This window comes from Ochotona princeps, chromosome 30, assembly GCF_030435755.1.
Source record: "Ochotona princeps isolate mOchPri1 chromosome 30, mOchPri1.hap1, whole genome shotgun sequence".
In the NCBI taxonomy this organism is placed as follows: Eukaryota; Metazoa; Chordata; class Mammalia; order Lagomorpha; family Ochotonidae; genus Ochotona; species Ochotona princeps.
Window position 1 is genome coordinate 18,710,862 of NC_080861.1, and position 116,949 is coordinate 18,827,810.

At 47.2% G+C, this 116,949-nt stretch overlaps 1 protein-coding gene and 1 long non-coding RNA gene across 3 annotated transcripts; both read right to left on the minus strand.

The window, feature by feature from the left end:
* Positions 1 to 1,461: 1,461 nt before the first annotated feature.
* LOC131478346 (uncharacterized) lies at positions 1,462 to 8,439 on the minus strand. The gene is made up of 3 exons (XR_009244418.1): positions 8,365 to 8,439; positions 1,823 to 1,874; positions 1,462 to 1,697 (listed from the first exon to the last, which is right to left on the minus strand). It is a non-coding gene; the product is annotated as an uncharacterized LOC131478346 (long non-coding RNA).
* Positions 8,440 to 29,616: 21,177 nt separating this feature from the next.
* On the minus strand, positions 29,617 to 115,673 carry TRANK1 (tetratricopeptide repeat and ankyrin repeat containing 1). Of its 2 annotated transcripts, none has more exons than XM_058657153.1 (23): positions 115,544 to 115,673; positions 91,143 to 91,269; positions 85,743 to 85,893; positions 84,711 to 84,829; positions 81,121 to 81,204; positions 80,368 to 80,506; positions 77,921 to 78,052; positions 73,889 to 74,059; positions 67,964 to 68,125; positions 64,006 to 64,260; positions 62,308 to 62,484; positions 58,916 to 61,780; positions 54,573 to 54,772; positions 54,167 to 54,304; positions 49,779 to 49,925; positions 48,945 to 49,101; positions 44,297 to 44,385; positions 40,607 to 40,710; positions 40,370 to 40,502; positions 35,927 to 36,072; positions 31,782 to 34,834; positions 30,880 to 30,978; positions 29,617 to 29,870 (listed from the first exon to the last, which is right to left on the minus strand). In XM_058657153.1, the coding sequence occupies exons 1-23, from the start codon at positions 115,624 to 115,626 to the stop codon at positions 29,770 to 29,772; spliced, it is 8,832 nt and encodes a 2,943-aa protein (XP_058513136.1). In that variant the 5' UTR covers positions 115,627 to 115,673; the 3' UTR covers positions 29,617 to 29,769. The 2 variants fall into 2 exon arrangements, with proteins under 2 accessions (XP_058513136.1, XP_058513135.1); XM_058657152.1 differs by lacking the exon at positions 115,544 to 115,673 and adding an exon at positions 114,867 to 115,084.
* Positions 115,674 to 116,949: the final 1,276 nt, after the last annotated feature.

The following is a 116,949-nucleotide window of genomic DNA, read 5'->3' on the forward strand; positions in this document are numbered from 1 at the left end:
CCTGCGCGAGCCTCTCCTCGCGCGCAGCGCGCTTAGCCCTGGAGGCCAGGCGGGGCCGGGCTTTGAACTCGCGCCCACGCCCCCTCCTTCGCCAGGGAGCGTCCCTCCCAACCCGCTGGGACCGGCCTCGCCGCGCTCCTCCCTCTCGCGCTTGCTGGGTTGTGCGCCTGGGAGCTTCATCTGCCGCGCCCTAACGCGTGCATCGCCCGCGCAGTCTTCGTGGGACAGCCCAGAACCCCCAGCCAGCCTCACCATTCCTGCGGCGCATGATCTGCCTCCCCAGGATACTCCCTTGCTCCTAAGTGGTCACCTGCTGCTCCTAGGGGCCAGACATCATTCATTCCCCCACCCTGCAAGGGAATCCTCGTGGCCCCTCCCGCAATCAGTCACAGTGGGTGTCCTGGACCAAGACCCTCTGAACTGTCCCCCACCGGGAGAAATGAGGACCGCCCTAGAAGGTTATTCCCGCCCCCATCACAGCCATGGACAGGATGCTGATGGCCTCAAAGTAATGCTGGTGCATTGTGACATGGCTTAACCCACAGTACAACACCCAAGCCGTCCCTGCGGGTCGGGGCCTTTCTGTTTCACAAAGGGAACCTAGAAGCTGGCGCTGCTTAGAGATGACCTCAAGGACTGAACATCTTGCCATATTCCCGCATAGACAGCAACAACATGACTGCTTTTTCTTCTCTAACAGGTTGTCTCAGAGTCGCAAAATCGCTGCAACAGCCCCATGCAGTTATTCCAAACCCAAAGCCCTCATCAAGAAGTGTTGTATTAGATTGTGTTGTGGATCTTTGTAGCCCTGGCTGGGTTCTAAGACATCCGCAGCTAGATCTACCTACCCCGGGTCCTTGCATCCTGGGGGGGGTGTGGCGGGGGGACGGGTGAGAATGCTAGTAGGATGTGTGGGTAGAAGTGAAGGGACAGTTGAGAATTATTGGAAGGCAAGGGGCCGGTACACACTGAGAGACTTGTCCCCACTCAGGTCTGGCTCATCCGTGTGTAGGACAGGGCTTGGGGTGGGGCAGCCTGTGGTGGTCTCTGGGAGCGTGTCCCAGCATCTAGAACCTGATATGAAGTGGGCAGATCTGTAATGAAACAAACAGGTTGGGTGGTGAATGGAACAGACAAGACAAAGCAAGGAGGGGACATAGCGTTGTTACTGCAGTTTGAGTAGTATATTTCTCCTTTCATGAACGAGCAATCACATGGCTTGTATTGTCTTCCTTGCACAAGCATTTACACAATGGATTATCAGACCTGGGAGTGAGACAAATGCACTCCCATTTGGGCTGGCTTGTTCACGGGGGTTATTGCAGTAAAGAGTAGCTATTGTGATGACTGATGATGGAGCAGGCTTCCTTTTCTTGGAAAGTATTTATTTTATTTGAGAGAGTTACAGAGAGAGAGACAGGGACAGAGAAAAAGAGAGAGCATGCACTGGTCCATTGGCTGGTCCACTCTATGGCTAGATTGAAGCTTTGTCTAGGTTTCCAACATAGATACACCAGTCTAAGCATGTAGGCGATCCTTCCCCGCTCTCCCAGGATCTAAAGTGGAGCTGCCAGGACTCAAAGCAGCATCCATATGGAATGCCAGCATTCAAGGTGGTTTGATCCACTATGCCACAGTGCCTGCCCAATCCGACAGCCTGGACAAGTTGTGCGGTAATCTTGAAGGTGGGAGCCAAGCTTTAAGCAGTGTGAAACAGGAAAACAGAAGCAGCCTGGGACCCCTAAAATGGGACATCGCCAGGCTACCCTTCAACTGTCATTTTTGGGCTTCCTTTTAAGCAAACAAAGCCTTGTATACTCACCAGTGGCCTGGGAATTTCTTGTTATTAGGCTTGCATCAGAAAACTTGTATCACTAATCACACAAAAAAAAACCCACTTAATTTTCATATTAAAAGAAGCATTGGATCCGCAGACTAAATCATTGCTGTATTCAGTGCCAAAGAGTAGGCAGAATAGGAGCACTTTGCTTATAGGGAGCCACTTAACTAGCAGCTCCTTTGGCATTGCTGAAGAGAACGGAACCATGGTCACGTTGGTGTAGCCAAGGTGTCGGGGCTATATGGGTACTTCAAGGAAAACGGAATTAAGGGATAAGTGGTTTTGGTGTCAAAAAAAAAACTGAAATGTGTGCATATTTTTTTCACAACACACAGTTTATATGGGCTTGTTGAAGTATCCTTCTGTTTTTATCGCAAACATTGAAACCACCAAGCAGGTCTGAGTAAGTGGCAGGAAGCTCAGGTGCAAGCATCTGAAGAAATGTCTGAGACTCACAGAAGCATGGTGGCCACCACCGTCTCATGAAGTTACTCTCGGGGTCACCTGCAATGCTCTCTCTCAGAATCCAGGAGGAAGAGTTCCCATGGGCTGAGTTTGCTGATCCAGCCAGCTTAGACCACTGGCCAGCTGCTGCTTTGGCCACCTGGGGAGTGGTCTCCATCCTTGGTGCATTGGCTGTAGATCAAAGGGAAGGCAAAAAAAGGGGAAGAGGAGTAGAAGAATGGTCATTAGGAAGCAGATCATCCCGTGACCATTCAGGGAATGAACCCCCAAAAAAGATGTCTCTCTTTTCCTTTCTCTCTGAATCTCTTTTAAGTAAATAAATAAATCTCTTTCTTAAAGCTATTTCCAGTGAGTGATGACGTGCCATCTGATCTCTCCTGATGCCCGTGAACATGGTCCTCAAGACCGTGAGGGCAAGAGGTGGATCCTTGTGGCTGTGTTAGAGGAAGAGACACAAAATCGTTTGCAAAACAATCCATTCTGAGAAAGAGTGCCACAATACGTCAAATCTCTATTGAATTGCTAGTGCTTTCCACAAAAGGAGAAGGGATAAGACACGGGCCTAATATTCCAGATGAAACACTTAGGTACTCAGAGAGTTACATACACACACATGTGCCTGCAGAATGCACATATATGGCTCACGCCTATCCCAGGACACACCGGAACTTAAAAGGAAATACAGAGGGCCTGCAGCAGTAACCCAGCAGCTCAAGTCCTCACCTTGCACAAGCCAAGATCCCGTATGGGTGCCGATTCTGGCCCCGGCGGTCCTGCTTCCCATCCAGCTCCCTGTGTAGCCTGGGAAAGCATTAGAGGATGGCCCAAGGCCTGGGGACCCTGCACCCGCGTGGGAGACCTGGAAGTAGCTCTGGATGCCTCGTTTCAGATCAGCTCAGCGCTGGCTGTTGAGGTCACTTGGGGAGTGAATCAGTGGTAAGAAGAACTAACTCTCTGTCTCTCCTTCTCTCTGTAATCTGACTTTCCAATGACTATAAATATATCTTTTAAAAAATGAAATTCATAAATGAAGAGTTCAAATTTTCTTATATGCAAATTAAATATAAATTTATCGATGCCTCAGCTGATCTTTGACAAATTTTTCCTGTTTAATCTTAATTTTAGAGGAGAGAAGGTCACCTTGGCTATGCGTGCTGTCCCCAAAGGTAAGCAGAGAGAAAGTGGACAGACCGTCTCTTGTTTATGTATGTAGCTGAGGGGCTTACAACTCTAGGAAAGGAAATCCCAAGCTGTACAGAACTTGCAGCCAAATCCAGCTCACTCTCGGTTTTTATACATAAAGTATGTTTTAAATACAGCTGTGGTCTTTCATTTACATATTATCCATGCTGCCTTGGAACAGCTGCTACAGAGACTTCACGGCCCACAAAACCCTTTATAGAAAACAGTTTCCCACCCCCGCTCCCGTGGCAGCATACTTGCTGGTCCTGTCTTGGCTGGGATGAAGGAAGAGTCAGCCACTGACATTCACTTATGGGTCTATTTAGTGATGGTGAGAACAACTCCAAAGTTATTGCTTCTTGGGTTCAAGATGGCTCTAACCCAACCTTCTCGGTGGGTTGATGCCCTACTCAGAGCATTTTCAACTGCCCCAACCAGCAGAGAGGTCCAATATGGGAAGACAGACAGACAGACATATCTGGACTATCTTCCACAAAGGTGTGACTTTTTGTAATGTTATAGCTCTGGGAGAAGGAGTCACTTGTGCCATTTTCCTGGGTTGTCCTCTGCTGTTGAAACATGAATTGGAGAACTGAAGAAATTCACTCAGGACACACCACAGCCTAACAAGCTGAAGAGGCAAGATTGGAATCCAGATTTGTCTGAGGCCAGCACCCATGTTCTTCCTGCTATATGGCTTGTTGCTGAATCAGTATTTTCAGTTCTCCATGCAGCAAATATTTACTGAGCATTTCAGGAGTATCTGTCTTATTCTAGAGGCTATGTCAGGAATCAACACCAGTGAGGAGTGACTGACACCAGGGTAACATATTTCGGATAAGACGAGTAGGACCCAAATGACAACATGGGCTGCCACAGAAAACCAGTGGGACACAAGAGGTGTGATGGGAGCTACTTTGGACAAAGTACTGCTCAATATAATACAACTTTTTTTAAAGATCTGTTTGTTCCTTTAAAAGGCAGAGCTACAGAGAGGGAGAGTCAGAGAAAGGAAGATCTTCCATCTACTGAAACACCCAAATTGGTTGCAGCAGCCATGTCTGGGTCGGCTTGAAACCAGAAACCCGGGCCCGGCGGCGTGGCCTAGCAGCTAAAGTCCTCACCTTGAAAGCCCCGGGATCCCATATGGGTGCCAGTTCTAATCCCGGCAGCTCCACTTCCCATCCAGCTCCCTGCTTGTGGCCTGGGAAAGCAGTCGAGGACGGCCCAAAGCTTTGGGACCCTGCACCCGCGTGGGAGACCTGGAAGAGGTTCCTGGTTCCTGGCATCGGATTGGCACACACCGGCCCGCTGCGGCTCACTTGGGGAGTGAAAACATCGGATGGAAGATCTTCCTCTCTGTCTCTCCTCCTCTCTGTATATCCGGCTTTCCAATAATAATAATAAATCTTAAAAAAAAAAAAAGAAACCCGGATAATTTTCCATGCTGCTTTCCCCAGTGCTTTAGCATGGAGCAGAATCCAGGGGGAAATGGTTAGTTTAACCTACTGTGGCCCAATGTTGCACCCAATTCCAACCTTTAGCCCTTGCATGGCTCAGATGTGCCTGGCACTCCATGGGCTTCTGTGCTCCAAGTGAAGATATTGTTTGGGGAGCTGTATTATGAACCGCAAAACAAGCGTTGGGGTCACTTGCTCCCTCAGTCATGTGAGAAATAGGAGAACACTCCCACGTAGTGAAGAGTCTGATCCTACAGCTTGACCCAGTCCCAACTTTATTGGCAGAGAACAGTAGATCAACAGTGCACCCTCTGGTCATGACACCGTATCAAGGGGCCACTGCAAACCATGAACATGATCAAATCACAACAATGGAGCATCTACCTTGCTAGCATGCTGTGGGAAGAAATAGAACAACTCTGTCTATGTCACACTCATGTGGGGTAATGGACGAGAAGAAGCGTAAACTATGGAGATGAAGAAGACATTGGGAAAATGTCACTGATGTGTAAGGAAAGAGTCTTGTTCGGCTTGCAGGGGGCAGTGACTCAGTGAGTTCATGTCTTAAGGAGGTGAGGCTTGCAACTTCAGTATCAGAACTGTGTCAGAGGAGATCACTGTTTCATAAAGACCTTGAACTGTGGTCCAGATGACCGCATTGCCAAGGAGGATCCTTGGGGCCCAACACTTCGTCTTCTTCACTCCTCCCAGAAAGAAGTTGGTATCATACCACAGTGCGTGTTTAAAGGTCACGTCCACATGCCACCCCAGGCCATGACAATGTTCTTCGCTGGGCCACATGGTGGAGGAGGAGTGCAGGTGGTTTGTACTTCCAAGTTCACTCACTTGCTCACTCTTCTGGGCTCTGAGTGCAGTATAACACGCAGTCCCAGGCCATGACCATGTTCCCTACTGGGCCACATGCAGAGGAGGCGTGACGGTGGTTTGAACTTCCAAGGTCACTCACTCACGCTGGAGTAGCCACTACGGAAGTCAGTATGGAGAGTGCTCAGACAACTGAACATGTACCGTATAACCTGGCTGTCACACTCCTGGGAACTTATCAAACGAAATGGAATCTACATATGAGAAAGTGACCTGCAACCTTATATTCATAGCAGCACCATCTACAACAGCAAATATATGGAAACAACCCATATGTCCACTGGAAGAGGAATGGATATAGAAATTGTGGTCTAGCTGCTCTATGAAACACTACCCAGCCATAAAAGGACTGAAATCGTACCGTTTATAACAAAACGCTCCCAACTGGAGACCATTGTGTTCAGCGATATAAGCCAATCCCAAAAGGACACCTACCGTGTTCCCTCTGATACAGGGAAACCTTCATAGAAAATACAAAATGAATAGATATGTAGGTAAACAAGTATGCATATATTCTCACTAGATGAACTGTATAATGGACACTAGCATACCGGAAGTATGCATGTCTACTTCCCAAGAAAAGGAAGACTCCCAGTGAAAACAGTCAAATATAAAGATTTTCTACTTTTGCCTGTGTCTACAATACCATGATACACTTAAATAGCAGCATGTTCAACTGTAACTAAAGGATGATACTACTGTGATAATATGGGGGAAAAGGCGAGAGGAAAGACTGGTAAGGGAGGAAGAAGAGGATCATGGAAAATAGCAACAATTAAAAAACAAACAGGTGCAGAGGAAGGTTGAGGTGGACACTCTAACAGCCACAAACCACTCTCTTCCTCTCCAAGCAGAGAATCAGTAGTGAGAGTTGAGATTTGCAATTTTTTTTTAACCTGAAGTTGATGAATTTCATGATCAAACTCCCACAAGTGAGTTCGTGAAAAAGCCAGGACACATCCTCCAAGAAGCAGGCTCAAAAGCAAAGACAGCCACGCCCAGTTCTGTTGGCAAGCTCGGAGCAGAGCAGCCTTGGCTGGGTCCCGGTCTGCCGCTGTGCTTTTGCTTTGGTCTTTGATTCATGTCAAGAAGCTCTCCAGTTTGAAATTTCAAGAATCTTGCAAGTGTTTGAGGAGTCTTTAGTCCATCCCACTTAGCCTGCGAGTGGGTAGAAAACATGAGATCCTTCTGTGTCAGGGAAGAAAGGCAAAACAATGCCCTGATTTTGTTCAGCTTTGTTCTCAATCGTGTTGTCCTGGCTCGCAGCATTTTAGAAACAAGAAAGTAGGACACGCCCCCTGAAATTATCCCTAAATCAGAAAAGGTAGCAAATGCTGATTTTCGGGGGTGGGGAAATAAAACCCCAATTTCAGGAAAGCATTTCAAAGGCTCAATTATCTAACAAGCAAAACTGATCATTATTTAATTGCACAGCAGTTGGCAGCACAATTGCTTTGTTCAAAGGACTAGATGGGGTTCGTTTTCTATCTACAGAGTGCTATGCTTCAGCTCTCCAAAGACATCTAGATTATCATCAGTCGAACGTCTTGCCAGGATAGGCCCTATCTGTCTAAGCCTTTAGGGAGAAGCAAGCTGAAGAGTGCGCATGGAAACAGCCAGGAATGAAAACAGTCAAGATAGGATGTAAAGAATGCTCATCTCTGACAAGCAAAAGCCAGTGACATACAAGCAGCGCAGAAGCCTTGGTTCCCAGGAAAATGGTTCCTCCTACACACTGACCTTTAAGGAGATGACACCTGGGGTGGGTGTTCAGCCTGAACCCGTTCAGGATGCTATGCAATCCGACTCCAGCTTCCTGCTAATGCAGACCCTGGAAGGCAGCAATGATTTTGTTGTTGTTGCTTTAGATTCTTAGTTTTAAGGGACACCCTGGTTCTCAGAACCTTCCAGCATGGGACATTCGTGATTGTGCCAAACTCTGGTTACTGCATTTAAAGAAACTGTCTTAATTACTCAAGCCTCTGTGTGGAACTAATTATACTAATTTCAAAAATGAAGCAAGTGAAATGAGTTTCAAGACAACACAACTCATCAGCCATAAGGATTTGAACCCCGGTCTGTCTTACTATGCTATGCTGCTATAGATTACAGTAAACAAGGAAAGTATTCTAATTGGTTTCTGCTGTGTAACAAATATAAAACTTACGGACTTGAAATCACGAATGTGGGCTGCACAGTTAACTTAGCAGCTAACACACTAGTTAAGACATCCATGTCCCTCATGGTTGTGCCTGGGTTCAGCACCTGTCTTGGGCAACTTGACATCAGCCTCCTGCCAATGCAAATTCTGGTAGACATCAGTGAGAGCTTATCTGCTGCTCACCTCCTGTGTGGGACACGTGGATTGAGTTCCTTACGCCTAGCTTCCGTCTGGACTTGTTCTGGTGTTTACAGGCATTGATCGGACGGGGGAGTGAATCACAGAATAGAAGCTCTCTCTCTCTGCATACATCTATTAGCCTTTCTCATTTCCTCTCAAGTAAGTATAAACTTTTCCATTACAAAGCTTACTTAGTGCGTGAGTGAATGAGTGAAGCTGGGATCCAATGAGCAGCTCCTCTTGTATTGGCTGGGCTCACACACCCAGTCAGCGGAGAGGTTGGCTGGGACCCGTCCAGTCTAGGATGGTCTTGGCTGGCAGGCTTGTCTTTTGTCTGTGCAGTCTGCAGTCCTGTTGTAATTATGACATCTATTTAGGTTAAAGAAATTCTTGTCTATTCTTAGTTTGCATAATAAATGTGTGATGCATTTCAGTAAACTTTTTAGAACAATCCTATGGTTCCATCCTTTGATATGCTAATAAGTAACCGTATGCTAACTTATATAATTTGCTTCCTAGAATTGAGACAACCCTGTGTTCTTAGGGTAAACTAACTTGATCACAATATACTGCATTTTAAATATACTGCTGAATCTAGTTGGATGTTTTCTGTAGAATTTGCATTCCCATGAGTAAGAGTGGCCTTTAACTTACTCAACCTCTCCTCATAAGATTTGTATATCAAGATTAGGTTAGCTTGCCTTTTAACATGAATGGAATGGGGCTGGCGTTGTGGCATGGTGTGTTAAGCTCCTGCCTACAACAGGCCATCCCATTCAGGTACCAGTTTAAAACCTGGCTGCTCCACTTCTAATCCAGCTCCTCGCAACGCACCTGGGAAAGCAGTTGAAGATGGATAACTGCTTGGGCCCTTGCATCCTTGCAGAAGTCCTAGACGAAGCTCCGGATCCAAATCTGCAACCTGGCACAGCCCAACCCATTGCTAACACTGGGGAAGTGAACCAGCAGATGAAAGATCTCTCTTCTTGGTCTCTCCCTCTCTCTGTAACGCCGCCAAGAAATAAAATAAGGTTAAATCTACAAAAAAATAAAATAACTCTAAATAGAGTTAAATGAATGGAAGTATTATATTATATTGTCCTGAACAGTAGACTTAACGTATAGCTGGGTTTTTTTATAATGCTATTTATTTGAGAAGTAGGGAGACAAAGAAGCCGACAGGCAGAAGGAACCTTCGCCAAGTGCCAGCAATGGCTGAGACGGAGCTGGGCTGGAGCTGGAGGGGGGACCCAGACCCAGGTCTCCCACATGGGTGTCAAGAACCCAGCCACTGAGGCCACCATCTGCTTCCTGTGTCCACAGGAAGTTGGAGTCGCAAGTTAGAGCTGGCGTTGAACCCACTGACATAGGAACAGGATTCAGGTGTCCCAGTGGTTACACTAAAGAGTGATGCCTAGCTGTTTCTTTGTTTCCTGAAACTTGCCAACAAAGCCATCTGGGCACAAAGCTTTCTCTGTGGGTAGATTTTGAGTATTTGATTTGTTATGATTATGAAGCTGTTCATATTTTCATCTCAAAGTTGTTTTTTTGTTGTGTTTCCTTAACAATTTGGCTATTCAGCTAATTTTTAAAATTACTAGCACAAAGTAGATCATAATACTCTCTTAACTTTTGTTTCGTCTCTGCAATACCGCAACTACATTGATTGCTCTGAATTTTGTTTCTGCCAGCCTTCTCTCTGTCTCTCTCTCCCTCTCTTTTTGGATGTCTCACTAGTTCAAAAGGTAATTTATGGGACCCAGCACGGTGGCCTAACGGTTAAGGTCCTCGTCTTGAATGTTCTGGGGTCCCGTGTGGGCGCCAATTCTAGTCCCAGCAGTCCCACTTTCCATCCAGCTACCTGCTTGTGGCCTGGGAAAGCAGTTGAGGATGACCCAATGCCTTGGGACCCTGCACCTGCATGGGAGACCTGGAAGAGGTTCCTGGCTTCTGGCTTTGGATAGGCTCAGCTCCGGCCGTTGCGCTCACTTGGGGAGTGAATCATCAGAGGTTCTTCCTCTCTGTCTCTCCTCCTCTCTGTATGTCTGACTTATTCAGCTAAATCTGAAATGAATCTAGATATGGAAGTCAAAGTCTTTTTTTTTAAAACATTTATTTATTTTTATTGGAAAGGCAGATATACAGAGAGGAGGAGAGACAGAGAGGAAGATCTTCCATCCGATGATTCACTCCCCAAGTGAGCCGCAACGGGCCGGTGCACACCGATCCGATGCCGGGAACCAGGAGCTCTTCCGGGTCTCCCACGCGGGTGCAGGGTCCCAAAGCTTTGCGCCGTCCTGGACTGCTTTCCCAGGCCACAAGCAGGGAGCTGGATGGGAAGTGGAGCTGCCGGGATTAGAACTGGCGCCCATATGGGATCCTGGGGCGTTCAAGGCGAGGACTTTAGCCGCTAGGCCACGCCGCCGGGCCCCAAAGTCTTTTTTTTTAATATTTATTTATTTTTATTGGAAAGGCAGATATACAGAGAGGAGGAGAGAGAGAGAGGAAGATCTTCTGTCTGATGGTTCATTCCCCAGGTGGCTGTAACGGCTGGAGCTGAGCCAATCCAAAGTCAGGAGCCAGGAGCTCTTCCAGGTCTCCCATGCAGGTGCAGGGTCCCAAGGCTTTGGGCCGTCCTCAACTGCTTTCCCAGGCTACAAGCAGGGAGCTGGATGGGAAGCAGGGGTGCCGGGATTAGAACCGGTGCCCATGTGGGATCACAGCACGTGCAAGGTGAGGACTTTAACCACTATGCTATCACACCGGGCCCGGTCAAAGTCTTTTGACAGTAAAGACTATGGTTCCCCTGCTTCAGTGATCCTCACATTTGTTTCAAAATAGATACTAGGGCCAGGGCCAGGGTGCACAGGCTAAACCTCTGCCTGCAATGCCTGTAACCCATGAAAGGCACTGATTCTTGTCCCGGTTGCTCCACTTCCGATCCAGTTCCTTGCTTGTTCTCTGGGAAAGTGGAATCAGATGGTGCAAGTCCTAGGGCCCCTGCACCTGCATTGGAGACCTGGAAGACGCTCCTGGTTCCTGGCTTCACATCGGCCCAGCTTTGCTCATAGCCATTTGGGGGGCGAACCAGCAGATAAAGATTCTCTCTCTCTTTGTAAATCTGTCTTTCAAATAAAAATACATACATCTTTAAAGAATAAAAATTAATAAAACATAAACTCTGACTCCCTGGGTCTGAGGTGGGCCCAGGGATTGTGCCATTCTAATTCCTATCTGGCTGGTACCCATCCAGGGTGCTGATCTGTGGGCCTCATGCTAAGGAGCGAGGGCCCTTCCCCGCCTCTGCCAAGGAACGGGGAGGAAGGAGCAGTTCAGGTTGTGGTTCGGAAGGACCTGTCCTAGACCACGTGTCTGTTACCACAACTGCCTTCCTGGCTGCCAGAGGACAGGAAGTTTCAAACTTCTATTTTAAAGCAGAATTCTTTGAGCAAATGCATTTTATTTAAGAGCTATCGTTCATTTGAAAGGCAAGGTTACAGAGACAGAGAGACAAAAAGGGATCTTCCATCTGCTATTTCACACACTAAATGGCTGCAACAGGAGGGGCTGGGCCAGACTGCCACTAGAGTCAAATCACCTTGGCTATGAACTGCTGTTCTCCCAGGTGCATTAGCAGGGAGCTGGATGGGGAGTGACAGCAGCCAGGACTCAAACTCACGCTCATGTGGCAGTCACAGGCAGTGGCTTAACGCACTGTGCCACAACACCATAATCTCAAGTGAAAGCTTAACATCAAACATTAACAAACAAGATGAACAACAGCAGAGTTTTCTTGGCAGATTCACTTCATGTGTTCCGAGGTACAGCGTGTATGTGTTTAAGGGTGAGCACAATGAGACTAACAGAAAAATTCACAATGAGAGCTTGTAGCAGGTAAAGCATCTTACGAGCACTGTTTGGAAGGCAAGGGAGCTCAGGAGTATAACAGGTCTGTAGGAATATGGGACGGAGCCAGCATTGTGGTGCATTAGGTTGACCAGCTGTTCATGATGCCCAATCTCCCACATCAGAGTACAAGTTCAAGTCTCAATTGCTCCATCTGGCTTTGTGCTCGTGTGCATAAAAAAGCAGCAGATAATCGCCAAAACACTTGAGTCCCTGCCACTTGTGTGGGAGACCAAGTTAGAATTCCTGGTCCCTGGTTTCAACCTGGCCCAGTTTTAACTGTTGCAGACTTTTGGTGACTGTATTTGGTAGATGGAAGATCTCTCTTCCTCCCACTGTCTCTCTTCTTTCCCACTGTCTGTGTTTAACTCTGGCCTGTATAAATAAACCTTTAAAAAAATAAATTAAGAATATGGAGAAATGTTTAGCGGAAGTAGCTATCAAAACAATGTCGTTGTGGTGAGAACAAAACTCTCTAAGGGCAAGGAGGAGGACATTTTTTTCCCCATAGCAGCCCAGGCTGCCAAGTGATGAAATGGATGCTCATGGGAACTTCTTTTTGTGGGTGCAATTTCAGAGAAGTAATCAGTTCTAAGACTGTGTCAAAAAATATTTTCCACTCTTTTTTCAATAAGTTTCTAAGATGGTCCTGCAGAAATCATCTTAGATACAAAAGATGAAAGTAACATTTGTTGAGTGCCTCCTGTTAGACATGTCACTAGGCACTTTCATTGAAGATGTATTTCTTTTTATTTGAAAAGTTAATTTCACAGAGGGAGAAGGTCTTCCATCCACTGGTTCAGTCCCCAAATGGCTGCAATAACCAGAGCTGAGCTGATCCAAAGCTGGGAGCCAGAAGCAGGAAGCTTCTTCAGGTCTCCCGTATAGATGCAGGGTCCCAAGGACTTGGGCCATCCTCCACTGCCTTCCCCAGACACAAGCAGGGAGCTGGATCAGAAGCGGAGCAGCTAAGACACAAACTGGTGCCCATATGGGATGCCAGTGCCTCCAGGTTGAGGTTCACTCTGCACCATGCTGGCCTGATGCGTTTTTTTTAACCTGTAAAAATCATGAGTTGGAAATGAAACAGATACTAGTATGTTATTTTACGGTGTCTGGATAGCTGATCTTGGCTGGGGTGGGTCTGTGCAGTGGGTGCAGAGGACACGAAGGTGTGAAAAGAACTGGTCCATTGTAGGCAAGGCCGCAAGGAATCTCCCGCCTCATGGCAGGGCCCAGCGGATGTCTCTGCAACCACCTGAAGGTAATTCCACTTCCCTTTGCACGGACACTGGACCACCCCCTGCTGAGAATTCTGTAATCTATTGAGACGTTATTTGTCAAAGAGTTGGTTATTACTATCAATGTGAGCTTGGAAGTTGCTGTTGCTTCCAACAGTAAAAAGGGCCTTTTACTATTCATACTGTCTCAGCTGTCCCCATTGACCATATGCTAACCAAGGGTGTTAAGTCCCTGGATGTAGTGAAAAATCTATGTTTTGGGTTCTTTCCTTCTTTCCTTGATCTTTAGGTCCCTCCTTCTGTGATGCATTTCCTCCCTTAACTGATTCAAGACTAAGTTGTGGGATGAGGATTGTAGTAGGAATGTGTTACTGGTTGATATGTCTATTGAGAACTTCCCGACTGCAGGATTAGGACGGCTGATATCCTGCCTCAAGGTGAAACAATTGGCAGAATTATCCTTAGGAATGCCCGCTTGACCAGGTGTAAAAAGTTTGTGTTAACTTCTGTATAAATAAAGCCGACAGCTTTCTTGCATTGTCCATTACGATCCTGAAGTCCTAGTGGTCCATTTCTTTTCTCTTTAGTCCTACTACACGCACCCTCCTCGAGTTCTGAACTCAGCTGGAGCTGGACTCCGGCAGATCTTATACCCAGCAGCTGGATATTCTTGGCCAGCTCGAAATCTGAAGACCACAAATTTTGTCCTAGAAACTTCCAGAAAGGCGGAAAGCCCACTGAGTACCACATCTCTTGCATTTCCTTCCCTCACACCTGTGACACTGGAGGATCCAGCTGCAGGCTGCTGCTCAGAGCTCAAGCAGATGCCTTCAGATCAAATGTGCTCCCTTCACATCAGGAAAGTGCTGGAGGAAAACATCTGACCCAGACAGGAAATGGAGAAAAGCCCGAATGCAAATGTGGCTCTTTGTGGTAAACAGCCCAGTTCACGAAGAAAAATCCCACTTTTAAGTGCATTACAGTGTCTGAGCCTCATGGGAATCGCTTGCAGAAATTAGCTCAATGGAAAAACAGAATGTAGTCCAGAGATAGAAAGTGAACAGTGTTCTGTTAATAAACTCCAATAACTCCCAAGAGACCTACATCATGGAACACTCAAAGGACCCCGGAACACGTTAGAGAACAGCGAAGAAAGTTCCCAAGGCCTCTGCTTTAGGCTTAGCCTGTAGGAGCCTGCTGAAGCCTAGCTGGCTGGTGTGCCCTGGGCAGTCAGATCGGGTTACCAAGAGCTCCCTCCCAGGAAAGGTCTCCAGGAGAGGGTTCATCAGTGGGGCCACACCCTCCTCTACAACATGGACCATGTGTACACCTGCACCATGAGGGATAGCTGATGCCCACCACGTTGGTCTAAGGATCGAGGCCCAGGTTCACTGAGGACCCTGCTTCTTCCTGGGTTCAAAACCAGAGACCCAGCACGGTGGCTCAACAGGCTATACATCCATTTACAGTGCCTTCTTAGCCTGCAAATCTGAGCGTCATCCGCCAACACAAAATTCTTTAATACCAGCCGACAGGCGTAAAGTAGCTCCCTATTTACTCCTTAGAAAAATATGCCTCAACCCACAGTGAACTACTTCTACAAAATAACCACGAGAGCAAATATTTCAAATATTTATTTTATTGGAAAGGGAGTGCTAGAGAGAGGGAGAGAAAGAGATCGTTCATCCACTGATTCACTAAATTGCCACAATGGCTGGAGCTGGGCCAGTGTGAAGCCAGAAACCAGGAGCTTTTTCCAAATTTCCCACAAAAGGTACAGGGGCCCAAATACTTTGAGCCAAACTTCACTGCTTTTCCAGGCGCAATAGCATAGTGGTTTAAGTCCTCACCTTGCACGCGCTGGGATCCCATATGGACGCCAGTTCTAATCCTGGCATCCCTGCTTCCCATCCAGCCCCCTGCTTGTAGCCTGGGAAAGCAGTTGAGGACGGCCCAAAGTCTTGGGACCCTGCACCTGCATGGGAGACCTGGAAGAGCTCCTGGCTCCTGGCTTCAGATTGGCTCAGCTCCAGCCGTTGCAGTCACTTGGGGAATGAACCATCAGATGGAAGATCTTCCTCTCTGTCTCTCCTCCTCTCTGTATATCTGCCTTTCCAATAAAAATAAATAAATCTTTTAAAAAATTGTTTGTCTGGGGTCAGTGAAATGGCTGAACTGACTAGTCCTCCACTTTTAAACACCAGCATCCCATTTGACTCTCTGCTTATGGCCTGGGAGGATGGCCCAAAGCCTTGGAACCCTACACCCACATCAGAAACCTGGAAGAAGCTCCTGGCTCCGGGCTTCAAATCAGATCAGTTCCAGCTGTTACAGCCATTTGAAGAGCGAACCAGCAGATGGAGGATTTTTCTGTCTCTCCCTCTCTCTGCAAATCTACCTTTTTCAATGAAAATAAATAAATCTGATGAGACAGGTTGCTTCTTTAGTCCTGGCTTTTCCAGGTTTTTTTAAATCATGCTGTGTCCTCAGTTGACTTTATCTGCTTTTTCCCCCTAAGAGTAGCTGCTCTATTCATGTTTCTATCCTGTAAGACACATGCCATACCAATGACTAGTTAAATCTGAGTATGTTTCTACCAGATGCGATCTTCAGGTTATCTAAATGAAATTCTTGTAAGAAGAAATAAACACATTAGAAGAGATTTTTCCAACTTTCAATCAAGCTGACCGTGGGGATGAAATCTTTAGTTTTGTCATGATAGTCTCTTTCATTCTCTATTGCCTTTATTGGATCTTGAGTGTTGGCAAAGCTGAGTCCTAGAGTTGTTTTTGTGTGTGTGTATCTACTTTCAGAAAATATTTGAATGACAACTTCACACCTGTAGTTAACCAAAACCTGGCCTGTAACTCCGGTTAAATCATGTTGATTCAATAAATGGTTGTTATTCTTTTGGATGATCAGGAATTCTATTTTGAACAAATGCCTTGAAAGCTTTTGATACTCTGGACAAGTTTTATCAGTATCAAAGTTCCAAATTTTCAAATTGCCGTTCCGGCCTCTGACAATGCTCAGAGGATGTAGCTCTCACCTTGCAGGCAACAGTGGATTATGCTCACGTAGATTGCAAGGAAGTACTGGCAAGTTGTAAGATCATGCTAAATTTCAAGTTACCTTTATGTAGATACACTTTTGATGGAACCATTGTAAAGTTATATAACATAAAAGTTGGTGTTGGCCTGGTGGTATCCCATACGGACATCCCATACAGGTGCTGGTTCGTGTCCTGGTTGCTCCACTTCCTATCCAGCTCTCTGCTTATGGCCTGGGAAGCGAACAAAGTATGGTGCAAGTCCTTGGGAACCTGCACCCATGTAGGAGACTCAGAACCTCTTGGATCCCAGTTTCAGATTGGATCAGCCCGGCTGTTGCGATCATCTCAGGGGTGAACCAACCAGTGTGTAATATCTTTCTCTCTCTCCCTAGCTCTCCTTCTTTCTCTGTAAAATCTATTTTGTAAATAAAAATAAATAAATCTTTAAAACGTATACAAGTCTGGCAGTCCTGATATGATGTTCTCTATTAGTCGTGATTGTTTTCTTAATAAAAAGGGCATGAGACATTTAAAAGTTCCTGAAGGTTGCCCCTCCCCTCAAAGGCAGGGGCCTGAAAAAGCAAGCAATAGCTTGTAATTCGTAAGCACTGCTCTTAAAAATACACAATGAGATAACCAAATCTCCTTGTCAATCGAGAAATTCGTTCAAATTTCACTCATGGTGATTTTAAGTCCTTTTTCATCCATAGTTCTTATTCTTCTTTGAAAACATCTACAATCAGAAAAGACTAGCAAGTGTTTCTAAGCACTGGCTTCTGATAAAATATTAGTTGGATTAACTAAGATTTTCAAAAACTTTGCTTAAGAAATTGAAATTCATGAAGTTGCTAACGGAGACCCAGCAAGAAGTATTTCCTTCCGACTCAATGAACTCATAAAGTTTGCAGGTTCCTATGTATTTTGCTTAAAATAATTTTGGTTTTGCACTTCAATGTTTTGTCTTCTAGACTTGAGTGTTTCTGGAGATGTCTAAGATTTGCAACACTTTGGCAAAGTTCGTTCTTGTAAATAAGAATCATTTACCTTTTCTTCATACTGAATTCTCCAAAACTCAAAATCTACTTATAAGTATTTTTGGGATTTTGTAGCAATGAGATTCTTTACATAAACTAAGAATCTGTTTTGGGGGGCTGATGCTGTGGTGCCTAGTTCCCTGTCTTCATCTGCGATGCAGGTATCCCATGTGGGGACACCAGTTCAAGCCTCAGCAGCTCCACTTCCAGTCTAGTTCCCTGTTCATGCACCGAGGTGGGAGACCCGGAAGACGCCTCAGGCTCCTGGCTTCAGACCAGCCCAGCTTTGGTAATTTTCGCCATTTAGGGAGTGAAACAGTTTATGGAAGAATTCTCTCTCTCCGTGTGTGTGTGTGGTGTGTGTGTGTGTGTGTGTAATTCTGCCTTTCAAATACATAGATCTTTTAACAAAACGTATCTTATGGGCCTAGCACAATGGCTCACTTGGCTAATCCTCTACCTCTAAGTTCCAGGATCCCATTTAGGTACCAATTCATGTCCTGGTGGCTCTATTTCCCAACCAATGTCCTGCTTATGAAGCCTAGGAATGCAGTGGAAGATGGTCTAAAGTCTTGGGACCCTGTACCCACTTGGGACATAAAGATGACACTCCTGGCTCATGGCTTCGGATCATCTCAGCTCCAGCCATTGTGGCCACTTGGGGAGTGAACCAGCAGATAGATCTTTCCTTCTCTCCATAAATCTACCTTTCCAATCAAAATTTTAAAATCTTTTTTTAAAGTATTTTATTTTATATAATAAATGTATATATATAGTGTAACCTATGATAAATGTTTCTATATAATGTACATATTTGCAATATACCTAACAATGCACATTGTATAAAATATACTCTGAGACGCTGACATATCTAAACATATACACAAATTTCTGACTTCAGAGGACCCCAGTCTTACACCATGTTTTTCCTTCAGGAATTAAAATATGTGTGTGTCTGTAAATGCAGAATTGAGGTTAGAAGAGTGGAGTGGGTTGTCAGTTGACCATGGGTTAATTAATTCTATGAATCAAAGCATTACTCAAAAAAATATTTTAAGATTTATTTATTTTTATTGGAATGGCAGATATACAGAGAGGAGGAGAGACAGAGAGGAAGATCTTCCATCTGATGGTTCACTCCCCAGGTGGCTGCAACAGCTGGAGCTGAGCCAATCTGAAGCCAGGAGCCAGGAGCTCTTCCGGGTCTCTCACGCAGGTACAGGGTCCCAAGGCTTTGGGCCGTCCTCGACTGCTTTCCCAGGCCACAAGCAGGGAGCTGGATGGGAAGCGGGGCTGCTGGGATTAGAACCGGTGCCCATATGGGATCCAGCGCGTGCAAGGTGAGGACTTAAACCACTATGCTATTGCGCCGGGCCCCCCCAAAATTTTTAAAATACTTATTATAAATTTTTTTAATGAAAGACATAATTACAGAGAGAAGGAGAGGCAAAGAATCTGCCACCTGCTGGTTCACTCACCAAATGACCACAATAGCCAGAACTGAGCCGATCAGAAGCCAGGTGCCAGGAGATTCTTCTAGGTCTCCCACATTGGTATAGGGTCTCAAGGACTTGAGCCATCCTCTGCTGCTTTCCCAGGATGTAAGCAGGGAGCTGGATAGGAGGTGAAGCAGCTGGGACTAGAACCCATGCTCATGAGATGTTACTGCTAGCAGGCAGAGGATTCGTGTGCTAAGCCACAACATTGACCCCAACCCCCATCTCCCCCAAAAACCTGTTTTTTACAAAGTCAAAGATAAATAATTGAATTTAAACAGTTTGTTCTCATTTGTCAGACTGATTTGCAGAATGTAACTTTTGGTGATCTGAGTAATCTGCATGTTAGGTTATAATAATCAGCCAGTTTTGATGGCTGAAGGGTCATGTAGGGAAACATCATTTGTGACAAATACAAAAAATGCTTTTGAAGGTGATGGGGCTGATCAGTTGGCAACTCCTGCCAAATGGTTTAAAAGAATTTCTTTGTACAGCTATTGCAACCCGTCTGTTCAGTCTGAGCTGGTACAAAATCAAAAAGTATTAAAAATAAAAGCAAGGTGAGGAAGGCTAGGAGAAAGAACTCAGCGTGCTGATTTATGAAAGGATTAGAAGGGGAGCAAGGCCTGCTCTGAGGTCATCCCCATCTTCAGCAGTTTTGAGACAGGATAGAAACAGGATTTGCAACATCGAAGTCCTCCCGAGCTGACCCGACCATGTAGCTGTCTCCCAACTGCAAGTCACCCCACCCAGCTGCAGACCAATCAGAAGCAGTGAGCATCCAGACTCCAACCATGACACAGCCCTCCTCTGCCCTGTGCAGGAGCTCCCCAGACCTCCCCCATAGTCAGAAGAGCCCAGTACATACATGGTTAGGCGGTACCATGTGCCAAGCCAGCAACCACATATACTTAAAACACTGGGCCAGGTGCAAACCAGCATGACGTTTACAGAGATGGGCGAGTAAGAAACCAAGAGGGCACAGCCACGCCTCCCCAGGCTACTAAAACTCCTCGTTCAGCCCCCATCCAGAGCCTGTGCCCGCAACTTCTTTCTACTGTACTGTCTCCCTTGTGCTCAAGCATTAGAGCCGCAAATCAACTTTCTCTAGGCTGAGCAACGGACCTTCTGCCGGTTTCCATGACAAGGGGTCCGGAACCCTGACTCAACGCGCGTTTAGCTGACATGCACACGTGGCTGGATCACATGAATCCGATCTTACAGACAAATACTCACTACGCCCAGGCCTTTCTGTGGCAATAGGATGCACCCAGAAACACATACGTGAACAAGATGGGCAGGATCACCCCTCCACCCGGGTCACTGGGCTCACTGGAGATACAGATGTGTAATGGATGCAGACACCTGCTGAAAGGCAAAATGCAGGTATGTGGGTTGCTTCCTCAAGGTAAAACACAAGCAGAAATGGAGGAGAAACTGAGAAAGAAGGGTGCTCTGAAGTGCCCACAAGTGTGTATTAAAACAGATCTTCTGTGTCCCCAACGCCAAGGTGAAGGTCATCCTTGCTAACCTCTAAGCACCCCCTGAAGTCCTTATGCTGATCTGGCAAGTATCTGAGCCTAGCAAAAATGCTCCTTTAACCAAATTCCCTGCAGATGCTGCAGGTTTCATGTGCACACTGATCCATTCCCAAGTTCAAATCAAATCCCCCATGTGCTAACAACTGGAGGAGAGGCTGTCAGAGAGCCATACCGTTAACCAGCTGGAGGTTTTTCTATAGAACTCCCTGATCCAGGTCTGCTCACCTAACCTAGCCAGTCACTCACATCAGGATAGAAGAAAGTAGGTATTTATTTTGAAGCACAGAGCAAGGAACCGGGCAATACTGCAGAGTTAAGAGATGAAGGTTCTCATAGATTGATCAGGGGGGCTAGTATGGTGCCCCATCGAGCTAATCCTTTGCCCTGTGGCACTGGCTTCCCATGTGGGACCTAACTTTATATTCTGGCTGTTCTACTTCCAATGCAGTTATCTGTGTACAGCCTGGAAAAGCAGTGGAGGTTGGCCCAAAGCCTTGATCCCTGCACCTATGTGGGAGACCCAGAAGAAGCTCCTGGCTCCTGGCTTTGAACCAGTCCAGCTCTGGCCAGTGCAGCCATGTGGGGAAGCGAACCAGCAGATGGAAGATCTTTCTCTGGACTCCAATCATTGCAGCCACCGGGGGAGTAAACTAGCAAATGGGAGAACTTTCTCCTTGTCTCTCTTTTTCTGTGTGTGAAATCTGCCGTCCAAATGAAAATAAATCCAAAAGGAGAAGGAGAAAGAGGAGGAAGCGGAAGGGGGAGGAATAATTAGGGATGAGAGGTGCACATTTAGCTCATATCCAGATTCCTGGTTGGTTAATGGTACCAAGGACCTTGCTTTGGTTGGTCAGTACTCTTAGGGAATCTGTGATGGTTGAGTGGGCTCCAGTTATCTGGGAGAGAGGGTTACAGGTAAGTGGTGGTTAGTTTCTATCCCAGACCTGAGGTTCCCCTGCTTGGATCAGAAACGGACTCAAACAACCTCCCCAACCCAAACCCACCCCACCCCAAATAATATGGACCATCTAGGTTTTATCTATTGGGGGAGAAAATGACTTCTTGAATTGGATAATGTGAATCTCTTAGGACTAGCTATGTTACTTCCTCAGTTTGGTAAATTGCTTTTGGACAGGCAAGGGCACCTTGGGCTGAGGGAGACAGACCAGAAGCTGAATTCTGCCTTTCCGTTGTAGGACTTTGGTCTCAAGCCTTCAGAGAGGGATTAGATAAGAGTTGGAAGAGGGTGGGATTAGTGACTTTATAAGAAAGACTGTGCTGGTGTGGACGTATGGTGTAATAGGTTAATCCTCCACCCTGCGGCACGGGCATTCCGTATGTGCACCAGTTCATGTCCTGGCTGCTCCATTTCTGACCATCTCCCTGCTAATTGCCTGGGAGAACAATAGAGGAGGGCCCACGGGCGCCTGCACCCTCATTAGAGACAGGAAAGAAGTTCATGGCACTTGACTTCAGCTAGGTTAAGCTCCAGTCATTGCGGCCATCTGGGGAGTGAACCAACAAAAGGAAGATCTCTTCCTGTATGTTTTCTTCTTTCTGTAAAATCTTTTTAAAAAGAGAGACAGAGGCCCCAGTGAGTCTGTCAGCCCGTCCACCATGAAATCACTGGGCTGGTCTGAGCCAGGAAGTTGCTCTACAGCAAGTCACAAATCAGATGGCATCTTGATCTCAGACTTCCCAGCCTCCAAAACCTTGAGAAATAACTGCAATTCCTAGCCACCTGGTGTGTGGTCATTTTGCAAGGAAGGACCAGGTGAAAAAAATCAGGCTTTGTTCACCTCCCAGGCAATCCGACTCAGCTGTTCTTTCACACCACATGGCAAAGAAGGGTCAGATGATTAATCTAAAAAAGAAAAATCATCTTCTAAAAGTGACACAGCAATGCTCCGGGGACTTTCTGGGATGGCTCATAAAACAGTTGCCATGACAACAACCAAACAAGGCAGTTGACAAATGTCTGCTCCCTGCAGGTTCTACCAGACCCACGTGCTCTGTACTCTAGCCCCCCACGGCACCACCACCAAATGCTACTCCCCGGGGGAGGCCAGGCTACAGTCAGATGTTTAGAGGGTTCTGTGCTGAAATTCTCATTACAGAGAATCGGGGTGTGCATGTCAAAGCAGAGAAAAAAGGAAGACCCAGTGAGCTGGCGAAAAGAAACAGGGCTGACAGGGAAAAGGTTTGGTTTGAAAGCAACAAGCAAAAGCCCAGTGAGCCTGAGGGGTAACCAGGCATCTGCAAAGATCCAGGGTACACACCCTTGCACACACCCTCCCTTTCAGCTTAGGAATCCCTGTCTGCTGGGGCGCCCTGGCTCCCACACCCTGACATCATTCCCTGCGTGGTCCTGTGCTAACCAAGAGGAATTTCCTTTTTGCTCATCCTCAGCTCATCTGAGGTCGGCTTCCACAGCCCTGCTGGAGGATCGTGTTAGTGCTGCTACTCAGCCTGTTTGATCAACAATCACCATCCTGCATACTGCCACCCTGGCCTCCACAGAGTGCCTCTGAAGGCTTCCTTCCCAGCCCCACCCCTAACCAAACTTGGGCCTGGAAACAGCCAGTGGAAACCTTTCCCTACTCTGGGTCCATCCACAGAGGACAGGCAAGGAGCGAGGGAGTGCAACGCATTTCAAACTTGTATCACGATTTCCATTTTCTAAATTCCCAGATGGGCCCCTAGACTTCAAATGAGGTGCTTGAATTCACACAGTTATGAAGGAAGATAAACTGTCATCTCGGCTTTTGCTTCCAAGATGCTGCAACGGCGATACCCCGTGTTTCTCAGTTACAACCCATCCCCGCTAAAGCCTCTCAGATATTCAGGTCACATCGTCAAGGAGAAGAATAAGACGCAGGTGTCTCGAGCCGAGAACAAGAATTTTCGAACACGGCTAGATTTTTGCAGCACCAGGAGACAGTGTTCTAAACTTCCACCCACCTAAAAAGTACCTGGGAGAGACTTTACCCTTTTGCTTGGGCGGGGGTGGGCTGGGGTGGGCAGTGGGAGTGAGGACCAGCCCACCTGGGCTCTCTGCTGCAGAAGGGAGTTACAGTGCAGCAGGAGAAACAAAGTTTCCGCCAAGCTCACCTCCTTGGTGCCCCCTTCAGGGCTGCTGTGGGGGTGGAGGGTGCCTCCTGCCGCCCACTGGGGCTTTTGTTCTGCTCACTCTCTGAAGCAGATTTTGAGTGACAAGATCAGATGAAGCCAACTGCCTAGGAGAGAAATCTGCAGCAGAAAGGAGGGTAATTACCTCCTGCATTTGTTCATCAGCCCCTGGGAACCACGACCTTTTTTTCAAAGACTTTAATTTTGTTTCAAAGAGAGCAAATCTTACCTCTGCTGGATAATTTCCGGATAGCCGTTAACAGCCCGTGCTGGGCCAGGTCAATGCAGGCATGCCAGGATCTTCACTGGGGTCTCCCTTGCAGGTGGATAGGAACCCAAATACTTGGGCCATTTCCCTTGCTGTCCTAGACCATTTGCAGGGAGCTGGATCAGGAAGTGGAGCAGCTGGGACATGAACCTGCAACTTTATGGGATGACAGTGTTACTGTTACAGGCAGCAACTTCACATGCTAGACCACAATGCCAGCCTGGAATCATGAACTTGAGGATGATTCCAGGGTCACAGATTCCTGGCAGTGAATGGTCTTGACCCAGCAACGCATTTAAGGTATTGAAGACCCCAAAGAGGATTTGTTGTGGGGAGATGAGGAAGAAAAGGGGGGGAAAGAGTCAAGAATGTAGGCATTGGTAGTATCATGGTGGTATTAGGACTAGAACATTGGTGAATGTCAGATTCCTATCCTTATGGAAGTTGTGATGGGGTGCAGCTGGTTGATGGCTAACACCTGCTTCTCGGGGTAATTGACAGCATGAACAGTCTGTTTCCATGCTGGGCCCCTCCTGCACCATTTGAGTTAGTTGACAACAAAGATGGCTCCAGAGGCTTCGCACACCTGGCCCTCCTGCCTCCTGCTGTGCTAGGTTAGGTTAATTAACTACAGGGAAACTCTGGGCTCTGGCAGCTCCCTCCCTGCCTCCTGCACTTAGTTAACTAAATGCAGAGAAACTTTGTCCTGTATGGGTCTCAGTCTGCATGGATCTCACAACTCTGCAATGGAGACAAGTATGCCATGAAGTGAAGATACACTACAATGTGCCTCTCCACTTCTGAATAACAGATGGACTCCCAGTGAAACCTGAATATATCTTGACAACAGGATGCAGGACTTCATACCATTGTCTACACTTACACACAAGCCCAGGATTCCAAGAAGACAAATATTACACGTTCTCTCCGGTAGAAGGCAATCTTCATGAGAATACAAAGTAGACACATACGTGAACTGTATGTTCACATATATTCTCATAGATGAACTGCGTGTTGGTGACCAGCATTCCCAGAAGTGAAGACACGTTGTGATAAGCATCTCTGTTCCTGAATAAAAGCAGTAAAAACAGTTAAATACACCTTGATGATTTGAGACTAGATTTTCTAGCATTACCTAACCTACAATGGCATGATACAGTTAAATAGCAAAATTTTGAACTTGAGACTACTTCTGAAGAACTATTCTGCTGTGCTAATGGGGGGGATGGGGTACAGGAAACGGGGAGAACAAGGAAGAAGGGAGGGGAGATGGCAGGGAGGGGAATCCATATACCTTCAAAACTGTTATCATGGAAAATAATAATTTTTAAAATGCTAAAAAAAGTGCTCAGGATTATCAAAGCCATGCTGAAGGTGGGTAGAAACACAGACGCTTGCGTTCAATGGCATTAACATTTAACAGTCAAACTTCTCATGTATCTTGAATAAAACTGGGGAGTTGCTATATACTTTAAAACTGTGTTTTCAACCCTTGGTCATTTTCCCGGGCTGAGGCCTGATCCTGTTCTGCCCTAGAGGGCGGGGTGCTGCCTTGTCTACCTCATGGCCCCATTCCTCCCATGTGCCATGAACCCTGTGCCCAGTTGGCAGCCCTGGACTCAGCCCCGTGGGTAAAGTCTGCTCCATGACACTGGAGAATTCCACAGTGGATGTGCCCCAGCTAACGGGGCAGACCTTGACGACAACCAGGGCCTATGAGTAATAATGTCCCCCATCCACAGAACAGGGTTAACGTGAACTCTGAGTGGGTGTTCTTGTGGTGGTCAGTGTTGATCAAAGTGTCCAGCAAGCCTGGGGTTCATCCTGAACTGCAAGTGACCACTGTGGGGAACTGAGACAAGACAAGGTTACCGACAGGCTCTCTCTGTCCTGGATCTGATGATACAGGAATGGGATTCCTGCAGGTGGCCTACATACCCAGGGGAGTGATGGGTGACCGCACCCAAGGCAGAGGAAAACTGATGGCTTCCAGAGCCGTGTTGTGCTGTGCTGGTCACTGGGAATGATGAGGGCAGCTGCTCTGTCCAGGCCCTGAAGGGTCAGAGGTCAGGCGACTCAGGTAGGTGGTAAAAGAACCCACCTTTATTTCCTTATTGGCTAATTCCACTGTCCTACAGGAAACAGCGTTGCACCAGAACTAATGAGGAGCTGAAGGGCGTGAGCTGACTGCCAACAGGCTGGCATACTCCTCTGTGCAGTGATACTGCTCGGCTGCAATAGGCCCCGAGAAATGATGCTGGCATTTATCCCACTGACCGTGGTGCCTTCGTCCTAAGGCAGACAGTGCTGGCTGGCAGGACTCCTGGCTCCTGGCCTCGGTTTTGTGACCCACACTCAGCCCCAAACTCAGCACCTGCTTTCTCACCAGTAATCACTAAGGTACTAAGGTGTTAACAGACAGCTTGGGATGCTGTTGGATCCTACCTTCAGTCCTTGGAAGGCTGGACTCCTGTCACGGCAAGAATCTAAGAACAAGAGGCCTTGGTTAAGAATGAGTGACCGGGCCCAAGCATGAGTAGAGGAGGAAGAGGATGAGAGGGCTCGCCTCTCTCTTCAGCCCTCAAAGCAGCTGAACATTCCCACTGGTTACCGCTGGTTAAAAAGGCATGTGATCAATGTCGAAGCCACTGGGAAAATCTGTTTTGTTGGAGGTGGTATTTTCCTTTTTTCTTTTTTTTTTTTAAGATTGATTGATTGATTTCGAAGGCAGAGGTACAGAGAAAGAGATCTTCCATTTTTCATCCACGGTCTCACTCCCCAGAAAGTAGCAATGGCTGGGCCAGGCCGAAGCCAAGAGCCAGGAGCTTCAGCCAATCTCTCATACAGGTGCGGGGACCCAAGCATTTGGAATATCCTTTGTTACTTTTTAAATGCACATTACCACGGAGCCGGATTGGAAGTGTAGCAGGCAGGACTCAAACCGCAGCTCATATGAAATGCTGGCATTGCAGGTAGCAGCTTAACTCTCTATGCCACAATGCCAGGCCAGGGGGGGAAAAAATGGGTGTTTTGAGCTAGGATTTTAGAAGATGCACTGCCCCTGAAAGTGTACCTCCTTTGACATGTGGCACAACGCTAGCATATGCACTTGAAGGGTCTCTGTAAGGTGAACGAGGGGGACGATCATGGCAAATTGCCCTTTGAGGCAAACTGTGACGGAGCAGGCCTGTCTGCTGTCATCTGAAGGGCCGGCTCAGGAGGGTGGCCCTCGGCTGCAGTCTGGAACAATGCAGAGGGCTCTCTCCAGTCCCAGCAGGACCAGCCTGTCTCACAGCGCCTGAAGTGTACGCACAACGTGCTTTTTGCTCAATGTCGGTGCTCCTTCGGAGACTCTGCTCTGATACGTGCTGGGCAGAAGACACCTCCATGACCATTCCCTGGGGACGACTCTGGGCCCTGAGTCTCCAACAAGCTCCCCTGAGTGGCAACACTTCACATGTCCTCAGTTTTGACAGCTTTGCTGCTGGGCCACATTCTTTGTGATGAAGGAAGGAACTCCTGGCAGCCTGCCCCTGGTATGCCCCAAACTGCATCCCACGTGCTATTTCCCTTGGCTCTCTCCATGTGGTTTGCTTTTGCTACAATAAATCGAGAGCTGTGACAACCACTGCATGCAGCCTGAGTCCTGGAGTCCCTCTTGGTGAATTGCTAAAGCACAGAGGGATCTTGGGGCTCCCCAACATATGCTTCCATCCTCTGTACACCCAGGCAAGTCTCCATCAGGGGGCTGGGCTGATCCTTTGAACCCCATCTCCTCTCCCAATCTCCACATCCCTTCTCTGAGGGCTGCCGCAGTGAGAGAGGCGGAGGGGGGCTCCGCCAGTTCTATGGGACAGGCCGAGGCAGCAGGACGGTCTGTGCAGTGCTGAGCTTCTTTCATCTTGAAGCACAGGTTCTGAAGCTTGCCCTGCCGCCTGCCACCAGCAAACCCTAACAACACGGCACTAAGACCCGAGCTGTGTATTCAAAGGCACGTTAACAGCTCTGCATCGGGCTGCACAGACCTGACACCGGTTTCCCAAAAGGGGAAGCTGAGGCCCAGCTATGTTAGGCAAATGCTGTCATTAGGCAGAGAACTCACATCTCTGGCATCGCTGTTTTTCCCCATTTCTGTCCCACTCCCACAGCAGGAGTCGCACTGAAGCACTCAGTGGTGAACTGAGCTGACTCATCCCAGGTTACACGATTCAGGAAGGGCAGGAGAGGAATTCCATCCCAGGATGCTTGTCTCCCAGGGCGGCATTCCTTGGGAGGAAGCTCTAGCTCACAGCATTGACAGAGCTGCTCACAGTCCCAGCCCTGCTAGCTTGGGTGCTCCCAAACTGAGACGAATGTGTGCAGGGCCAGCCTTAGAAACACTCCAACCTCCTGTGAGTCCCTGCCCCATTTCTGGACTTCCTATTTTCAGAGGCCAAAGTGAACTCCAAGCCCAGCCAGCCTCAAACAGCTGGCCGGAAGGGGAAGCACTTCTCAGATTCATGTCTTTATTCTCTGAGCAGAGATTAGAAATGAAGAAAACAGCAGCAGCAGGCGAGAGAAACAATTCAACTTTATAAAAATGTGATAATACAGCAATATTTGATTGGGTATTTTTTTTTCCTGGCAAGTCAAGCTTATAAAAGACACCTGGAATAAAAGCTAGAAACATAACCTAATAAAAATCACACCTATAAACATCGCGAGGATTCAAGGTCACCCAGAAAGAACAGGGACAACACTGAGCAGCAGGAGTAGCAGCAGCGTGGAGGCAAAAGTTGATTCTGTTGCAAGGACAAAACACTAAAAGGTTAAAGCGGTCTGACCTTTCACACCAGCTGGAGCCGAGGGGTGTGAAGAGTGGACAGTGACCATCAGAGAGGCACGGCGGCTACCCACATTGTACTATACACCGGCTGCTGGTGCACTGGGTGGACGGGAGAACAATGGCTTCCTGTACGCAGACCTACACCTCGCCCCAAGCATCCACCAGCCACGTGACGGTGATTCACAACCAAATCCCAGCGGACTGGCACTTGAAAGGCTGGCTTCCGCCTCTGTCCATCTGTTCCCAACCAGCAGTCCTGTGGGTCATTATCCCACAATGCAACCTCAGCCGACGGAAACTCGGAACGTCAACCTAAGCCAAGGTAGCAAACCTGGCAGGAAGAATCAAGAAAACTAGTGAAAGGCTGAGTATAAAACACCTTTCAGAATGGCTGCACCATGGCCAAGCAGAGCTCCAACCACCTTGGAGAGGCCGGCTGAGAACCTCCCCAGAAACACGTCCCGAGAAGGGATGGCCACGGGCCGCTGGGTGAACTCCCGACTACATTGAGGTAGTCTGACTGTGACAGGGAGCTCAGAATGGTCACCAAAAATTCAAGAAAGGAGAGCAGGGCCACAGAGAGAAGAGGGGTTAACAAATGTGATGGAGAGAATCACACTCCAAACGGGCTTGGAGAGGACGAGACAGAAAGCAGGCTGGGCTCCGGTGGCCAGAAGCAGAGCCCACAGGGCCAAGGGGCGCACAAGCTCTCGTGTTAGGCAGCGCTGCAGCAGCGAGGGAGGGGATCCATCTGAAACACCTCCTCCCCTGCTACTGACCTTCCTCAGGACAGGAAACAGCCAAGGCCAAGGTGGAGTGGGGACCCCAGCTAATGACTCCTCTGATCCAAGCATTATAGTTGGGGGCAACGAATACTGCTGGACTTGAACTTGGAATCACTTCAGAGGTCCCTAAAGAGGACAGAGTCACTCAGCAGAGAAACAAGGAGAGCGAACAGCAAAGGTGTGGCTAGACTCCTCTGCTCTGTTTTTCTGAGAGCTTATATTCTTCTTCTCTCCTGCCCCGCCCCTCGCCCCCGCACAAAGAGTTTTAAGTTAGGATGGAATGTTCGGAAGGTTTAGGTGGCAGCCAAGTGTGTCAACTTTACGATTTTCTCTGCTTTCCACATTTCCGTGGACGTCTTCTGGGACACAGCTCGCCAAAGTCTTCAACTTCGTTTTCGTAATGATCTTCCTGGACAATACCTGTTGAAAGTCAAAAGCAGAGGCAAAGTACAGAGACTGATTTCTTTTCCCACTCCACTGCAAGACATCCCAGTGTCTCTGCAAGAGTTGTTTTAAATGAAAGAAACACAGCTCTCCACCACAGAGCCAAAGGATGCTCCTTCCTGGCACAGGTTTTGCTTCCCTAAGTGAGCGCAAGTCTCCAAAATGATACCTTATAGGCTGCTTCCCCTGGCCTCATGTTGCAACCCTTAAGCCAAAGCAGTCAGGAAAGGTCTGGCTTAGCACACCTTGAAACCATCCCAAAATCATGGTCCCCAGAGGAGGTTCTACGCTGAAGATTTTTTTTACGGACAAACACATGTGCACCAATTCCCTTCAAGTCTCCGCTGGCTCTGGGACCTGCCAGATCAGGACTTCAAAGCATTTGGGGCTGGTGAAAGGGTCCAAGAGTGGTCTGGCCAGCAGGGGGCAGCAGCAAAAAGGAAGACTTTCAGGATGGTGGAGAAGGGGGGGGGGGGTTCTGATCATAGGGGAAAGAGAAGCTGACTCACTCTGGGTGAGGCTTTAAGCCTCTGTAGGAAGATGCAGGCTTGCTTCCCCAACAACTGTGTTTGCTTCCTCAGGACAGGAAAAAGCCAAGGCCAAGGTGGAGTGGGGACCCCAGAACCTACCAGATACTCAACAGATAACCGCTGACTTAATGAACAGCAAACACACTTAACTGTATTTATCAAGGGTGGGGGTTTTGATTGTCTTCATGGGTCACTGTACGGAGTGGGTGCAGAGGCTAAAAGTCATCAATAACAGTTCATGAGCAGTAGAAGACATTTTCAGCAGCTACCATGAACCCGGATTGGGCCTTCACAGGCACCTGAAGAAACTCAAGATACGATTTGGTAATTATTTGTTTCCTTGGAGTTGACCCACTAGACGGTGAGAAGCCAATTGGGATGTCCCTGGACAGCCCCACTTCAGATGCACTTGGGAGCCCAAACATTCTCTAGGAGTGGACTGAAGGATCCCTTACCTTCTTCTTTGAGGTGGGCCTCTGTTTTCACAAACCACTCCTTAGCATCCTTGACTGACAGGATCAAGATGCTGAGCAGCCGAGTCATCCCCTCTTCCGCTACAGCAATCAGAGAAGAGCAGGTGTGAGTGGAAGAGGCTGCCACAGAAAACGGAGGACCAAAGTCTTCATGACCCCAACGCTGGTCCGTGTGCTTTGGCTGAGGACAGCTCTCTCCAGTTAAGAGGCTCAGAACCGCCTGTTGCCCCCACGAGAGTCCCAGTTAAAAGCCAGCGTGGCGCCATTGCTGTGAGTCAACAGACAGCGCGCGGCAAACCTTTCAAGGAAGCTTGTATTCAAAATCCCAGGAAGTCCTGAACTGGAGAGAGCATCTGTGTCCGAGACTGCTCTCAGATGTACAACTTTGTGAATTTTAAACTTGGCTTCCTTTCCACACTGTGAAGCAGCGGCTAACAAGGAAGCTTGGGGAAACTCAATTTGAAGGCCAGCTAAGACTTCATACTCTACAGAGGTCACAGCGGTATGGCTTAAGCACCCTCCTGGAAGGAAGGGACCTGCTTGCAGGCCCTAGCGGGGCCATCAGCACACACTAGGTGCTTGAGAAAGGATCGTTGAGTGAATCAATCAGCAGAGGGTCGACATATTTTCTTAACACTTTAAAACATTCTCCTCATTTCTTCTCTCTAGAATCAACATACCATTTTCTCATCTCTGGTGCCTGGAGAAGCCATGGCACCCCAAGAAAACAGCAGCATTTTCAACGAAGTGGGGGTAGTCCAAACATATTCTCGCCTGCACCTTTGCTACTGTGAAGACCTCACGATGTTCAAGTCAGAGGCCAGAGCCTTCACACTAACAAGGGTTTTCAAAGCCGGAGTCTAATGCGGCCGGCACTCCCTTACCTGCAGCCCAAGCCTTCCTCCTGTAGAGATCCTCCACCATATCCAACACCCTCTTGATATGTTCCTGAACCTTCCCCTGCAGCATGTGGCTGTGCTCTTTGGAGCCCACGTGACTGCGGATCCAAATGCTCTGCTCAATGTCCCGCATCACCAGCTTCCCTTCCGCAATGGCTGGGTCCACCTTCTCCTGGAAGAACTCCTTGTACTTCTGGTAGGCCGCTTGCTGTTTCTTGTGGCCGTCTAGATGGATGTGCCGCTCGTAAGATTCGCTGTTCCTCTCCAGACACTCCTTCCCTGCCAGCTCAGCCCTGGAGAGGACCATCACTTCTGAAGCTGTTCCCACGAACGCTTTGCTGGAGCTCAGATAGTTCTCAGGGCAGCGGCTGAACTTGACTCCACACAGGTCACACTGGGTGCTGTCCACATCAGCCTTTTTGAAATTCCCGGTTCCTGCCTCCCTGGTCTCGTCTGGGATTCCCTCCGCCTGGGTGCTCACCCTTCTCCTCCAGCTGACACAGAGCGACACCACGAGGCACACTCTCCTTAGCTTGCGGTGGATGGAGGTCTTGCGCTGCTTCTGCAGAAGGATGGCAGCCAGGAAGTGGTCCCGGCCTTCCAGTGCCAGCTCGTCGGTCTCATCCTGACCTAACTCACACTCAGATTCTGCAAAGGAGTTCACGGGGTCCATATTGAGCAAGCGGCTCAGTTTGACTTCTTCGTGGTAAAGCCCACGGACGACGGGCCCTTGGGTCTGCACGCTGTCCCACCGCCACTGGCAGTCCATCAGATATTCTTCATCGCGCTCATACAGCAGATCCTGCAGCGCTTCCACCACCGACTTCATACTGACCGCTGCCAACACCCGCTTCACCACCTTCAGGAGTCTCTTGGGAACCTGACCTGGACACTCCACACGCATCAGCTGCAGCCTCCTTTGGATCTCCTGGAAGTGGCGGTAGAGAAGGGGCTTGCAGTATGGCTGCAGGACTTCCTGGGCGTTCACCAACAGCACCAAGCACAGCACCAGCGTCCGCTCAGCCTCGCCTGAGACCACGTAGGCAATTTCACTGAAGGCGTCAAGCAGGACATTGAAGTGCACATTCTCGTAGCCACACAGCACCTTCACGAGGTAGGAGAGGTGGAACCGGAAGTCCTGAATGGCTCTTGTCACATCCTTGGGTTTGTAGTCCTGAATGATGGAGAAAGCATCCCCGTGCTCCTTGTCTTTCTTGGTGAACAGGAACTCCCAGTAGTGTAAGAGCGCAATGTAGCTTTTGGGGAGGCATAGGATGCCATTCTTCCACAGGCGGGCCAGCACCACTGCACAGTGGACAAACTGGCACTCCAATAAGGCCACTGTGTTCCCAATGCTGGGGATGAGTGGCTCCTTGCACCTCTTGATGAGAACATTCATGAAACGGAAGAAGAGCCTCTTGTAGTCTTCTGGGTTCCTGTGCACATAGAATTGGTCGATACAGTTTTCCAGAAGGCGGATGAAGCACAAATGGGTCTTCTCTACACTGTCATCATCTTTATTGGGAAGCAGCATGCCGAACTTCCCTTCTATTCTCTTCGTCCTGCTGCCTCTCCCCCGGCCCTCCTGGTCCTCTCCTTCAGACTCCAGAGCTCTGAGTTCCCTGTGGTAGTTGTCCTCCTCCTGCTGGAGCAGCTTTTCAAACTCCTCTGGGTAGTGGGAGGACAGAAGGAAAGCCTGCATGGCACTGAGCCACAGGTCTGTGGATTCCCGGCGGCTGCGCGCCCTCTCGTTCTGAAACAGGAAATGGATGTACTCTTTGAGAGCACACCTGTAGGAGCGGAAGGACTTGTAATCTGGTTTGAGGATTTCTTTGCATGCCATGGGATTTTCCGACAACACTCTCTGGTGGAAATGCTTGGGAAAGAGGGCATTTAGGAAGGACTTGCAGAGGCCGTACCTATCTGTAGACAAAATACAATCGATCTCTTTCAATTCTTCCGCTAAGATTTCAGGGAATACTCTTTTGGCTTCCAAAAGCAATCCATTGATTGACACCAGGTGCATTTTTGACTGCACCAAACACTTGGCCTCACAACGCCGCAGAGGCCTGTGGAAATCTTCACAGCTTTTCTCCTTACATTTTAAGCCTACGATAAACCTGCTGCACACCCCAGGGTAGGTCTTCCCAAGCAGGCTCCGTGTGATCTGACACAGCCTGTTCAGAAGGTGTTTGTTAAGAGCCAGTTTCACCTGTTCTGTCATGATCAAGAAATAGTCTTTTGTTTTCTTCTCTCTCAAGTTCAAACCCAGGTCAAAAATTAGCCTTGATATGGGCCCACGGTCATTCTGAGCTATCTGGCAATACTTGGCATCCACCTGAGAAATCCCAAAAAAGTCAAAGCAAGACTTGACCATCTCCTTCTCAGCATTGGTGGTCACTCTCGCCAGGGCCCTGACCAGACTGAGGAGGACTTCCAAGCCCCCCGGGGCCAGGGCCAGAACCTTCTCGGTCTCAGCCTCACACTGACTGACTGCCTCATAGAGTGCTTCTACCACTCCTGCCGAATGGTTGAGCATGTTGAACTTGAAAAAGGCATCCTTGAGTTTCTGGAAGTCTTTCAGGATGACCCCCTGCAGGAACTGGGCCTCTGCCATGCCAGACAACTGGCTGGTTTGATAGCAGAGATCCAGTGCTTCCCTTAGGATGACCTTGGTATGTTCCAGGTCAGCATCCCTGGCCACGTTAAGGCGAGCAGCTGCCAGCAGACAGGAGGCCTGGAAGTCCTTGTCAGCTGTGAGTCTAGCGGCCTCCAGGAGATAACCATGCTGCTTCATCAGCAGGGCGGCCTCTTCCCTGCGGCCTTCCCTGTCGAGCAGGTCTGCAGCTTCTGCTAGGCACCTCCGAGACTTCAGGAACACCAGCTGGTCTTCCACATCCAGCTTCGACAGGACAGCTAGCATCTCCTCAGTCCTGTTGGCACTCAGATGCTTGGCCGCAGCTGCCAAGTAAAACTGACTGGCAGAGTAGGAGAGCTTGGGAATGGGGAAGGTCTTGGTCTTCAGCATTTCTTCATACCTACAGAGAGGATACAAACTGCCAACTTATCACCCAACGGATACAAAAAGCTTCTCTCCAAAATACATCACATAACAACCTGATTAAAATACCAATATGTTGGTATCACAGAATAAGACCTAAACTTTGTTAAACGTTCAAGAATTTTTAAAACTGACAGTCACTGGGATAATAATCAATGACAAAATATTTTGGATAGGAACCAGACTTTGTGTGCTTAATTCCCCAACATTGTGAAGGTGCAACTCAAGCAGATGGGAGTTAAGCTTATCTATGGAGCCCACACTGGAGCATAGCAGTTACAAGCTGCTGGGCTGCAATGCCAGCATCCCATATGGGTGCCAGTCGTGTCCCAGCTGCTCTTCCAATCCAGCTCCCTGCTCATGGCCTGGGAAAAGCAGTGGACGACAGTCCACACACTTGGGCTCCTGTCACCCCTCATGGAAGATCCAGAAAAAGCTCCTGGCTCTCAGCTTCAGCCTTATCTACGCACGGCTGCTCTGGCCATCTAGGGAATGCACCAGCACATGGAAATGCTCTTGCTCTCTCTCTCTCCCTCCCTGTCTCTATTTAACTCTTTCAAATAAATAAATACTTTTAAAAGGTTAATCAGAAAAGAAAGTGAGGCTGTACAACAAAATGTATGCACAGTCAAAATTATCCTTAAAAATCTCTTCAATTTTCATCAAAGCACCAACATGATTCTGGACGCATAACTACACTCACTGTGGTATGTGATCAATGAGAAAGACTGAGATGGGGCTGGAAACATACACAAGTGGTCATATTTATCTCCCCCCTTATCATCCAACCCGTGAGTCTCCTCTTTGGCCGTGCAGGTGGCTGAACTGTGCTCTGAAAGGCTCTTCTTGATTCTACCAAGTCCGCCTACTTTGTTAAATACACACACCTTTCATCTGACTATCAGAGCTCACTAGAGAGCAGAAATCTCAGTCTGACTCCTGAGCCAGCACCCAAGGCCACACCCAGGGGGAGGGTGACATAATCGCCCTACTCCTCAAGGGAAGGACAGTCTCACCCAAGGCAAGCTGCCCCCAGGGAAGGGAGACAGGCGAGGAAAAAACCACCTACTTTTCCACTGCGACAGCCGCTTCTTCAAAGAGCTCCTCTTGGCAGTACATTTTGAGAGCCAGATCAAATTCCTGGATCTGCTCAAAGCATCTGAAAGCATCCTTGTAGCACTGGCTTCGTTTATAGAAATAGGCAGCATCTCTTATCTAGGACAGAGCAAGTTTACTTTTCAGAGTATTCATGACTTTTGTGATCTTAAGAATATACTGATAGTGCGAATAATAAAGAGGCAGAACACATGTCTATTTGCTAGAATCAAGTTTAAAAAGGCTAAAACAGAAATAGCAATTAGGTAAACTGGTTATTTTAACAGGGAACAATGTAAACTATAACCTTTTCTATGTTTATAAGCAAGCCCTTGATGGATTAAGACCATAAATGGGAAAACTTCTAAGGAAAAACATAAAGCATTGTCTTTGTGACCCTGAGTTTTACAAAACGTGAAAAATTGATGGATTTGATTCTATCAAAACTGTTTGATAAAGAATATGTGAAACAATTAATAGAAGACAAACGTTACCAGCACTATCCGACAGACTGTCCATGAAGACAGAAATGTTGTATATCTGTGTTATCCAGTTTCTCACCATTAGACACATCTGAATTTGGAGCCTTTGAAATGTGGGCAGTGAAATCAAAGAACTGAAGTTTTTAATTCTATGTAATTTAATCACTTCAAGTTTAAATGTTCACTCATGACTAGTGGCTACAAGACTGGATTGGATAGGTCTAGAACTTCAGAGTTGCCTACAACAAGAAAAAATGCTTTCCTGAAAACACAGCACAAAGCTAGGCAAAGTAAACTAGGGGGAAACTTGAATGAGTAATAAACAGAGGAAAATGTTCAGTCCTACTAACAGAGAAATATAAACGAAAGCTGCACTGAGGTACTTCCACCAGGTTGCAAAATCGGAGAAGCAGAACCCACTGAACACAGATAAGAATATGGAAAAACTGAAACCCCCATGCGCAAAGTGGCATAGCCCACTCCAGAAAGCAAAGGGACTACTGTTAGTAAGGGAAAGTATACGCATGTTCTGGGGGCCACAGGCCCCCCGCAGGCACAGGCCCACCGCAGGCACAGGCCCACAGGCAGACATACTGCACTCTTGGTGTGAGGCTGTGTGGCAGCCCAGACCTGCTGACCACCCAGACATCCAGCTGGGAAGTAAACAAACCAGTGCAGTGAATGTCACTCCAGAACACCATCAGTGCTCAGAATCAGGGTCAAATTGTCACACTACTCACAGGGAGTGGGAAAAAGTAAGCAACAGACAGGACGCCATTTAGATAAGCTTAAAATAAATACTTAGAGGGGTGGCACCATGATGTTCCAGGCTAATCCTTCTCTTGTAAATGTAGACAACCCATATGGGCACCAGTCCGTGTTTTGGCTACTTCACTTTTCATTTAGCCCACTTCTTACGACGTGGGAAATCAGCAGGGGCCTTGGGCCCCTGCACCCATGTGGGAGGCCAGGAAGACGCTCATGGTTCCCAGCTTTGGGTCAGCTCAGCTCTGGCCATTGTGGCCATTTGGGGAGTGAACCAGTGGATACATGACTTCCTCTCTGTCTCCGCTTTTCAACTGAAGATAAATAAATCTTCGGAAAAAAAACATATGTTAGTTTTTATTTTATTATAAGGTTGGCACCATTACATCACAGGTTAAACTTTTGCAGGCATCCCATATGTGTGCAAGTTCGAGTCCTGGTTGCTGCACTTCTGATGCAGCTCCCTGCTGATGGCACGAAAAAGCCGAGGAGGATGACCCGAGTGCTGGGTCCCTTCCACCCATGTGGGAGACCCAGAAGAAGCTCCTGGGTCCTGGTTTAGAAGCAGCCCAGCTCCAACAGTTGTGGTCATTTCAGCAGTGAACCAACACATGGGAGATCTATCTCCCTCTATCTCTCTTTCTCTCTCTGTTCTAACTCTGCCCTCAAATGAAAATAAATAAATCTCTATATACATAAACGAAATAGCAGGCTTGACATGAGGGGCTCCATGCTGAGCTGGAGCTCCGCATTAGGTGAGGCTCTTCTGTAGTTCAGGGTCAAGCGAGCTTTGGGCATCAGCGTCCTCTTCACTGCCGGCAATCAAGAACTTCTAAATCTTCATCAGTGCATGGCACTCTCCTGTACTGGCTCACCTGGCGCACAGTGTATACATGCATTTATGGCTGCCCATGAGAAAAGAATGGCTGCAAAGTGCAAGAGGGTCTGTATACCCCAGTGGTGGGTTTGCCATGCAACGCTGCGTTCCCTGCTGTTCCTCAGACTCAGCGCAATGCTGTGATGGCCTGTGCTTGTGAGGGGCTTGGCTTGCGATGCCATGCAGCGCTGACATCTGCCCAAAAGTCAGCTCTCTGATCTACCCTACTGTCTAGACCTTTTTTTTTTCCCTTCTATCGTGCCACCTTTTCTTCTCGGCTCTTTTCACCACCGACACCATGTAGACTCTATTATCCTTCTATCTCCCCAGAACTGGAAAAAGAAGCTCTACAAAGGTCAAGGTCTAGGCTTTTCGCCAGCACTCACGGTGCCTGGCACACAATAGGGAATCTACCAATTAATTTCATTATGCTACTTGCTGTTCCTGGGGTCCGGTGGGGGGACAAGCAAGACACAGCAACACGTATTTGACAAACCTTCCCCTCCAAAAATTACTAGGTGATATTGAAAGAGAAAAGCTTCAGGAAGTGCTAAAGTAAAATTTTTCAGTTTCATGTGCAAGTTCTATAGGCACCTCATAATTAGGAAGTGCCTAGACTCATCTTGGCCATATCAGTATAACCTCACACCCTGTATATCTAACAAATCTACCCATTTTTCTTTCCTCCCCAGTACTTACCACTCTGAGAAAGAAAAAAAAATGTGTGAACGAATGAGGTACTAGGTGTGTGGCCAGTGGAAGGCAGGAAAGAGAGAGTCAGGGACAAACAGCAGTCTCCCACCCCCAACTCTGGCCCACTTCGCTCCATTGGAAGGCTCCACCTAGCATCCAGGGCAAGGGCCTGGAAAGGTTTCTAGGGAAACCAATACTTCTCTCTGGAGACAGGAAGCAGACAGAACACAGGAATCCTGAAAGCAAACCTTACATTCCCACACATCTCCACAACCACTTCTTCCCAGGAGTGGCACACATTTTGAGGGGCTGGAAAAAGGGAGGTGATCTGGCCTCAGGAGCCAAGCAAAAGCTGCCACCAAGTGGTCATTTTTAGATCTTGCCAGTTGATGCGGTGAGAACACAAGATGTCACGGTAGAAACTCAATAGGCAAACACAGGCAAGTGACAAGCTGAGGCCTAGGTCCTGGAGTGACTGTCTCCAAAGAGGCAATGCTGAAGCATGGCGGGCAGATGCTGGCTTCCAGCTCCTGGAATCTAGGACTGAAACTTCCAGCCAGGCTGAAATGTCTGCTTCTGGACGCCCCCACCTTTGCTGTCATCCCATAACCTGTCCCATTCCATAATAGTCATGAAGCAGGACGAACTGCATCGAGAGAGCCTTATGGTCTTGTTGGGGCCACAGTTCAACCTCCAGCCCCAACCCCCAGCACGTGGGCAGGAAAGCTCAAGAGTTAGCATGTTGCATGCTTCTCTCATGAAGACCCTGCCTTCCTGCCACAGTCAGGATGTCACCACGCAGGGAACACACGGCCTCCAGCTTCTTTAATCATCTGCAGAGAAGGACCAGGCTGCGTGAAATGTCCAGTCCATGTCACACTGAAAGTGAGTCACTAGGAAAACGATCACCCCCTGCATGGCACAGCAATGCCAAATGGCTCTATAAATCACCATCTGTTTCCTTTCACCTTTCTGTACTAAAGCTTGCTGCAAACAAATGGAGTCTGAGACCACTGCCAGCCTGCTGACCACTCCGAGTGGTGGAGTTCTGAGCTAGTACCTCTCTCTAAGAGAGCATTCTGTGAGGCTGTGAATGTTCCCTTGGCAATAGGCGCCTGCAGCGTGGCTGGCGAAACTGACAGTGTGCACTGTAACTTCATGATATTTTAATTAATTTAGACTTTCAAGTAAATGGTCACATGTGACTGCTGAGCTGGCCCATGCATATCTAAGAGTAATTGCTGTGAACACAGGAAAACCTCATGACAAGCCCTGGAGAGCCTGCAAACCCAGAGAGAGAGAGACGGCAAGGATACTCTAAAACCCATCTGGGGTTTGAACATTTGACCTGCGGTTAATAGCAGGCCTTGAAAATTAACACACACACACTCTCTCCCTCTCTCTCACTCACACCAGGGATTTCTAAAAACCTGCATAGGCAGAGAAGGGACTGCCCAATAAGTCACCGGGGCCAGGCCGAGCCTCCGGAAGACTGTGGTCTTTTTCTTGCCCCACACAGAGGTCGAGTGGCCCACCCTCCATCTGCTCAAGTGAAGCCCAGTTCCCCCAGGGGCAGCTGTGGGCCAGGGAGGGGGCATACCTTTCCCAGCTTCTCACACAGCTGGGCAGAGAGCTGGAACTCCTTGGCACAGCTCAGGCACTTCAGAGACAGCTTTGGCTCCTTGCATTCCAAATAGGTTTTAGCCAGTTTCAAATATTCCAACTGCTTTTCCCTGGAGAAACAAAATAGCATTCCCATGGGATGCGGATCCATCACCAAAACAAGTGACATGCTGCTGTCATCAGAGCAAACCTAAAATTCTCTGGAGAATCCTACCTGGGGCTGATTTTCTTGTTTTTCATGTTCACAGCAGTGTTGTGGGCCACAGCCAACTTCTCCTTCTCAAACGCACCTCCTTTTTGGTAACACTTGGCTGCAACCTGGAACAGGCAAAAGGTTTGGATTGCCACTAAGGTACTGAAGGTGACACATGGAACAGGAGTTAACATGCATTGTAGGCCTGCCCTGACCCGGCATTGAATCCTGCCCTAACCCCAACTCAGAGGGAGGAGTATGGATGCAGAAATGCTAAGGCAGCCACAGAGGATCAAGACTAACTGTGTTACCGGCCAACAATTCGCACACAAAGGTTCCTTTCACAAGTACCCAGGAAGCACAGAAAAGATGCAATGATATATAAGTGTTCAGGCCACCAAAAGCAACAGCCTGTTTTAATCTGCGGATAGCCGTGTGTAAGAAGTGTCATCTCTCACTGTACACAATAGCAACCTCAGGCCAAAGCCAATGAGTGATTGGCCAAAATCACCCAGGGCCTTTTCTGTGCTCCAATACAGTTGGTACTGCTGATTTTCCGTGTGGTGCTGGTGGAACAGTTGCAGTACTTGGCATAAGAGTAGGCAGTGGAGCTACAGAAGATGCTGGAGTACAACGACTTCCCTGGGGGCATGCAAAGCCATTACAAACCCTCTGACTGTGTCCCAGGGAAGTGAGTCTGCACCTGCTCCTTGCCAGCAAAAAGTTGTTTTTACTCTAGCAATGCTGACACTGTGTCTCCAACACAGGCTCTAAGAACAGAAGGTTCCCATTCTGTCTAGCAGGCAGACATCAGGGCTCAGAGTGGGCAAGGCACGGACTGTGGGGCACCTGCTGATGGAGTGGGCAGGGTGGCATCTCTCCCCACTAATGCTCTTTTTTTCAGCCTCCCTAACTCACACCTCAGATCTATGCCTTGCTCCTTCCCAACACAGGGCCTTTGCACACACTCTTCTAACACAAATACTTTCTACCCTTTCTCTGCCTGGCTAAGTTTAGTCACTCTGCAGGTCTCAGTTCAGGGCTCCCTTCCTCTAAGAAGGTTTCTCTGGTCCTCTAGTCCAGAAAGGGTAGTTTCTCAACTGTGACTACTGCAACAGCTGGAACTGGGATCTACTTGCTTATTCTGCTTCTCCTCACATTCCTAGAACTGAAACATAATGCTTGGCCCATAGCTCGAAAGGAATTTGTTGGATGAACAAATCTTGAATGGTGGTTCTGAAACATTCATTGACATGCAGCCAAAAACTTAATAAACCACCTGAGTCCTGAAGTCCTTTAGCGGGGTCAAAATAAAGTCAGGCGAGGAGGCTTTTTATAACATTCCCATCTGTGCCGGCTCCCCTAAAAAGATTTTAGATTTAAACATTCAAAAGGTATATTTAAAAGGGATAAATAACTGGAAACCCATGGGCAACACATATGGGTAACAACAGTGTTACGGAGAGAACAGTGGGTAAGATTTTAGAGTTTGCAATTCCATACCCATACCTGTTGCCCGTATTCTCCCTCCTCTCCCTCCCTACTGCCCACCCACACCCTGCCAGAAAAAAAAATCTGATGTTAACAACGATGGTCAGCTGAAGTAAGAACAAGCAGTGAATAAAGTTCTGGGGCTCAGTCAACTTCTGTAACTAAAATCTGCATAACTGTAAAAGAATGGTTAGACATATCCAAACCTACAACAGCACGAAGTCTACATCTCAGTCCGTCTCACAGACTGCTAGGGTGACCACATCCCTGACACTCCTATCGTTATCTGTTCATCTCCCTTAAACTTTGGTGCAACTTTGCAGGTTCTCCTCACACACCTGCTGCCCAATTTCCCTCCGTTCTAATTCTGGGCCAACAGAATTCATCAGGAGCAATGCTGGCCAGTTCTAAGGCCCATCCTCAAGAGACTCCCAGTGCTCCCCTATATCCTGCTTAGGTCTGAGCAGGAAGAAGATGAAGACTGTGCAATCCAGAGACCTTACTCATCCCTGTTTGTTACCTGAGCCAAGAGCCAGTCACCCCTAGAAACAGACCTGTCTCGGACTAGTAGCTGAATGCAGAAACAAGCTGTCCAGCTGAGACCAGAAGAACGCTGTAAGCTAAACCCAACACTGCTAGCCCACAGAACTGGGAACAGATGAAATGTCTTGCTTTAAGATACTAAGTTTAGGATAGTTTATTATGCAGCATCAGGTACATGCTAGACCCCAGATACGAAGTATCTGCTGGGGACTTCAACCATGTTCCCCGCTGCAATATACAAACATCAGACATTCCTTCTGACTTTCGGTCCCAATGTCCTACCCACTTCCTGGTAGCTTCAATGGGACCCAATGCTCTTGCTCCAGAAAAAAAAAAACTGTGTTCATTTGTTGTGTCCATTTGTCCAGGGATCGCAATAAAAGATAAACTTTCCTCGTCAGAATAAAAAAACTGGACCTTCCCAACATGAACACGGAGGCATAAAGTGACCTCTCCAAAACCGGCTCCCATGGCTCTCCCAGGAAGCACCACAAGCAGCTGCAGGCATGGGGCACTTGACACACTGGGACAGTCAAAGCCTTGGCAAATGCGCATGTCTGTGAGCTCATGCCTGTGGTGGCAGATGGTGTCGCCAAACTGATCACAGAATTCCCTCTGCTTTTTCTTACCGATAGCAGAACCTACTTCTCTTAAAGGGCTAAAACCCCAGAAACCCTTACAACTAGGAGGGGGCATATGACCTAGCACTGATCCATAAGATGAGATGTAAAAGGAAGTCCATTGGGGACTTCATGGTAAAGACAGGGAGAGAAAGAGAGAGAATGAATATCATTGGTAACAAAGTGGTTGCCCTTCTTTCCTGCTGGGGATGCCACTGAGGGGCACAGAGCATTGGGAGTTGCTGAAGCAACCATCAAGGCACACAAAGCGCAGTACCTCTGACGAGCTGCAGGTGATATAGAGAAGAAACGGGGTTGAGAAGGTGCCCAAGATGACTTTGTTGAGCTACAGAACCAACCCTGAGACCTGAACTTCTCCTGTTGGTTTTCTAAAAGCTTCTCTTTTACTAGGGCTTTTGCAACTTGCCAGTGGAGACAGCACTACCATGACCTCAAGGGAACACTGGCTGTGGCAGCCCATCTGAAAGCTGGCGATGAAGGAACACTGAGGGAAGTCAATGAGACTCTTTAGTCTGGCTTCCATGCTTCAAAATGTTTATCACGGAGTTGACGTTTCACGTGAAGAAACTGCTCGGGCTGGTGAAGATGACCGTATCTGGAAACTGCTCAGTGCTGACCGGTGATAGAGCTTAACTCATCACCACCAGGCCGAGACTGTGTGAAGTCTGCAGCTGACCAATTTGAAAAATGAGTCAGAGGACAATGCTAAATGCATTGCCTTTAAATGCAGTGTGATGACAGAAAGAGCCAAAGACTCTTCATAGAAGGATCCAACAAGGCAACAAGGTCATGACCCTGCATTGGTCCATCAGCAATGCTGGACCTCACCAAAGGGAAGGGTGATCATGCCCATGTTGACTAAGGAGGCAGCAGGACTCCCCTCATTCCAAGTGACCTCAAGTTCCAGAAGTGGCCCAAGCACCACATTTACCCTCACACTGTCTTGGAAGCATGCAGGAAACCCTGTCCATTAGGCCTGATAAGACAACTGGTCGCAATGAGCCTTCAGCCCCACGTTCCTGGCCCATCCCCTTACCTTCCAGCACTGGTGCTTGGCATAGTATTCTCCTTGTGCAATCCATTCTTCAGGAGTGGAAGTCTTAACAAACATGCTATCATCAAAGTCTAAAATAAAAAGAAAAGCAGGTTTGCTTCCCTGGGCATCCATTCACTTAAATCTGTTGTTATGGGCTGAGCTGCTGCCCACTGACCCCTCTGCATCCCTTACAATTTATTGGTTGGGGTCCTAACACCCAACACCTGAGAATGTTGACTGTGTTAGTGATGGGACCTTCAAGAGGTATTCAGTTAGAAGTCTGTGAGAGCAGTCCTAACCCCAATCTGACTAGTTTCCTTAGAAGAGGAGACTTGAACACACAGAGACAGGAGGGTAACCAAATCTGACAGAAAACACCCCATGTGGACGCAGCACAAAGCTTATCAATGGTCCGGAGAGAGAGGCCTCAGAGGAAACCAACCGGGCCAAAACCATGATCTTACAGTTGGTTCAGCCATCCAATCATTGATATTTTGTTGCAGAGACCAGAGCAGCCTGATACACACATGTGGTCATTTTAACAATCTTTTACAATACATTTTATCTTCTCAGTCCAGGCTGGTGCAGGTTCTGGAAGATGGAGGCAAAGGTGATGAGGAATGTGGTCTGGTTTAAATTTTTATCTAGTTTTCTTTAGTCCGGCAATGAATAAGCAGACAGACAGCAACTACCAATTCCTCCTCGAAATCCCAAAGCAAATAGCTGTTCTCAAGCTCCTGGGTCAGAACTTCAGCAAAAAATAAGCGACAGAATTTCGTAGTCAATTATAGGTTCTCCTCAACTTACAACGGCATTATACTTCATAAGCTCCACTGTGAGCTTAATATACTCAGCTTACCAATGAACACAATTTAACTGTATAGTCATTGTCTGGGAGCTTTATGTACTATCATTGCCCAGCACCAGAATATACCACACTGCACATTGCTAGCTGGGGAAGATCGAAACTGGGCATCTAAAGGACAGTTTGTACTGCATCAGAAAACTTCCTCTTGTATAACCATAAAGTAGAAAAATCGTAAGACAACTCTTAAGTCGGAGACCATCCAAATGCCCAAGTGGGCACCTTGCCCTCATCCCAGTAAGCACTCTGACACAGACTAGCACAGTCCATTTATCCATCCCTTCTGTGGGCCTCATTAGGTCACTAGTGACTGAGTCCACCTTCCCCCAACTATGGCCCTTTGAGTATCCTTAGCAATACGTGACAACCATGTGCATCCAAGCCACAGCTTCACAAAACACACATCAGACAGTGAATGCCAGGAACACAGTAGCAGCCAAATCAGAACCAAAGGGACTTGAGATACCCAGGCCAATGGGTTTCCAAGGGAGTGACACCTTCCGCCTCATCACCTCACAGCTTCTTGTTCTCCCTTTGCCACTGCCTGATGGCACTGATGGCTTTTCAGTGCCGTACTCTGACCCCATGTGCCTTATCGGTGCTCACTGATATCACCACAGAAAACCCTAGACACCATGCTGAAAACACACACAAACTGCATAGTTACTACACTCGTCCAAGGTCCTTTGCTCAAAAACGTTCTAAAAGACTTTACCACGTGCAACTAGAACTGGCAACTAAGATGCACTTTTTCTTGTATTTTTAATGCTACAAAGAACATAAGACAAAGGTTTGTTTAAATTTTCAAACTAGAAAATTCGCCTATGTTGATGTTCTCTCACAGTGAGTGCCAGAGCATGTTTTGGGAATAAAAGTCTTACAACTACAGAAATATTGAGAACAAACATTCCAGGCCAACCCACTCATTTCCTTTTTAGCTGAAGAAGCAAAGGCCCCAGGAAACAAAGTGAGCCCAAACAGCTTCCTGTGACTACATGGGTGGAGAGTTTTTGAAGCCAGTTTTTACCTCCAAGTGACCAACACTTCCTTCACAGCACAACAGTGCGGTCCTAGGAATAGAACACCTAATCTCGGTCTCCAACCAGGCCACAAGGAACAAAACTAGAAGCAGCCTTCACAGAATGAATTGAAAAATACCTGGGGTTCCAGAAAACCTCATCCAACCAGCACCCAAGCCCTGTTGCCTCTCATAACTTTAGAGGAACTAACTATGGCCTAGAGGAACCCACTCAACAGTAACCTTCAAGCAAGACAACGACATCCTCTTCCATGAAGTTAGGCTACCAGGAGGTCTTCACTTCATTTTTTAATTTGGCCAGTCTTCTTAACCATGACAACAGTTTGTAAACATGATTTTTGAAGGCCACAAACATCCCACAGAGTGTGCATATATAAAGTGGAATGTATCCAAATCGACCGCACAGCTTCACAGCCACCAGTCCGCACACCAGAGGTGTGAAGCCTCAGACTCAATATGGCTGTATTGAGTGTGCGTGTGTGTGGTTTGTCTTCCTTCAAACTCTTACTGTTCACAAGCCATGTTACCCATACTTGTGAACTGAATATCAGCAGAAAAACTTCTGATGAATCCCTTAGTATCTGAACTGCCGGTTCTTGTTAGAAGAAACTCCAGAGTCAAACAGATTCAGATACTCTGTTATTCCTATCTAGACTCTATTTTTTTTTCAAATACTATCTATTTGAGAAGCAGAAAGGCAGAAACAGAGACAGAGTTTTCATCGACTGATTTACTCCTACATACCCACAACAGCCAGGGCTGGGTTAATGGTAAAGCTGGGACCCCTGAAGACAACCCAAGTCTCACATGGGTGGCGGGAACCCAGCCACTTGAGTCATCAACACTGCCCCCCAGGATCTACACTGGCATGAAGCAGCAACCAGAAACTAACTCAGGGCACTGATCCCTGTTACTCTGACGGACAAAGCAGTATCTCAGCTCCTAGGGCGAACACTCTGCTAAATCCAGATATACAAACTCATACGCTGAACTGCATTTAGAAGTTACACATTGAGGTGTTAGTACACACACAAACATACACACATGAATAAACATTCTATTCTAATATACACATATGCTCTCAAATTTTTACTGATTTTATTTGAAAGATACATTGACTCTACAGAGATCTTTCTATCAACTACTTCATTCCTCAAATGTCCATACTAGCCAGAGATGGGCCACACTGAAGCCAGGACACCAGGATTCAACCTGAGTCTCCTACAAGCATGGCAGGGATCCAACTGCATGAGCCAACTTCTGACGCTTCTCACGATATGCATCCGCAGAAAGCTGGAATGGACAGAAAATCCGGGAGGCAAACCCAAACAGTTTCTCATCACTGCACCAAATACTTACTTCCCTAGATAGTTTTTACATTTTTATAATGTAAAATTATTTAAACAGTTGAATTACGCTATCCATATAGTTTAAAATTTTTTTTCCTTATCTTAAACATCTTTTTACATCATTAAGTGGAAGTCCACCTTACTCTAAGAAGTGGCTCTATGGTATTCCATGGAAAGAAATGCACTTAGCCTTTTTTCCATTGGTAGACACAAATACTGCTTTTAGTTTTCTATGGTTATACAAGGACTGTTAGGTGCCTCCTTGTGCGTGGATCTTTGAGATTTTTTTTTTTTAACAAAAATAGCTCAGACGACCAGAAGCAGAGCATCTGGTTCAAAAGGTACATGTTTCACAGATCTTGAAAGGCAGCCAAAAGCACACAGCAATCTGTGTTGTGCAACAGGGTAGCGGGACTGGCTTTCTTTATCTTTTATCCACTTTGTCCTTGTGTGGGTAGAATGCCAGCATCAGGGAGTGTTCTTAGGGAGCGAATTCCCCAAAACACAAAGTTCTCTTCTTCGTGTATCTTGTTGGAACACAGTGCACTGACTCTTCGGAAAGGTGAAAGGGAAAGTTCTACTAGTTTCAAGAAGTTCTGAGTGCATTAAAGGAATATAAGTAAATATGTAAGTTGAATTAGTGGCTCAGATACCACATTCTGGATTCCTAGTGGGCCTTGACTGCAGGCCATTCATCCTTTCAATAATGATTTGTTACCTATCATGTGTCGGGCACAGACTTGACTCTGCAGCAACGAGGTACAAAGCTGTCAGTAACAGGGATAAAGAAACACAAGTAAGGAATCATGTAGTATGAAAATCTGAGAGAAGCAGACAGGCCAGAGAGCAGAAAGACGAGCTAAGGGAGGAACTGGACCTTGGACTTCCTGGGGTTGGGTAACAGGGCAGTAGGGATCAAAAGGAGGCAGGGCGGAAGGAGAAGGCATGCCAGGCAGGAGGAACCACGGGTGTGAAGGGAAATCACAAATCAGGAGCGAACTGGGGCTAGGAGAGGAGTTCAGGGCATAGAGGCTAGAGGAGGTGCTAATTAGCATATGTTAGGATCCAGACCTCAATCAAGCTGGTAAGCTCTGATACAGAAACTGGACCATGTCTTGTAGGCACTGAAGTCACTAAAGATTGTGGAACAGAGGAACGACGTATTTATGATGAGAAAGGTAAGAAGGAATAAAAGGAAAATAAAAGACCTTCCCTGAGGGAGGTAATCCCACCCTGCTCCCCTTACATCGTAGTTTCCTATATACATTTTAGCAACTGAAGAACAATTCCCATGTCTTAGGAAAGTGTTTGTTCGTTTGTGTTTCAGAAAATGATACCTTTCAAATCCGACCATAAGTATAGCTCAGAGAAATTGAGCTATCTAAAAGCCCTTACCCTTATTTTCATCTGTCTTCACAACTTGGACAAAATTCCTTCCAATGAAATATTTGAAAGCAGCAGCCCGCTTCTCTCGGTTTTCATCGAAGATCCAGAGGTTGACACGAGCCCGCGTGATGGCTGTATAGAGCTGCTTCAGCTCTCCGTTAAGGAGCTAAAGACAGATTAAAGACAAGACGGTAAACCTTCCGTCTGTGGCATCAGAGGGGTCTAATGTAAAAACTAAGTTTTAGAGAATATTGAAACAATACAAAAACTGAAATTTAGACAGCTACAGCACAGCCCACTGTGGTCACAACAAGGATGAGTGAGGCCTACTGAGGCTAGATGAAACTCTAGCCCTTTCCATTCGCACAGGATGGTTCTTGAATATTCTCAGGTGCTGAACTCCCAGTTTTGAAATAATTATAAATTCACTGGAAGTTACAAAGGCAGTACAGACATGTCCTACATTCACTTCAATTTATCCCAATGGTTATATCTTACACAATTGCCATGACTGACTTGAAAAATTAAATGGCTCTTACATTTCCATTATGTCGTGAGTACTAAATTATTTAAAAAATACCCTAGAATTGCATCGAAATTTCTGAGTGATGCTTAGTGCCAGGGAGGAACAGAAGCTACAGCCCAACCTCCTCACTTTCAGATAGCGCCCAGCCTGTCCAGCCTGGGTCTCCCACAGAGGAAACCCGTGCTTCTCCCCATTGCTGTTGTACAAGAAGACTGGTCAAATTTAATTTTGGATTCTTTATCTCCTCTTCTTTTTCCAGCCTTGTTTTCAATATTAAAAAAAAAAAAAAAAAGTGTGGACAAACAGAAGAAATTCACCTTGTACATTTCTGGATTCGTCATGATAGCCCGACCCCGAGAGGAGCTTGGTTTCTCTAAGGGCACTTCAACCAGTGGCTGGGTTTCATCTCTGAACTCGGATGAGGAAGGAGTGAATGAGGAAATGATCTTCCACTCCTTGCAAGCCTGAAAAATGACGACGAATGAAAAGGCCAGCAGAAGACACATTTAAGTCATGCACAAAGCCTCCCCAAGCTTCCTAACTGATTGGGATCCATCTGAGGGCCAAGCCTTCAACCCCAGCGGTAAGGAGGGGTCCAACCCGCCGCCCCAAAACGGCGAGATGGGGCTGAAGCTACAGAGGCCAGGGTCAGGGAAGCTGCCATGAGAACTCCTCAGACACTCAGCAAGGACAATTGGAAGCCAGGTGCAAGCTCTCACATCCGACAGGAAAGCAAAGGCCCAGAAAGTTGTTCTAACTGAAAAAAAAAAAAGTCAACGGGTAAAAGAGACAAGGACGTTTCATTCCTCCTTACAACATGCTTAAGAGATAGTCCTTCTAAACTTGGAAACCAACGATGGAAGAAAATTCAGGAGATAGGCCCTCCAAAGGGCAGAATCAGAAAACACAGGACGAATTCACAACTCAGCTTTTGCCATCACTATCTGTGTGGTCTATGATAATGTTTATTCTCCTCCCTTTAAAAACTAGGGACAACATAACCACCCACTGGTTGTGAAAATCACAGGAGATGACCAATGTCAGAGATCTAAGTGCAAAACTTGGTATTTTACCCACTTTTTTCCATCTGAGCCTTAAAACAAGGTGATTGTGTAGACTACATAGAAAAGCAGTTGTCAAGCTTTTCCTGTAATGGATCAACTGATAAACACTTTTGACTCTGCAGGACACATGGGCTCTCTTGCAGCCGGTAGTCATTGTGGAAAAATAGGAATGTGCTGTATTCCAATAAAACTTTGTGCACACTGAACTGAATTTCACATCATTTTCCTATGCCATGGAATATCATTCTTTTTGTTCTTTCCAACCTCTTTGAATGTAAAAATCCATTCTTAAGATAGAGCTGCTGATGGGCCCGGCGGCGTGGCCTAGTGGCTAAAGTCCACGTGCCTTGAACGCCCCGGGATCCCATATGGGCACCGGTTTTAGTCCCGGCAGCTCCACTTCCCTTCCAGCTCCCTGCTTGTGGCCTGGGAAAGCAGTCGAGGATGGCCCAAGGCTTTGGGACCCTGCACCCGAGTGGGAGACCCGGAAGAGGTTCCAGGTTCCCGGCATCGGATCGGCGCAGCACCAGCCGTTGCGGCTCACTTGGGGAGTGAATCATCGGACGGAAGATCTTCCCCTCTAGCTCTCCTCCTCTCTGTATATCTGACTTTGTAATAAAAATAAATAAATCTTTTAAAAAAAAGATACAGCTGGTGAGTTGGATTTGGCCACCAGGGTGTGGCTTGCATACCCTAGTAAAACCTAGCTTACTTGCAGTATTTATAATCCAAAATCCCAAAGACATTTCCAATTTCATACTTTATTGTATCTTGTGAGAGGGACTAGTTAACTCTAACGGTCTTTTCTTAAAAAAAAAAAAAAAAATGCTGCTCCTTTTTCTTTACGAAACTTTTCAAGCATGTTGAAAAGATGAAGTGGACACAACTCATTTCTGCTTAAGTGACCACATCAGAAACTATGTAAATTAGGCTAACTGCCTTAAACACTGTCTACTAAGTAGATACGGCTGTGCTGTAAATCAACTGTAAAATGAATCAGCATACCCTGCAAAGATGTGAATCATGAAATCATTTAAGTAATTGCGAAGCTTAAAACATCGCAAAGCTTCTTGGTGATGCTATTTAAAGAGCAGGACTGTCTGCCAAGGTAAGCCAGTAAAAGACACAGGCGCTTGGCATTTCAGAGCATCCTCCTGGAGGTAGTCTGAGTGCAGACAGGTGACCCTGACAGGGAAAGGGAAGTAAATGTATTTGAAAACTGCTGGGAGAGAGGCAAAGCTGCTCAGAGGCAGGTGACTGACCTGCTTCCAAGATTCCAACACATTTTGCTTCCAACACAGCATTTAGCAGTGAGGACAGTATGTGGAGCACGGATACAGGCCCGGTAGACTTGTGGCAATAAAAGCGGCAGCAGTTTAAAGTCTTCCAGCTTCTCTAGGCACCACTAATTGTGAAAGGCAAAAATTCTATTAAGTCTGCTCCAGCGGGCCTATTCTCCAAGTAAACGACCCACAAAAGCTACGGTTTTCAAAGTCCCTCTGTGTCATTCACACATGAGTGTAAAAGAACAGATTCCTCCCTGAGCCACAGGACAGACAGCAGACACCCTTCCAAGTCCAAACAGGAGGACAGCTGGGCAGGGACTGAGAGCCCGGCTGCCCCTGCCCTAAAGATGAAGCAACAACCTACAAGAGAAGGATATGTGATCACTACTTGGCTCCTCCATCACCTCAGGGACAGCCCTGATGACCAGGGGACTGAACAAATAAAAGTAAATGTGCTAGCAGAGAAAGGAACAGCACCAAGAAGGACGTCACTCTCTCTCTCTCTCTCTCTCTCTCTCTCTCTCTCTCATACTTGCAGGTGCTGTAAAAGTCAGGGAACAAACTCTCCCAGTTACCCACGTCAGGTAACAAGCCCTGTTCAGGAGTCTTCAGTTGATGCCCTCAAAAGAAGTGACAAATCAGCCGCCCAGGGACAGCAGGCCAGGCGTCCATGCGCCGCTTTTTCTCTCTTTTCACTATTGCATGTCTGTTCATTTGCTGGTAACCCTTTTTGATCTAGAGGTTATAAATGAAGACATTCAGGGAGTCCTTTGTGCCAGGAAATATATAACATATTCACAATAAAAGGCTTTGAAGAAATCTTGTGTGCACAGGACGAAGCAGATGAAAAGATGCAGTTTGGGATTATTTGATTCTGGGCAACTCGTTAAGCCACCAGTGCAAGCACATGGTCAGGCGAGCCAAGTCTTCGCTATCTCAGGATCAACTTGAACCAAAACAACTGGAGCTTCCCTCACAAACACAGCCAACTACAAGTTGTAGTTAATGAAAACTGGACATTCACACTTGGGTGCCAAGCTTACAAAAGGTAAGTGCAAGACAGCCAAGAAGAGGGCAGGGGACAGCCAGTCACAGTGCTCAAAGGCAATCTGTTACCACCATCAAAATCCACTTCTAAACACACAAAAGACCACACTGAGTGGATGATAGTCCACGCACACTCAAGCACCTGTCACAAATTCTCCTATTCTCAGCTTCCAATTTTTTTCCGCGAAGTGAAAATTCAACTCAGATAGACTCTAGAAGGTGGCTTCAAAAACTTTTTCATATGAAATGTATATTTAATTTTTTAAAGGACATTAGAGACACGGGGAGAGAGACAGATGGACAGCAAGATATCACCTTGAGGTTCACTTCCCAGACGCTACCACAATGGCTGGGGCTTGGTCAGGCCAGCATCCCTTGGGGGTTGCAAGGACCCAACTACCTGAGTCCACATTGCTACCTCCCACAGTGTGCATGTGCAAGAAGCTGGACTCGGACATGGAGCGAGAAATGGAACCCAAGCCTTCCACTATGGCATCTGGGTGCTCCAAGCAGCATCTTAACCACGGTGCCGAACGCTCACCTCCTAAGCTTTTATCCTTTGATTCCATTTTTGCATGAACACTGTGAAGCCCCTTTGCACATGTGTGGTGTAAAGAGAACTCAGTATGGAGGGCAGCATTGTGGCATAGCGGGTAAAGCCGTTACCTGACATGTTGGTATCCCATATGGACACCAGTTCATGTCCCAGATACTCCACTTCCAATCTAGTTCCTTATGAATGTGCCAGTGGCAGATGGCCCAACGGCTTGGGCCTCTGTACTCATGTGGGAGACCCAGAAGAAACTTCTGGCTCTTGGCTTCCGTCTGACCCAGCCCTAGCCACGTGGCCATTTGGAGAGTGAGCCAGCGAATAGAAGCTCTGTGTGTGTGTGTGTGTGTGCGCGCGCGCGCGTTGTAACTGTGCATTGTAACTGTGCTTTTCAAATGAATAAAATAAATCATAATTACAAAGAAAGTGGGACTGGCACAACGGCATAGCATTAATAACCCTCTGCCTGCAGTACTGGCATCCAGCATGGGTGCCAGTTTGTGTCCCGGGTACTTCACTTCCGATCCAGCTCCCTGCAATGTGCCTAAAGCGGGCAATGAAGCAAAATCCAAATCATTAGGTTCTTGCACCCACATGGGAGCTCCTGGCTCCTGGCTTCAGATCAACTCAGCTCTAGCTATAGCAGCCATTTGGGAGTAAACCAGTAGAAAGAAAGTTTCTATCTCTCTCCGTAATTCTGACTTCCAAGTAAAACAATTAGTTTAAAAAGTAAAATAACAGAACTCAGAATGATATACCTCTGAATCCGTAAAAAAGTTGTAAAGGAGGACATCATCAAATTCTAAGCCTTTTGCTTCATACACTGTTAGCACAAGTGCTAACCCCAGCTCTTCTGGAATTTTCTCCTTAGCCATTTCATTGGCTACGAGGATTACCTGAAGAAAAATAAAAACAAACATCAAATTCTGCAATGAAAAACTCAGTAACAATTTATTTCTTTAATGAGAAACAGCCAGCATGACTGGGCCAGCCAGGCCAATGGCAAAATGAAGACAATCACTCACTTAGCCCTGAAACTCACCCCCTCTGTAACAGAGGCTTAGAAATTCTACCTTGCGGGATAAATTCAGCCTTTGCAACTTTTTTCTTTCAGCTGAAACTGCCTTTTATTTCAAAACCTAAATACAATTACAAGCAGCTCACCTGATGGGCTCCAAATTCAATGGGCTGGGTTTTCCTTTTGTTCCCTCTTAGCAAAATTGCCAGGTCGCTTACACTACAGGACTCCAGGACAGTCGGTTTGGGACCATCAAAGAGGCCAGAATCCCTAGGGAGGCGATCAAAAGATTCTGGGAAATAGAACTGAAGTAAATCCACCACTCCAGATGCCAGATTGAGGATTCCTGGAACAAACAGAAAGCATATGTCCGACTGTGCGCATGCCTGAGGCATTGTTGGCCTCTTGTTTTCAGCTTTGCTTATCTCCTAAGAAGTGCCACTGGCCCTGTCAATATGTATATTTGCAAAACCTATTTCTAATACCCACTTAGTGCTAAGCCATCCTACTCAGCATGCAGGGGATGAAGACAAAAAAAAAAAGGATTTGCCGTGCTAAAACGGCTTTGTGGGATCACATCACCCTCAACTTACATTCACATTAGAGATAACCACCTTATAAAAAAAGATGGAAGGCAGAACACAGAATGTAATTAGAGCTATTAGAATGCCTGGTCAGTATACGCTGTGGGAAGAAAGCAGGAATTACCCTGTTCCCCCTGGTTGGAACGTGGAGCACTGCAAGCCTCGTTACCATGGTAACAGCCGTGCTGGCTGCTAGCTGGGGAAGCGATCGAGGCCTCCATTGCCCTTTTCCCCCAGGCTGTACACAGCCGGAGAGAGGACAATGATAACAAAAACTGCTAGGGCAGGGGAAATGATTTCCCAAATAGCTTTCTCCCCATGTCTCCTCTCACATCTAAGATCTGAAGTGACATTGACTGTCAATCATGCAGGAGGCACCTCCTTAAAAATCATCCTGATTGATCCTCACAGAAACTCAGTGAGATAGACAACACAACTTCAGTTACACAGATTCAGTTACACAGAGATGGAGTCGGGGAGGGATCTTCCATCTGCTGGTTCCCCAAGTGGCTGCAATGGCCACAGCTGGGCTAATCTGGAGCCAGGAGCTTCTTCAGGGTCTCCTATGTGGGTGCAGGGGCCCAAGGACTTGATCCATCTTTCACATTCCCAGGCCCTAAGCAGGGAGCTGAATCCGGAGTAGAGCAGCTGGGATGTGAACCAGTGTCCATACAGGATGTTGTCATCATGAGGTGGACACTTAACTTCTGTGCTATGGTGCTTTTTTTAAGACCTTGAATATATGATTCCATTCTTCCAGCCTGTAGGTTCCACTGAGAAACCTGATGGTTATTTAATCGTTTTTCTTTTATATGAGCTTTGACATTTTTCCTCACTGTCTAGGATTCTCTTATCTTTGACAATTTGACGAGAAGGCATCTTGGGAAAAAACCTTTAGTTGTTGAGTCAGCTTGGAGCTCTTCGAGCTTTTTGTACTTAAATGCCCAGGTACAAAAAGACCTGGGAAATTTTCAAATGTTATTTCATGTAGTAGGTTCCCAACATCTCTCTCATTTTCTCCTCCTTCAGAAACATCTACAATACAAATATGTGGTTGTACAATGGTAATCCATATTTCACATAGACTCTTCATTTTTGTCTGATTGGATTATTTCAGGGTTCTTGAACTTGATGTGATCAATTCCTTCTTCCACTGCCTAGTCTGTTAAAGCTCTAAATCATATTTTAATTCCACTGAAGATTCGATCTTAAAATTTTCTATTTAGTTCTTCTTCATGACTTCTATCTCTTTAGTAACATTTTCACTCACTGATTTCCTCATTTCCTTAATCTCTGTGCTCTCTTGGGTCTCATCGAGTGAATTCTCGTACTTTCCATCGGTTGAGGATCTAATTCTGGAAGGTTGTTGTGTTCTTTTGAAGCTGTCATACTTCCTTACTTTTCCACATCTCCTATGTCCCCACACTGATGTCTGCCCGTCTGGTGTACTCATCCCTTCTTAATGGAGTAAGCTAGGGTACCACTTGGCTTGTTGCTTTGTCTTTGGTGCTAGGTGAGCCTGGGAGTGTGGTCTCTGAGTTGCTTTTCTTAACATAATCAGTGTCAACTCTGTCTATAAACGACACAGTGGTGCAGTCGGCTGCAGTTCACAGGGAACCAGAGCGACTGGTTGAATAAGGGTTTCCTTGGGTGTGTATCTTTGATCCACGGAGAGCTTGGTGTCCGTTTCTCTGGTGAGTACCGTAGTCAGAACCTTGCTCTTGGTGCTCAAACGTGGCTGCTCCCTTGTCCTAGTGGAAAGCCTGCGTGATGCTGGGGTTTGTGGAACCAACTGCTGTGGCTCTAGGACTACAAGGTATGGATGGACCCTTCCTCTGATTCTGCCAGGAGAGTCCTGGAGGGTTTAAGTCCAAAGAGGTAGGAGGAGGCCTGTCCTTCCCCACGTCCACCAGGTAGATTACAATGGTGCTGAGAAGTTTAGAATAAACTGTTACAGTTCTGCTGTTGCAAGATATAGTGGGGTCATTACACAGACCACCCAGGGCACGGGCTGCTTCTGGAATTGGCCTCTGGAAGCTGAGATCATCGACCCCCTGCTCACACAATATCTGGGCATAGTTCTAGGGCTAATGCCCCCAAACTCTCACTGTTGCAGGATACAGGAAGTCCAGCCACTGCCCCGCATGTTCTGACTCTAATCACGATGCTGCCAAGACCTGAGCAGGGGCACACTGCATGGCTGTTTGCTGCCAAGTATGGTGCTTTGTGCTCAGACTCCATTCAGTGGGTGATGAAGAAATTGCCTCCTAACTAAAACTGCGAGCAGAGCAGTGCCCGGCGATGTCTTCCTTCCTTGAGGTGGTAAGTTGGCAGCGGCCAAAACAGCTGTCTTCGGCTGCCTGCAACAGTGGCCCTCATCTCTCTTCTCCCGTCCCATGGCGCCTCTGCTGTTCTGAATTGTTACTGCTGTTGTTTTGCTTTAGTTTGGTTTGGTTTTTTTCACTTCTTCGCTGATGGCATCACTGACCAATGCAGGGGAAGTTACAAGCTCCACTAACCAACCAGGAACTTGGACATGAACTGATTATGCACCTCTCAGTCCCAACTTCAGTCTATAAAAACCGTCACTCCTGACTCCTTAGGGAGCCGCGTAACTAATAGCTGCCTAACTCCCTGCTCTGTGCTTGGCCATAAATACCTACTATCCCTCTCTACCCAGAAATCAGGGATCGGCTTCTTGTGCAACAGACTGCAAATCCAGGTGGGAATTCCACGGTAACACTTCCAACTAGTTTGGGATGTAGTTTCACAACAAAATCAACACAACTGCAATATATAAAACTGACAGAGAATGGGAAGACAAAATCCTTAAAGAATTCTTAAGGTGATACAAGAAGCAAACCATTTGAAACGTAGGCAGACAACAAGAACAGACAGTTCGCAGGAAACGAATGGGCAGTATACGCACTGAGACTGGAGGAAATGACAAATGGAAGCCACAGGCAGAGGCCTTTCCATACCACCATGGCAGCAAACAAAGAGTAAACAAAGCTGAGGGTCTCATATAGATCCAAAGAGAGTTACGTCACAGTAATAACCCAGTAGAAACCGTTCATAACTGGAAAGTGAGTAACAAATTGTGGTACAGTAGTAGTGGAATGCTCATAGTAATTAGCATGCTATGAGCCAGAGCTCCTCCTTATCCACATGTAGAAATCTCTAATACAGCACAAAGCAAAGACAGACCCAGAAAGATGGCTCGCACGATTCCATCAAGTGAAGCTTTCAACTACATAAAATGGTACTCTATAACAGCCAAGGACACTTGTAAAATGCAGGAGAAAAATCTGTTAGCATCCATAAACCCCAAAGGAAATACCCTGGTATTGGTGTTACATGATTTAAATGCTCTGTGCCTTGGTTGCCTCCTTTGTAAAATGCAAATAATGCCTACCTGGGGCTGTTGCAGGTATTAAGTATGATGACTATGTCACATTTCTAGTCCATAAAAAGGAAATATTGAGAGGCAAATTAATAGCATTTGAGTGTGTGATATTTCTTACTCCCTCCCCTCCCCTTGTTTTGCTTCTCCTTGGGAGAAAAGCAGCTTTAAGGATTAAAAACCATAACTGGCATATTGCTTTATGAAGCACTTTAAAGGTTGCCCTGAAAGTCTTCATGCAATGAGAAACTCCTTAAGATGTCATTACCTAAAGAGCCACTTCCACCCACCAAGTTTGGATTGCCAACTTAGGAATGAGTAGTCGAAGTCAGATCTCTCGTCCAGGAATGTGTTTACTAAGAAACTCCAAAACGCTACCCTGCCCTCAGCTACACAAAGCCTAAGAAGAACCAGCCTGCAACTTTAAAAGTTCCCCCCACCCCTGCTCCAGGGCTGGTCCTCAAGCATCACCTCCGGAGGCTAGTTCAAGGCCCAGACGTACCTGAGTGAGACCTGTAATTCTGGTACAGCTGGTGGATCTTCTTGGGCTTCCGGATGACACACTGCTTGTTCACGGTGCTTCTGCTGGCATGGTGGAACAGCGAGCACAGGTCACTGAAGCGGAAAGACACGCCCTTCATGATGCTCTGGGCCGTGTCCCCAGTGAGGAACATGGCATTGGGGTCGTTGATGCACTTCATCAGCAGCACCAGCTCGGCTTGGGTGAAGTCCTGGATCTCATCACCGTAGAGCTCGTGGATGGACCACGGCAGCACCTTGAGCTCCGACACCCTCCAGTAGAGGTTGTACAGGACATCTTCGTCGTCAAAATAACCTTTCTGGGACCTGATCTTCTGATACAGACAGAAGAGGTTATAGATCTTGCTCCGGTCTTCCTTGAAATTGGGGGAGCGTTTCCTCCCTAACTTCTCATAGGCTTCTGCAGTGAGTCGGCCCTGGGGACAGGTGAGGGCTTCGAAAGAACCCTTCAGAAAAGACTTGATTTCCTTCCAAACCAGTGCAGGGTTGTAGGAGGACTTCCCCTTGGTCATCTTGGGCCATATCTCATTGGTGAACACCTCAAACGTCACATACACCCGGGGGTCACCATCACCTGCATGGGTTTCCACAGCTTTATCTTCTTTGCTGGACTCGCCGTCCGCCTCAGCCTCTTCCTCATCCTCTTGCCAACTCGGGATGACCAAGTCCTCTTGTGTGGACCATCCTCTAATGTTTCTTTTTAAGCTCCCATCTTCATTTCTTAGAAAAAACGGCTTAGGCAGAGAAGCATCCAGCAAGAGAAGCAGCTGTTTGGAGGTCACAAACAGAGGAAAGTTCTCATCCCTCAGGTCCTGGAGCTTGTGCACATGAGGGTCCAGGGGTTTGTAGTGACTGGTGACTTTGGTAGACTTGCACAGCTCAATGAAATTCCTCTGCACCTCTTGGCACAGGACATGGTTTTTGGTGACAAAGAGCTGATGCAAATGTTCCAGCTGGCTGGAATGTCCTGAGCCGCATCCTTCTGCTGCCTGACCCAGGTCCACATTGTCTCCCCCTACACGGGCTTCACCCTCCTCCTCATCTGGACTGTCCACTGTTTCCAACTCAACAGAACCTGGCTCTTCCTCTGCCTCTTCTTCCTCTTCCTCCCTATCTAAAACCTCTTTTCCAAGTTCTACTTTTAACCGTCTCTTTGGACAAATCTGTCTGGTCAGCAGTGGGCTTCCTGCCTGCTTGGCTTTTTCCCAGTAAATGTGGAATTTCTTCCAGAGCCTGTACAAGCAGCAGGTGGTCTTGCCAGTGCCACTGCGCCCAATGAGGATGATTGGCTCCAGCGGTCTGGGGTTGAGGTCGATCACAGAGTACTCCAGCTCACCCAGTCTGAAGGGATACTCCACTGTGGCTGTCATGTCATTGAGGATGTTGAAGGCCATGTTGGTGCTGAAGCTGTGAAACTTCATGATGTTATATTCTGTCCCCACCACGCTAGCTGGGGGAAAATACTCGAAATCCACACACTCTGTCTCCTCCTCTATGTCCTCCACGTAGCAACGGGGTACGTGTCTTTGGATTTTCTTGTTCACTAGCACCTGACCTTTATTCACACCTTTCAGCTTCTTGCGCAAGACGCAGGACGAGCCCCGGTTGTAGGCATTGCAGACGGCCCTAATAGAATCAGACAGTTTGCAGTGGTCTAAGACGACATCCCAGATGCGGATGATCTCCGTGTAGACTCGCCCTGATTTCCCCACGGCGTATGTGTTCCGCTCCATGGTGATGGTCTTTTCCGGATTCTCACTGCATCGAGGGGAGAAGTCGATGGCAAGCTCCCACAGCATCCGCGCTCCTTTGTCCAGCTTAGCTTCGAACAGCTGGATGCTTCCTTTCAGGTGCTTCAGCCGCTTCTGCAAGCCCTGGGTCCACTCTCCATTCCCCAGCTTCTGGATGGCGAGGATGATTTTCTTCTTTATGACCTTGGTCATGACCTTACTGGAAAGCTTCTTCAGCATTTCTGAAGTGCACTCAATCTCCCAGGTCATGTTATCGAAGTCCTGAAAGTAAGCCTCAATCTCCTGCATGCTCCAGTCTAGGTCAACGCTGCCCTTGCCCACAACAGGGATGAGCTGGGAGTCCCCAAGGCCTGCTGGAGGATGTCCTTCCCCTGCCTTGGGGATGGGAGGACTGTTCTCACTACAGTCAGAGTTGCCCAGGGTTTTCTGGAGTTCAACTTTCTCTCTGTTCATGCCAGTATCTGTGCTCCAAGGTTCAGATCGCTGAGGACAGTCCTCCGGGGGGAACATGTCCAGTTCAACCTGCTGAATCAAAGCCGTGATGTCCTGCACCAGGCAATCTCTCACGGAGTGTGGTCTGACGGACCTTGGCTTCTGTCTAGTCATAAGGGCTCCTGGGAGAGTCTCCCAGCTGTCAGGAGTCGTGTCTTCCTCAGTCAGCACTCCAACAATGGTATCACATGGCAGGGATTTCAAGGGACCCTGTAACTTGAGTTGACACATTTGCCCGGGAGCAGCGGGCCGTGAGAGCTTCCCCAGGAGGGCAGCAGGATTCTGTCGGCTCTTCCTCTTGTTCTCAGCCACAGCTTTGTTCCAGGCCAAGAGCAGGGCGTCATTCTTCTTGATCTGGTAGCGGGCATCTTTGCCCTGTTTGTTCTTCAGGTTAAAGTTGATGTCAAACTTCACCAGCAGTTCGAGCAGGGTTTTCATGTGCTGCAGCATGCCCTTCTGAAACAGGATGTGCATCAGGGTGTTTCCGTCGCCATCCTGCACATTGGGGTTGAGGTAGCAAAATTTGATCGGGTTGGTCAAAAACAGATTCAGCAGGTAACTGAGGAAGTTAAAACCGATGTCCTCTGAAAAACACAAACACAACCTTGTGAGTACTGAGACACTCCTCAGCGGACGACAGATCCTGGGTTTAAGAGAGATACCAGCCTAGGACATTTTCAGAACACAGAACTTCCCCCCAGGTTTCTGATAGGCATTAAATAACTTGGTGGTTCTCAAATCAAGAAATTAGCTAGCCTAAACGTCAATGGCACCTTCAGAAATAACTTGGCGATATTTTAGGCAAATTCCTTTATGTAAAAACCCTAGAAAATGTGTACATCAATGGAAAGCACTTTCTGACTGTCAACAGTCAACCATGGAACTGAAGAATCACTGGCCAGTCCACCCCGATCCTGCACCACAGTGGCCACTTCTCATCAGGCCATGCACAAGAGGCCAAGGGTGATGGTTAGGCACTGCCAAGAATCGGATCTTCTCAGATCACAGTTTTTCCCCCAGAGAAAAGATCAAAAAACCATAGTATCAGACATTTGTTCTAATCCCCGGCCTCCTCCTCAAGGGGAAAGACTTGAAGAAAGCAAGGGCTTACCTTTAATTTCTAGAAAGATATGGAGTGCTGCGTGTAACGGAGTATCACCCTCCTTGAGAGACATGCCTCGAGGGTCTGCACCCTTGCTCAGGAGAAGAAAAGCCAAGTCAAAGTCCTCACGTTTCAGACACACGCCAAGTGGCCTCTCACTGCTCCCCTGGAGACCCTCAGGTAAGGCTGTGGGAGGACAGAAGAGAAGTGCACCTGTGAGCTGATCCTGGGAAGAGGAGGCAGCGCCCAACTCCCCAGACAAGGGAGGGATTGCGGCTGCTGCGCAGTCACAAAGGAAGAGGTGATGCTGACCTGACTTGCAAGATGTACCTACCACCACCCTTTCAAGGGGACAAAGGCTTCCCAGGACCCTCAGGATGAAGGGTCCTTCCAGTGGCCTTCACATATCACCTCTCCAACCCCCTTCTTGCCCCATCATGGAATCACAGTTCTCATCAAAGCAGAGGACAAGGCAGAGGACAGGAGGACAATGGAAAACCCAAGGCTTGCCTGACACCATATCTGACGTACAATAGGTGCTCAGGACAGAAGCAGATTTCCTCAACCTTTGGCCTTCCCTAAACGTATGCTCTCAGCTGCTATCTTTGCCGTATCGTCTTCCTTTTAACTCAGTTCCCCACGGCCCTCGGCCCTGCTGGCTCCCTGACCTCCTGCAGAAGGAAGACCACGCCCTGCACATGTGCAGCTCTCCTGCCTTTGCCTCCATGGACTTGGTTCCCAGTACTTGATCCTGAAAGGTACTCTCCAAGTGCTCGCTGAATCAAGGAATAAAAAGGAATGTTCGACATTTTCCACGCAATGCATAAGTGAATGAATAATACTCCATGTGAGGAAGAGTTTAAAGGTATAAAGTATACAAGACACTGCACTTTTTGCAAACTGTGGGTGGAGACAGCGTCTCAAGATTCTGCACTTCTATGGCTAAGGGCTACACTCCTTGGTGACACATTTTCCTTCACATGGCCAAGCAAGCCGAATGCCATACAGCCCAGGGACTGTGTTGCGCATTAACTCATCCACTATTCAAAACAGACCTAAAATAGGGGAAGCCATAATCACTTCCATTTTATAAAGAGGAGAAAAAGTACAGTGTTAGGTGCTAAAGGCCACCTAATCAATAGTGGCATTGGTAGGAGATGGAGGTGGAAGGAAATTAGCGTATCTAACTCAGTTACAGAGCAAAACTCAATCCGGCAAGACGTAAACACACTCCAAACACCCAGGCCAGTGTGACTGCTCTGATTCAGGTAGCAGAGGCTTCCACCCACCAATTACTTTGCTTTTTCTTTAAAAACAAGCATCTTCAATCTCAATCCACTGTTTATAAAAGAAGGTCACAAGAATTGACAAGGATCCACATAGAATATTAAATGCAGGGAGAAGCCTAGCCAAAGATCAGGAGGAAGCGATGACTTTGGGCTAAACTCAACCCAAGGATCTTCCCCATGGCTAAGATTTCTTACATATGAGAAGTGTGGAGCCTGCAGTTCACAAAACAGCATGGTTCCTACAGCATAACTGAGTTACGGGACACGAAGTCTATCATGGGTTCAAAACAAGAATGAGAGAATAAGGGGAAAGAAGAGAGGCAGAATTTCATAATGTCTCCAGAAGCAAGGGGAAGGCGCCTGGCCCCACCTTCGGAATCCCCGGATGACTCCACTGCTGTGCCTCCAACAATCTCACCTCCACAGTCTATCAGGCAGCTCAGGAGCTGTGTCTTCCGCTGGTCCCAGGCACTGAGGTGGGGGATGATGGAAGAGATGTCGAGGTCTGAGAGGTCACAGTCTTTGATGAGGCAGTCTCCAGGGGACAGCTCCCCAGGGGCTCTGCGGGCCAGCAGCAGAAGTACTTCCGGCCACTTCCGTTTTCTTAGTAAGAACTTGATGAAGGTGTTAGCACAGTCTTGATTGATGTCACACACCAGGTCAGGAGGAATTTCTTTCAAAGAAGAATACATCGTTAAGTCCCAAAAAGATACATTTGATTTCCCCTCTTCCCCCAACTACAGTTCTAATTACCATGGATTACAGAACAGCATTTTTAGGCACGCTCCAGACAAAATTGCTTTGACTACTAGTGAAACTCTAGAGAAGGTTAGAAATACCCGACAGAGAGTGGATTAGAGACCCACCCAATTTAGGAATAGAGATGCAGCAAGATCTTCTAGAAAGACAAAACGTAGGAATAAGGAGTAAAAGGGAAAGTAATGAACAAAACTGAGAAACAAGGGCTCCACACCAACACGGCGCTTCCAATACAGAAAGCAAACCAACACAGACCATTCCCACCTCGGGGCCTCTTACAAGACCGTTAGCTAACACCACTGAGTCAGGCTTTACTCTTACAACCCTAAGGAAAAACGGGAACAGCACTGACGCATTGTGGGTCCAACATCATAACGACCCAAAATTGAATACAGTTCATACAGAATGACTGTTATCTAACAGATCCCACCTAAAATAGCCCTTCCCTAGCCTAGAGTCTTTGGTGTGTAATTTTCTTTGACATTCTTACAGCCAAGAAAGACTTTTTAAAATCAACTTATTTAGGGTCCGGTGCAGTAGCCTAGCGGCTAAAGTCCTTGCCTTGAACGTGCCCCGGGATCCCATATGGGCGCCGGTTCTAATCCCAGCAGCTCCACTTCCCATCCAGCTCCCTGCTTGTGGCCTGGGAAAGCAATCAAGGATGGCCCAAAGCCTTGGGACCCTGCACCCTCGTGGGAGACCCGGAAGAGGTTCCTGGCTCCTGGCTTCGGATTGGCTCATCTCCAGCCGTTGTGATCACTTGGGGAGTGAACCATCAGATGGAAGATCTTCCTCTCTGTCTCTCCTCCTCTCTGTATATCTGACTTCATAATAAAAATAAATCTTGTTTAAAAAAATCAACTTATTTATTTTGAAGATACACAGTAAGTTCCCATTTAAAGTTTTATTCGTCAATTGCCTGTATCCAGGCAAAGCCAGGACCTAAAACTCATTTGAGGTCTGCCAGTCTGGGGTGGCAGGAGACCTGAGGCTTTGGGCCGGATCTTGGTCTATCAGCAAGCATCGGCAGGAAGCTAAACTTGGAAGCAGAGGCAGCACTCAGTTCCAGGCTTTCTCATGTCACATCCAAGTGCCCTAAGCAGTGTGTTCGTCCCCAAATGCCAGCCCCTAGGGTTCTGACAGCCCATCCTAGCAACCGATAGACAGTAGCCAATATAGTCAGGACATCGACCTCAATGTGTAATATCCGCTATCTCAAGAGAACTGAATTCTTCAGGGAAGGCAAGGATGAAGAAAGTGAAAGAGATTAAATAATTGGTCCAAGTCACGGATCTGGCAAATGGTGAGGCTAAGACACCACACCAGAAAGCGCTACACCCTGCTGTATAGAAATGAACGTGTTTTGGGATTCTTCTGGTCCTCTCTTCCTGCTTTCTATATAAAACTGAGACATCTCATGCCCGGATCAATGGCTCAAATGGCTAATCCTCCACTTTCAAGTTCTGGAATCTCTTGTGGGTACCAATTCGTGTCCTGGCTGCTCCACTCCCCATCAAGCTCCCTGCTTATGGCCTGGAAAGCAGTGGAGGACGGCCCAAATCTTTGGGGACCCTGCACCCATGTGAGAGATTTCAAAGAAGCTCCTGGCTCCTGGCTTGGGATGAGCTCAGCTCTGGCCATTGCTACCATTCAGGGAGTGAATTAGCACAAAATCTTTGTCTCTCCAGAATTCTGTCTGTAACTCTGTCTTTCCAATAAAAGTAAATAATCTTAAAAAAAAAACCTGAGACTTATCAACCTTACAAAATGTCCATTTTTAAAATGTTAGATTTTGGACCTCAAGGCTGATAGTGGGAGCTTCCAGCAGCATGGTGGCTGCTGGGGGTACCTGAGCCAGGTCAGACTCAATGCCTGGGGTCCCAGCCACAGTCACTGCTGCCAAGTGGTGAGCAAAACCTGGGCTTTTGGGCATCCAGTGCGCCAACTGGCACCGGGCTCTACCTGCTGGCTGCCCAGTGGCAAGCTCTGGGGTCTTGGGGTTGTGGAATTACTGCCTAGGGACATCCACGGATAAGACCACTGTGTGTGTTGGTGAGGAATGAATCCTGAGGGACTCACAACAGGGTCACTGTACTTGCAGAACACAGGGTTGTAGGCAGAACTGACCCAGCAACTGCAACCACCAGCATATGCATAAGCTGATGGGGTGACAGACTGAGCCAGACCCTGCACTAGTAAGTACACACAAGAATGTGGTCTCGGATCACTTCAGATGAAGTTTTTTTTGGGGGGGAATCCCCCTAACTGTACCGATGGACTCAGAACTCAAGCCATGGAGAGAATCACAGGTTCCATGGTCTGACCATACAGTGCATGTGTCAGAGCTGAGCCGCCCCAGAGGCTCAGACGGAACAGGGGTCAGCATGTCCAGGAGCACATGGAGGATATGGTAATATGTTGGAGCCTGCAGAGAATACTTGGTACCATGACAGAGGACAGAGGACAAAACAAATTGATCAACTACCCCAGCCATGTGTTGGCAGTGACAATCCGGGCAAACGGAGACTCTAAGGTGGACTATGTCAGCCAGTGGATCCTGGAGAGATTTCATCGTGCTTGGAATGGCGAGACTGGCAGCAATTCAGAACCGTTGAGCTATCGAAACCACTTGAGCAATGCCCTGAGTCAGAGCATGCCCCACATCGGGGACCCTGGAGTGGTTGGGAGGCTGGGTATGGCTTCTCCCTTTATCTGCCACTTTACCCCAAATACAGGAAGGAAAAAGAGAATGTGGAAACAATGGCCTTATCCATTTCCCTGTAGCCCTTGACCCTTTGTGACCTAATCAATTATATAAAGATCATCAGCATAAAATAATAAATAAACAAATAAAAATAAATAAATGCAATGTTAAATTTCACTTACTGAGGATTTCTGGAAATTTCCCCTAATATCTAAAACCTGTCATCTAAACTTTATTTTTTGAAGTTCTTTTATCTCTATATAATAAAAATAGAAACTTTGATTTCTACAGTAATTTTACACTCCAACATTAGCCAATAACTCAGTAGGAGAAAAGCCTCTGGAGTATTTCAAAGTTGGTTGACTATACAAAGGCTAACTGTAGGACGATACCAAAAAAAGCTAGTAAGTAGGGCCCGGTGCAGTAGCCTAGCAGCTAAAGTCCTTGCCTTGCAAGCGCCTGGGAGTCCTATGGGCACCGGTTCATCTCCTGACAAACACACTTCCCATCCAGCTCCCTGCTTGTGGCCTGGGAAAGCAGTCAAGGATGGCCCAAAGCCTTGGGACCCCACACCAGCGTGGGAGACCCAGAAGAAGCTCCTGGCTCCTGGTTCCTTGCTTCAGATCGGCTCAACCCAGCCGTTGTAGCCACTTGGGGAGTGAATCATCGGACTGAAGATCTTCCTCTCTTGTCTCTCCTCCTCTCTGTACATCTGACTTTCCAACAAAAAAATAAATCTTTTAAAAAAAGCTAGTAAGTAACACACAGGTTGCCTTTGGGGGTGGGATTCAAGGATTGAGCTCAAAGCCCCATGCGTAATATATATACGCATTATGTGACTTTTAGAGATATAAGAATATTAATGAGCATGACGTGTGTAACACAAGTGAACTTTGCAGGGGGTAAGAATTACCTCGCAGAGAGGAAAGCAGGCGCAGGAACCTCTGGACCACCTGCTGCTTCAGAATGCTCTTCGGCGATAACCGCTTGCCCGAGTTCATGTACTTCACCAACTGCTCGGCCGTCTTCCGGAAACTCTCGGCGTCATCGGTGAGGCCACGGCCATTGCCGAAGCCTGCAAGACAGCACAGGGGATGCCTCTGGACACAGACCTCGGCCATGTGGGCTGCCAGGAGGACCGCAAGGCCTTGGCGGACCACTGTTCTTCCTCCAGAAATATCCCAATAGAAAAGTCACAGGAAAACAAACCGGCAGAGAAACCAGAAATGTACTAAGCTTGACAATACCGTTATAATATTTATGATAAAGCTGTGGTTCTAAATACTTGACTACATGGTTCAGACAAGTTCAGAAGGCAGTAATAAATCAGAACGCCTCAGACGTCAGAAAACGGTGGAACAATAGTAAATCACACAGAACACAATTTGCTAAATATGAAAATGTTGTTCCTGGGTAGAAAGAAAGGCTGTGGGTGGCATTTTTTTTTTAAATCACATCAAAGTTTCTGTGTTTCCCCCCCTAAATTTCCGATACGCTTTATCAAAAGGAACACAGACTATATAGCTGCTTACGCATTGCAGTCAGATATTTTTTTAAAAGATAGCTATGTAAATACTGAACAAAAGGCAATTAAGCATGTCTACAAGTAATTACTATAAATTTTTGGTTTAATGTAAAACTATATACTCACAATTTTTCCACAATGACCCTATTTAGTAAATTTACATAAACAGATTTGAAATTAAGAATTAAAGAGAATATGTGACGTTGCCACAGTGCTCAAAAGTATTTTTAAATAGAAATAAATATTTCAAAAATAGAGGCAATGTTGTTGTGAAAGCTTCCTTTAAAGCCATAAGAAGGGCCCGTCGCGATAGCATAGCGGCTAAAGTCCTCGCCTTGCACTCACCGGGATCCCACATGGGTGCCAGTTCTAATCCCGACGGCCCCGCTTCCCATCCAGCTCCCTGCTTGTGGCCTGGGAAAGCAGTCGAGGACGGCCCAAAGCCTTGGGACCATGCACCCGCGTGGGAGACCCGGAAGAGCTCCTGGTTCCTGGCTTCAGATTGGCGCAGCTCCAGCCATTGCAGTCACTTGGGGAGTGAAACATCGGATGGAAGAATTCCTCTCTGTCTCTCCTCCTCTCTGTATATCCACCTTTCCAATAATAAATAAATAAATCTTTTTTAAAAAGCCATAAAAAGCAAAACTGATCAATCGGCTTTACTATACACAATCTGACCAGTTTATTTTTTATAAAATACGTTTTTGTAAAAAGAAAATTAAAATGTGTAACTACTAATTGCACGGAATCATACCAAATGACAAGTCACCTTTTTCTGACAGGTAGGTTTTTGGAGAACTTTTTTTCCCCTGCATTTAATATCGTTGCTAAAATTAGAAAAACATTGGCTTTCTGAGGAGAGAAACTATGATGGAAATCCTTGAAGCCAATATCCCATGTCAGCAATAATTAAAAGGCAGACACTGTGTTGATGCTGAACACGCAGCAAAAACAGCTTGGCTCATTAGTGGATAACGGAGAGGAGCGGCTTGGAAAGGCCTTGACGGAGTTCATCTAAAAAGGCCACACACGAATGAATCAAAGATCCCATCACAATCTTGCTGCTCTAGGTCCTCAAGAAAGAGCCACCGGTCACTAAAGAAAGTGGACATGTTGCCATCTGGTGGTATGAACCACCAGACCACGAACGGCAGGTGATGAAAATTCCGTGTTTTAATTGTTTAGAGCCAAGACCGTCCACATCAAGGGGTCCTTGGCATTGCATCATGACAAACGTCGACTCTGAAGTCCACCCTGGACCTGCTGCAACAAAATCCTCAGGGTAACAGGCTCTCACGTGATCTGTATATGTAGCTTTAAAATTTTTTCTTATTTTCATTTTGTTTGAAAGGCAGAAAGACAAATGGAGAGCTTCCATCTGCTAAATTCCTTCCCAAATGCCCACAAGAACCAGGGTTCAGCTAGCCCAAAGCTAGAAACCGGAAACTCCGTCTGGATCTCCCACGTGGGTGGATCGGGCCCAAACAACATTTACCGTAATTTGCCTCTCCCAGGGAGTCTATCGGCAGGAAGGTGGGCTGGAAGCTGAGACGCAGTTGTCCCAGGTGCACCAATTATGCCCCTGTGTGTGTGTATGTGTGTGTTTGAGACTTACTGTTTTTTACTGGAAAGGCTGATTTACAGAGAGGAGTGACAGATTTTCCATCTGTTGGTTCACTCCCCACATGGCCACAATGGCCAGAGCTGAGTTGATCCAAAGCCAGGAACCAGAAGCTTCTTCCAGGTCTCCCACATGGGTGCACGGTCCCAAGGCTTTGGGTCATGCTCCACTGCTTTCCCAGGCCACAAGCGGGGAGCTGGATGGGAAGCGGAACAGCCAGCACCTAAATGGGATGCTGGCGCTTGTAGGTGGAGAATTAGCCAGTTGAGCCATCATGCTAGCCGTGTGTGTGTGTGTTTGTGTGTGTGTGTGTGTGTGTGTGAATGCTAAAGAAGCACTCGTTGAAACTTCCAGTGAGCCCCATATTTTTGCTCATGTTTTGTTTCTCACCCACATGCCAGAAGCTGCCCTAAACAGCACCACCATTATCAGCAAAATGGGTATAACAACTTTCTGGAAGAGTCAAGGGAAAAAGAAACGTATAACTTACTCCAGCCTGTCAACTGTAATGTTCATGCTAGGTGCAACCAATCTAAGTCTTAACATACTATAGTCAGGTTCACAAAAATATGAACCAAAAATTATCACATCAGATTCTTGGGTCGGAAATGAGTATAAACCCCCTAGCAGCAGCCCTTCCCAAGGACAACGTCTCCATCGGCCCTCCTGACTGGTGCGGGCAGGGAGGGACTAGGCGCCTACAAGCAAAGATCTACATTCCTTCCCTAAGATCCTGGCCTATGACTCTCTGTCTTTTCTGAACAGAAAGACCTTTGAAAGATTAAAATCGAAAACTACACTGTCCAATACAGTGGCCTTTAATTTACTTACATAAACTTACATACAATTACACTTTCTGTTCAAGTACACAAGCCACACAGACACACTCAGCTGCTCACTAGCCAATCCATGTGATAGTGGCTATCATATCAGAGCAGGGATAAAACATTACCAGCATCTTAGAAAGAGCTACCAACACCACCTTCGGTTTTAAAGTGTGTGCAATCAACAAAATGTTAGAAAAAAAAGCACGTATTTACAAAATGTCATCAAATGAGCGTACAAAAGAATCTTCAATTGTGATCTTCAATTCACAATTCCATTCGGAGACCATTATCTACAGAGATCACAATCAGACAGTGACAGCCACAGGAGAGCCAGTGCTTTCTAAGAGTACTTGGGGAATGCTAGGTAGACTCTAAACTGCTAGCCCTTCCTGAGCTCTGCCATCCCCTTCCCTATCCGTTTTAATTGTTCTTCTTACTTTTTCCTCAGTTTCTCTATCGTATTTGAGTAATTACGCTAGCATGGCAAAAAAGGCCAGCAGTCTGAAAAAACCTTCATGTGATCAAGTCGCCAGCGAGTTTACAGATGAGGATTAGGGTTTTAGGTTTAACTGTATTTGCATGGCAGACAGGCATACACAGGAGGAACATGTATGTGGCCAGGCTTGCCATTTGCCATCTGGGTCACCGGGCAGCCTGTGACGGCAGTGGATCCAGTTATAAAGGAATCAAAAAGTAATGATTTACACTGAACACTACAACGTTGAATAAAATATACTCAATATTCTAAGTATTGGTCATTAGAATTAATACACAAATTTGCAAACAAATCAACCATTTTATTCTTTCACTAGTGGCCCTTTTGTTTGTTGTTACTCTAAGATCTAGAAATTCAATGGCAAAGCAATCCACTTGGTTACCACAGAAATCTTTCTTAAAAACAGATTACTCTCATAAGCTCTGAGAAAGCATCGTACCATGAAGTATGCAACTGCTAGCAACGTGAACTCATTTAAAAAATGAGACAGATTAAGACACAGCTTTCAAAGAACGTCTGTGAAAAGGAGGACTCTACAAAGACACTCATCGCTCCTCGGTCTCATGAAGTTAGGAAAAGGCCAAGATGAAATCCAAAGAAAAACGAGGAAGTGGGCTAGGGAGACTGTGAAAAAGCAGCTTGCGGGCCCGGCGGCGTGGCCTAGCGGCTAAAGTCCTCGCCTTGAACGCCCTGGGATCCCATATGGGCGCCGGTTCTAATCCCGGCAGCTCCACTTCCCATCCAGCTCCCTGCTTGTGGCCTGGGAAAGCAGTTGAGGACGGCCCAAAGCTTTGGAACCCTGCACCCGCGTGGGAGACACGGAAGAGGTTCCTGGTTCCTGGCTTCGGATCGGTGCGCACCAGCCCATTGCGGCTCACTTGGGGAGTGAATCATCGGAGGGAAGATTTTCCTCTCTGTCTCTCCTCCTCTGTCTGTATATCTGACTTTGCAATAAAAATTAAAAAAAAAAAAAGAAAAAGCAGCTTGCATCTCCCCCACAGAAAACTTTCCTAACTCTGGCAACCACAGTGATCCCCAGCCCATCAGACTGTCGCCCACTCTGAAAGCATATGCTTGCTACATGCTTCTCAGCCATTCAAAACAGGGAGTGTCGCTGGGAAAATTTACTTAATGAATTACAGGAAATGTACACTATCTATCTATTAAGATTTAGGGAACACGTTCTTCATTCACAAATATGAGCCATCCAAAAATGAGAAGATAACTGACATGAATGGCCTTACAGCATAGAGGATGAAGCCACCTCCTGCAGTGCCGGCTTCAAATACAGGCACCAGTTTGTGTCCCAGCTGCTTCTCTCCCAATCTAACTCCCTGTTAACACGTGTGGCAAAGTAGCAGAAAATGGTCCACTTGCCTGGGCATCTCATCCATGTGGAAGACATACGCAGCTTCCAAAGATGTTACAATGTGATCGGAGAGGCAGTACAATATACTATCGATGAAATATAATGCCTGTATCAGGCACATTTTCAAACAATATGAGACACATTTTCAAACAATATGAGAATAAAAACTTTTGAAAACTTTCATAAGTCCACTATTCATGCTCCCTATGATTAAACGACTTGACTTGATCCTTACTAAAGACCTAAGTACTCGAGCAAATTTAAAAAGGTGTCTGTGAGGATGGCATGAGCCACAGGGTCCTGCGTTCATGCAAGAAGCTTTAAAACACACAGACACTTCAGCAAACTGGAATGCTGAAGGAGTGTCACACTGAAATAGCAAGTTTCTCAGAGTATTTTATTCTTTTCCATCAGTCTAGCCATTCTACTAGTGGCCAAAGAGTAACATTTACACAATTACACAGCCATGAAAACATCACACGCTGCTTGTCAACTTTTAGAGTCAACCTATAGATGCATGGAAAGCCTAGTACAAGTACCATGGCCAGAAAAAAAAAAATCCAACACATACGACTGCCACAGCCAAGCGCTTCACTTTACGTAGCAGGGCTTGTCAATGACTGGTGTTCCAAATTAATATCAAGAAAGAGATATATAAGTGTATTTTAAATTGCTGGCAGTGATTTGTTCTAAGGAATAGACTTCATTCTTGTCACCTTACGTTCTGTTTGAATTCTGTGTGTGTGTGTGCTACGTGCATGGATAGAAAAAAAAATTTTGTCCAAAGGTATATGGAGTTTGCAGAATATCTTAGATGTTTCCCAAATAAGAGATGTCTCATTCTGTCATTAAAAAAAAAAAAGTAAGTCTTCTGAAGATTGGGGCCAGGGACGAGGGATGTCTCACATTGACAATTTATCAGAAATGGTTTAACTGATTTGGATATAATATCACGGAACCAGTCTAAGCCCTCCAAAAGTTAATTCATGGGAAGCTGTACCTGACAGGTCCTTAGAACACGTGGCCAGTCTTCCCAAGTGACTGTTGATTTTCTCAATGGCTCTGAAGTTCTTACTCCTTTTCAGGACGTCCACTGTGGACCGAGACTGGCGATCCAGCAGACAGGGGTCTGCCCCAAAGCGCAGCAGCATCTGCACATCTTCCGTTTGTCCTAGAACAGGCCAGAACAACAAGGGTCGCTTGTCACAGTTCCTTCCACGAGGAGATGTTCCCATCAATGTTCTTCCGCCTAGTCTGCTGCCTAAACAGCCTGGGCAAGATCGGAGGCTCTCTGTTGATGGAACCTGAACTAGCAGTCTTGGGTAGTCCACCCAACTCTCCAAAGCCAGGAGTCCTGCGTGGAGTGGGAACGACAACAGCTTTGAAGAGGTTCAGAAGTGCGCTCCCCTCTACCTACCCTTCTCCCCTCTCCTTGGCAACAAGCAAGGAGGGGGGAACCTGGTTACTAGGCAACAGTTACAGCCTTAACGATAACAACAATCTGTGACTTCAGAATTTTTTTTTTTTTATTCTCTAGAGAGGAAACAAAATATTCTTCCAGAGAAAAAGTGCATCTGGGGATAGAAGAAAAACATGGCAGTTGCTCTGGCATCAGGGGCTCTCTGTTGTCACTGGTACCACCCTCCCAGCCCTCTAGTACCGTTCAGATGCTGTCTGCTTGTCAAGCATCAGGAATCTCCGTAGTTACAAATGCAACTGTTTCACAATGGGATGGATACATGCCTGGGAGTGCCGAAGATTTGTGTGGGCATGGAGAGTTACACAAATCAAGATCTGTTCTCCAAGTTCCACATGTAATTCTCCCTAAAATTCACCATGCAACACAACGTTTTTGTTTTTTTTTTTTCAATTCCAGCATCACCCTCCTCCTGGTGTTCCCCTTTCTGATTTTCTCATCACAATCATCTTTTTCTCATTACCAAGATAAAAAAAAATTATAAAGCCATGTTTTCTATCTGTTGAGGAGCTTACTGTGAAAGTAGAATTCTAAAGAGACCTCCAAGATTCCCGATCCATAATGGACACTGTTCTTCTAGTAATTCACTCAAATACTAATCGAGGTGATGCTGTGATGAGATTTTGCAAAGATAATTGACATTTTTAAATCAGTTGTCCTGGAGAGGGAGATAACCCAACTGTACCTGACCTAAACACCGCCAAGTACCAAGGGTCATGAGCTCAGCAATGGAAACGATCAAACTAGGAGAGGAACTGAATGCATAATCAACTCTCCCTTGCTAATTCTGACATAGGGGACAAAGGACAGGGAAATTTACGTGGCCGATCGACATTAACAGTAGCCTTGAATTTGTTCAGTGATGACAAAGAGCTGGATTCTGCCACAGTCATGTGAGCTTAAAAGATGGCACAGAATTTCAGAGGACAGTACAGGTGAAACTAACATCTTGTTTTAGCTTTGCAGAACACCAAGCAGAATACTCAATTACATCAGTATTAAATACAAGAGTACTGAATTGGAAAGCTATCACTAAGAATGTGGTGATCTGTTAAAGTAAGTAAAATCACGATGGTAGACTGCCCAAATCTCCCAGGCCCCAGAGGATCAACCTAACAAAGGGACAATAAGAAGCAACCACAATCCACCTCTGTCAGCTTCCTTGAGAATGTTATGTTTAATAATTATAGAATTTTTACTATATTAATGTATTGGGTAAGTCTGTAGTAATAATAATAATCAATAATAACTCAATCAGGAAAAATGAACATCTTAGAAACTTAGAACCACAGAAAAGCTTTAAAATTAGATATAGAAATACAGGGGTCTTCCAAAAAATTCATGGAAGTACAGAATTAAGAGAACTTGATTTGGGTTCAAATAATTTTAAATCCCATTTATAGCTCTTTCAACAAATGATGTATCTGGTTATGTGAAAAGCAGAGCTAAGCAGAGACATCCTCCATCTACTGTTTCACTTCCCAAACAGCTGCGGCAGGTGCTAATGGCTCACACCTGGATCTCTATCGCCTAATGGCGACTCGGATTGAGTTCTGAGTTCCATGCTTCAGCATGGGCCAGCTCTGGGTGTCGGTCAGCACTGGGGATCCGGAGAATGAACAAATGAACAGGAGCGTGTTCTTTCTCTCTCCTTCGAATTCATTAATTAAAATTAAAAACGGAAGAGCGAAAGTACAATTGACTAACATAACTCCAGTAAAAGCAGTGAGGAAAAACCTGGTAACATCTTCACTGATGTTCTCAGAGTGAAGATCAGAAGAGCCTCGAAATGTTGCCATAAGTGTTATTTCTCAAAGGTGACACATTTGTCAGTGTGAAACTCACAATCAAAAAGGTAGTGACTGCAGATAACAGGTGTTAAAAATTCTAAAAGGATGGGGCACAGCACGCTATTCCTCCTCCTGCAGTGGCAGCATTCTGTATACCAGCTGCTCCACTTCTGATCGAACCCTTTGCATATGACCTGCAAAAGCAGCAGAGACGGCCCAAGTCCTTGGGACCCTGCACCTGCATGGAAGACCCCCAAAACAGCTCCTGACTGCTGGCTTCAGATCAGCTCGGCTCTGGCCACTGTGGACATTTGGCCAGTGAACCAGTAAATGGAAGGCCCTTCTGCTCCTCCTTCTCTTTGTTAAAAAAAAGTCTCTCAAATGAAAATAAATATATCTTCAAAATTAAATTTAAAAGACTAATAACCACAGTGTTAAACTCAAATCCAAGGTATCAGTAAAAATTCATATTTTTAATGCAGAATATACAGACATATACAGTATTAGAGATACTGGGTATCACAAGGTGGTACAGACATGTGGGTCCTAGCTCTATCTGCTAAGAAGTTTCAGAAACAATGACACTGGAATTAACACAGGTTCCCAGAATTCCAGGTCCCCATCAAGCTGGGACTATCAGAAAACAAACTGCGCTGGATTGTTGCAGAGACATAATAAAGATACAAAGCTTGTCGTTTTCCTCCAGGGACCCACTAGGCTACAGGTCCTCAAACAGAGATCGGGCTAGGTCTAGGCCATAGGCATGTGTAATTCTGAGCCAACACGTAAAAATTAAGATTTCACACTTTCAAAAGGTAAAATTTCCAGGCCTGGTGCAGTAGCCTAGTGGCTAAAGTCTTCACCCTGGACGTGCCAGAATCCCATGTGGGTGGCTGGTTCATGTCCCAGGGCCCCACTTCCAATCTAGCTCTCCGCTTGTGACCTGGGAAAGCAGTCAAGGGTGGCCCAAGGCCTTGGGACCTTGCCCCTGCGTGGGAGACCTGGATTTGGTTCCTGGTTCCTGGATTTGGATCAGCTCAGCTCCGGCTACTGTGACCATTTGGGGAGTGAATCAGTGGACAGAAGATCTGCCTCTCTGTATATCTGACTTTGCAATAAAAATTAATTTTTTTATTAAAAAAAAAGTTGAATTTCCAATGTCTCTGGCCATCAGAAACATGGCAGCCTTACCTCAGCCCCATGAACAGTTCAGACTGCGGGAGCAGCAGGCTCAAGCCCCTCAACACCCCTGGTCACCTCCTGCCTGGGAAGGCTGCCAGCCTGTTACCGTTGTGTGTAAAACATGTTTTCTTCTGTCTAGAACTGAAAACAAAGACTGGGGGCTGCGATAGCCTGGGAGAACTTGAGTGTGAGAATGAACACAGTCTTCTATCTCACAGCCTAGCCAAGTATTGTGCGTCCAAACAATCAGCTTTTCTTGCATGAGCTCGCCTCCTACTTCTGGGTGACATATGCCACCCACAGCTCACCTCTGGCACCTAACACATATTTGGCATCAAAACAAACACTTTAGCAGTCACAGAATGAGGAGGGAGTAACGCAGCCAGACGCCTTCAACCCCACAGAAATCACGTAAAGCTAAAAGAGTACGTGGTTTCCTGCAATTCCTCCTTCTTTCCCGCAACTCCCTTCTGCAACAGCCCCGTGTGGGCCACACAAGGGCACAGGGGAACCTAGTGAGGAGTTGGTTCGAGTGCCTGCACTCCTCCGGGCCACAGCGCCCTCCAGTGGGCCTCATACTTACGCTTCACATCATATCCAGGGGTGTGCGCAGCGACCACGTGCAGGACCGTGCAGCCACTCTCATCCTTCTGGTTGATTCGGCCTTTCCACTGGGGCTTGTGTTTCATTAGCCACCTGAAGAGCTGGTTTTCTTCTAACAGAGAAAATGAAATTAGAAGGAGTTACTGATGTTACTTTCTACATAGGAAACCAGCAAAACAAACGGAGGCAAACATTCAAATGGAGAATCAACACATGTTCCCACAAACGTGTGGAAAGGCACAGAATTTGTAGACAGAAAGAATGAATTCTAGAAAGTTCTCTTCATGACCTTAGGTCAGGTTCCCTAGAAAGCGGAACCCTGTCTTCTTAGACTTGTGATTTAATGAGAACAAGCTCTCAGGGAAAAGAAAGTGAGGGAAATGGGACAGGGCCAAAGAAGCAGCTGAGAAAGGAAGTGACGTTAGCAGAAGCGGTCTCTAACTGGCCACTGTGACCACTGAACCACTGTGAGGCCACAGTCAGACCTAGCGCATCTCCCTACTACTGCGTAGATCAAGGGAAGCCCCCAGGAAGAGATGTGAGCTGAAGGACAACCTCCCTGGAAAGTGATACTTGTGGACCAACCGCAATTCTCTGGTCAAGTGCTCCGCTTGAGTTGGCTGTCAGCAGGTGTGATGGGAGCCCTGGTGGGGCACCCGCCACCCCTGTTTCAATCAACAAGCCAGCATCCCTGATGAAAAGATGACTCTCCTACGTTACTGACAGTAGGCCAGATTTTCTGAATCCTTTTCTCAGACTCCTCCACTGTAGGCCCAGGGATCTAGAAAAGCTACATGTGCCTTCACCATCACCGTGGACACCGCATCACAGTCACCGTGTCAGGGTTCTCCTCTGACGACCTGATTGTACCAATGCTACCTGCAGCTACAGGAACCAGCTTGTAGGCCCCACTGAAGTCATGACATGCAAGACCACAGGCTTGCTTCTCTGCTTCCCTTCCCTAACTCGAAACTGGGATGAGCCACTGCCCTTTTCCCTGGGGTAGAGTACAAGGCCTCATGGCAGAACAATGCTGGAAAGTCAGAAGAAACTGTCCCTCCTTCCTCTTCTTTTGTAATTTTTACGTAACTATACACAAATCACCTAGAAAATCTTATAATCAGTCCTGAGTGCAAGAAAGGAACACACACAGGATTTTCATATAGAAATCATCTAACATTTTCATTGTTTTTAGCCATTCTGGCAACATTTTCTAGTACTTGAAAATTGTTTAAAAAAATAATAATAAACTAAGGCGACTGTGGGCCCCAAAAGAACATTGTGAAATCCTTTATTCATCTTAAACCTTTTTTCATCTAAAAAAACAATGAAGTGGTGTGGATTTTTATAGAAAGAAAAAACGCCTCTGAGACCATCGAAGCCCGCTAGCATTTTGGCCACATTTTCGAGTGGGTGGCGTGGGAACTGCCCTGCTCCTTCCTGATGGAGAGCCCATCGGTGGGGAACCTCTTCCCTACAGATTCCTGTCCAGGCGAGGGGCGGGCCGTGGATGCTCACAATTGCAGGTCCACTCCAGGGAATTCCCGTTGCTCCTCCCCTCTCCTTTTGTGGAGGCACCCCATCCCCCAGATTCCTCTTGCGGGGCGCTTTCCCCACCTTCTGCTTTTGTCATTCCCCGGTTTACCTCTCAGATAAAATTTCTTTGGCTGCAACTGATTCCCAGCTTTTTCTCTCTCTACTAAGCTGAGGAAAGAACCCGCAGAACTTTGCCAGTAACGACTTCCACGTGTGTATATGAAGACAGAGCAATATTCCCTGTTGATTGTTTTTAAAGGATTCCTGAGAGCAGTATTTTAAACCTATTGCGCAGATTAATGGATAAACAGTGGGAGGGAAGAATACTTGAAACAACTGTGTGGATTTTAAAAGTGTGCATTAGGGTCCAGCACAGTGGCCTAGTGGCTGAAGTCCTCACTTTGCACATGGCAGGATCCCATATGGGCACCAGTTTTAATCCCGGCAGCTCCACTTCCCATTCAGCTCCCTGTTTGTGGACTGGGAAAAAGCAGTCGAGGACAGCCCAAAACCTTGGGACCCTGCACCTGTGTGGGAGACCCAGAAGAAGCTCCTGGTTCCTGGCTTCGGATAGGTGCAGCTCCGGCCACTGGGGCCACTTGGGGAGTAAATCAGTAGACAGAAGATCCTCCTCTCTGTGTATTCAACTTTCCAAGCTCACCTGAATGTCAAGGCTCCAACCTGCTGCCAGGATCTGTGCAGGGAAGCAGAATCCTCTCCATGTGGGCCTCCTGCACTGCTAGATCCCAAGACAAAGGAAGATCATGCTGTTTCCCTTCATCAATGTCAATATTCAAATGGCTAAATGCTAGTTTCACTTGAGCTCTGCGGAGTCCCTGACTCAGGGCCAGCAGGCCAGCTCTGAAGGTGCGGAACTGGGAGAAGACTCACTTGCTTGGATACAGAGCTGCATCAGGGCATGAAGAGGGTAAGGTCCTATGGTCTCAAGGCTGGCACCGATGGAGATGAGCCACTGGACTAACTTGGGCACTTGTTCCATTTTCTCCGAAAGTCCAATGAGGACATATTTCTGGAAGGAAAAAGAAAGACAAAAGAATGAATCATGGCAGTCACTCCAACAATACAAAACTTTAAACTCCATTCATTGTTTGCAATCGGTATAAACTGGATTAGTTGTGGCTCAGGCCTAAGGATTCTATAAATAACAAGTTTGCGGAGAGACAGCTGAACGGGAAATACAAGCTACACAGCCTGAACTGAAAACACGTTTCAGCAAGCCACCTTAGGGGATGGCTCACCGGCTCACCGGCTCACCGGCTCATCCTCTACCTGCAAGCATTCTCATCCATATAGGTTAGGTGCTGCTTCATGTCTGACATGTCCTGGCTGCTTCTCTTCCCATCCAGCCCCCTGCTAATGGCCTGGAAAAGCAGTGGAGGATGGCTCAAGTCCTTGGGCCCCTGCTCCTATGTGGGAGATTCAGAAGAAGCTCCTGGCTCCTGGCTTTGGATCAGCTCAGCTCAGGTCACTGCAGCCATTTGGGGAGGAAACCAAAGGATGCAAGAGCTTTCTCTCTCTCTCTCTCTCTCTCTCTCTCTCTCTCTCTCTCTCTCATTCTCCTGTTCTCTGTAACTCTGCCTTTCAAATAATACTAAATACATCTTTTTTAAAAAGTCACCTTACCTCAAAGAGGCTTTTCATTGACAACTCTGGGACGTGGATCTCTCTTGGTAGTCGGTCTTTTCTTGCTGACAGAAGCAGAAATGACTGACGAGGGTGCAGAAAAACAAAAGGGTGGAAGAATAAAGATTATCAGGGAACAAAGGCCACTTTTAAGCTTTAAAAACAAAGAGAAAATGAAACATCCTCAAGTCTTGTCTATTTTTTTAAAGCTACCTGCTGAATTTGTTAGTGTAAGCCATCATAAACTCTAAAGACGCTGACGTGCAGAGAGGTTAAGCAATCATTCCTGCGTCACACGGAGCATCCCAAGAGACCTCTACTGAGATCACCCGGGAATGCCAACAGGTCCAGGAATTCCAGGCCCTGGTCATGACCATGACAGGAGGCCTGGTCTCAGCCCCAGCTTCCATCATGCACTCTCCTGCCCGCAGACTTAGGCCCACGGAGACCAAGGCCACGGCCATGTCTTGTTGCTAGTTTCCTTCAGTTCGGTGCTCACTTCTCACTGCTCACACTGCACAGGCCCCACTGTCGCACATCCATACCAGATGCCCCGTCGCGACTGAAATCCTGACTTGTAAGACGCCTGGACTCTACTGAAAGCAGAATGTTGGACTGGCCACTTGGGCTAGATTCCATGGCCTTCCCCGAGATGCAGTGAAGACCTGATTAGGAGCCATCTAGCTTCCACCTACCTCAGCACCCACCTACCCACGGCAAGAAGCTCTGTGCATTCCACTTCACACTGGGAAGACAGGACAGGGTTGTTCTGCGGGTGCTGCAGACGCAACTACATTTCTCCTCATGAGATGTAAAGCTCCCTACTCAGACATCCATGTTGGTATGTGGAATCAGAATTTTACAACTTTAAAACAAAGTAAGTCTGGAAAGATCCTTATAGATCACTTAGTACAGTCACCTTACTTAAAAGGAAAAGACTTCACAGGGCCCTGGATGTCTGACTTCTGGTACACCAAGAGTTCAGTTCATTTCCCTATTTCCTGCTATGTGGGTGGGTTTCAGATTAGTTTCATGCACAGATTATAGGCCTTCCACAAATGTTACAGAGTATTACTAGGTGCTCAGAGGCACTATTTCTAATTCTCTACCCTGAGAGGATAGGGTTTATGCTGCACCTGAAAAGAATGAGGAAATAAGGCACAGAAAGGAAGTTTAAGTGGAAGATTAGGATTCAGGGAAATATCTGTGTGACACAAAAGTCCAGGCTGCCCAGTTGGTGCTTTTGTGGCCCTGGGATCAGATCTTACAGTCCCACATAGCTAGTACCGAAGGCTCTCAGGCCCTTAAAAAGGCAGTAACTCCTCCAAGGAGCATAAGCATCACCTGAGCCCACACCAGCTAGTGCAGGGTGAAAAGGATTGTGGACGGGAACATCGTATAGTTGGTTGTCCTCATCTATCTGTATGATCAGAGAAAGACAAAGCAAAAAGTATGGGTGCCACCTATTCCTTATATTAAAATCAGAGCGATTTGGCTGGTTGATAATCTCAACAACCTTCCACCTTCAATAATGTCCTAGTTCAAACGTTATTCTGGCATCAAGATACCTTCAATAATGTCCTAGTTCAAACGTTATTCTGGCATCAAGATGAACAAATAATACATTACAATCCCTCAGTGGCAATATAAAGAAATCATTTGGCTGCCACCATTGCTGTGCCAATGGGGAATGGGTGGCCGATTGTGGGGACTCGGGGTGCAGGCTTGCAGAGGGCCAGGAGCCTGCGGGACCAGGGGGCTCACCTCCAGGCAGGCAGAGCAAGCCTGGGGATTTCTCCACATGCTTGATGCTGGGCTGGGTGAGGGAAAGGAGGGGAGGGGAAAGCATGCTAGACTGGGCTAGACTCCAGCACCCACTGGTGTTTATGAAAGCCACGGTGAGTACAGGACAAGCTGAGCTAGATCTTTGCTCCCACTGTACCACACAAGAGCTGTGTGTGAGCATGGACCATGTGTGGCTGGGCTGTAGCACCCAACAGTAAGAAACGGAATGGGTATGGGCCGGTTGGGCAAGGCCACTGTTCCTGCCAGGCTAGAAGGTAGACTGAGATGAGCTGGGTCAAAATCCACTGGTATGTGCAAGATCTGCCCCAGGGAGGAGACCTGACAGAGGAGCTTGGCGGGTGCTGCAGCCTAGCCCAGTCCAGCCAGCCCCCAATCCTGCCCTAATGTGGACTAGCTGATGACCATGAGAGCTGGAACCGGTGACATGAGGCTGGGAAGGGCTACAACGCCTGTTGGTGTGCATGTGAACTGAGTTAGGGGAAGAGCCAGGCTAGGCTAACCAAATGTACCCACTGGTGCATGCAGAAGCCAGAGTGGGTGCAGCATGGTTGGGCTTTGCCATAGCATCAGTTGACAAACCCTGGGACTGGGGGCAAGTCCTGTCAAGCTAGACTGCTGAAGCACCTGGAGAGTGCAAGATCTGGGAGTGCAAGATCTGGGTAGACAGGTGGTAGTAGCACCTGCCCTCATGAATGTGGGTTGGGAGAGTGGGGTTGGTTGGTTGAAGTAGGCTTCAATGCCCACTGAGGTACAGGAGAGCTGAATGGGATGTGGAACATACTAGACTAGACTGCCGCATATACTGGCAAGCACAGGAACCAGGGCTGGGTGCAGGCCTAGTGGTAGTTATTGGTGGGCACTCTGACTAGGCTGTAGTTCCCGCTGGTGAACATGAGGGCCAAGGGTATGGTTGGCAGGGTCGGGATGGGCTGCAGCACCCATCAGTTTGTGTAGGAGATGGGTGGGGCTGGAGACAGAACTGACCCAGATATTGTAACTACAACTACCAGTGTGTGCATAGGCTGATGTGGGTCACAGGCAGAGCTGGACTCTGTACTGTCAAGCACACACAAGAGTCAGATCTGGGATCACTTCAGACAAGGCTTCTTTGAGGATCCCCCAAAACGAATCACTGGACTCAGAATTTCACCCATGGGGAAAATCACAGGATCTATGATGTGACCATGGAGTGCATGTGTCAGAGCTGGACCTCCTCAGCGGCTTAGAAAGAGTAGGGGACATGGAGGATATGGCAGTACATTGGAACCTGCAGAGGATACCTGGTACCATACTAGAGGAAGGAGGGCAGAACAAATTGATAAACTACCCCAGCCAAGTATTGACAATAAATATCTAGGCAAATGGGTACTCTAAGGTGGACTATGTCAGCCAATTGACCTTGGAAGCATTTCCTCATCCTTGGATTGGTGAGATTGGCAGCATTTCAGAGCTATCAGAACAACCTAAGCAGAATCCTCAGAGCATACTCCACCCTGGGGACCCTAGGATGCCAACGGGTGGCCGTTCCTCATCCCCGGATACTGAGTTGGTTGGGAGTCTCTGGGTGTGGCTTCTCCCCTTATCTATCCCCTTTTTCCCACAATATAGGAAGAAGCAAAACGAAAAGATGAAAACAATAGTCTCACCCACTTTCCCCTAACCCTTGATCTTTCCCACCCTAATCAACTATATAAGTATGATCAAAGATAAAATTAAAAAAAAAAATAAATCGTAGAATCACAGTATACGCTGCTCTTTAAAAAGTCATCTCTTTTTTTACTTACGTGCCACAGTCCTTTCTTCGCCAACCTTTCTATGACAGACTGCCACACTTGTGTTGAAAATCCAGCAGTAAAAAGATGATCGAAGCAGGGCAAAAAACTTTGCAAAACAATGGAGTCACCTGAAATAAAAGTTTCCGAGTTTAGAAATGTTGAAATTGGTGACATATAGAGGAATGGCAGTTAGACTCACACAGCATCCTCTTCTTCCCCTGTGGACACAAAAGCAAAAACAAAACACAAACTACATACAGTTGTATGAATGCATTAGTACATAGGGTCTTCGCAACAGATACGTGAAGCCTGCAGGAATGCCCAAGGCACAAGGATTTCCATCGCATCTAGACAAGAAACAAGAAAATTGTGAAAGAACAACGGATTCTCTGGATGAGGGTGGTGAATTCCAAGGTTGCTACTGAGATAGATGGTGTGGGAATGCAGAAGTCAGTGGAAGATAAGGGTTACTTCAAAGACTTCCGCTTCCCTGTGCCTTCCACTCCCAGTCCCTGGGAATGAAAGCTCTCTTCTGGCTCTGGTATGTGAAGGACAGACCTCCCAAAAGAATCTCTACAGCTCACCACCTGCAAGGAAGACACACCAGACAGCTCTTTCTGAAGTTGGAGTTCCTCAGGTAATTTCAGTGTGAAACAGTCCACATATGTTAACTCCTTCACAAACATGGATGTGTTCTCAGCAGACTGGACAAAGTCATGTCAAAATGATACGAAAGAGCAAGCATCACGAATAAGACAAGAAGAATAAACAGGGACATTTCTAAGAATAGCAACACAGAAAACTGAATGGATCTGGCACAAAACTACAAAAGCTTTAACTCATTTTGCACAACAGAATTGGTGTGTGTGTGTGTGTGTGTGTGTGTGTGTGTGTGTGTGTTTTACAAAGGCATGAGTTTCTAAAATGCAAACCAGTTTTATCCACAGATAGCCAAAAAGAAACACCCTGCAATTATCCCCCCAGGTGTCACTCAAACAAAATAACAAGGAACTTAAAAAAAAAATTCCCCCCCTTACTTACTGCTCATAGTGGTGAAAATCCCAATAAGGAAATCGGGAATCTGTCCTTGGTCTTGGCTGTTCTGCAGAAGTCGCAGCCCCTCAAAAAACATGCGAGCGGCTTCGTAAGGCTGCAGCAACCGTAGCAAGGAATAGCCAGCTTGGTAGTACCCCTGAAATAGGACACAAAACAGAATGGAGGGTCCCAGCACAGTAGCCTAGTGGCCACTGTCCTCGTCTTGCACGCACCTGGGATCCCAAGGGGCACTGATTCGCGTCCCAGGGGTCCTGCCTCCCATCCAGCTCCCTGCCTGTGGCCTGGGAAAGCAGTGAAGGAGACCCTGCACCTGCATGGGAGACCCGGAAGAAGTTCCTGGCTCCTGGCTTTGAATCGTTTCAGCTCCAGCCATTGCGGCTGCTTGGAGAGTAAACCAGTGGACGGAAGATCTTCTTCTCTGTGTCTCCTCCTCTGTGTATATCTGACTTTCCAATAAAAAAATAAATAAATCTAAAAAAAAGGGAAATGGATTACACCCCATTTCGTCCAAACTGCAAATCTAGCAACATGGAACATTTGAACTCCAGAAGTCTTTCTTCTGATGGAAACCCGGAGTTCCAGCAAGCAGCTTCCATGTCAGATTCCGTACCACGTTTTTCCTGTTGTAACTTACACCGCATCTAACATGTAACAGAGAGAGAAGGAAGATGACTTGGTTCTAACTGTACATGTGGTTTACTTATTCATAGCTTAAATCACAGCTTGGGGCAGACAGAAGAATGAAAAAGAAATTGAATAGTTTTCAGGAAAAGAATTAAGACTGTCACATAAACACAGAAGTTGTTCGCTGTTCTTTCAGAGTAAACACAATTTCTACCAGGTGTGTAAGGGAGAAAAAATGTAATGCAAAATATACCAGAGGTTAAGAGTAAGTACAGCCTCTATGGGAATCAGTTTGGCAAATACTCAAACAACTGAAAATCAGCATACCATATGATCCAGCAATAGCACTCCTAGGGATATATCCAAAAGATCTCCTACACAAGAAACCAACATGCACGCCTATGTTCATAGCAGCACAATCTACAATCGCAAAAACCTGGAAGCAGCCAAAATGCCCATCAATAGAAGACTGGATAAGAAAGCTATGGTTCATCTACTCTATGGAATACTACTCAGCTATTAAAAAAAACGAAATGCAGTTCTTTGTGGACAAATGGGCCCGACTGGAATCCATCATGCTAAGAGAAATGAACCAATCCCAAAAGGTTAAATACCACATGTTTGCCTTAATCTGAGATGAAAAGATGACAACTTGAAAGATAGTACCTGTATATTGTAATAATAGTGCAATCTATAACAACCTGTATCCAATGCGATAAGATAATGTGATATAATCTATAAACCAACAATTAATGTCAGAATACTTAAGATCTACATCGAAAAACTGTAAAACCTAGTCTACCCTCAATACGCTATGTTAACCTGTAATGGGGAGGGAGTGCAGGGAAATCTTTCAGGACCATAAAAAGAGTGAGAAAAAAAGTACAAAAAAAAAAAAAAAAAGTAAGTTGCTTTGTATAAAGAAAATCAAATGACAATGAGTAATAGAAAAAGTGGTGCAGCGCTTCCTCCACACAACCCATGGCACACTGAACCAGGAATAACATGACCCCGCATTCTCCATCCTACTCATCGGAAGCACCGTCAGGCAAGTTACCCAAACAGAATTCCGAAAACAGCAAGCACTGCTAAGTCTGCCTGAACACCAAATCTCTGATTTTTTTTTTTACTGCTCATGTGATTTTAAATTGTTTTTGATTTTTAACTGACACAAAAGTATACAGACTTATGGGTGTCATTTTTTAAATGTATTTATTTTTATTGAAAATAAGATATACAGAGAGGAGGAGAGACACAGATTCACTCCACTGGCAATGGCCGGATCTGAGCCAATTGGAAGCCAAGAGCCAGGAGCCTCCTCCAGTATCCCATGCGGGTGGCAGGGTCCCAAGGCTTTAGGGCCATCTTTCCCAGACCACAAGCTTTTCCAGGCCACTAGCAGGGAGCTGGATGGGAAGTGGGCCACTGGGATTAGAACCAGCCCCCATATGGGATCCCATATGCAAGGCAAGGACTTTGGCCACTAGGCTACAGCGCTGGGCCCTGGATGTGATATTCTGATACATTTATACAATGTATGATATCCAGGAACAGTAAACATATCTATGTCCTCAAAATAATGTGATAATTCTTTCTTCTATTTTTTGGTATCTGATTCTTGATTTGTTTTAAACTTGAAAGTCTGAAGACTACAAGTATCAATCAAAAAAAAAAAAAAAAGGGAGGAGAAGGAATGCCTTTGTCCCACCCCCTACTCATGTGCCTGGGAAGGCAGCAGAGCTCAGCCCACACACGTACCCTGTACCCATGTGGGAGACCCAGCCAAAACGCCTGGCTTGGCACCAGTCCAGTTCTGGCCATCACAGCCATTTGAGGTCACGATCTAGCAAATGGAAGAGTCTCTCTCTGTCTCTCTCTGAAACACTGCCTTTCCAATAAAAATAATCTTTAAAAATAAAGTGTTTTGGGCCCGGCGGCGTGGCCTAGCGGCTAAAGCCCCAGGATCCCATGTGGGCACCGGTTCTAATCCCGGCAGCTCCACTTCCCATCCAGCTCCCTGCTTGTGGCCTGGGAAAGCAGTCGAGGACGGCCCAATGCATTGGGACCCTGCACCCGCGTGGGGGACCCGGAAGAGGTTCCAGGTTCCCGGCTTTGGATCGGCGCGCACTGGCCCGTTGCGACTCACTTGGGGATTGAATGATCAGACGGAAGATCTTCCTCTCTGTCTCTCCTCCTCTGTGTATATCTGGCTGTAATAAAATGAATAAATCTTTAAAAAAAAGTGTTTTTTTTTTTCAACCAGGCAAAATAGCACAAAATCTTTCATCTCTTTACCTTCCATAGATTTATTTTTAATTTTTTTTTTTTATTCTAGAGGGAGGTGAAGGGAATCAGAAAATGCCACCCCAAAATATGTGACTTGGGTGTATTTTGTACTGAAATCACCTGAGATTAAACAAACTCAAAAAGCAGCCTTTCCCAAGCATCCCAAGCTAACAGCAAAAACTCCGGAGAGGCAGGGCCTGCCTGCACAGTCCTCTGCTGGGGACATTCTGTGGCCATGAACCTGAGGCCATCCAACAGGGGTATGGACCTGCATGAATCTCGCCTATTTATCCCTTTATTAATCTCCAGGTTTTCACTCTGTCTTCTTATGTCTCCACAATGTATTGGTTTTTGTTAAAAAGTGTACGTAAGCCCTCAGCCTCTCCACTTCTGGCATATTACTTCTTTTCTAGGAAGTTCCTTGCCACAGAAGTACTAACATCAAGCAACATCAGTATGCTTTTCTCCTCTCTCTCATCAGTTTGATTCACAGGATGTCACTCGCTCAAACCACAAAAATAGGTAGACAGAAATTTTTTCCTACTTTACAGAGGACAATGGAAGGAGTAGAGCAGAAAAAGAAAAAGAAAAAAAACTATCCAGGAGCTTTGCAGGGGGAACTGTGGAGCTTCTCTCAACCAACCAACCCCTCTACCTGCAAGCGTATCTAGGATGCCCCCCTTCCCATCCGGCTCCCTGTTTGTGACCTGGGAAGAAAGTAGTGGAAGATGGCCCATAGCCGCATGGGAGTCGCATGGGTATCCGCATGGGAAACCCAGAAGAAGCTCCTGGCTCCTGGCTTCAGACCAGCTCAGCTCTGGCCATGGCAGCCATCTGGGGAGCGAAGCAGCAGATGGAAGATCTCCCTCTCCTCTCTGTAAATCTGTCTTCCCATTAAAATAAATAAATCTTATATTTATCTATTAAAATATGAAAAAGTGAAGGTGGAAGTTGTGGGACAGAGCTGATAAAGCCACCGCCTGCTCCATCCCCTCTGATCCAGCTCCATGCCTGGGAAAGCATTGGAGATGGCCCAGGTACTCCAGCCCCTGCCACCCACGTGGGAGACCCAGACTGAGTTCCAAGCCCCAGGCTTCATCCTGGCCTAGCCCCAGCAACTGCAGCCATTTGGGAGTGAATCAGCAGATGGAAGCGCCCTGTCTCCCCCTTCTCTCTCTGTAGAAATTAACTAATAAAATAAACACAAACAAGGAATGCGGAAGTGGCCGTGATTGCTGGGCTCTCAGAGGCTACGGCAGGCTTGGTCACTTCAAGTTGCCCTGAGCCTCTTGGGCCACAGCCACAGCCTCCACCCGAGGCTACTGCTACTTCTCGTCCTTTGGGAAGAATTCCTGGATATGCACTCCCATTTTTAAAGGCAGTAACTTCTAAACTATCCACACTCCAAAAGGAGAAGTGGAAGAGCCAATCTGCGGGGCTGGCGTGGTGGCATAGTGAACTCACCCTCTGCCTGCAGAACTGACACCCCATTTGGGCAGCAGTTTGTGTCTTGGCTGCTTTAATTCTGATCCAGCTCTTTGCTTATGACCTGAGAAAAAAAGCTAATGCCTACTTTATCATGCAGAATATCCAAATCCTTCCCAGGATTGGAACAATCTGCAGGCCAGCTCTCTGACCTTCCCCACTGCGCTCCACTTCCAGCAGTCACGCGTGGAGTGTAGACCACTGAGGATATAACAAAGGCTCCCATTTACTGGGTGCCAACAACTTCACTTTCTCCCCAGTCCATTAAAGTTTAACTCCAAGGCATTACATCATTTTACAACTGAGGAAACAGTCATAGATGGAGAAAAGTAACCCAGTCGAGTTATTCATGATGTCTCCAAAAGTGCTGATTTTTACTGTAAAAGACTTTCTAAGCCCGGTGCGGTAGCCTAGTGGCTGAAGTCCTTGCCTTGCACACACTGGGATCCCATACGGGTGCTGGTTCATGTCCTGGCGGCCCCACTTCCCATCCAGTTCCCTGCTTGTGGCCTGGGAAAAAAAGTCTAGGACGGCTCACAGCCTTGGGACCCTGCACCTGCACGAGAGACCAGGAAGAAGCTCCTGGCTCCTGGCTTCGGATCGGCTCATCTCTGGCCATTGCGGCCACTTGGGGAGTGAATCATCGGATGGAAGATCTTCCTCTCTGCCTCTCCTCCTCTCTGTAAATCTGACTTTCCAATAAGAATAAATAAATATTTTTTTAAAAGACTTTCTGAGGACTTACCATCCTGTTGTCCAGGAGCCTTACAAAGATCAAAGGCCACGAGCAGATGACGGGTTTTAGTGTAACTATGTCAGAACCAAATGAGTTCCTCAGACTCTCCACTGCCCTCCTCCCACCACCAGAACACCCCCTGCTCTCAGGGACAAGTGCACCTCAAAACTTGTCAGTTTCTAAAAGAAACGAGACTCCAAGACAGGCTAAAAAGGAGGCGGCAGCCAGCACCCCACGCTGCCATGGTGCCATACCCTCACGTAGTTCGGATCCCATTGGAGAGACTCCTTGGCCGTGAGGTAGGCTTCTTTCCATTTCCCAAGGTTGTAAAATGCATTTGATTTGTTGCACAGCAGCACAGCCACCTCCCTCGGAGCAACCCTGTGAAAAAGAATAAACCGGTGGTCTTTAAAGCAATCATTCTAATAACAGAAGATATTTGAGCCACAACTCCGGTTCCGGCCATTGTCATCACACACAGGCTTTCGGCAGGAAATGGCTCACTTACCTAGTCAGTAGCTTGGTCCCTCCTGGCCCCGAGGAGACCAAGATCGACAGATCATCATCTGTCCTTCTGCACTCTCAGATTCTCTGCTACCACCTTTCAAGGATAAATGTTCTCACCACCTTGACCCCACCTCCCACTGATCTCCACAAATCTTAATTTTTTTTGAGGCCACTGGATAAAATATTATATATATATAAAAAGACTGGTCCAAATGATGGTGAAGACAGCGTTTCCACCAAGCCTCTGCAGCGTCCAGCTGTGGATGAACCATTCCACAAGCTGTTGCCAAGTGGCTGCACAGTTTATCACTGGACGTGCCTTTCAGAACAAGCGATCCTACCACCTCTGGGACAAGTCCTCGGTACAACGGCTGTGGTAACAGGCCTGTGCAAGGCCTGCGAGCAGTCTATAGGCACCTAATTCCTGGGTCCCACTATTCAAACGTGCACCCAATTGGGAGTTAAGGACGACTCTGAGTATGCAAGGCCTTGGCATGGTGAGGAAGGGTCCAGCCCAGGATGGCCAAGGGAGACCCTCTGTAACATGACAAGCCAGGGAGCCCTGCTACCAGGATCCAGGGGCCGCAGTGGCATTCAGGCAAGCACAGGTGGTGGGTGAGGAAAACAGTGTCACCAACACACAAAGGTCAGAACGGAAGTCCCATGGTGCTGGAACTGAGATCTGAGCATGCAGTGTGCACACCACACTGCCTCTTTAAGGAGGTGAATGTGTTGCCTTGAACAAAGAACTCCAGCCCCGGCTCTGACCCAATTCTTATCCGCCCTGAGACAAGGCAAAATGACAGAAACTTTAGACACAAGCCAATTACAATCAACTCAAGTTCACCCAGAGTGTAGACATCAACATGACAGCAGGTAGGAGGTGCAAGCAATGTTTCGGTAATTTAATTCAGTAACGCTTCTCAGCACACGCGTGGGCTGTGAGACTCTTACAGATGTCAACCTCTGCTCCTGCTACAACGGTGCTTCCCAAGGGATGATGTGGGAACTTCTGGGGGCCCTCAAGACCACTTCAGGGGGCTCACAAGGTCAACATTTTCACAGCTTTGGCAGGCTGAACAACAATCACCAAACAAGCCCTTTATGACCAAAGTATTCTGCAATGTGGTTAAAGATTTGGAGAAGGGGAGAGTCTGATACCATCATAGGAGTCCTCAGCAGAAAGAGACACCGCTACATCCGGAGAGAGGGTGAGGATGCAGCAGCAACTAGGACGATGCTCTGACGATGGAGGACAGGGCCAAAAGCTCTGGTACAGGCAAAGCTGAAAAAGCCAAAGACACACACACTGTCCCCAGAGCCCCCAGGAGCAGCCCCACCTACACCCCAGGCTAGCCCCCACAAGGCTTGCCATAGAGTTGTGAACTCCACAGCTGTAGCAAAATTAAACCGTATTTGTCTTCAGCCACTGAAGTTGGGGCAATTGCTACAGCAGTAACCGAAAACAAACGCTAAAATGTGATGAACCTTTGTCCCTATTTCTGTTTGCACAAGTATATCAAGAAGTCCTGGGGCCTGGCACGGTAGCCTAGTGGCTAAAGTGCTTGCCTCGCATCTGCCAGGATCCCACTTGGGTGCCGGTTCTAATCCCGGCAGCCCCGCTTCCCTTCCAGCTCCCTGCTTGTGGCCTGGGAAAGCAGTCGAGGACGGCCCAAAGCCTTGGGACCCTGCCACCCACGTGGGAGACCTGGAAGAGGCTCCTGACTGCTGGCTGCAGATTGGTGCAGCTCCGGTCATTGTGGCCACTTGGGGAGTGAATCATCGGAGGGAAGATTTTCCTTTGTCTCTCCTCCTCTCTGTATATTTGACTTTCCAATAAAAATAAATGTTTTTTAAACAGTGGATGCATTGCAAAAGCTATGCCACATACTTTTACAACAGCAATACATGCTAAATGCAGTAGCAGACATAAGAAACAAGCTTCTTATATTGAGTGAGACTTTAAGAGGATTTGCAAAAATATGCCATTCTTCTCACTAAACTTTTCTGGAAGCACGGTTTTCATTAAAAAAAAAAGAACACAATAGGTCTATTACTAATATTTTTAATGAGTCAATAATTACGTGTTTTATTATTTTGATTTCTAACTTGAACTACATTGATAGTTATAAACTGACTCCCATCCATAAAAGCTTCTTGGGATTCTCAGGGAGTTTTATTTATTTATTTATTTAAATCTATTTTATTGTGTTGTTGTTGACAATCTTTACATAGTTAATTACAGTTAAAGAGAGAAAAAGAAAAAAAAAGGTTCGGGGGATAGGGAAGTGGGTAATACTATTATGTCCATATTGTTTCCATCATGTATCTGAGGTAAAGGGGGATATTGAGGGAGAAGCCACACCCAGTTTCCCACCCACCCCGAGTCCCGGATGTGGGGCATGCTCTGAGATATGTGCTCAAGTGGTGTTAATAGTTCTCCAGTTATGAATCGCTGCCAGTTTTGCTCGATGAGGTCGCCAACTGATTGATATGGTCCATCATAAAGTCTCCGTTCGCCCCATATTTCGCTGCTAACATATAGCTGAGATGAATGATTGATCTGCTCTGTCTTCTGTCTTTTCTTGATTAGAGTTCTGAGTCCAGCAGTTCGATTGGGGAGATCTCCAAAGAAACTTTGAGGTATTCCCAGACTAGTTTCTTGTATGTTCTAGCAAGCACAGGGCCCGGCACAGTCCATCACCCCGATCAGCTGGTGGTTGCAATTGCTGGGTTGGTTCTGTTTTCAGTCCCGAGTTGCACTGGAACCAATGGGTGTTGCAGTCCAGTCTGGTTCTGCCCAGCATGTACTCGGCCCTCACACTAACCAGTGGGAGCTGCAGCCTAGTCGGGGCGACCCACAATAACCCCCACCAGGCCCGCCCCCTACCCTGGTTTGCCAGTATGTGTAGCAGAAGACCAGTCTGTCCGCCATCCCATTTGGCTCTGGCACTTGTCAATGGGTATTAAAGCTTAGTTCTATCTAACCAACTCAACCATCCAGCCCTCACGGGTGTTGTTGAGTGCCTCTCTATCTAGCCATCCCAGCCCCCGTCCTAGTTTTCATGCCCTCCCATGGGAATAGTGACCCAAGAGGGGGAACCCACTTTTTCCCTCCCAGGTCTCTCTGTCCCGGTTTATGCACTCTTTAGGTGGTTCTGTGATTTGACTTGACAGAATTAGTCCCCAGTGCCAGCTTCTGCGGCTATGCCCAAACATCCCTCACCCACTCTAATTTATGCTTGCACCAGCAGGAATAATCAGCCCAGCCTGGCTTTTCCCTGATCTAGTCCACATGCAGCGCACAGGTGTTGTAGCCTTGTATAGTCTAGTCTGTCTCTATCCCAGCCCACGTTCTCCATTGGGAGTAGCTGTCCGGCGAGGGAACCAGCCCCTTAATCCCCCCGCCAGTTCTGCCCCTCCCTTCCTTTCTGGATCTCACGTGTGCTGGTTGGGTGCTGCATTCATATCCAGTACAGGCAACCACGCCCTGGCATTCCATAATGTGTACTGGTTTTGTCGCGACCAAACCCGGCTCATCCCACACTCTTATCTGGTGATCGGATTTGCCAGTGGGTGATATGGACTGATTGAGCCTGGTCTGCTCCTGACCCATGCTGAATGTGTGCCAGTGGGAAACTTTCCATGGCCTATTCTGGGCTGTTTCCTATCATGCTTCTTGCGCTTACCTGCAGGGACTGTGTCCTGCCAGAGGAGTTGCGCAGGCTCCTCCATCAGAACCCCTCCCAATGCCAGATTTTGCACATGCCAGGGGGTCCTTGAGCCAACCCAACTCAGTTCACGTCCTGTCCTAGCAGGGACAGTGGCTTTTCCTGGCTGGCTTTCACCCCATTCTGGTTCTTGTTGTTGGATGTTTCAGCCTGGCCATGGCTCGTCCATACCCACATACAGCTCACGCATGGCTCAGAAGGGGGTTGAGACCCAGCCTAGTCAGTCCCACATCTACCCTCTGGTTCTCCATGACACCAGATTGTGTTGGGGTCTGAACTGGCCTGGTGCATCCAATCCCAGCCCACACTAGTGCCACAGGAGACTACAACTGTTTCCTAGATAGAACGCAGCTCCAATTCTAGCACATACGCCCCTTGGTGGGAACCTCAACCTAGTTAGGGTGTCCCGTTACTTCCCCGATTGGGCTTGTTCCTAGCTGTAAATCATGCACCTGCCCGTGGTTGCTCTGAGGACCAGTAGGTGCAAGAGCCTAGCTCGGTATGATCTGTGCTCCATGCTGGTTTCTAGTTTTGTTTGTAGACAAAGGTTTGCTCAGTCCTGCCCAGTACATTGCGTTCCATTACCAATTTACACATTTTGGAGCTACTATGCCCTGCTTGTCCGACTCCCAGATCTGGACGACGTGTTCACCAGCGAGAGCTATGACTCACCAGGGGAGCTTCCCAAGTACCTCCACTTGATCCACTCTCTCTCCCTTCCTTAAAAATAAACATATCTTCAAAAACAAATGTGGAAGGAACCAGTATTGTGGTGCAGTAGGTTAAGACGCTGCCTGCATATATGTGGGTCACAGTGGGGGTAGACCAGGCAGGGCCAGTTCATAACATCCACTGGCAGATCCGAAAACTAGGACAGGGTGCAGGAGGGGATGAGTCAGGCTGCATCACCAGCCAGCACAAGCTGGAACTGGGGGCCGGCTGGATTGAACTAGGCTGAAGTACCCACTGGTGGATGCCGGGAAAGATGAGCCATGTCAGTCTGGAGGTGGTGGGTATCAGGTCCAGGAGCCCTAGGGGTGAGGGGTCCGGCGTGCCCTGTGTTTCCTGGCCCAGGTCCTTGGGCCCACCTATGTGATGGGTGCTGAATCTGTGAGCCCCAGGGGTCAGGCATGACCCAGGTCACTTGGCTCAGGTCCATGAGCCCACCTAAGAGAACTGGTCCTCCCCAGTGTAGAGGATGGAGCGCTTCATGGCAGACCACGGTGCACATGGAGGACATGGTAGCTCACGGGGGCCTGCAGGAGGCATCTGGCACCACATCAGAGAATGGAGAACAGAACATATGGCCAAATAAGGACAGCAACTATCTGGGCGAATGGAGACTACAAGGTCGATGGTGTCAGCCAACAGACATTGGAAGGAGTTCTTCATCCCTTGATCAGTGAGATTGACAGCATCTCGAAACTATTGCATCCTGCTGGGCAGAACTTTCAGCACATGTGCCATTGTGACCCTGGGTTGATATTGGGTGGCCTTTCCGCATTCTCAAGTACTGGGATACTAGAGAGGCTGGGTATAGCTTTTCCCTTTATCTCTGCCCCTCCCTGCAGAAACGGGAAGAAAACTAGAAAGCTTAGAAGTAATTATCTCTCCACCCACTTCTCCTTAACCCGAGATCCTTCTCACCCTGATCGACTATGTAAACATCATCTTATATAAAAAAAAAAAAAAAAAAAAAAAAGACAGGGCCTGCTATGCCAGTGTCCCCTATGAGTGCTAACTCAAATATGGGCTGCTCCACTTTTAATCTAGCTCCCTGCGAATCTGCTTGGGAAATCAGTGGATGATGGCTCAAGTTCCTTGGCCCCGGCAACCCTTGTAGGAGACCTGGATGGAGTAGCAGCTCCAGGCTTCAGCCTATCCCACCCTGGCCACTGCAGCCATTTAGGGAATGAACCAGCAAGTGGGAGATCCTTCTCCCTTCTCTGTATCACTCAGTAACTCCACCTTTCAAATACGTACATACATACATACATACACATATATACATCTACTGATTTTAAAAGCAGTTTTAAAGAAGATGAGAAATATGGGGGTCAAAAGAGTGGTCCCTTAGAACTTTCTCCTCCCATGGCAGCAGCAGAAAAGGCAAAGGAGGACAATTCAGGTGCTCACATACACTACGGACCTATGGGGTCATAAAATCTACTGGAGGTCCTGAATGCCAACACAATTATGGGAGAAATAATTCTTAATACTAAGATATTCCATTTGGAAGGAGCTGAGGGGAGTACACGAAGCAGGTGTATAAGTGGTGGCTATTTTAAACATATAAAAGCTGATTCGGAATGGGGGTTTTGACCTGCACTGCATTTCTTAGTCATGGCTTTATCAGAGTGAAGCTCATGATTCCTAAACAACTCGGAACAGAAAATTCAGCCTACACTTTTCATCCATGATCTCTAAATTGTATGACTCATGTTTAGACAGGGATGACTGAGGAAAACATGAAAAAAAATGAAGAATCGATTTACTACAGAATAAAAGATATCTTTCTCTTTCAAATACCATCAGCCACTTCTGTCAACAAATCCTTTTCGAGCTGGCTGTTATCAGACAACTAGAACAAGGCAGCCACTGCAGAAGTAAGGGGTCGACACCCCTCCTCTACAAATGCCTTCTGCTTTGCAGAAAAAAAAAAAAAAAAAAAAACCAGCACTCTTACTAAAACACTCGATGATCCTAAGCTGCCAATTCATAAAGGAACACCATGTAATTGCTAAACCCATGGAGAGGAATACACAGGCTCACCCTCAAGAGTGAGTAAAGAAATGAAATATTAAACAAGGCATTGGAAAATAATCAAAATGACACCAAATGTCATAGGCGCTGCTGACAGAGGCAAGTATTCCACACCACCAGCAGCCTCATGGATATTCATCACAGTTAAACGTTGGAAGTTACTGGATGTTCTATAACACATAATGAATTTAAATCAGTCATAAAATGCCCGCAGAGCACAACACCACACAGTCATTTTAAAAACCGTATTGTAGGGCCGCCGCTGAGGCTTAGTAGGCTCAACCTCTGCCTACAGGCACTAGCATCCGTATGAGTGCCAGTTCGTGTCCGGGCTGTTCCATTTCCTATTCAGCATGCTGCTTATGCCCTGAGAAAGCAGCAGAGGAGGGCTCAACTGCTTGGTCCCCTGCACCCACATGGGAGACCCGGAGGAAGCTTCTGGCTCCTGGCTTTGGATCAGCTCAGATGCGGCCACTGTGACATTTAGAGAGGGAACCAGCAGATGGAGGACCTGTCTCTGTGTCTCTCCTCTCATTTCTAACACTGCCTTTCAAGTGAAAAATAATAAATATTTTTTAAAAAAACATAATGGAAAAGTACAGTTAATGATAGGGTAAAAGTAAATGCAAAATTACAGGTTACATAAAAAGACACATATCCCAAACTAAATTTTAAATACACATAATATATTGAAATCATGCCAAAATATTATCAGCCCCACAACTGGGATTAGACAGGGCTTTGATTTCCTCCCTCCTTATGTGTCTCTGAATTTTCAATTGCTCACAACGTATCACATTAATAATTAGACCATAAATGTTACGAAAATGAGACTCTTTAAGGAGGTAATTGAAAAATTCAAAAACTAAATGTTTCCACTGTGTTAACAAATATAATAAGAGCTGCTCACTTCAAAATTTTGTCCTACTCCCCTGGAAACCAACAGTGAGTTCTGAATGGTGTGTAGGCAAACACCAAATGTATTCACCCACTGATGTTTCTGCTCTTCTTGGAACGATTATGGCAAAGGGGAAAGGTAAAATCCCAACCACACAGAAGGCTTGTGTTCTTCCTAAGAGGATTCACCAAGAGGCACGTTCTTTTATAAGGGATAATAATATATATTTTCACCTCAGAGAGTTACACTGCTGGGTCTTCCTTTTTCTTTAACAGCTGCTGGTCTATCTGATGAAATGATTGAACCAAATAATGATGCTGTGCCATAACGCAACATTCTTGGCTGCCGATGGGTACTGAGCACTCACTGTGTGCTTCCTACACCATTACGTCTTTCATTCCTACAGAAATTCCCAAGGACTGTGTTTTCATTGAACACACAGGGGAACCGAGGCTACTCATCAGTCATAGGAAAAGTGTTACTGAATTGCAACCTAGGTGGTGTGACTTTATAAACTAAACCGCGCCCAGAAGGGTCAGGACAGAGGCTGCCAAGAGCGAGTCCAACCGAAACAACAGTGTTCTTGGTGGGCTCCAGGCTCTTCTTCACCAGGGTTTTCAATCACGTCCATGGCACATGAGCTACAAAACACATCCAGACAGCTTCCCAGCTCAGTGGTGCCTGTCACCGAGTCACTGGGAGCCCCCTGTGAGATGGCCCAGTTGCTGGAAGATGTCACAGGCTGTCTTAGCCACATGGAGGAAATAAATTGCAAGTGCTCCGAGTGGATTTCAAATCACAGAAGACCAAGTTTGTCATGGTGATCACTGCTTGTTACATACACACAGATGAAATTCTATACCTGCCTTACAGAGAATGGAGCAAAGGCTCCCAACAGGAGTGGCCAATTTCTAGTTGAATCCAGGAAAGAAACTGTCAGACTGACTCCTTTCTCCTGCCCTGGGAGGGGGCCACGGACAGTTCCCAGGGTAGGAATCCAGAGTCAGAAAGCACTTTGGGGACTCTAACATGAGTTTCTGTTGTTTGTTTTGTGTGAGAAGTAGTACAAACGGGTAAGAAAACAGAGATTTCTTAAAATTCCATAGATTCTAGAAAAGCAGTGAGGAGTACAACCCAAACCTTCCCCAGCCAGGGTGTGCAGACAGAACAGGAAGGACCAATCGCGTGTCATCGCCACCTCCACTGACCACTATCCTGCCCGACCCTAGTATAAACCTAGAGAGACGCCCCGTCCAGTCGATCAACTTTGGTCATCAATTTCAAACTGTTCATTCTAATATCCAATGCCATTTATACCCAACTCTGTGGGCATCAAAGTCAAGATGGTGAGCCTAAATGCCAGTGGTTGAAGTCCAGCTCTGACTCATCCTTGAAAAATGCACATCCAAAAATGTAATTTCCAGCAAAAAGCACGGATCGTAAACGACCACCTATGCGTAAGAACCATAAGCAACTACCTAACATGGGTTCTCACCAATGCTTCTGAATTTGTGCCTCTTGGCAAAATTTGACACACTCACTCGACAAACATGTGTTTCTCACAAAGATCTTCAAAACGTTAATCTAAACATTGAAATAACATCTACCTGTGCTGGGCATGACGGGGGTGACTGTAAAAGGACAGCCATATCCCCATCTCCTGGAAATGTATTTTATATTACGGTGACGAACATTAAATAATCACACAGATGCTAAAATTAGGAGATGCCTCTTATTTTGAAGGAAAAGCAGAGGCTATAAGAAAGCATGTAACAGGAAAAAATAGCTTAGATTACGAGGATCAAGGCAAGTCTCTCTTGGACTAGACATGTCAAGATCTAAAAAATGAATAGTTCGCTCAAGGCGGAGCAGGCAGACATCCAGCACAGGGAAACGGTTCAGGAACCTCTTGCAATCCATGGAGGGTTGGCTGAAGGACTCCTCTCACAAGCCAAAAATCTGCAAAGTGCCTTGTATAAAACACAACAGCACACATATATAACCTATGCGTATCCTCCTTAATGCTTTAAATCATCTAGATTACTTATAATATCGAATTCAATGGAAGTACTATGTGTATGGTTATTGTATTGTATAGAGAATAATGAGGAAAAATTCGCACACGTTCAGTACAGATGCAATTCTTTTTCTGAATTTTTTCGAAGTTTTATTTATTTTCATCTACTTGAGAGGTAGGATATCAGAGGGATGGGGAGACAGAGAAGATGTTGCACCTGCAAAGTGCCTCCACAAATTCTCCATCAGGCAAGGGGCATGAAGCTAAGTCTCCTGTAGGGATGGCAGGAACTCGGGCATCCCAGAGTGCACATCAGCAGGAAGCTGAACTGTGCAGTGAAGGCGCCAGGACTCGGTCCCAAACACTCCAATAGGGGTTTTGGGCATCACAAGGAACTGCATAACCCACAATGCCTATCTCACTTTCTGAGAATTTCTGATCTTCTGCTGTTGGATCCCCAGGTGTGGAACTCACGAATGCAGACAGCCAACTGCAAGTGTGAAGGTTCTGACTGCCCCAGTTCAAGAACCAGCAGGTATGCAGGATGCAGAAATGAACCTGCGGGCACACATACAACTGCAGCTGATGAGGTGGATGCTGAAGGCCCTACGAGGGGCTAGGAATCCATTCAGTGCAGTAGGAACAGCAGCGCTGCCTGCTACCACAGCCTGTGATGATGCCAGTGGACCACTATCCAAAACAACAGCCAGCAGCTGCATGGGAGTGTCGGGCATTTAAAACACAGCTAATGGACCTCATGACTGATTTCATGTTTCCATTTTTAAAAACTAATTGTCTGAAAGAGAATCGTCAATCCCCTTGAAGATTCTAAATGGCTGCAACAGGTTGGTGGCACCAGGCCAAAGCCAGGAGCCCAGAACTTCATCTTGGTCTCCCACATGAATGTCAGTCATCGCCTGCTGCTGTTTCTCCAGGTGCATTTAGCAAGGAGCTGGGTCCGAAGTGGAGCAGCTGGGATACCAACCCACACCCCATGTTGTCAGCTGCAGCGTAACCCACTGCAACGCAATACTGATTTTAACTAACTTCAACATACATAATCACTTTGGCTAGTGGGACCACAGTAAGGTTTGGGTTTGTTTTTTTAAGATTTATTTATTCTCAATGAAAATTCAGATATACAGAGAGGAGGAGAGACAGAGAGGAAGATCTTCTGTCTGCTGATTCACTCCCCAAGTGGCTGCAATGGCCAGAGTTGCGCTGATCTGGAGCCAGGAGCCTCTTTTGCGTCTCCCACATAGATGCAGGGTCCCAAGGTTTTGGGCTGTTCTTTACTGCTTTCCCAGGCTACCAGCAGGGAGTTGGAAGGGAAGTGGCGCTGCCGGGATTAGAACCAGCACCCATATGGGATCCTGGTACAAGCAAGGAGAGGATTTTAGCTGTTAGGCTACCGCACCAGGCCTAAGTAAAGGGTTTTAAGCTGGGAATTAATAAACCTATGGGAAATTCCTGGGTAATTCTAGCTGTAGGCAAAATAGACAGTAAAAGGCCAGTGTAAAATAAACTCAGAAATAACAGTCAAAGCGGTCTAGGGGGGGACGGGGGAAATCAATTCCAAGGCTTTTAGCTCAACTTCACTCTGTGTTATAGATGCAGGGGCCTGGCTGATTGACTTTTCTATGACACATGTAGACCCTAGCTCCCTAAAAATAGTCATTCCGATGCACTGGATCGAGTGGGGTATACGCTCCATGGAGAACACTAATGTGGGAACTACACAAAAAGCCAGAGGATGGATCACATAGGACTGTCAAGGATGCAACAGGCAGAAATATGTTCTATAGAATAACACATTCTGTGAGCCAAACATGGCCTCGTGAGCCCATTTCAGAGTTTCAGCAATGGCAGCGGTTAGGAGATGAACAGGGCTGCCAACACACAGCCATTCTCCTCTGCTGAAAAGAAGAGGCCACCCCAGCCCGGCAGCAGCGAAGACCCACCTCTACCCTGGCCAAAGGAAAGTCAGGCTGTGAACGTCTTTCTGCCTGGTTAAGAGGAGGACAAGAGATGTGGGAGAACTAGCAAGAGCAGAGAAGCACAGATGGGTTGAAAATGTTCCTCAAGGGGCAGGCATTTGGTGACGCAGTTACGTGAGTGCCAAGGATGCCCACACCCCATCCCGGAGTGCCTGGCTTTGAGTCCCAGCTCTGATTCCATTTCCAGCTTCCAGCTGATGCGCACCATGAAGACAGCTGCCGATGGCTTGAGTGACTGGGTCCAATGCGTGAGAGTCCAGGACTGGGGTCCAGGCTGTTGCTTTCTACCTGGCTGAGCCCTGCATATCGTTGGCCTTCAGAGAGTGAACGAGAGGTCCCCCCCCCCCCATATCTCACTGTGTCTTGCAAATAAACCTAAATTAAAATTACACACGTTGGGTAAAGCTCACTAGAATGAGGCCAACGTTCATGGGGAAGCCACTAATGTAATAGAACCCTCAGGCCTGGCCTATCTCTAAGCTTCCATTTATGGGCCTGTATCACTTGGGTGAATTGGGCTGTAAGAAACAATTATGTCACTTGTATAATAAACAGTAGCTAGACCCAGAATGAGTAATTTTTTTTTCTCACAAAATCAGATATCAGGGGTGACTTCTCCAGTTCCTGGCCCCATTTCAGATGCCTAATCATCACCTGTTATTCTTCCGCCCAGTGAAAAAGGTGGCCTCTGCTCCCACCATGAGAATGACAGATGTGTGACGGATGTTTTCCCCATGGGGATATGTCCAGTGTGCACCCCAAGGGCTGACTCTCTCCAACCTCCCTGCATCACCTTATTCCCACCTGGGAGCCTCACACTGTGTCTCTACGCTGCACCGCATCTAATACGTCCAAATGAACCATATCTGCTATCTGGAAGTTAAGTCCTCTTGGAATTACGTGCACGTCGTATTTGGCAAAGAACTTGAAAGCACCACAGGTTGTGCTAAGGGAATCTGGTCCTGAGCTCTTCCAAGCACCCCCTATTCAGTGCCCGAAGAATTCCAACTGGAAACTCGTTCGGCACTCTGGAGCTCTCCCTGTTTCTTTAAAACACAAAGACGTGCAAAAGCAAAGTACGACCCATCACATCTTGGCCTTCTGGCTAAGATCAAGTCAGTATGACCCAGTGAAACTGCTCTTGATTTTCAAAGGTAAGCATGAAGAAAATTGTTTGCCATGATTTCATGAGGAAAATTGTATTCTGCTTGAGGGACAGAAAAATGCAAGTGTTTGACTGGCTTGTTTCCAAGGTCACTGTCTGTTCCGAATTTTCAATACAGTCACCCTGTAAAGTCTTTGTTTCTCCCAGTGTTAATATTAGGACCTGACTCACCTCAAACTGACTCATGCTTGTCCCTTAACTAAACAGCATTATTACAAAACAGGTGTTCCAGTAAATTCTAGCCTCCAAACGGATGAGCTCACGATGTGAGAAAAGCAGAAATCAGGCTCCTGCGGAGGTTAATCACATTGACATGGCTTTATGAGTTGATGTTTACAGCCTTCAATTAACACAGGACTAAAATAACTTGTATCTGTCCAACCTGAGGAAATAGACACAGATTTTTCAAAGAGAAAGTACCAAGAAAAGTTTTAATCGAGAAATAACTTGCAAGATATGTGTATCTGCTAACACTCTTAACATTTTCAAGACTTGATGGGTGATAAAACAGAACTTTTAAAGAAAGAGAAATAATCCTGGGGTGGGCATTTGGAATAGCAATTAAGCCTCCACTTAGAACAGCAGAGCTCTGCCTCCCATCTCTATTCCAGCTTCTTGCCAACCAGCACTGCGGGAAGCAGCAGGTGAACCCTGAAGTGTCAGGTGGGTCCCTGACTTCTAACTCGTGTAAGAGACCTGGGTTGAGCTCTTGGTTCTTGGCTTTGACCTGGGAAGAGCACCAGCAGATGAGAGACTCATCTCTCTTCTCTGTCTTACAAGTAAATCAAATAAATGTTATTTTTTAAATCTTGATCTTAAAAACATTCAGTGGGCCCGGTGCGGTAGCCTAGTTACTAAAGTCCTCGCCTTGCATACACCAGAATCCCATATGCGCGCTGGTTCATGTCCCAGCGGCCCCGCTTCCCATCCAGCTCCCTGCTTGTGGCCTGGGAAAGCAGTCAAGGAAGCACAAAGCCTTGGGACCCTGCACCCCCATGGGAGACCCAGAAGAGGCTTCTGGCTCCTGGCTTCAGATTGGTTCAGCTCCTGCTGATGCAGCCACTTGGGGAGTGAATTAGAGGAGGGAAGATCTTCCTCTCTGCCTCTCCTCCTCTCTGTATATCTGACTTTCCAATATAAATAAATAAATAAATAAATAAATCTTTAAAAAAATTATTTGAAATGTTTCTGTTTCAGCAATTAAGTATTATAACTTGCCAAATCATACTTTCACAAACATAGATGTGTAACGAAAGTTCAACTTAGAAAAAAACAGGATGCTCTCACACATTCAGAATTCTCAAATCCGTATAAAAGAACAAACAAGATATGTTACAGCCAAGATCTTTTGTCTCAGAGAAACAGAATCAAGAGAAAACCTTCCTTCTTCCCCAAGAGGACACTAACTGGCGGACGACGCTAGTGCGGCAGAAGGGCCCAGAGATGCCAAATGGAGGCCACAGCTCCACAGCAGCACCCGGGGCCAGGGTCCCAGCTGGCATCAGGAGGGAGGCAGGGCCTGGGCCAAGGAATGGCTCCCTGTTACTAAGCTGGGCTGCCTGGTCACGGGTATGAAGAGCAAGCTGCTGGAGGCCTCTCCTCTCCCTGCCATCAAGGAATCTGGAACCGCTTTTTCCTGAAGGCACACTTCAAGGAGGAGGTGTCAAAGATGGCGCCGGTGCAGAAGCAGAAGCAAGCTAGCCAGGGTATCCAGTTCACTTCCACTGGGAACTACAATGGCCACATCAGTCTGAGTATGAGTGAAGCGCTCCCAGGAGGCAGTGACCATCATCCTGCCCAAGCTCTCCATGGTGGCCGTGCGGAGAGAAGCTAGTGGGAGACCGAGGGCAAACTTCACACCGTGCCTTGCAAGGTGACCCAGGGCTGTGGATCTGTGCCGGTGCATCTCATGGCAGCTCCCAGAGGCACTGATACCTGCTCAGCCCCAGTTCCCAAGAAGCTGCAGGTGACAGTTGGCACCAACGACCCGGCGAGACCTCAGTTAGGGGCTGCCCTACCATCCTGGCAACTTCACCAAGGCTACCTCTGATGCTATTTCCAAAACCTACAGCTATCTGATCCCTGACCTCTGGGAAGAAACTGTGTTTGCCAAGTCTCTCCATCAGAAATTCAATGGTCATCTGGTAGAGATCCATTCCAGAGGGTCCGTTAAAAGGACATGGGCTTCAGTTGTGGCTACCATACAGAATTTGATACCAAAAAAAAAAAAGTGAAACCTGTTCAATAGAAAATAATCTTCTCTAACGTTCTGAAATGTATTAACAAAACTTACTTCAAAGGTACAACACCAACAGGAATAAGCACATCAATGAAACAGAACAAAACAGAATGTTCCAGAAACATATACCATAAAAAAAAACTGTATGTGTGTTAAAAGAGGTTCTTTGAATGAATTTTAAAAGAATTAATTGGCACAGCTAGCTACACATCTGGAAATCCACTTCCCATCAAGTGGCAGGCTAAGTAATCCATCTTGTAAGTGTCCACCCCCTAACCCCAAGAACGTCTGGAAACAATACATTCCACGGCAAATACAGTTTTAACACAGGAAGATCAGCCTGGATAATCTGAGTGGGTTCAATCTAATCCCATGACCCCTCAAAAGTAAAGAATTCTACAGCTGAAATCGGATGCAGGGGAGGAGGAGGCAGGAGAAATTTAGCATGGAAAGAGATGAGCAAGGAATTGCATCTTGCAAACAAGAGGAGTGAGTTTGGAAGAGGATTTTTTGCTAACTCTCAGTTAAGAACCTAACAGGGTGTCAGGCATCACAGCATGCAATAAAGCCCCCTGGCTGAGGTGCCAGCATCCCTGCTGGGCTCCTGCTTGACGCCTGGCTGCTCCACCTTGGATCCAGCTCCCTCTCAAGTCAGGTGCCAGGGAAGCAGCGAGAAAAGGTCCAGGTGTTTGGAGACCAGGAAGAACCGCCAGGCTCCTGGCTTCAGAACCTGCCCACCCCACTCCTTCCTGCAGCCATTGACAACGAAGTAACCAGAGGGTGGAAGGCTCTCTCTCTCTCTCAAACTCCACCTTTCAAATAAATGCATAAGTTTTTTAATATTTATTTTTATTGTAAAGTCAGATATACAGAGAGAATGAGAGACAGAGAGGAAGAACTTCCGTCTGCTGACCCACTCCCCAAGTGGCCACAATGGCTAGAACTGCGCCGGTCCAAAGCCAGGAGCCAGGAACTTCCTCCAAGTCTCCCATACAGGTGCAGGAACCCAAGGCTCTGGGCCGTCTTGGACTGTTTTCCCAGGCCCTGAGCAGGGAGCTGGATGGGAAGTGGGGCTGCTGGGATTAGAACTGGCACCCATATGGGATCCCAGGCATATGCAAGGCAACGAACTTAGCCACTAGCCTACAGCTCCACACCCAAATACATATATCTTGGGAAAAAAAAAAAAAGAAGCAGCAGCAGCAGCCCAGCAGGCCAACCCTGATTTCAGTCTTACAAAAAGTTAAGCTAACCCAGACTTTTGATCTAAATTGTGATAAAGTAAAATTTATGTGGTCTTAAGCCAAGAAGTTTGTGATAATTTGTTTTGGTAGCAATGAAAAGCTTCATAAATATGTCAAATTAATTACAAATGAATTGAGATGTCAGTGTAGAAAAGACAGCACACTAGTAAAATGAAAAAAATGCTGTATACAGCAACATGAAAAATCTCAAATATGATACTGGGTGAAAAAAAAAGCCAGGTTCAAAATACCGTATGTTGTGTCATTCCATCAAAATGAAGTTTCAGGGTACAATGCAGTAGCCTAGCAAATAAATCCTCGCCTTGCACACACCAGGATCCCATATGGGCAGTTCGTGTCCCAGCAGCTCCACTCCCTTCCAGCTCCCTGCTTGTGGCCTCAGAAAGCAGTTGAGGACAGCCCAAAGCCTTGGGACCCTGCACCCACGTGGGAGACCTGGAGGCTCCAGGCTCCTGGCTTCGGATAGGCGCAGCTCTAGCCATTGCAGCTGCTTGGGGAGTGTATCAGCAGATCAAAGATCTTCCTCTCTGTCTCTCCTCTGCTCTGTATATCTGACTTTACAATAAAAATAAATAAATCTTAAAAAAAAAAAAAAGAATGTATAGGGCAAGGGCCTGGCACAATGCCTCAACTGACTAATCCTCCCCTTGCAGGATCCCATATGAGTGCTGGTTTGTGCCCTGGCTACTCCACTTCCCATCCAGTTCCCTGCTTATGTCCTAGGATAGCAGTACAAGGTGGCCCAATGCCTTGGGACCCTGCACCCATGTGGGAGACCCAGAAGAGGCTCTGAGCTCCTGCCTTTGGATTGGCCAGCTCTGGCCATTGTGGCCCCCTGGGGAGTGAACCAGTGGATGGAAGATCTTTCTGTCTCTCCTTCTCTCTGAAAAATCTTCCTTTCAAAAAAATCCTAAAAGAAAAAAAAAAAGGCATACACGAGACAGGTCCACTCTCCAAATGCCTGCAATGGCTGGCGTTAGCGCAGAGGCCCGAGCCAGAACTCAGTATCAATGTTTGAGTAAGAGCAGTCCAAGCAGAGTGCAAGCTAACAGGTCAAACGAATTGGGCATTCACCCTATTCCAGGCTCAGACACTTGCTCACCTAATATCCTAACAATGTCAGGGAGGTACAATTATCCTAAGTTTGCAGGTCAGGAAACAGATGCGTACGTGATGGACTTCTCCGAACAAAGCAAAAACCCAAGTGTGAGACAAATTCTGTGTTAACGTTGTGGGTGTTTGACCATGAAGACACATCTCCTATCAGGGTGCTTGGGTTCGGCTCCCGGCTCCTCTCCCAGGTCCAGCTTCCTGCTTATGGCGCACACAGGAAGCAACAGGCGACGTTCAAGTGTTCACACTCCCACCTCCTACATGAAAGATCTGGATTCAGTTCCTGGTTTCAAGCCGGCCCAACCCTAGCTGCCATGGGCATTTGTGGAGTAGACTGGTGGATGTCCATCTGTCTCTCAAATCAATAAATAAAACTTTGACATAAAAAGAATTTTAAGACAAATATGCGTAATTCAAACTGACATCTGAATGTATTCATGTTTTAATTCTATTAACAATTCTTAGGAAGATGAGGTATACAAAGAGTGAAAGGTTACTGGGAAAATCCAAAAAGTAGATTTTAAAATGCTAACCCAAAGAGCAACCAAAAAGTCAGCAGTCCCTACACTCTCTTAAGAAAAGAGAAGTTTGGGCCCAGCGGCATGGCCTAGCAGCTGAAGTCCTCACCTTGAACGCGCCAGGATCCCATATGGGCGCCGGTTCTAATCCCAGCAGCTCCACTTCCCATCCAGCTCCCTGCTTGTGGCCTGGGAAAGCAGTGGAGGATGGACCCTGCACCTGTGTGGGAGACCCGGAAGAGGTTCCTGGTTCCTGGCTTCGGATCGGCACAGCACCGGCTGTTGAGGCTCACTTGGGGAGTGAATCATCAGACGGAAGATCTTCCTCTCTGTCTCTCCTCCTCTCTGTATATCTGACTTTGTAATAAAAAAAATAAATCTTTAAAAAAAAAAAAAGAAAAGCCAAGTTAAGCATGATGAACTTCTAGTGACTCCTCATCTGCGTTAAATTCAAGCTGACCATTCCTTCATTTAGTCTGTCTGTTGTCCTACAGGAAAATAGTGACAACTACAGATGGCTGTAAAATTGGGAGCAGCCCCCTAGAGAAGGCACAAGACCCTTTTGTGACAGCCCTTGAACCAACAGGATTTGATTAAAAAGGAAACTTCAGTTTAAACAGTATCAGCCCAATCATTTCCCTCCTGCCCCATGGTTAATTAACAGCATCCATCCTCCCACTCATCCCTCCCTGCTGGCTTGGAGACTGTAACAATCCACTTCCTCAAACTTAAGGGCAAGCCAAACCCAGAGGGGAGCTAAAACACAGCCCACTGTGTCAGGGAGTAGGTCTAGAAACTTCTACAGACAACGGACATCTCAACAGAAGCCCCACTGCACTGCAAGACGACGAGGAGTTAAGTTCCAACACCAGCAGAGAGTTTGCTGAAACACAGCCTTGAACGCAGCCTTGAAACAAAGGTGTGGACTTTGGCCAGACCGGAAGATGTATTCATCCACACTCAGCCTTCAGAGTTGATCTTTTAAACAAATCATGTAGGAGCAGCAGTTTAGCCCAGCTGTTAAAACACCGGTTAGGACCCCTGCGTCCCATACCAGAGCACCTAGGTTAGATTGCCAGTCTCCTGGTTCCAGTTTCTAACCAGCAGACTCCAGGAAGCAGCAAGCAATGGCTCAAGGAATGACGTCATTGCCATTCTTGAGAAACCTGAACTGCATCCCCAGGGCCTAGACCCCCTGGCTAACTGGACCCACACCGAGCCCTGGCCACTGAGGGCATTCTGGGAGTGAAACCAGTGAAAGGGAATTTTCTATCAATCTATCTCTCTGTCTCACAAATAAAGCATGCACATGGGTGCATACCACACACACACACACACACACATACACACACACAAACTGTATTCCTCCCGACCTCCTAAAATAAGCCGAAATAGAACAGATTCCCATCTAATTCCTACAAATCCACATTTCAATTCACCTTTCCAGCATTCTCTAATTTTACATGCCCTCCATGTTTGAGTCACACGACTGCAAATCCACTCACACATTTGTGGATAACAACGTCACAGGGGTGGGTCTAGCACCAGAAAGCAAACAGCAAAGTCTAGAAACCCTAAACCAAGCTCCCCTTCTAACTGTCCCAAAGCTGGTGTCACATGGCAAATGCACCTGACCCAAGGCCTCAGCTTCTTCATAAGAAAACAGGAACAGGATAGCCTAAAAGATTGCACTCCCCACTTCCTATCCATCAATAAATATTAATTAAGTGCCTACTGTGTGCCAAGAACTCTAGCAGAGAGTTGGACTGTGTGAATTAGCAAGACACAAACCCTGCTGTCTCCACGAAGCTCACATTCTACGGCAGGTAGATCTGCAAAATGGTATTGCTCATATTTCAAGAGAAACTAAATACATTATTATATATGGAACAAACAACATAGAGGCTGGCATGGGGTAAATTATTGTTGTTTTTTGATGTTTAGAATATAAGCCCTTTCGATCACCACTGTTTTTAATAAATAATGTTAACTAGAATATCCCACCTCAACCTGCCACTGTGCCTGCTGGAAGTCCTCCTGATCTCTGTTGGTACAGCTCGGAACTGACTTCCCCCACTTCCTCCTAGGAAGGATTCAGGAACTAACAACTCTCTTGGAGTGCCACTTCGCCAGTCTAACAGGCATAAACTCTGTGCATCGCCAATACCACTGGTCGGGCCTACGTCTTACAAGTGTATGCCTTTTTAGCCCAATTCAGATACACCTGAGGAGCAGAACAGATCTGAAAAACCAAGGTCGGATGACGTGAGAATCAAAAGAAAGGGGATATTAGAAAATATGGGATGCACATGATCAGAATCCTAAGCACCTGATCAAAGAACACACGCAGGCTTGAATGAGCTCTGAAAACCACCGATGCGTATGTCTTCAGGTAAAGCAGATGCTGACAGGGAAAGGATGAGCCAGTGAAAAGGCAACCAAAGCAGAGGGAAGTGGAGGCCACAGCTGGACAGGAAGGACGAGCACCCAGCCCCGTTCAAAGCCTAAAAGCACTCTTGTTGCAAGGATCCAGGATTGTCAAATGTGTTGGCTTAATTATTTCTCTTTTGTTTTATGTACTACTGGCCTGATCGCTTCCAAAGTACCACTGTTTCTTCAGGCTAACAGTCCTAATCTGCACACGCTGCCTCCACTGACAAAAGGGTCTAGTGCTCAAAAAACAAAAACAACCCATCTCAATGTCACCGAACTTTAAAGTCAGATACAACTAAACCCAGGTGTAGCTTGGCTCCCAAAGATTCCCAGGAAGTCCCGCGCGTTAGCCAGGGTCTTTGGGAGTGCAAGTAAAATGCTACATTAAGTACAGCCTAGGCTTTAACACTGAGGTTCAACATACAAGCAAAAGAGTATCCATCAACATCTTCTGCCTTGGAGTTGATTCAGCTAAAACAAATGCAGGGTATCCCATAAGGAAAGCTTGTTTATGTTGTTTGATTTTCAACGAAAGCAAGGAAATAAGAAATACTTACTTATGAAATTTGAGAACAGAAAAATACAACTGATATGGCCGAATGGGCAGCCTTACTAATCAAAGAAGCGAGATGCTCTGGCTTTGGGCACTATGACACTTTTCAGTAACAAAGATTTCTGTTTAGCTAGTTCAGTACTTTCCTTTTTTAAGGATAAATTCCACCAATCTTCCCTGCACTGCCCCCACCATGAATATCTGTTGGAACCACAAACACCACCTTTGCTGACCACCAAGTCCTCCCAAAACCCACATTTTTCTTTCCTGTGAAGATTCCTTATAACAAACAGCGTTCTTGGCCTTAGAGCACTTCAGGCTGCATTCCAAGGAAGCTTGCTACAAAAGCAGTGAGTTCAGTCAGTGGGAGAGCAAGGGGCAGACTTATCAGTTCCACTTGGGCTGCCAAGACAGAGGAGGGCTCAGCCCTCAAGGTCATAAAAAAAAAAATTATCACTTGTTACACCAGGAGGCAGAACCCTACCCTCCATTTGGATCCTTTCAAGTGTCTCTATGAAAGCACTTGACCTTCCCCAAACATGGGGTCTGTTGGCTCTCCTTTGGCTGTACAACTAGCTCCATTTCCCCCAAAGCTTTTCAAAGCAACCTTGCCTAATTATAAATGGGTGCATGACATAGAAATGAATCTGCGGTACCAATAGCACAGGAAGAGATTTAGCCAGCAAATCGAAAACTTCAGAACTCAATCAGGTCAAAGTCTCTATTTGTTCCCTGAAGGCCAGAGACTGGAAAGCGACACACATACCTAATCCCAGATGCAGTAACCATCTGCCACTAACAAGTGACTGCCTTCCTTCGCCTAGAGAATGACCATGGTCCATCCTGGAGCTGCAGATACAGAAGCTGTGAGGTTCGGAAGACCCGTCGTAACCATCCAATGAAATCATCGATCCAAGTTGGCTGTAGCCTGGCATCACCCTCCTGTCTTCTTCCTCACCTTCTACAGATAGGAACCATTGTGTCCCCTACCCTCCTTATTCACACGGGGTCCCACAGGAACGCAGCTCTGTCACACCCAGCCATAACCTGAAGGGCATCCGTGGCCTGCCTATGCACACCCTACTAGTCCAGATCACATCACACACTCGTTATTAACTTCCTTACTTGCGTATGAACTTCAGCCTCTTTTCCTCTCTCCAGCACAACTCCCCACTGCCAAAGTCAGTCCTCCAGGGGAACTGGTTAGTCATAAAATCAAGTTCTTGAATTAGGAACAGCTTTTTCTTCTTCAAAAAAGAAAAGTCGAACAATACAGAAAGTATGATTGGGCCTCACCAACAGGGAATATAAATACTGCATGAGGTTCCTGTTGCAGTTTAATACTTACATATGTGTTTAGGAGGGCGGGTGTGGGCCTCTATTACCAATATTGTTTAAAAATACACTTAGCAATCCATAAGCTTATGTCAGCGAGATACACTGGGTGTGAGTGCCACATACTCACCCCACCTCTGTCAGTAGGGACGGATTCAAGCACCAGCCCTGGGTATTGGAGCCCAAGCCACCCACTCCCAAGTCCGACAAAACAAACCCGACTAGAAAACACTCGAAACAAACTCCTGTCCCATCCACCCTCAAGGTAGCGCTTCCTATAATACACCAAACAATTTGGGCAAAGAAAGACCAACACATTTAGTTACAGCTTTGCAAAAAAAAAAAAAAAAAAAGGTGCCTGGCACTCCACAACCGGCAGTAGGGGAGGCCACCCTTGCTAAGAATCCAAGGCCTTTTTTTTCCCCCAGCTCTTTCTTCGGCACACAAGGGTTGTGCTCACAGGGTCAACAACAATTGAGCTGGGATCCAGAGACGCTAAGCTCTATAAATGTTTTAAATTGTTTAATTTCTCTTTTCGCACACCTGTCTCACCAAATTTCTGTAGGAAGCCCCGAAGCTTGTAGCTGCCCAGAAACATCCCCAGCTGGGCTCAGAGGTGGCCCCGCGCAACACCAGGAACTTGGCAGGACTGCAAGCCCACAAAGATGCCCACGAGCTAGAACAAAGCAGGTTGGTCGGGGAACCAGAAGGATGGACCGCATCTTCCAAGCAACAGGCTTCGGAGCACAGGTTGGAAAAAAGCTCCAAGGTAGCTCCAAGCAGGCGCTTCCCAACCTTAGTTCCTGTTGCTACGGCGCCACTAAATCGTTTAGCCGAGGGCGGTGGACCGCGAGCCCCCCCCCCCCAGCTCACAACCGCCTTGGCGGGTACTAGGAAGACCTCCTGCGGGGAGGGGGACCAACTTGCCCCACATCCCGCCCTTCCAGCCTAACGAGGTTCCGTGCACCGCGGCATCCCGCGTCTGGGCGCCCGTTCGCCCCGGGGGCGCGTCCGTGGGTCCGGGACGATCCGGCGGGCCCAGGACTCCTCGAAAGGATGTAGGAGGCGGACCCAAGCTCCTTAGCTTCGAATCCCCGAGTGCGGAGCGAGGGAGGCCGCGCGCCTCCACAGCCCTTGTCGCAGCGCGTGCCCTCAGCCCCGCGGGACCGGGAAGCCGGAGCCGTCCCCTCGCGCTCGGCCCCACGCGCAGCAGGCCCTCCTGGGTCCGCACCTGGATGCTCGCCGACCCCAAGAGGATGGCGGGGCGGTCCGTTCGGCCACCGCCTCGGGGGTCGCCACCACACAAAGCCTCCCCCCCCCCCCGCATCCCCGCACCACCACCAGCCCAAGCCCCCCGGCGCTCAGCAGCCGCCCGGCGGGAAGGGACGCGCGCGCGGCCCGGAAGGCCGGAGGCAACCCCCGCACTGGCCGCGCCGCTACGCACCTAGCTGCCCGCGGGTCCCACCAGGCTGGGGCCGCCGGGCCCGCGCCGCGAGCGCCGCCTCGGGAGCCTCTTCCCCGGGGGCGGACACGGCGGGTGGCGCGAAAGCTCGAGAGCCCCGGACGCCGGGGCCCGGGGCAGTGGCGGCGCGGTGCTGCGGCCGCGCGCTGGGCCCGCTGCTCCCAGGGACTCGGCTCGCCGGCCATGGCTCCGAGGGGCTCGGGACCCCCCTTCACCCCCGGCCGCCGCGCAGAGCTGCACAGCCGCTCCAAGTTTCCGAGAGCTGCAAAAAAACGTAGTTGCCGAGAGCTTGAAAAGCTGTCACGTGCGCGTCGCCGCCGGGAGGGGAGAAGGGGGTGTAGCCGTCGTGGTGGGAGGGGGGCGTTTCGGGGCCGCACGTCCGCGTGGGAGGCAGCCAAGGCCGGGCGGCGCGCGGACGCCTGGGAAAAGCCAGGGCCTCGAACTCAGCCCCACGAGGGACGCGGCCCACGCACGTCTCGGCCGTCGGGGACGCCGTGTCCCTGGGCAGGCGGCCGTGGTGTATGAGGCGGGGAGGGAAAGGTAACATTGGGCGCCGCCCCCACCTCCACCTCCACCATCCCTCCCTGGCCTGCTTGCGGGGACCCAAGCCCATGGCCTTTCCACCCCGCGTTCCCTCGGCTCGGCCTCCTGGTACTCACACAGAGCTCCACTCTTGGCCCAGGCCATGCCCCGGGCTCGGCAGGGACGAGGACAGCAGGGCCCCGGGCTCCTGGACGTCCATGGTGGTAGCGTTCAGGGTGAGGAAGCAAGCAAGGAGCCCAGTGTGGCTTTCTGGTTCTTTTCCCCACCTCCGGAAAAGAAAAGTTAGGGCGGGCCTCAGGGAATCAAACACAGGCTCCCCCTCAAGGTGCAGGAAGTCTCCGTCCTCAACTCTACCCAGTCAAGAAGATGAGCCAGGACGGCCTCTCCTGACGGCCTCATGATGGCGCCCGCACGTCTCCTGGGGGGCCCACCCGCGACGGGGACGAGTCAGCCGCGCTAGCAGGTAAGTACTTGGAGCAAGTTAAGCTAACAGTTCAGTACTTGGTAACACAGCTAACACCTCTGTACCCCACGACCGACGACAGCGTTCTAAGTCAACAACTATTCCATAGGCTGAGCGATTGTTCTCCTAGTTTCTGGAATGGCCCTTGGGCACTGACTGCATCACTTCCGGTTCCAAGGTCTTGGCGAGCACCCAGTTTCTTAAGAGACCAGAGACAACGTCGTTGGGTCATTCAGTCTGGTCTTCAAGCTGACCGCCCAGTCTTAGCATCCTCATGACAAATGCTGTTGTCCAGTCCGGCGCTCACACCACAATCACCAGGAAACAGCTTTTCTTAAAGAAAAAAAAAAAAGTTGGGGTGTAGCTCTTGCTCCCAGTTGGTCCTATTGAGTTGGTGTGGAATATGTTGCGGGCGGCAGGATTCTATTTATTGAGGTTCCACAGGAGATTCTATCACGCAACAATATTTGGAATCCATTCCTGATCTCCAGACAGTTGGGGCTTCGTGCTTGCCGCTTGACATCACTGGTTCTTTGGCTTGTCAGAAACTTGGCCTATCTTTTCTCTGATGTTTTTTTCCCCCAACATGTTTGCCTTCTACATTTAGGAAAGATCCATGAAACCTGTCTTAGTCCCCTCTGGAAGGACCCAGAAGGTCTTGCCAGCCTGTTATGTCAGACAAAAAAAAAATGTGTCTTTACTTTGACCAGCTTTCATATAAGCATCTCAGAATCTTATTTCTTCTCATCTCTTTATCTTTCATTATCATCCTCAATCCCAACAATGTGTTATTTTTCTTTTACAAAGTATTTCTTTGCTCTCTTCCGGTTTTATTCATACCAAATTCACTCATTAGTGGTGTTAAAAGGATCAGTTGCCCCCTTCCCACCTAACTGTCCTCAGAGCAAGCTCTTTGACATCAGTTGGAGAACTATTTTAATAACTTATATCCATATCTCTGAAAAACGTGTTTTTTACGGCTGCATGTTGTTGCTGGGAATTTGTTTTTCTGGTTTTATACATTATCGGGTATAATTTTTTGAGAGTGTGCTGCGTGTG

Coding starts and splice junctions, on each gene's coding strand:
- TRANK1 (XM_058657152.1), bottom strand. CDS start 115,069: ATGGCCGGCGAGCCGAGTCCCTGGGAGCAGCGGGCCCAGCGCGCGGCC. Junction 80,507..81,120: donor CAATGAAAAGCCTCTTTGAG/GTAAGGTGACTT, acceptor TTTTCCTTCCAG/AAATATGTCCTCATTGGACT. Junction 49,102..49,778: donor CGAATCCAGAAATGTACAAG/GTGAATTTCTTC, acceptor ATCTGTCTTTAG/CTCCTTAACGGAGAGCTGAA.